Source organism: Gossypium hirsutum, chromosome A08 (genome assembly GCF_007990345.1).
Source record: "Gossypium hirsutum isolate 1008001.06 chromosome A08, Gossypium_hirsutum_v2.1, whole genome shotgun sequence".
Lineage (NCBI taxonomy): Eukaryota > Viridiplantae > Streptophyta > Magnoliopsida > Malvales > Malvaceae > Gossypium > Gossypium hirsutum.
The window spans coordinates 57,872,569-58,016,747 of NC_053431.1; the positions used below are offsets into that span (position 1 = coordinate 57,872,569).

General features: G+C 36.0%; 2 protein-coding genes across 2 annotated transcripts; both read right to left on the reverse strand.

Moving 5' to 3' along the window:
- Positions 1-56,824: 56,824 nt before the first annotated feature.
- On the reverse strand, positions 56,825-88,157 carry LOC121205024 (uncharacterized). The gene is made up of 5 exons (XM_041075953.1): positions 87,858-88,157; positions 87,457-87,665; positions 57,130-57,205; positions 57,001-57,083; positions 56,825-56,912 (listed from the first exon to the last, which is right to left on the reverse strand). Exons 1-5 carry the CDS (start codon positions 88,155-88,157, stop codon positions 56,825-56,827), a joined length of 756 nt encoding a protein of 251 aa, XP_040931887.1.
- A 5,501-nt stretch (positions 88,158-93,658) lies between these two features.
- LOC107952243 (uncharacterized) lies at positions 93,659-95,000 on the reverse strand. The gene is made up of 3 exons (XM_016887512.1): positions 94,572-95,000; positions 94,345-94,466; positions 93,659-94,241 (listed from the first exon to the last, which is right to left on the reverse strand). The coding sequence occupies exons 1-3, from the start codon at positions 94,998-95,000 to the stop codon at positions 93,659-93,661; spliced, it is 1,134 nt and encodes a 377-aa protein (XP_016743001.1).
- Positions 95,001-144,179: the final 49,179 nt, after the last annotated feature.

The following is a 144,179-nucleotide window of genomic DNA, read 5'->3' on the forward strand; positions in this document are numbered from 1 at the left end:
CAGACAGGACCCTCAAAACAGTTTGAGACCAATTTCTTGGCCTTAAGGATTAACCTAACCTAAAACAGATACACATCCAAAACCAACTATTTAACTAGATATATCATCATAACATAACATTTTAAAAATTCACAACTTAAAAATAGTTGAATACTGTAAGCTTCCAGTCGATCCATACTGCCAGTCCGCAAATTTGGCAACTACAAAAGAACAAAAATAAAAGAAGTAAACTAAAGAAATTTGGTAAGCTCATGGTTTAAACATCAAATTAACTTAAATTAATTGAAATAAATATTCAAATAGACAATTTACAAGTTCACAAGCCACTATAAATTCAATGTATAAATGTCAATAATGTGCAATCACAAGATTTGCTACCATAAACTGTTCATTTTCATATGTACTCAATTGCAATAATCGATATCATATAGGTAACAAATAAAATATCATAAACATATACACAACTAACTAGATAAAAATGACATAACAACAAGAAATTTATATTTACATATCAAAACACTATGAACTTACCTATGATCACTTCCAGTTAAAACGCAAGGGTTACTCCGTAAATTTCCCCTTTCCTCAATTATTGTCTTTTTGACTCGTTTCTTGATCTATATAGTAATTCAATTCAATTTATTGAATTCACATACATTTCAAACTCAATTCAATGCATGAGACCCTTAAGTTTTTATTATTTACACATTTTCCCTAAACTTTTACATTTCTCACAAATTAGTCCCTGAACCCGAGATTCCAAATTTAACAAAATTTTACAATTTCCCAAATTAGCTGAATTTATTCTTATGCTAGGGCAGTCCATAATTATTCAAAAATTACACAAATTCCATAAAATTTTAATTATTTTATCAATTTACTCCATTAACTAAAACTATCAAAAATCATTCAATAAACTAATTTTAACTAACTAACTAACAATATCTCAATTTGACCAATTAACATAAAAAAATAACTAGCAATCAGCAATGACAAAAACAAAATTCCTTATCAGTTTCAAGAACGAAGCTACGGGTTAGTTGAATCTAATTGCAACAATCTCAAAAACACAAAAATTACAAGAAATAAGCTGAAAAAGGACTTACATGCAAGGACGGTTATGGCCAAACCTCTCAAGTTCAACCATGAAGCATTCTCTTCCAATTTTTCGGTGGAAACAACTAAGGATGATGATAAATTTTATTTTTATTATTCATTAGTTTAGGTTTTTTTTTTTACAAGTTTACCCTTTTAAATTATCATGCAGTTTACTTAATTCCAAGTTCAAAACCGTCCATCAACCTTTACTATGGTTCAATTACCATATAAGTCCTCCCTCATTTAATAATTTAACACCTAATCCCTACAATTCAATTATGACTAGATTTTTTTATCTTTTACAATTTAGTCTTTTTTCTTAAATTAACTAGGTAAATATTAAATTTTCTTCACCAAAATTTAATATGACCTTAATGTAACTCCATAGACATTAATTAAATAATAAAACGCATTAGAACTGTGGTCTCAAAACTACTATTTTCGACACTACTGAAAAATTAGATATTACAGTGTTGGCCTTTGTTTGTCTATTAGCTTTTTTGTTCCGGTATTTGTTTATCATAAGTAGGCTGAAATAAAATGAAAATTAACAAATATTATTTGAAATTACAAGGTAGAGCTAGGGCCATTAGACGGTGAAGAAGGCCTCGAGTCGAGACTGGCCTACTCTCTTTTTGTTTAATTAAATGTTGTAAAAGATAAAGCTAGCTTATCCAAGGATAGTTACATCAATTTTCACTTCAACTGAGGTTGCTTTTATTTTTTTCACCTATAACCTAGAAATTTATAAATGAACTGAGATATTCATTTAATGTCTAGAGACTAGAAAAAAGGTTTGGTTCTTCTAAAATTTTAGTGATATGAAATGTGAGACATTATTGCGAAGTATGTAATTGTTAGAAATGTGAAAGTTGTAACCATCAGATGATCACTTGTTATGAATAGGATTGTCAAGAATGTAAAAAGTTACATTGATCACTTCACTAGAAAATGTGATGATAACTTTAAAATTTAACTATTGAGACAAAATGAAAATTTAATTAATTTTTAAAAAAATAATATTTACAATTAAAAAAGTTAATTTATTATTAAACAAGTAATTTAATTAAATAATTTTAAATAAAAATAAATTAATTTTTTATCGCAAAATTAATATATAAATAAATTTAAAATATTTTTGAATATTTAATATGTATTTAAATTAGAATATAAATTAAAATGTAATTTGATAGTATTTAAAGTAAGTTTAAAATTAAATAATTTTATGATTTTATAGTTAGAAGAAAGGAAAAATTATTTTATGGATCCTTCCCACCGCATCACTCATGATCCCGCTCAATTAAAAGAAGACACATCATATTTGATTTGGAAGTTTACTCCAAATATACATATAATGTGGGAAAAAAAATTATGTGTCCTTTTTTAATTGGATAGGATCATAGATGATGCAGTGGAAAGGATCTATAAAATAATTTCTATATTGATACAAAAATAAAATAAATAAATAAATAAGAAAACATAATAATTTTATCTCAAAGCTAAAATTTTAGCTTTGAGATAAAATTATTATATTTTCTTATTTATTTATTTTAATTGGGCAAGACCATAAATGATGCGGTGGAAAAGATCTATAAAATAATTTCTATATTGATACAAAAATAAAATAAATAAATAAGAAAACATAATAATTTTATGTCAAAGCTAAATTTTAGCTTTCCATCCATTATCACCCTTACACCAACTAAATTATTTTGTTATGAATGCATGGACGTGGGTTGGGTAAAAAGAGGGAAAAAATATAATGGCTACAATAAAAAGTACTTTTATGTGTAAAGTTGAGCAATAATGTAACATCCCTTACCCACGTCCGTCGCCGGAATAGGGTACGAGGCGTTATCGGACTCAAATGCATGCATACAAACATTTCCAGGTCATAAAATTTCGTTCAAATTTAAAAATTTTCAATTTCTATCTTAAAGTCCCTTATATGGGCTTATGAGGCCCAAAACATACATTGGAGGTGGTTAGGGACTAAATTGAGAACTTTTGAAACTTTTGAGACATTAAGAAATTTTTCATATTTTGGAGAGTCATACACCCGTGTGGGCAGACCGTGTGGCTCAGGACATGTCTGTGTCCTCCACCCGTGTAACGATCTGTTTATAACGTCATCACCCATTAAGGTCACACGGCCATGTCACACGCCCGTGTGCTAGGCCGTGTGGCCATCCGTGTCGATGATAGTTAGGCTATTTACCAAGCCTTTTTCCATCCAAAAACACTTGCGCACCCATACTACGTTTATCAACACACAACATGGTATTTTTAGCATCCTAATAACCACACCATGGCATTCACACACTATTTATAAATCACATTTAACATGCACAACCACACACACACTTAACTAATTATAACATGTAACTTACTCAACCATTCACATTTAGTATTTGCCACACATAATCATCACACATTCACTCATCCAACCCAAACAAGCATGTACATCCATGTAATGCTTCATCATAGACTTATAACATAGTAAATATTGGCCACACTAAATGGCCTTATACAACAATGACCTTCAATTAGCATAAGCCAGTATTTTAGGCCAACTCATAATATCATGTACACAATAACCAAAACCCTATACATGCCATACACTTAAAATGCTAGAAAATCATTGATACCCATCAATAGCTTGTTAGGGTGATAGGATCTCCGACGACCTCCAACTCGAGCTAGCATCTGTGGCACGATATGAAAAAGGAAAGGAAGAGAGAGTAAGCATATAGCTTAGTAAGTAGGTATGTAAATAATAAACAATTTATTAACATGGTTTTCACAATCTTCATAATATGTTCTCAAGATAATGCAATCATAATTGCACAAAGTTCCACTATTGACTTATGTTCATAAGAAGCTGTCTACACGAGTTATAGTCACTAAATTATTTATATCTTGAGCTACGGAACTCCAAATTAAGTTCTGAATTTTCCCTGAAACTAGAATCACATATCTCCTTACTATTAAATTTTCATAATTTTTGGTTTAGCCAATAACTATAGTTTATTCTTTAAAGTCATCCCTGTTTTGCTGTCCGACAGTTTCAGCCCTTTTTCACTAAAATTTAATTATCTCCTCGTACGAGACTCGAACGATGTTCTCGCTTGTTTCTCTTGAAAATAGATTCATTAGGAATTTAAAAAATATAAATTATAACTCGTAATTATTTTTATATTATTTTTAATGATTTTCAAAATTCAGAACAAAGGATTCCAAATTCATCCTGACCTGTCCCATAAAAATTCAAACATCTCAAAATATGTTTTGCTTACGCTATTTCTTCTATGTGAAACTAGACTCAATAAGATTTAATTTCATATCTTATTCAACACAATTTTTGGTGATTTTTCAAAGTTATACAATTGCTTCTGTCCAGAACTGTTTTACTACAGACTTTACTCTTTCATGATTTCTTTGTATTAACATCCATTTAATCATACATAACACCAAAGCATATCCTTAACTAGCCATTCCAATAGCCTGTTATTATCAAATATTTACTTTCCATTCATTGGCCAATTTAACCTATACATCAACAACAAAATTTAAACTTATCATGTCTCAATTTAATTTGGCCTAAAAGCCTCACACATGATCATCAATCAAATTTACTACCTATTTATACATCATAAGTATAGACTTATAATCACAAGGTCATCACAAGATCATTTTCATAGGTAGGACTTACTCATTTACATTCTTACCAAATGTCCTATATACATCGAATTCATTACTCATGAATTTTGCATACATACCTGTACCCTTTCAACATGATCATACCTTGACATTTCTTTGACAAAATCTTTGGATTTACCCATTGAACCTCTTGGGATACCAAGGAAACTCGATAAAACTTGGACATGATGTATCGTACCAATGCCATGTCCCAGACATGGTCTTACATGGAAATCTCATATCGATGCCAATAGCCCAGCTATGGCCTTACATGATGCCTCACACCGATGCCATGTCCCAGACATGGTCTTACATTGGCTCACATAACGATGCCGATGCCATGTCCCAGACATGGTCTTACACTAGCTCACGTAATGATGCCGATGCCATGTCCCAGGCATGGTCTTACACTGGCTCACACAACGATGCCGATGCCATGTCCCAGACATGGTCTTATACGGGATCACATGCCGATGTGATATCCCAGATATGATCTTACACGGTTACACATATTTCCATGGTCCAACCATGGTCTTTACCATCAATTCATAACATGTCGTAATGCGATTATGCTCAACCTTGCAATTCTCTTAATTTGATCTTTTAATATGATGTCGTATTTTTATATTATTCATGATCCAATAATAACATATAGAATAATACATGATAACGATTAAGCATTTAAGCATATCAAATTTAATGCTTATTAACATACGAACTTACCTTAGTATGAAACGACGAAATAAGTCAATTACTCGATTATCTTGCTTTTCCCCCGAACTAATTCCGAATTTCATCTTCCTTGATCTATAACAACACATTTAATTTATTTATTCATCATGCTTCCCAAATTAGCCCAATTTCACATTTTTTGTATAATTACATTTTTACCCTATACTTTTTCATATTTACACTTTTGCCCCTAGGCTCGTAAAATGAAATGTGTTCAATTTCTTTACTACCCATGCATAGCCGAACCTTTTTCATGCTTAGGACAACCCACATTTTCCATTATTTCACACATTTTCCACCTATTTTACAAATTTTACAAAATGACCCATTTTAGGTGTTTACATGAAAATCATTTAAAAAAAGTTGTTTATTTAACAACCAATATTCATTTTCTTCCAGAAAAATGCAGCAAACAACATGAATATTCTCATGGAAAAACCCTAGACTTTCGACCATTTTGCAAAATAGTCCCCTCATTAGCTAGATTAAGCTACAAGGTTTCCAAAAAGACAAAAAAAAAAAATGACCATCAAAATCACTTGTGAGGGTTAGAAGTTGCTGAAATTTTCAAGCTTCCATGGCCATTTCCTTGGGTATGAATCGGTGGAGAAGAAAGAGAAGTAAAAAGATGATAGCTTTTCTTTTTTATTTTACTATTATTCTACATATTAAGTCACCTAAAGCCACCAACTTTGACCATTTTATTTTTTTTGTCTCCATGTACATCCACCAGTCATTATTAGTGGTCTATTTACTCAATAAGGACCTCCACATCTATTTTCTTTAGCTACATAACACTTTTGACTAGTAGAACAATTAAGCATGAAATTGCTAAAATTAAATTACCAAAATTTTAAAATATCTATAAAATCATGCCATAACACATAAAATAATATCAAAAATAATTTCTCCTGTAACAGCCCAATTTAGATCTTAATCAGAATGGTGGTTTCGAGACCACGAAAATGAGTTAGAAAAATATTTAAAAATTATTTTCTGTGATGTGTGAATTAATATCTGTGAAATTTTTGTGATTTAATTTTACTGTTTGAGTGTTTGATTTAATAAAAGGGCTTAATCGCGTAAAATGAAAATTTGATGGTTTAATGTGTGATGACCAAATTGAATGTGTCGTTATAATTTGAAGTATTTATGTTGCAATCATGCCATTGAATAAATGTATGGACGGTAATGGCATGCATTATTAAGTTGTAATATTAAACTACTAAGGTTATTTTGGTAAAAGAATAATAAAATGTTATTATAATAAAACATAAAATTTAAAATACATGCATAATGTTCATACTCTTGACCGAATGTTAAAATAAAAGAGAAAGAAAGAGGTTTTCAAGGGTTCAGCCAAAGCTAAGCTTGATTAACGTATGTAACTAGCTCGTTTTTTTGATGATTTTTACGTTTTTGAGATCGTTGCAGTGTAATGTACAAAGCCCATGCTTGAATTCTGATTTTGATGAATATTTTGAGTTATGGAATTGATGAATAATTGAGCTTTGTGGTGTTAGTTGATGAAATATGAAAGATATGTTTTGGATTAACATGTTTTGTATTGGAATTTTTGATGATTTTGAGTAATTAGGACTAAATTGCAAAAATAATAAATTGAGGACTAAACTGTGAAATATATGAAATGTATGGACTTTTATGAGCATAAGGAAGATTCGGCCTAAGCATGTTATACTCAAATTTTGCATGTTTTGTGTTTTGTGCATTGGACTAAATCGTAAAAAAAAGTGTAAAATATCAGGGGTAAAATGGTAATTTTCCCATTTATGTGTTTTTGGACTAAATTAGTTAAAATATGTTTGAATGAGTTTAATTTGAATATGTTTAGATCAAGAACCAAAGAAATCAAATTTGGATTAGGGGAAAACCAAAGTTGTCGATTAGTTGTCCCGTTCTGATTTTCGTTGTCCGAGGTAAGTTTATAAGCAAATGTAAGTTGTTTATTTTAAATAAATACGAGCTTATTATACTAAAATTAATTATGTGGAGTATATATATTGTTATCCAAATGTGTATATGCTAGGGAGCTATATTTTCAAATTTGTTTCAACTGAGTTATGACGTCCGAAAGCCCCGTATGAACCTTAGGAATAGCTAGGATACATATGTCATGACATAGGATTCTGATATGTGATGTGCGAGTAAGACCATGGCATCAATATTTGTGTACAAGTAAGACCACGTTTAATACGTTGGCATTGATATGTGATTCCGATATATGTGTGCGAGTAAGACCACGTTTAATATGTTGGCATCGATATGTGATTCTGATATATGTGTGTGAGTAAGACTATGTTTAATATGTTGGCATCGATATGTGATTCTATTATATGTGTGGAGTAAGACCCTGTTTGAGACAGTGGAATTAATATGTGATTACATGTAAGACCACGTTTGGGATGTTGGCATTGTACGATTTGTGTGATTATTCAAGTATCCAATTAAATTCCGAATGGTTCAACGGGCAATGATAAGTTGTGATTGAATGTGTAAAACGAGCTAAAGTGATTAGGTATGTGAAAGCTTACTATCTATTTGAAATAATGTAAGTAGGTTACTTGATATGGGTTACAAATCATATATGATGTAAATGAAAAATATATGTGCTTATGGAAAGTACATTCGGCCAAAGGTCATATACAGTGATATCGTATTTGTGATCTATGTGCAAACATATATAAATGATTATATTCGCCCTTATGAATATAAATGTGAATACTTATGAAATTATTCATGAATATATGTATATGAGTTTATGTATATTCAGTTAAATAATGATATTATGGTTTTAAGGTTGAATGATATATTTTGATATTGGATATATGTATATTCGGCTAAATGAAAGTATATGTTATATATGAAATTGCATGTTTGAAATTTTAGTATGAATTGGTTTGGATAAATTGAATTGATATTGTTACTAAGTTATTCATTTGCTTATGACTTACTAAGCTATGATAGCTTACTGTGTGGGTTGTTTACCTCTGTTGTTTTATAGATTTTGGAATCAAGTTACAAGCTCGGGTATCATCAGCGAAGTTTATCACACTATCGACTGTTTCTGTATTTTATAAAGTTGAACTTAAATCTATGGCATGTATAGACTAGCTTATGTTTAGGTTTTATTTTGGATTATGTAAATATGAGCCATGCGAAAATGGCTTATTTATTATGTTAAGTTTAGTTTTTATGTTTCGGCCATTATATTTTTTATCTGTGAATATTGGTTGTTATATTTGCTAATGGTGATGAAGTTATGGCAAAGTGTATGTGTATAGTATATTTGGTATGATGTGAAATTGTGGTTGGATTCTTTTGTTGAATGACACGCATGATATATATATGAGAGATGTAATAGGTAAATAACTATGTATTGGTAAGCTATGAGATGAATTTGCTTTATTTGTGAATTTGGTTATTTATGTGTGTTTGGTTAATTCGGCTAAAGAATATATAGATTATAAATGGCTTGAAATGATGCTTATGTTTATGCAATTTTGGTTGTGATATGAGTTGAGTTCATGTTGGGCATTATGTTTCATAGTATAAGTGTGTGATATGCGGTATATATATGTTTTGGCATGAAGTAATTATATATGGCTTATGATTAATTCATTTGGAAAGCTTGATACAGGTGGTTATTAAATGTGTTTGGGTTATGGATTGTTAATGACTTATCATTGAGATGCATAGTTTGAAACATGAATCGATTTAAAAATTCTTTATAATGTAAATTATGTATTTGGTCAATTGATGAAATATAGGTAATGGTTATAAGGTATTTAAGATTTGGCAATGGTGTTTAAATCATGCCTTTAAGTGTTTAATTATATGTTAATGTTAAATTTTGGTGTTAGTCATGTGTGGATTAAGTTAGGCTATGAAAACTTAATTAAGGAATGTAGTTTTTGTTTTGGTTTCAAATGGCATGCTTGTATGAGTAATTTGGTTTATAAATGATAAATAATGAATATATATATTGCTTGAATATTTTGGATAGTTTATTCGGGTAGTTAAAAAGGTTAAGTTAATGATATATTCGGCATATGCTAGGTAGAATATTTATATACATATCCATAATATGCTTTGTTGTGGTTAGGTAAACAAATGTCATAATTATAGGTTAATTAGCTAGCCGAATAAATTGTGAGATAAAAGGGTTAGATATATGTATTTTGGTTTGGTAATTAAATACATTACGGTTGCATATGAGTTTAAATATTAATTGGTGTGAAATGATTGTTTGATTTTAATATACTCATGTGTTGAGTTAAGAAATGATACATATTAGCTATATGAAATGAAATGTTATATTTTTGCATGTTTTAAAGTATGCGGATATAATTTGTAAAATAAAAATTTATCTTATACTTTAATTATTCGAATGCCATAAATGAGAAGTATACTTATATGATTCTGATGGTAGAGTTTTATAGCATATGAATTATGACTATTCTGAGATGTGCTTTGGTCAGTAATGCCTTATAACTCTAATTCGGAGACAGATACGGGTTAGGGGTGTTACATCTCTGACCTCGGATTTATGGTTCTGAGACCACTGTTCTGACTAGGCTCAAAATCGGGATGTTACAAATAACATCAAATATGTACTTCGGTTTTTGCCATGGAGGCACTTGCATGTCTTTAGGCAGTGCAAATGGGTCTGGATATAAGCCACAGTGTGGTGGAAATTGAAGATGATGAACTTGCAATAGTAAAAAAGGTAAATGTAAATGTTGAAGATGGGTCAGTTATCAATGCTTTTATTAAAGATTGGAAAGCTTCAAGTAAAGGTTATGACAGATTCCATTTCGTACACACTGCGAAGGGAAGGAATGTTGTGGCATGTTTACTGGCAACAAAATGGATTAAAAGGGGGGAAACTTTTTACTTGGTGGGAAAGGTGCTAGATTTTGTTGTTGACGAAGTAGAGAAGGATAAACGTGGACTGATCCGCCAGACTAACTTCGATCAACGTAAGGTAGTGATCGTACCTGATTTAGCCTACATGGGAAAGGGCGATTGGTCTCATAAGGAGCTCTCGGTGTTTCCAAAAGTCCTGAGCTTGAAAGGAGTTTGGGGAGTTGTATCACTCAGCTAGATTCACATTGTTTCTAGAAAATGTTTCATTTTCTTGTGTTTTATTTTTTCTGTTGTTTCCCCCCAAACACTATTTGTTTTGTTTTCTGTTTTAGTTTGAATAAATGGTTTCCATTTGTTTTACATTAAAAAAAATAAAAGCATTGCAATTGCTTATCATGGTGCTGTCATCAATCATAAGTTAGTGTTGAGTTGTCTTACGACACCAACTTAATTAACAACATTATCAATATGTATACCTATCTCACGCTTAATACTCTGTCTTCAAGATATGTTTTTAAGCTATAATTTTAAAGATATGTTTTACACGTGCTCCTAAGCGAGCAAATGTTTTAAGATATGTTTTTAAAGTACAATTTTATAAACTTTGGTTTTATGAACTTTAGTGCAAACTCTATGAGCAAGTGTTTTCAAGAAAACACCCTATGCGAGCTCTTTGTGACAAGCAAGCTCCCTATGCAAGCTTTATGTGATAAGTCTCTGTGTGTGCTCCTTTGCAGGCCTTATGTTTGATATATTGGTATACCAAAGGATTGTGGGTACTCACCGATAAGTTCTGGGATTTTGGGTGTTAAGGCCCAAGGACATGTAAGGGAATATTGAGTTGAGCTCCATTCACTACGACATGTTGTAGAAGAGGAGAGTGTATTGCTTCACGCTACACTTATGAGACATGTTATAAGGACTCTTTGAGTTATTCTGAGGCGTTATAAGGAGATTTGCATATCCAACGAGACAATATTTTGATAAGTGTGTTAAGTGCGAGAACATATTTAATGTTTCATAGCCATTCTGATAAGACAAGTATGTAAGCATGTCTTATGCTATATAAGTGTTTTTTTTTCAAACAAGCACAAGCTAAGCTTTTAACTTCAATTTTTAGTAAATACATGTAAGGCACTGAAAATTGGTCTAGTAGTTTCGAGTAAGTTTACCGAGTTTTGAGTGAAAATTAGGAGTTAATCGGGTTTATTATTGATTTTTTTAACTTAGTTAGCTTAATTTTATTTAAAAATTGGTAAATAATATTCCGAAAAATAAAAATATTTTTAGAAAAATTAATTTTATGGTTTTAAATAATTTTTGGGTAAAATAAATATTTTGGGTCTAATTAGAACTAAAAAATAAATTAAAATGGGGCTTTAATTGAGAGTATAACACCCCTAACCCGTATTCATCCCTAGATTAGGGTTACGGAGCATTATTATACAACTAAAACTGTAACGCCCCAAAACTTTAGTGATTAAATTGTGTGTTATGTTGCATGTTGGCTTGCTTACATTGTTGGTTAGAAGGGTCCCGGGAAGTGGGAGAAGTCTTGGGTTCAAACCTGGACTTTAGCAAAATTTTTGGGTTTTTACTGAATTAAATATTTGCTGCTAGCTGATGGGTTCTTAATTAATTGAGGGGAAGATATGTCATAAAAAGCTTGTTGGTCCAAGGGGTAGTGGCATGTCACCAATGGTAAGGGACTTGAGTTCGAATCTTGTTGCTCGCATAGGGTGTTTATTTTTGCCACAGTGCCGTGTAAGAGGTTGTTTGTCAGTTGGAATCTAATGCTCATGGGCGGTTGAGAGTGTTGGGGGGAGTGGGACGTGTGCAGCTGAAATTTAGGAGTGTGGTGGGAAGGAAAGTTAGGAGATTGAGGGGTTATGGATGGGTGTTGTTGGAGAAATTTGAGGAGCCTAGTTAGGAGAGTGTTGGTGTCGTTTGGGGACTCTAGGTGTACAAGAGAATTCGGCTTGAGTGTAATGGGTATTTTCTCCATTTTGGCCATTACCAAGTTGTTGGTTTTTCTTTTTTTGCTTCTCTGCATATTCAGTTTGGTCGACTTTTGGTTGGTATCTTTCGGGTATTTTGTTTGGCAACCTTATTTTGCTTTTCAGTCAACTAGGTTAGCCGAATTTCTTTGCAGCCCTTTCTTCCCGACTCTCTCGTAATTGCATTTTTGGTTAGACCGATTCTTGCTATCTTCTCTTCTCTTGAACTCTGACTGATTTCTTCATCTCTTGATCTTTTCCTTTGGTCACTTTCGGTTCTGGATTCTATCTTCTATCTTTCACAGTCGGTTATACCTTAGACCGAATACTTCTTCTCCGCTTCTCTATTCTTCTCTCTGTTCTCTCGGGATCCCTTCCCTTTTCATTGGAGTTTGACTGATTATTGTCTGGTAAGTCACTGTGGCCTTTGCTTTTTGGCTTTTCTTCCTTTTTTTTTCTGATGCCGATTCGTACCTTATTTTTCTTGGTTGTGCCGTTCTTTCGGGTTTAAGTATTTCTCGAGGAGTGAATGAGATCTTAGTTGCGTCAAAAGTGATCGGAACCTTTTCTTGTATTCTTGATTGGATGTAATGCTATTAATTTTGATTGATCCAAACTGAGATATTTAAGCTTGGGTTGGTATTGGCCGAATAGTTCTTTCCCCTGTTTTGGGGTCACTTTTTTTAGGCTGATATACATTAATTCAACCCATATGTATTCGACATCATGAGTAATAGTTTCGGTTCTTGCAGATAATCATCAAGAAGTCTATTATCAACGTTCGTCAATAATCTAAGCAGGCAAAGACCATGCTCGATCTAGCAAGGCGATAGTAAGTAATCTTATGAATAGGTTTTGATTAGGGATTCTTTCAACTCGTGTATTAGGTATTTAACCAAAGTTTTTGTTGTAATAGGTTGGGGTGCTCGTGGGTTAATTCGCTCGGTTTCACAACCAGGTGTGTAATCACACTGCCATTAGCATAGATCGACAAAAGCCGGAAATGTAAGATTGTTGACGCTACACGAGCGGCAGCACGCTCGTGTAGTGAGCCAAACGCATAAGCACAAGCATGTGATTGTAGAGACCACCATGAGTGATTTCGTGGGCTTAGGTCATTTTGGGCCATGTTGGGCCAAGATGGGCCGTGTGGGCCCCACGGGCTCATGGGCCCTGCACGGGTAAACCTCACTGTTGTGTGGAGATAATTGGGTCGGCTATGTAGTTTACACGACCAAGGCCATTATTTGGGTTTATTGGGCCGCACGAGTGTGTGGGCCCACATGGGTCGTATTATGGGCTTTGGGCCCATTTCCACTGTTTGACTTTTAAGGTTCCATGGGTCGCCTAAGACGACTATGGGCCTACTGATGGGTCAGTAAGTACACTTAGACCCCATACTGATGAAATAACTGTTATACCCTTAGGTAAAATGACTGATATACCCTTATGTTATATTTTACTGTATTCAAGCATGACATTTTGCATACACGTATATATTATGACATGACATGTTGCATAGGGGTGGGTTGATATGTTTGGAGGAAGTGTACTGTACTAGCAGCTTTGCTGCATATATTGTTTAGTGCCGCGACCGGTGCTATATTCTAGAGTGTAGGGGTGGATGGGTCGATTTTATCCTCACATGGAGTGTAGGGTTGGACGGAGTGGAGCGTAGAGGATGGATGGGTAGGATCTCTATTTGCATATCTAATACTGTACTGAATTGGGATAAGGCCCACACTACTACTATTACCGTAATGGGCTAAGGCCCACGCTGATATTGCTACTGATAAGGGCTTAGGCCCAGACTGTTTACACTGCATGATTTACTGTTTGATAAATAGGGATTACACACTGAGTTTCCATAAACTCACTCTTCTGCTTATCTATACAGGTAATCCTTAGGCGGGTCGGTGCTGCGAGGGACTCAGAGATGACCACAACACTATTTATGTTTTACGTTTTTGATTTCTTGTAACGGTAGTTTTGTTTGGGTAAATTTAATGTAATAAGGCCGTTTTAAGTTTTTATTTTTATTTGGGAATTTATTTAAATTGACTTAAATCTGTTAGCAGTAGGATTCGGGTTTTCAAAAGGTAAATGATTTTCAGCTACAATACTACGTAACTTGTTTTAAAAGCTTTCGCAACGAACAATGTTTTAAAGTGTAAAAACGATTTAGTATGAAACATGTTTTGCTAACAAACCTGTGACTTGACAAATGAATAAAATAAGTTAGCTTATCATAAAGATCACAAACGAGGTTTTAACACAAATGGACTTTTTAATAGAACTACGCTTTTCAAAACACACTCCAATGTGACATCACAGATTCGACCATAACGTCTAGGCCGGGTTGCGGTGTTACATTTAGTGGTATCAGAGATCTTGCCTGGTATAGCCCCGGTTCTATCGCCCCTTATAGAATGGCACTAAAGGAGCTTGTAGAGCTTAAGGCTCAAATTCAAGAGTTATTGGATTGAGGGTTCATCCGCCCTAGTGTGTCTCCGTGGGGAGCACTGGTTTTGTTTATGAAGAAGAATGATGGAACCATGCGTATGTGCATTGACTATCGGCAGCTGAACAAATTGAATATCAAGATTAAGTACCCTCTACCGAGGATTGATGATCTATTTGACCAATTTTGAGGAGCTTTGGTCTTCTCTAAGATTGATATCCAATCGAGGTACCATCAACTGAGGATCAATGAGACTAATGTTTACAAGACAGCCTTTAGGACTCGTTACAGTCATTAAGAGTTTCTAGTGATGCCGTTGGGACTGATGAATGAACCAGCAACTTTTATGGATCTGATGAACCGAGTGTTCCAGTCCTATCTAAATCGGTTCGTAGTGGTGTTTATAGATGACATTCTGGTGTATTCGAGGACTGAGGAGGATCATGATGCACATATCTGAGTAGTTCTGCAGATTTTGAGGGAGAAATAGTTATACGCTAAATTCAGTAAGTGTGAATTCTGGCTTCAAGAGGTAACTTTTCTGGGTCATATGGTGTCTGCTGAGAGGATTAGGGTTGATCCTCAGAAAATTAAAGCGGTTCTAGATTGGAAGCAACCTAAGTCACTATCTGAGATTCAAAGTTTTTTGGGTCTTGCAGGGTATTATAGATGGTTTGTTGAGGGGTTTTCGTTGATTGCTGCACCTCTGACTAAGTTATTGCGTAAAGGGGTACCGTTTGACTGTACTCATAAGTAGCAGGAGAGTTTTTAGAGACTTCAGAAAGTTCTGACTGCATGTCTTAATAAAGCTGGAATCTGGGAAGGAATTCACTGTCTACAGTGATGCATCATATGTTGTCTTGGGATGTGTGCTGATGCAAGAGGGTAAGGTAGTGGCATATACGTCTCGTCAGCTTAAGATGCATGAAGCGAATTACCCGACTCATGACTTGGAGTTGGCTGCAGTGGTTTTCGCACTAAAAATTTGGAGGCATTATTTGTATGGTGAGAAGTGTATCATTTACACGGATCATAAGAGCCTCAAGTATCTCCTCACTCAAAAGGAGCTAAACCCTAGGCAGCATAGATGGATTGAGCTACTTAAAATTATGACTGCTTGATTGAATATCACCCTGGTAAGGCTAATGTGGTATCTGACGCACTAAGCCGCAGGGCTGTTACTGATCTGAGGGCGATGTTTGCTCGTCTCAGCTTATTCGATGATAGTAGTCTATTGGCCGAACTTCAAGTTAAACCAAGGTGGATTGAACAGATTAAGGGTAAGTAGTTGGAAGATGAGTCATTGGGTTTTTGTTTCCGACATATAGAGAGTGGGGAAACTTCAGATTTTGGACTAAATAGTGAAGGGGTACTTTACTTTCGTAGGAGAATTTGTGTACCAAAAGATACTAATCTAAGGCAGTCTATACTGCAAGAAGCGCATAGTAGCCCTTACGCTATGCATCCTAGCAGGAATAAGATGTACCAAGACCTTCGGGAATTATATTGGTGGTCAGGTCTTAAGCGGGAAGTTATCAATTTTGTGAGTAAATGACTGACTTACCAGTAGGTTAAGGCGGAGCATCAGTTGCCTTCAGGGTTGCTTCAACCAGTTCAGATTCCACTTTGGAAATGGGAGAAGGTAACTATGGACTTTGTTAGTGGGCTACCCTTGACGCCTACTAAGAAGGATTCAGTATGGGTCATTGTTGATCGACTGACTAAATCTACCCATTTCATACCTGTTCGTACTAATTACTCATTAAAAAAACTGGTTAAGTTGTATGTGTCTGAGATAGTGCGACTGCATGGGGTACCGATTTCTATAATATTTGATAGAGATCCTAGCTTCATGTCTCAGTTCTGGAAGAAGTTACATGGAGCATTGGGTATAAGGTTGGACTTCAGCTCTGCGTTCCATCCTCAGACAGATGGTCAGTCAGAGAGGGTGATTCAAATACTGGAGGATATGTTAAGGAGTTGTGTGATTGACTTCTGGGGCAGTTGGGAGGATTATTTACCATTGGCAGAGTTTGCGTACAACAATAATTACCAGTCTAGCGTACAGATGGCACCTTACGTGGCATTATATGGTTGTAGGTGTCGTACTCCTTCGTGTTGGACTGAGTTGGGTGAGTGGCGAGTTCTAGGTTCTGAATTGATTTTTGATACGGAGGATAAAGTTAGATTGATTCGAGATCGACTGAAAGCGGCGTCTGATAGGCAGAAGTCATATGCGGATCTGAAGCATAAGGAAATTGAGTATTCTGTGGGGGATTTAGTTTTTCTCAAAGTCTCGCCTTGGAAGAAGATATTGAGGTTTGGTCGGAAAGGCAAGTTAATCCCTAGGTTTATTGGGCCTTATCATATGTGGAATTGGTTGCCTATCAACTTGAGTTGTCTCTAGAGTTGGACAGGATTCATGATGTGTTCCACATCTCTATATTGAGGCAATATCGTTCTGATCCTACGCACATCATTTCGACTGAAGAGATCAAGGTTAGGCCAGATCTGACCTTCGAGGAAGAGCCGATCTAGATCTTGGATCGTGATGTGAAGGTTCTGATGAGGAAGTCTGTTCCACTGGTTAAAGTGCTTTGGCGTAATCACAGTTCTGAGGAAGCCATTTGGGAACCCGAGGAGGCGATGCGAGAACAATACCCTCATTTGTTTTGACCAGGTAAATTTCGAGGCCGAAATTTTCCTTTAGGGATGTAGAGTTGTAACGCCCCAAATCTTTAGTGATTAAATTGTGTGTTATGTTGCATGTTGGCTTGCTTGAGTTGTTGGTTAGAGGGGTCCTGGGAAGTAGGAGAAGTCCTGGGTTCAAACCTGGGCTTTAGCAAATTTTTTGGGTTTTTACTGAATTAAATCATTGCTGCTAGCTGATGGGTTCTTAATTAATTGAAGGGAAGATATGTCACAAAAAGCTTGTTGGTGCAAGGGGTAGTGGCATGTCACCAATGGTAAGGGACTTGAGTTCGAATCCTGTTGCTCGCATAGGGTGTTTATTTTTGCTGCAGTGCCGTGTAGGAGGTTATTTTTCAGTAGGAATCTAATGCTCATGGGCGGTTGAGAGTGTTGAGGGGAGTGGGATGTGTGTAGCTGAAATTTAAGAGTGTGGTGGGGAGGAAAGTTAGGAGATTGAAGGGTTATGGATAGGGTGTTGTTGGAGAAATTTGAGAAGCCTAGTTAGGAGAGTGTTGGTGTCGTTTGGGGACTCTAGGTGCACAAGAGAATTTGGCTTAAGTGTAGTGGGTATTTTATCCATTTCAGCTATTACCAAGTTGTTGGTTTTTCTCTTTTTGCTTCTCTGCATATTCAGTTTGGTCGACTTTTGGTTGGTATCCTTCGGGTATTTTGTTTGGCAACCTTATTTTCCCTTTTAGTCAACTGGGTTAGCCAACTTTCTTTGCTGCCCTTTCTTCTCAACTCTCTCGTAATTGCATTTTTGGTTAGACCGATTCTTACTATCTCCCTGACCGATTCTTGCTATCTCCCCTTCTCTTGAACTCTGACCGATTTCTTCATCTCTTCATCTTTTTCTTTGGTCACTTTCGGGGTTATACCTTAAACTGAATACTTCTTCTCCCCTTTTTTATTCTTCTTTCTGTTCTCTCGGGATCCCTTCCTTTTTCATTGGAGTGTTGTCTGATTATTGTCTGGTAAGTCAATGTGGCCTTTGCTTTTCGGCTTTTCTTCCTTTTCTTTTTTCTGATGCCGATTCTTACCTTATTTTTCTTGGTTGTGCCATTCTTTCGGGTTTAAGTATTTCTCGAGGAGTGAAGGAGATCTTAGTTGCTTCACAAGTGATCGGAGTCTTTTCTCTCATTCTTGATCAGAGTTAGTGTTATTCGTTTTGATTTATTCGGACTGAGATATTTAGGCTCGGGTTGGTATTGGCCGAATAGTTCTTTACCTTATTTTGGGGTCACGTTTTTTTTAGACTGATATACATTAATTCAACCCATATGTATTGGGCAACATGAGTAATAGTTTCGGTTCTTGAAAATAATCATCAAGAAGTCTATTATCAATGTTTGTTGGTAATCTAAGCAGGCTAAGACCACGCTTGATCTAGCAAGGCAATAGTAAGTAATCTTATGAATAGGTTTCGATTAGGGATTCTTTCAACTCACGTATTAGGTATTTAACTGAAGGTTCTGTTATAATAGGTTGGGGTGCTCGTGGGTTAATTCGCTCGATTTCGCAACCAGGTGTATAATCACATTGCCATTAGCATAGATCAACAAAAGGTGGAAATGTACGACTATTGACGCTACACGAGAGGACGCTCGTTTGTGTTGTGAACCGAACGCATAAGCGCAAACATGTGATTGTAGAGACCACCACGAGCAATTTCGTGGGCTTAGGTCATTTTGGGCCATGTTGGGCCAAGATGGGCCATGTAGGCCGCACGGGTAAACCAGACTGTTATGTGGAGATAATTGGCCGGCTGTTTAGTTTACAAGGCCAAGGCCATTATTTGGGCTTATTAGGCCACATAAGCGAGTGGGCCCACATGGGCCGTGTTATGGGCTTTGGGCACATTTCCATTGTTTGACTATTAAGGTCGTATGGGTCGTCTAAGATGACTGTGGGCCTACTGATGGGTCGATAAGTACACTTAGACCTCATACTAATGAAATGACTGTTATACCCCTAGAGGTAAAATGACTGATATACCCCTATGCTATATTTGACTGTATTCGAGCATGACATTTTGCACACACGTATATATTATGACATGACATGTTGCATGGGGGTGGGTTTGATATGTTTGGAGGAAGTGTACTGTACAGGCAAATCTACTGCATATACTGTTTAGTGCCACAACCGGTGCTATATGCTGGAGTGTAGGGATGGGTGGGTCGCTTTTATCCCTACATGGAGTATAGGGTTGGACAGAGTGGAGCGTAGAGGATGGATAGGTAGGATCTCTGTTTTCATCTCTAATACTATACTGAATTGGGCTAAGGTCCACACTGCTACTGTTACCGTAATGGGCTAAGGCCCATACTGATATTGCTACCGATAAGGGTTTAGGCCCAAACTGTTTACACTGCATGATTTACTATTTGATAAATAGAGATTACACACTGAGTTTCGTAAACTCACTCTTCTGCTTATTTGTGCAGGTAATCCTTAGGCAGGTCAGTGCTGTGAGGGACTCGGAGATGGCCACACCACTGTTTATGTTTTACGTTTTTGATTTCTAGTAAATATAGTTTTATTTGGGTAAATTTAATGTAATAAAGCCGTTTTAAGTTTTTATTTTTATTTAGGAATTTGTTTAAATTGACTTAAATCTGTTAGCAGTAGGATTCAGGTTTTCAAAATGTAAATGATTTTCAGCTACCATACCACGTAACTTGTTTTAAAAGCTTCTGCAACGAAAAATGGTTTAAAGTGTAATAATGATTTAGTATGAAACATGTTTTGCTAGACAAACCTGTAACTTGACAAATGAATAAAATAAGTTAGCTTCTTATAAAGATCACAAATGAGGTTGTAACACAAATGGACTTTTCTAATAGAACTACGCTTTTGAAAACACAATCCAATGTGATATCACAGATTTGACCTTAACGTCTAGGCCGAGTTTGGGGTGTTACAAAAACATTTAAACATAATTTCATTCACTAGCATAAACATATAATAAGCCAATCATACAGATACATTCTGTCCCTAAATTGAGCCCTCGAGGCCCTAGAAAGATCTTAGAAACAATTCGGGACTAAATTGAAAACATTTGGAAAGTATAAGAAAGAGTTACAGAAATTTGGTAATAGGGGTCACACGCTCGTGTGCCTCACACAGCTGAGACACATGCCTATGTCTTAGGCCGTGTAACCTTCAAACTAGGGACACATGGCCGTGTCCTAGCCTGTGTCCTCACCCGTGTAACTCTTTGAGTAGGGTCACATGGCCATGTCACATGCCCGTGTGCTAGGCCGTGTAACTCACTAACTTGCATACAAAGGAACCTTTAGGAGACACACGACTGTGCCGCCAGGCCGTGTGTCACACATAGTCACCGTGTCTCAAGCCGTGTGGACCTAAAATTCACCCAAAACAAGCTGTTCCCAACACCAATTCATGCATAATCACTTGAACACTTTGTGCACACCTACAAGGCATCAAAACCTACCTAAACATACATATGTATATGCCATTTCAAAACCCTAATTCAACTAACCAATATGTCATTCAAGGCACCTCAAATGCATTCATCAAAACTTACCTAAACGTATATATACTACCACATTTCAAACATCAATTACCAATTCAATACTTACCAAATCATACCATAGCTAGGTCATAATATACTACCACATTTCAAACATCAATTACCAATTCAATACTTACAAAATCATACCATAACTAGGTCATAATCATATTAATTCAAAACATACCTTATGAGCCATTCAAAACATGCAACATAGATAGCCATAATTTCACAACCTAGTAAAGCATCAAATGTTCCTACAAAGTTAACTTGCATCATATATACATACCAAAACATCAACTAAACATTCAACTAAATACCATTACAAGTCCACCTGTACATGCTGTTATAACCTTGGCCAAAACATAAAAAACTACTGATATATATGTTGGATAGTGTGATAAATCTCCGATGAGATTCCAAAGTGGTCAAGCTTCCGATACTCTATAAAACATAGGAAAGAAACTATGTAAAGCAAATAATGCTTAGTAAGTTCATAGAAAATAAAACATAACTTACCATACAAGTCCACCTATACATGCCATTATAACCTTGGCCAAAACATATAAAACTATAGATATATATATGCTGGATAGTGAGATAGATCTCTGACGAGATTCTAAATCGGTCAAGCTTTCGATAATCTATAAAACATAGGAAAGAAACTACGTAAGCAAATAATGCTTAGTAAGTTCGTAGAAAATAAAACATAACTTACCATTTCATTTACATAACAATGATTATAAGCATAATATAACCCAAACCACAAGCTTGGCACAATCCTATACATTATCATCAATACACAAGTTAGTTCATTTATACATAACTCATTTGAATTAACCATATGATAAGTCATTTTCATATGAAAATACATCATTTGATCCATACATCCTTTCCATGAGCATATGCATAATTCTATTTGATAACTTACCATTTCAATCCCTTTTCTTGCCCATTGAACCATCTAGAATATCATCGGATACTCAAGAAAGCTCAAATAAGTGTGCTTAAACATATAATCGTAACCTTTCCTTTACATCATTGCTCACACGAGCTGTGAAATGGGCTTTGCTTACATGACTTTCTAAGGTTCAACCAAGACTCGATAACCGTAATTGCATTGATTTATTTATGCATCGATCAATTCACATGATAAATAACATATTAACATACTATTTGAAATAGCATTAAAACAATAACTATTCACACAAACTTACCTAGACAACAAGGGACGTGAAGGTTAAATCAAGCTATTTCGAAGCTTTAGCTTTACCTCGATCTACGTTTGTACGTGGTCTATCTTGATCTAAATAGACAATTTCAATCCATTTAATACTTCTAACATTCAATTTAGTCCACATTTCACATTTATGCAATATTACTATTTTGCCCCTAACATTTTAACTTTTCACAATTTAGTCCTTAAGCTCATAAATTAAAATCTATGCATTTTAATCCCCCGTTAAAGCTAACCAAATTCATTAGGGACTTATATCAACCTAAAAAAACCATCATTTCCTAAATTTGCTATGAACTTTTACTATTTTTACAAACAAATCCCTAAATGCGAATTTCATCAAAAATCACTTTACATAACTTGTTTTGTAACATCCCTACTCACGTCCGTCGTCAGCGGGGTTACGAGGTATTACCGAAGAAAAACATAGTATTCGTACATTCACATAATTCCATAGATCTTATTCATAAAATAAAATATTAAATTATTAATCACACTGTATGCACGGATTATGATCCCCAAGTTCAAATGAATTCAAATCAAATATTAAACCTTTGACTTCATAAGTATTTACAAGTATTATTTAACCAAATAATACATTTCACATAGCTTACTATTCCAAATCATGTGCAGCATTAGAATTAGCAAATAAATAAATAAATAAATAAATCAGACTTGACAATTTATTTAAATACCAAACATAACATATAATAACTAAGCCAATTTCGCATGGCTTAAATACACTTCTCATTCAAAATGGATTCAAAAGATAGAATAGCTTATACATGCCATAAGTTTAAGCTTAAGCTTTCAACGGTACTAAATTATAAACGATAGTGTAACGAGCTTCACTGACGATCCTCGAGCACGTAACGATTACCAAAACCTATAAATCAAAAACAATTATCCAAACACAGTATAAGCTAATTTAGCTTAGTAAGTTACAAGCAATTAAACTCTAAAATTAAACTTGATCTCTCAAATACCATTTAAGTAGTTCATACTACTAGATCGTATAATCACTAGCTTACCATATTATAAGGCACTTATAAAGAAATACTATGATTCAACTAAAATCAATATATAATTACTCCACCATAAAGAATTTCCTTAATTCCAATTACAAGGCCGAAAGCATTATGGCATTCCATCATTATGTAATATAAAGGAAAATATATATACATAATACATTTCATCTCATTTTGCAATTTAACATATATCTTCCAAACACAAACACCATCTTATTCGAAATTCAAAATGATTTTAGCACAAAGCTATTCACACATTTATCATTACATGCTCTCGACTAGCCAAGTCTCCATTGACATTTCATATAATATTCAATATGATATTTGATGCATTTCCACGTATCATTTTATTTTCATTTAAATTATACAACTAAATAGCATTTCATCTATTCCCCAATTAATCTTATATATTTGATTTCAAATATAATCACCATATAGGTTCAAGACTTACCAAGCTCAATTTCAAATATAAACATAACGTCTATTCCTCATGAACTCAAAGTATTTACTCATTCCACTGTCCATGATTTACTCGATAAAGTCGCACACTTAATGTTAATAGTTATTCGAAAATATATAGTAAGTCCGCACACTTAGTGCTTAATAATCAAACTCGCACACTTAGTGCTATACAATTAAACTCGCACACTTAGTGCCAATCTCATAATCGTAAATATTTATACCCGCACACTTAGTGCTGAAAATCAACAACTCAATACATCTCACTTCTTTTTACATTCGATAATTTCATCACTACATGCATATATATATCATTCCATTCGGCATAATTACATAGGTATTATGATTATTTAAATCGATACAAAATATATGCTTAATAACTTACCTCGGATATCGACGAACAGTTAAATTGAACTACTCAACGATTTTTTATTTTCCCCGATCCACGTCTGATCTTTTTGGTTCTTGATCTAATTGAACATGCAAGGATCGAAAATATCAAAGCTGAAACTTTCTTTTCTTTCTCTTAGTTTCGGCCAAAGAATCCCCGAAAGATGAATACTTTCCTCTCTTCTTAAACATAATATATTAACATATATTAAAGTATACCATAATGCCATAAAATATAATAAACAATTCAAGTCATTAATCCATGCATATTGGTCAGCTACTTTCATCTTTTATAATATATTAACATATATTAAGTATACCATAATGCCATAAAACATAATAAATAATTCAAGTCATTAATCCATGCATATTGGTCGGCTACTTTCATCTTTTATTAAATATAATATATTAACATATATTAAAGTATACCACAATGCCATAAAACATAATAAATAATTCAAGTCATTAATCCATGCATATTGGTCGGCCGTTAATTCCTATTTATGGCCAAACTGCAACCTTAATATTCCATAATATAAAAACAATCATAATTTACCCTTATACATTAACTCTTAAATTTTCCATTTTATGCGATTAAACCCCTTTTTCATCAATCGACCTCCAAACACTAAAATTTTTAAATGAAACTTTCACAAAAGCAACTTCACACATTTTAAACTTAGAAAATAATATCTAAATATTATTCTAACTCGAATTCGTGGTCCCAAAACTACCCTTCCAATTAGGGTCCAAATTGGGCTGTTACATGTTTATTTATCAACAAGGACTCGTAATCTACCATTAAACATCAAGAATCATTCAAAAACATTCATGGAATAACCCTCAATCTTTAACATTTTTACAAATTGATCCCCGAGCTAGCTAAATTAATCTAAAACGACCTCAAAAACATATAAATCATTAAAAATGAGACTTGGAAACACTTACATGCAAGATGAGAAGCCAACTGAATGCTTAAGCTCAGTGTCTATGGTGATTTTTGGTAATAGATTGAAACGGGGAAGAAGATGAGTTTAATTCATTAAGTTATTTTTGTAACACCCCGTACCCGAGACCGTTGTCGGAGTCGAACACAAGGTGCTAACCGACTTAATTAATTTACTTACACAGTCCACTTTTAAAAGTTTCCAGGCAGTTGGCTAACTGCGTCACTGTCACCTTAAAAATCATATCTTGAGTTCAAAAGCTCAAAAATCAGTTCCGTAATTTTTTTTCCTGAAACTAGACTCACATGTCCATCTACAGATTTTTTTCTAGAATTTTTGGTTGAGCCAATTAGTACAGTTTATTAGTTAAAGTCTCCCCTGTTTCAGGGTTCGACTACACTGACCTTTGCGCATTACGACTTGGATATCTCCCTGTACTGGGCTTCAATACTGATGCCGTTTGTTTCTATAGAAACTAGACTCGAAAAGGAATCTGTACATATATGGCATGACTTATAATTATCTCTGGTTAATTTATAATGAATTTCCAAAGTCGGAATAGGGAATCCAGAAACCGTTCTGGCCCTGTCTCACGAAAACTTAAATATCTCTTAGCATACTGTTCATATGATCGTTTCGTTACTTTCCTATGAAAATAGTCATCAAGGTTCGATTACATAATTTATTCACTATTTAATTCCATTCCTACTATTTTTAGTGATTTTTCACATTCACGTCACTGCTGCTATCAGCATCTATTTTTAAGGTAAACTTTACCTATTTCATGATCCTCCATGGATCAACTAGAGTTTGTCATACATATACCAAAAGTGATCATGAATGACCATTCCCATGGCTAACCGTTACCAACATTTCCATACCTCTCGACAAACAACATACAAAACGATTTTAATGCTATGATCAAAGTATATTTAAGCCATTTTCGCATGGCTATCCAAATTTACACAAAACCGAAGGATACATGACCAACAACAAAAAGGGTAGTCCTATACATGCCATTTTCAGAGTTCAACCAAAAGTATACCAAAAGGGCTTTGATAGTGTGGGCGACTTCGACTTCAATAATCCCGAGTCCGATAGCTGACGAACCAAAATCTATAAAACAGAGATTCAAAGAACGGAGTAAGCATTTAATGCTTAGTAAGTTTTAAGCAAAACAAAGTGTTCTCAATCACTATCATTGGTCATTCATTTCAACTGTTCGATGAAGTTAATCTAGAGCTTCATCTCGATCTATAATATCATTAAACGCAACACTTGGCTGCCACATATTACTTTCGAATAATAATGACCTAGATGGTCAAATATTTCCAAAGCACATTCTTCATTGATTTTCAACTTTCAATAATCCTTTCCACTTGTTCATAATCACATCCATACTTTTAAGTATTTCAACATGACAAGTACTAAATTACCATAGGCACATAAAGAACCAAACATATTCCTTATCACATATACGTAAGCTTACAAATCATAATCCTTACATTGTACTGGCACATCTAGCTCAACCCAACCCATACTCAAATCATAAGGCTTTTGGGCAGAATATGCACTAATACATAAGAATATTTCATCGCATACTTTATTATACAAACATACCATTACCAATTAGATCATTCTCATATTTGGAGTTATAATATTAATCACATTTACCTACCTCTTTGGTACTAATAATTCACCTCGAAATCACTCCACCGATGAGTAAGTAATACGTACCTGAACATCTTAAATACATAATACTTATTTGATGGTAACTTAATGCAGATACTCAATATCAAAGTCTTACTTGAATCCTAGCATTTAGCCGTCGGGTCTTTAAAGATCGGATATAGTACGAGCACGAAGCCTACGGACATTAATCAGGATAATATTCTCGCATAAAGCCTGCGGGGTTTTAACCCGGATATAGTACTGACACAAATGCCCTTCGGGACTTATCACATTTATACACTTTCACATCCATCACATTGGCCATTCGGCCTTATCACATATATACACTTTCACATTCATCACATTGGCCATTAGGTCTTATCTCATATATACACTTTCACATTCATCACATTGGCCATTCGGCCTTATCACATATATACACTTTCACATTCATCACGTTGGTCACTCGACCCTATCACATATATACACTTTCACATTCATCACGTTGGCCACTCGGCCCTATCACATATATATACTTTCACATCCATCACATTGGCCACTCGGCCCTATCACATATATATACTTGTACATCAATTTCATCATAACAAAATTGACTAGGTATACTAGTCATTTGTGGCTTATAGCTTCACTTTAATACGGATTTGGTACTTTGATTATCAATGTTTAATCGATAGCTTATAAGCAACTCAAATGGTTTTATTAAGGTTTACAACAAAATCCCAAATTCAGCACAAGCTGTTTTTCCTGAGCAACAGTCATTAAATTATTCGTAAATGGAGCTACGAAACTCCAAATGAAGTGCCGTTAATTTTCCCTGAAAATAGACTCATACATATCTTATCCAGAAAATTTTCAGAATTTTTGGTTTGGCCAATCAATACCAGATTTTTCTTAAAGTTTCCCCTATTTCACTGTTTGACTAATCTGACCACTCTTCACTACGAATCAAATTTCTCATTGTACGGAATTCAAAATGTGTTATATTTGATTTAATTTGAAACTAGACTCATTAAGGAGTCTAAGCATATAAATTTTATCTTATAACCATTTTTGTACAAATTATAATGATTTTCTAAAAACAGAACAAGGGATTTCGGAGTCATTCTGACACAGTCCCACACAACTTTAAATATCTCTTTATAGGAAATTTATTTGCTTCCACGGTCTCTTTATAAGAAACTAGACTAACTAAGATTTGATTACATATTTTATTCAGCCTATAATTCCACGCCAACAATTTATAGTGATTTTCTAAAATCACGTTACTGCTGCTGTCCAAAGCAAATTATTACAATTTGCTCTTAAATTTCCAAGTCCAAACACTTATGAACTTACCTTTTGAGTTTAAGACATATCATGGCCACATCATATCTTATTAACTCAACTCATTATGTCCTATTTTGATTGAATTTACTCAACGTTTGATCACTTAAAACTTACCTCGGAAGTGGTCGACGATTAGGTAACCACGGCTATTCGTTTACATTCTCTTTTTCCCCTATCCGACTTTGATCCTCTTTGCTCTTAAGCTAAAGTCGCAGAGCACTTTCGAACACCATCACTCAGCTTGGATTGAAGCATCGGATACAAAAACTTTAACCTTCATGTACAATTAATTTCGGCATTCAATCCCCTTAAATTTCAGCTTGTAAAACAATTAATAGCAGTTTTAGACATCATAGTCTTCACCCATTTAGACAACATTCTTTAACATCTAAATAGCTCATTTATATATCATTTGTTCATTAACAACTTCAACCATTATTAATATAAATTTACAATCACTTAGATAACATTAATTGTTGTCTAAACAACAATTTTTTTGCTGCATTAAAACACTAAACAACAGTCCTTAAAACAACATAAATACACCATTATCTGAACGTCATTAACAACACAATATTCAAACAGCATCAATACCACAATCAGATAGCATAAGCAGGGCAGCAATGAACAATACCAACAAGGTAAAATTCGGACAATGATTTAACATTTTCAACAATTGTCAAACACAAGAGAATAAAAGTTCAAGGAAAGCTCACTAAGGTTCCCAACACCGATTCTACCTATTCAATTTGCTCTTTCCCTTTTCTACTACAACCTTCTCCTACCTTGTTAGCTAAATACAATCAACCCCAAAGTTACAAAAATGGATTATAACAACACAAGCATTCACTAAATTCTTTTAACACAAGTGAGAAACTCTTCATCTACTAGACATGCAACATTTGCAACTAGAAAAGAAAATCTTCTCTTCTCCCACATATTCGTCAAGCTCAAATCAACAATGCAACCAGAATTTGTCAACGAAAAGCTATGGGCAAGGGAGAGTTTAGAAGAGTTACCCTTCTACTTGAAAATTTTAACTTCTAAGCAAACAAATTTCATGGTTTTCCACTACATGCAGCTGCCCTCTCCTTTCTAGCTTCATTCCTTTCTTCCTCTTTTCATTTCGGCCAAGAAGAACCGATTTCTTCTTTTCTTTCCTTCTCAAGTCACGGCAATGGGGGGGGGGAACATGGATGAGACAACTTTGTTCTCATCACCCCTCCCTTTTCATTTCTTTATTACTAACCCTTTATTATATTCTTTCTCCCATAACACACTAACACAACATGTTTCCAACATGTTTCACCCCATAACATTTTGTCCACTCTCATGCTCATGGCCGGCCACTACTAATTAGGGGGGGAAATTGACATACAAGTCCACCCTTTTTATTTCATGCAGTAATAGATCCTTATGTTTTGACCTATCACATTTCAAAAGTGTCACACATAAGTCCTATTGACTAAATTCACATGCAATTTACTAAATCAAAGCTTAAAACTTTCACACATTCGTATTCACATATAATAGTCATAAAATATGACGGCTAATTATTTTTATGACTCGATTTTGTGGTCCCGAAACTACTTTTCGACTAGGGTCAAATTAGGGGTGTCACAATTTTAACATTACTTATCAAATTACTAATTTAACCTTTAAAAACCTTAATAATTTCAATAAAACCATGGCCATAAACATCAACTATCACCTTAATTAGTTTATTTACCACCCAAGTCCTTTAGTCTAAGGTTTCATATCCATTTGACTCCTCTTAACTAATGGAATTCTACTTTTACACTTTTTACGATTTAGACCTTTTCACTTAATTAATCATGCAAACATAAAAATTTCTTAACGAAATTTTAATATGACCTTACTAATATCCCATATACATTAAAATAAAAAACAAATAATTTACTCATCGAATTTGTGGTCCCGTAACCACTATCCTGATTTAATTGAAAATAGGTTGTTATAGAGAGAATTTAAAATATTAACTAAATAGGACCATTTTGCAAAACAAGGGAATATAAGAGTGGTTTTATACAAAATTATCCTAATTTCTAAAATATTGGATTGAAAGGAGTATTTTGTAAAATAAGGGAAATGTGGGAGGGGCCTAATGGCAATTTCCCTAATTTTTGAAAATCAGGTGGAGGTTTTCAGTTTTGAAACAATGCAATTTTCACCCGAATTAAGAGATTTTTCTCTTTTTTTTCTCATTTTCATGGACCACATATAAGAGAATATATCTAAACTTTTACTCTCTCAAAATTCTCTCCAAAATCTCCATAAGAGTTTTCCAAAGTTGAGCAAAAGTCATTCGAAATGTCTTTAAGGATCTTGATTCAATATTCTAAATTGGTGATTCGAGACCAACTGAAGGTAATTCTCAACTCTAAATTCATTTTTAACTTGTTTTCAATCATTATTTGCTATTTAAATTGATTAAAATGGATTTTCAAGTTTTGATTTCTTCTTTCTTGAACTTGGAGCTCAACAATGGTGAATCCATGATTTTGAGTTGTAATCCAAGTTTTAATGGATGTCTAATCTCAACATATGTTTATTAAGAGGTTTTTAATCATAAAACAAGAGATCAAACTCGTTTGGTTGATGAATTTTGATAAATTCGTTTTTAATCAAGAAAATAAGTTGATTTTCTGGAAAATTCTAGAACAATTTAATAGATGCAATTAAAACTTAGGTTTTATGTTAATGGACTAGGAATGAAATTTAGAAGTGGTTTGTGGTGCTAAGAAGGTCATTTTGCTGATGAATTTTATGTTTCGGTTAATTGTGCAATTTCGGTAAGGTAGATTAAAGAAACGATTTAAATCGATATAGTTTATGAAATTTTGACTTTCTTGATGTTAATGTTAGTTTGTAATGCATATTTTGTCTCTGTTAAAGCTTCATACTGAGATGAGGATGATGCTAATTGGATTTGAGGCTAAAACTTACCTACTTGAACACACTTTTGTTTGAAAAAATAAAGCGTGGAGGTGGTGATTTAAAGGCTATTGGTAAATTTGCCTAGTTTTGTATTAAATTGAAGTTTTAAATAGTGTTTTTAATGACTTAATCACATCTTATTTGGTTGAATTTTCACAAATTAATTTTGTTTTACAAGAGCATTATTGTAATTGACTTTTGGAAAATTGTGTGTTAAGCTTTTGGTATGATTAATTTGGACTGAATGGATTGTTAATTGAATCATGAGTTATTGAATTTTTGAGCACTTGATGTTGGTGTTATGATTGGTTTAAGATTCATGGACAAAGGCAGTTGTTGTGCTTAATTATATTGATGTTGAAATTGTTAAGCTACATGCTTTCAATGGCATTTTTACATCTTAAATTAAGTGCTTAAACATCAGATTTTATGCCTTGTATGCATGATTATATTGGCAACATTGCATGGTGGATCCATTGGATATAGTTGGCATGCCATAAGATTTGTGAGCACTCACCATTTTATGTGTTATTTGTAAGCATATGGCTCAAGAAGTTCTGATTTCTGGAGTAAATAAGGGAGTGTTGAGCTTGTGTCTCCATTCAACGGGATTGTGAGGTGATATAAACAAGTGTGTGGCTTCGGTCCACTCAACCTAGGATTGTTTCTAATATGTAGGAGTTTGGAGATCCGTTTATCCAGTGTATGATCACACATTTAAATATTGCCATGGATGTATAATGCCAATATAAGTGTATGTTTATAAGTTAAGTTATGATTTCATATGCCATATTAAATTGGAATTTTATTCATGGAATAGCATATGCTATTATGATTATAATGTGATATTGTGAATGAAATTTTGATGCTTAATGTGCCTGGATTTATGCATGAATTGGGTGCAATTAGTTATAGTTTTTGCAATCATTCACTGAGCTTTTTAAGCTCACACCCTCACACCTATGTGTAGAGACTTTTTCAGCTTGAGGAGTTGAAAAGCAAGCGCAAGGCCGATCCAAGATTAAGGCTCAGTAGTAGCTTAAGGATTCTTCTTTAGAAATAATAACGGGCATTGTGGCACTAATTGGGACTAGATTTAATTCAATTGTAAATGAAATTGGACATTTATTTTGGTGATTTTATAATTACTTTAATGCTTGATTTTTATGCTTAGTTGTTGTGTGGTTTATGGTATGTTGATAAGAGTTCATATGATGATTGAGAGCATGGTGTTTAAAGCATGTATTTTATACTAACATAGTTTAATTGTAGCTTGACAATGAGTGGAATGCTTGTGGCTAAGGTATGTACCTTGTGTGATATAATTGATGGTTGCTAAGTATGATTATAATTTAGTCCTAAAACTTGATTAGATTAATTGAAGCCTTTAACGATAGGGAAACTCGATAATAATTTAGAATCAGACTTGTGAGTGTTAAATTTGGTAGCAATATTCTTAGATAATATTTTGGGTAATGTATTAAAAGTTTATAAAAAATTAAGTTTTAGTTCCTATTAATAAAATAATAATTAGACTTAGTAAATGAACTCGATTGAAACTGAAATTTTTAAGGCTTACATAAATTGACTAAAAGAAGGTTGGTAATCATTTAGAACTAAAAACAAGACTGTTTAACTTTAGATGGTAAAATGACCAAAATACCCATTGGGTTAAATAATTAGAAATAGTTTAAAAATGGTTCACAAAACCGCTGATGCATTAAAAATAAATAGTTAGTTAGAATTGAGGTGTTATAAGGTTGGAATGTGTTTTTGACGGTCTTGAGTTGGAAAGTCACTTCGATGGCTATTGTGTCACTTCATATTCGGGCCAGTCCATCTCGGTCGGGTTGGGGGTGTCACAATACATGCAAAAATGTTTCACATACTTATGTTTTCTAACAAACAGATCTGTGAACTGGGTCTCGCAATCTACACCACAAACCAAGTATGCAAAAACGATTTTCAAACTAAGTCACGATTTTCAAACTAAGTCTTCTTTCTATTTGAAACTATGTATTTTAAGCACAGTCGATTCTTGATTATTCATTGAGTTCTCAATGAACTCACCCACTCCTTTCTTACTTCGTAGGTAAGTAGGCCATGCATGGAAGTGGCAAGTTAGATGACTTAGCAAGGCTCATCCCTAAATAGATCTTGTCGAACTTGGGAATTAGGCAACGGGGTTTATTATTTTATGTGGGTCTAGATTAATCATAAGTTGACTTTGTTATTGAAATAATTTCTTTTAAAGTTTAAGTTTATTTTATCTTTGCTAACCATGTCTTAGAATGTTATCTTTTATTATGAATAAACATGTTCTGTGATATATAAGTTCCATTTTCAAACAAGTACAAGCTACGTTTTTAAGTTCAGTTTTCAGTAAATACATATGAAATTGTTTCAGAAACTTACATTTTCTGACAAACAAGATCTACAAACTAGGTCTCATAATCTATACTGCCAACCCAACACTTAAAAACAATTTTTAAACTAATTCTTCTCTCTATTTTAAACTTTGTATTTTAAGCATACTTTGTTGATCCCTAAACAAATACTGGCGAACCTGGGAATTAGGCGATGGGGTTTATTATTTTATGTTGGTTTAGATTCACCATAAGTTAACTCTGTTATTGAAATAATTTCTTTTAAAGTTTAAGTTTATTTTACCTTAACGAACCCTTCTAAAACATATAAAAATGACCCAGTTACTTAGTGGAACCTAGCAACAGTTACACGTTTCAAAATTTACCTTCTTAATGGTTTAGAGTTCTCAAGAGAAACATAAATAAGTACAATACATTCACAATTCTAAAGCTAGGTTATCTAGTTCATTTCTAGTTAGACTACTCATAATCTAACTAGTACAATGCTCTAGTCAAACAAGGCGTATTACACCTTTGGCGCCAACTCATACCATACTTAACCTTTATGACTTAACATAGACTTCTCTTTAATATAGTAGAATAATTGAAATAAAATGCTCACCTACATATGTGGAGATTACTATATGCCCACACGTGTTCGTGATAACTCTTGAAAAGAGTTATATTTTATGCCTTTAGACTTGGTTAATTGTCTGTACTTAGGTAAGTTTAGTTGCATTTTAGGATTTTCCAGTGCTTTTAGGAAATTGCATTAAAAGGCTTGGACTGTGCTTAAATGTTATTAAGTGTTACTTCTAATTATTTACAGGAAGGATTTGTTTGTTAAGTGGAATGTGTATAATGAGGAAAATAAGTAAAGAAGTGAAGGTTTGTTATGGCAAAAGGTTGGATAGTTTGCCAACACGAATGTCGTGGTAATACTAAGAAGCAACCTAGTAAACGTTTAACCCTTATCAGCCCTGCTGGACGTGTACCAGAAAAATCAACATAAAAAAGAAGAAAAAGATTATGGGATGATGGGTCTAACCTAAAAGAGGAGATGTAAAAACCAAAAATAAAAACTGAGAAAGGGGAATTTTTGGAGAGTGGATGATTAGAGAGACAATTAGAGGAAAAGATCCTTGGACGAGAATAGAGGATAACGGTTAAGAACAAGACAAAATTGAAAGGGAGAAGAAGAGGACATTCTCTCTTAGCCACTATTACCGAAGTTGTGGTTTGGATAGGTGACATCCATCTTCATGAAGTTCTTCTTTTACTTCTTTATTTACTACTTTGTGAATTGAATCGAGAAAGAATGATGCTAAATGGTATTCTGAATTTGGATGTTATTTTCCAGCCCATGAGTTAATCTCATAGGGTTGGGATTGCTTGATGAAACCTTTATTTCCTTTAATGGCTAAAGCTTAGATAATTTTAATTTACTATTTCATTCAATGGTACTTATGAATAGCATGCGTGTAATCTCTAGATATAGGTGAATATGCAACATGTTTATAAAATTAATCTAATTCTTACAAGTTTAGTTTAGTTAGATTGAAATTGAATGATATGAGCGAGTAGTCGAAAGAATACTTGTAGCAGACTTTAGACATAGAGTAGCATTTTGTACGGAAAAGAGAAGAATAGTAGCAGGAACCAAAATCAAAGCTTATAGACATATAGTGCCATAGGTGTGGTAACTTAAGGTTTAGCTCTCGAAAGAAGTAGACCATAGTAGAAATATTCTGAGCAATAGAATGAGATAGATCTTGCTGAGACATTATTGGTTAATAAGGGTAGAATATTAGTAATCCTAGCTTTTCAAATCAACATTGTAGGTTTTTTAGTCTTTTTCGTAGCATATTTTTCTTCACATCTCTAATTATTTACTTGATTGTTCCATACATTTTATACATAATATTCTCCGAAATGCCACTATATTTTTATTACTCTTCTTTTTGCCTTAGCATTAATCTCGCTTTACTATATTAACTTAACCAATTTAAACATATCCAATCCCTGTGGAGACAATCTCACTTATCACTTTATTACTTGATTCGATGTGTATACTTATACAAGTCACATTTCATATTCACACGTTATAAGTTTTTTGCATCGTTGCTGGGGAGTGGCAATTTGGTGAAATTTGGTTTGGTTATTTTATTTAATTCCATTCAGTTTTAGTTAATTTAGTTGTATTTAATTTTTCTAGGTTTGTTATTAATACATGAGTAGAGGCGTTCTTACTAACAAAGAGTATCCTTCTGACCTTAAGATCAAGAAAACTTTGAGAATAAGGAGAAGAGAAGTGCATAACATGGCTAGGGACAGGAATGATCCTGGTCTGAATGATCCATCAAATCCAAATGGTCAGGTTGTTGATCTTCCTATTCATCGCGTGATAGATGACTGAGACAGGCCAATTCGTGAACATGTTGTGCCAATTTTGGATTATTTGAATCCAGGTGATGCGTGCTCATAATCGTGAATTTGATTACAAGAAGGTGAGTTACCTGATCGTTTAATGCTGTAGCGTTTTGAAATAGACTTTAAGGTGAAAATGGAATTAATGGTTATTGTTTCGATGGAAAGGATGGAAATGGTGTTGGATGGATAACTTGCACGAAATGAACACTTAGAAATAAACCAACGATATGAAAGATTGTGACCTTATTTTTATAAAGTGAAATAACAAACAAGTCTTTGTAGAAGAAGAAGTAAACTGTGACCCGTTATTTAGCAAAATAGGAACCAGCAGTATGTTAGAACGCCACACTTCAGAACAAAGAAAGAAAGGAAGTGATAAGTTCAAAAGAAAAAGGTTAGAACGCCACAAAGAGTACCTTGATAAGTTTAAGAAAGTTGTTTCAAGAACAATGAGATAGAATTCTCACAATAACTCAAAATATTCATTCAACATTCATCATCTAACAAAGGCTCTTTTCACAAATTATTTATAGGCAGCATTGTGACTATTCAAATGCCTATGTGAGACATTTCATCTTCAGCAATTAACTAAGGTTATTACAAGCATTAATTTCATTTTAAACTCATGTAAGGAAGCCAATGAGTAATGTCTCTTTATTGGAATCTGATGTACTTGAAAAGGCATGTCAATTCTCCTTAATGAAGACTTAAAGTATCCTTAATGTGTTTGATTAATGTCCCTTCAGCTCCCTTGTAACCACATGGTAAAAGCTTGTGTAACATCCTCTTAAATAGCACCATGATGAAGACTTAAGACTCCAACAATGTTAAGGCTTGAAGAGTCTCTTTTGGTCCATTAAATAGCCTCTTTAATGTTTTTTTAAAAGCTTTGAAACTGTCCAACTTTGAAGAGTCTTCAATCATATGAAAAGGCACCTGCAAAATAGATATTTAAGATTAACTAATAACTTAAAACACTAATAAAAACAACATATTTAATAACTCTCATGCACACAAATTAAATGAACATTCAACTTAAATCACCTTATTTAAAATGAAAATAAACACATTTTAATTTATGCAGTAAAAAGTAACAGCCAAATTAAATAACATACTTATATAAACAAACTCAAACATATTTAACAACTAAGATGCTTAAATGCATGGTTTAAGATGCAAACTAAATGAACATATGAGTTACTTAATGCATGACTTAATTTAATTATGCAAACTTTAACTAACATGAGAGTTACATAAAGCATGTCATTATTTATGATGCAAACTTAACTAACATGAGAGTTACATAATGCGTGACTTTATTTAATGCAAAACACATAATGCATGTCATAATTAAAAAAATGCAATCACGTAATGATCAAGACATCATTAAAAACTGTAAAATTAATTAAATTAAACAAACAACCACATGCAAACCATTGCATGGACTTGGAACAATATTTTGGGTCCAATAAGGGTTGGGCATCTCATGTTCAGCCCAAACTTGCTGAATCAGGCCCATTATCGCCTCTTTAAACTTCTCTCTGATCTAGCACATGTTATAAAATCGATGAGAATTTCAATTGGATCCTCTCTTGAAATGAGCAACTTGGAGTTTGGTCCACTTAATGAACCTAAACGCACTTCAATCGTTCTTGTGCATGTATCATCCCCTCCCTTTTCAAAACGATTTGTCCTCAAATCGGGCCAATTGCTCTTGAAAAAATTTTCAAGATTATGAACCCTTTTATTCATGAACTTGATAAAGTCGCTTCCAAAAACTTGAGAATTACACACGGTTCGAAAAAAAACAAGGTTATTTGCATACCCTCTTTCTTTAGAAGAGTGCCATTTCAAATTGCCACCTACACAAGATTGAAAACAATTAGTGACATCATGAATTATAAGCACAAAATAACTTTCTGGAATCTTATTCAAAAATGGAATGCATAAACTAATGGAAGGATAAAAATATAAGTTGGTCTTACCTTTTCAAAATGAATAAAAAATTTCATCGATGCCAACAAACCAGAATCACAAAGCATTTGAAAGTTATAATCTTGGAAAACTGGTTTGAATCTTTTCAACCATAATATGCAACAATAATCTCCGGGATCAAAGATTTGATTTTGAATTTGTAAGTCATCAGAATTCACATATTTTGTTTTAAAAAATAATGATAAAACATGGAGCAAATGAAAGTGGCCAACACATTTATACAAAATAAAATTATGATGCTCACTTCTCTCAACAATAACTTAGGAAAATATGCTCCAGGTTTAAACACGTGGTTTTGATCACTTATTTTTGAATACAATAAAAATGTTTCTTTCAGCAACAATTCACACATGTTAAACAAACTATTTTTAGGCATAGGTATGTTCAAACAATCAAAACTCTCAAAATTCCTTCGAACAAGCAGAGATATCCACAAGATTTTCTCACATTGATTTAAAGAATTCACATAACAATCTAAATCAAACATATTAACCTTTTTACGTGAAAATTCTTTATCACATATGACAATCAAATTTTGTTGACATATAGTTGGAATAAAGACATCAATGTCCACATCATCTTGCAATTTAATGTTATTTGTGTAATGCCCCGTACCCGAGACCGTCGTCAGAGTCGAACACGAGGTGTTAATAGACTTAATTCATTACTTAAACAGCTCAAACAATTTATTTTTAAAATTTTCAGTCAAGCTAACAATCTGCGTCATAGTCGCTTAAAAATTCATATCTCAAGTTACTAAACTCGAAATCCAATTTCGTAAAATTTTCCTGAAACTAGACTTATATATATATTTACTAATTGTTTTATAGAATTTTTGGTCGAGCAAATTAGTACAGTTTATTAGTTAAAGTCTCCCCTGTTTCAGAGTTTGACTGCTCTGACCTCTGTGTATTACGAATCAAATATCTCCCAGTACAGAGTTTCAATGACTATACCTTTGCTTCTAATAAAACTAGACTCAATAAGGAATCTGTACATATAAATTATGACTTCTAATTATCTTTGAAAAATTTATGGTGAATTTCCAAAGTCATAATAGGGGATCCAGAAATTGCTCTGGCCCTGTTTCACAAATATTTAAACATCTCATAAAATATAACTCATATACCTGTTTTGTTCCATCCATATGAAAACAGGCTCATAATTATTCAATTCCATATATTATTCATCATCTAATTGTATCTCTACTATTTTTAGTGATTTTTCAAACTCACGTCACTGCTGTTGACTGAATCTATTTTATGGTAAATTTTACCTATTTCATGGTTTCCATGGATTAGCTAGCAATTTAGCATACATAACACCAAATATGATCATGATTAGCCATTCCAATGGCTAATCATTACCAAGCATTTCCATACCACTCAATAACCATATGATAAGACCATATACACAAAATGATTATAATGCTATACATGCCATACTCAAAATATACAAGCCATTATGCCAAGATGGTATACGGATAGTGTGAGCGTGCCTCCGACCGTTTCCGATTTCCGAGCTGGCTTGTCAACACTACAAAGAATGAAAAGGAGGGAGTAAGCATAAATGCTTAGTAAGTTCACATGCAAATAGCAAGTAACATAACTATATAAGCAAACATAAAACATCATTTGCATAATCATCACCGAGACATTCATATCACATTTTCATTTATCATCTTACCATATTGTTGTTATATCGAGTTTTCAACGTGAGGGTTAAGTACATACCTGTTCAAAGTATTCATTTCACAACACTTACCAATACGTCCCTTTCATCTCGAGTATTCCTCCGCTTGAGTAGAATTTTACCCATTGAACACATCGGAATATAATTCGGATACATGGAAAGTTTGCACATAAATGCTACATATGTAGCCAAGCTACCATGTAACCCGCCCATAAGTGAACTCGGACTCAACTCAACGAGCTCGGGGGTTCGCATCCATAAATGAACTCGGACTCAACTCAACAAGCTCGGATGCCTAGTTACATCTCTCGAACTCGGACTCAACTCAACGAGTTCGGACATTTGTATCCATAAGTGAACTCGGACTCAACTCAACGAGTTCGGATGCCCAAACATCCTAGTGACATGTCACTTGTATCCTAATCTATTCCTAAGGTTCAAACGGGTGTTTTTCTTGATCACACATCTTTGCCATCTTCCACAGAATATCGAAATTGATACTTCGGTGATAGTTCATACTCATCAAGTAATTCACATAATTACATATTATTCAACAATAACCACAAAGCATAATATTTCATGATAATAATCAGCATCATATCATATAAACAACATTAAATTGCTTAAAATGACAATTATGTTACTACATTTACACATGAACTTACCTCGTATGCGAAAATGGCAACTTTTACCATTTCGTCCACAACTTGGTATTTTCCCTATTTTAGCCCAAATTTTAGTTTTCCTTGTTCTATCATTTAAGATATAGTCTAATTAGGACTCACATTATTCAAATTGACCCAAAATCATATTTTGGAAAAATTACAGTTTTGCCCCTAAACTTTTGCATATTTACACTTTTGCCCCAAAGCTCGTAAATTAAACTTCAGCCTATTTTCTTATGTTTTATGACATTCTGATCATTTTTCCCTTCTATGGAAACATCAAATTCTCACTCTAACATGTACTTATGACTATTAGGTATTTTTACCGATTAAGCCCTTTTGCTAGTTTTCGCTTAAAACCGAGTAGCACAAGTTGTGTAACATAATTTAAAACCTCATATTCTATCCTAAAACACCAAAATACACAAATTTCACCTTTGGATATTTTTCCAAATATGAACCCTAGGTTGAATTATTGCTAGCATAAGCTAAATCGAGCTACTGGGACTCCAAAAACGTAAAAATCATTAAAAACGAGGCTAGAACGGACTTACAATCGAGGTTGGAAGCTTGAAAAACCCTAGCCATGGTTTCTCCTTGCTACATTCGGCCATGGGGTTGAAGATGAGCAAAATTGGCTTTTAATTTTGTATTTTAATTCATTTTACCCCTAAATGACCAAAATGCCCTTACTACTAAACTTTCCAAAAATTTCATCCATGTCCAATTTTTGTCCATAGACTTAGAAATTGGTAAAATTGCTATTTAAGACCTCCTAATTAATATTTCAAAACAATTTCATACTAGAAACTTCTAGAATGCAAGTTTTGCAAATTATTCGATTTAGTCCCTAATTTCAATTTAAGCACTTTATGCATAAAATTTCTTCACGAAATTTTCACACAATCATGCAATCATATCATAGACCTCAAATTAATCATAAAATAATTATTTTTATCTCGGATTTTATGGTCACGAAACCACTATTCCGACTAGGCCCAAAATCAGGATATTACAATTTGAACCAACACGAAACAAATCACGAGAGAAACATTTTAAAACACTATTCGGGAAAAATCAGCAACTTTATTCAATGAAACAAAATAGGTTATTGTAAAGAGTTCTTTTGAGATAAGAAACATTAGCTGATTTGTCAATGAAATTCAAAGAACACCAATTTGATTGAGTCTCAAGAGGTTCCTTACTTTGCTTACCTTCGGAGATTTGTAGAATATTTTTACTCTCCAACTTACCTTTTTCGATTAATTGGAATCGTCTCTCGTTAGAAAGGTAATGAAGTTGGAACTCGTCCATGAGTGGAATTTTATAAACCTGAAATGAAGAGAAATCAAAAGGCAAACTCGAATGTGGGTTAGCAAAAGTAGTCCTCACCTCTTTTTGAATACTCTCTTCTTTTTCAGTCTCCTTTTCAAACTTTCTTTCTTTTTGCACACTTTCTTTTATTTTTGAAACTTCACTCTCACTCTTTGTTTCACTTTCTTTTTCAACAACGTCACTCTTTTCTTTCACACTTTCTTTTATTTCTTCAATCTCGATGAAACACTCATCTTTCATATTTTCTTTTCTTTCGCTCTCCTTTTTCTTTTTCATTCTCAAACTCTTTTTCCAAGTTCTTTTTCTAGCTTGCATTCTTTTTCTTTCTCTTTTCTTTCAAGCTCTTTTTTTCTTTCAATTTCTTTTTCTCTCATTTCTTTTTTTCTTCTCTCAATTTCTTTTATTTTTCGCTCATTTTCTCTCATTATCAACTCTTGTTTTTCTTTTCTCGCAATTTCCTTTCGTCTCTTACCTTCTTTACAAAATGGGTTTGAAATGAAAGAATCAAAATGAGTAGACTTTCTTTGGTCACAAGTGGAATGTTTTACACATGAAACACAATCTCCTCTTTGTGATTGAACCTCCATGGATGAGTTCTTTGGAGCAGTCGAAGAGATACTTGTGCCTTCTTGTTTGTTACCTTGAAAGGCTTCCATCTCTTTGTTTTCTTTACTCCAACTTGAATCCCATGAAGAATAGGAACCAAGATGTGGCTCTTTCCTTAATGAATCTTTTCGCTCTTTTTGCATAAAAGACTCATTCGATGATCTTCCTTCCACACGATCAATTCTTTTATGTATTTTCTTGGTTTTAGATCACATAATCCTTCTCATTTCTTTCAAAAACATTTGCAATTTCAACTCAGAAAGTTCTTGGGACATGATTTCAGCAAAGGATTAGGAAACAAAAGAAGAATTAAATAGAATATGAACTTCACCAAATTCAAAATCCTCACAAATTCTCTCAGAAGGAAAAAATTCACTCCGTTCGTGTTTCACTCAATTTTGGCTTTTTCTCACTCTATTAATCTCACCACTCGTGCCTTTTTCCTCTCAAGTTCTTCTCATAGTTCTGGATCGAACTAGTTAGGACCTGATGAAAGAACACTTGCAACAGTCAGTTAACAACAAACAGTTGACATGTGGTAGGATAGGTTCAAAACAAATAGAAAGGGAAAAGGTGACAAGGTTTTTTAATCGAAAGATTTCAGTAGTGTGACAACTTGTCGGGAAATATAAGATATACTCCAGGATATAAAAAATTTGAATTTTTTTTTACTTTTTTTTGCTTTTTTTTCGAATTTTTTTCACTTTTTTTTTGATATTTTGAAACTTCTAATACGATACTTGGATTAGATTTTCATAGCTCTGATACCAAATGATGCGTGCTCATAATCGTGAATTTGATTACAAGATGTTGAGTTGCCCGATCGTCTAATGTTGTATCATTTTGAAATAGACTTTAAGGTGAAAATGGAATTAATGGTTATTGTTTCGATGGAAAAGATGGAATGTGTTGGATGGATAACTTGCATGAAATGGACACTTAGAAATGAACCAATGATATGAAAGATCTGACCCGATTTTTATAAAGTGAAATAACAAACAAGTATTTGTAGAAGAAAAAGTAAACAATGACCCACTATTTAGCAAAATAGGAACCAACAGTATGTTAGAACGCCACACTTCAGAACAAAAAAGAAAAGAAAAGAAGTGATAAGTTCAAAAGAAAAAGGTTTGACGCCATAAGGAGTACCTTGATAAGTCAAACAAAGTTCTTTGAAGAACAATGAGATAGAATTCTTGCTATAACTCAAAATATTCATTCAACATTCATCATCTAACAAAGGCTCTTTTCAAAAATTATTTATAGGCAGCATTGTGACTATTCAAATGCCTATGTGAGACATTTCATCTTTAGCATTTAACTAAGGTTATTACAAGCATTAATTTCATTTTAAACTCATGTAAGAAAGCCAATGAGTCATGTCTCTTTATTGGAAGCCGATGTAGTTGAAAAGGCATGTCAATTCTCCTTAATGAAGACTTAAAGTATCCTTAATATGTTTGATTGATGGACCTTCATCTCCCATGTAACCATATGATAAAAGCTTGTGTAACATCCTCTTAAATGGCACCATGATGAAGACTTAAGACTCCAAAAATATTCAGACTTGAATAGCCTCTTTTGGCCTATTAAATAGCCTCCTTAATGTTCTTTTAAAAGCTTTGAAATTGTCCAACTTTGAAGAGACTTCAATCATATGAAAAGTCACCTGCAAAATAGATATTTAAGATTAAATAATAACTTAAAACACTAATAAAAACAACATATTTAATAACTCTCATGCACACAAATTAAATGAACATGCAACTTAAATCACCTTATTTAAAAAGAAAATAAACACATTTTAATTTATGCAGTAAAAAGTAATAGCCAAATTAAATAACATACTTACATAAACAAACTCAAACATATTTAACAACTAGGATGCTTAAATGCATGGTTTAAGATGCAAACTAAATGAACAGATGAGTTACTTAATGCATGGCTTAATTTAATTATGCAAACTTTAACTAACATGAGAGTTACATAAAGCATGTCATAATTTATGATGCAAACTTAATTAACATGAGAGTTATACAATGCATGACTTTATTTAATGCAAAACACATAATGCATGTCATAATTAAAAAATGAAAACACTTGATGATCAAGACATAATTAAAAACTGTAGAATTAATTAAATTAAACAAACAGCCACATGCAAAACATTGCATGGACTTGGAACAATTTTTTGGGTCCAATAAGGGTTGGACATCTCATGTTCAACCCAAACTTGCTGAATCCGACCCATCATCGCCTCTTTAAACTTCTTTGATCTAGCACGTGTTGTAAAATCAATGAAAATTTCAATTGGATCCTCTCTTGAAATGAGCAACTTGGAGTTTGGTCCACTTAATGAAATCGAATGCACTTTAATCGTTCCTGTGCATGTATCACCAGAGATAGTAAGACCACACATGAAGGCTCAACATTTTGAGCTGAAACCGGTGATGTTTCAGATGTTGCAAACAGTGGGATAGTTCAGCGAGTGGCCTACTGAAGATCCACAATTGCATTTAAGACTTTTTATAGAAGTCTATGACTCGTTTAGACAATATGGTGTTCTTGAAAACACCTTGAGACTTAAATTGTTTCCATTTTCTTTGAGAGATCGAGCAAAAGCATGGTTAAATGCTTTGCTGTCGGGGACAGTGACATCATGGAATGATCTTTGCTAGGGGTTTTTGTTACGGTATAATCCGCCAAACATGAATGCCAAGCTTACAAATGATATCATGTCTTTTTTGCAATCAAAGGATCAAATGTTATATGAAGCATGGGAAAGATTTAAAGAACTACTTTGAAAATGGCTGATGCATTGGTTTTAGCATTGGACACAGATGAAGATGTTTTATAATGGGTTGAATACACATACGAGAATGGTAGTTGATGCTTTTTCCAATGGTACCTTGTTGGATAAATCTTACAATGAAACGTATGAGATTTTAGAACGGATTGGCAACAATGATTATCAATATCCTACCACGTGAGATAGGACTGGTAGATGAGTTGCTAGCACCATGGAACTTGATGCAATCACTTCATTGACTACCCAGGGATCATCTTTAACTAATATGATCAAAATAATGAAGAGACCATCTGCAGTTCAGGAGATGAAAGTAGTCGAGCCAGCATGTGTTTATTGTGGTGAAGACCATGAATTTGACTAATGCCTATCAAATCTAGCATCTGTGTGCTACATAGGTAATTTCAACCAGAACAATAACCCTATTCAACACGTACAATCCAGGGTGGATGCAACATCTGAACTTTATTTGAAATAATCAAGGTGTGGGGAATTTTAACAATGCGACAAGACAGAACACCATTAGTGCACCGCTTGGTTATACTCAACCTATGCCAAGGTAAAATGTCCAACAATGTTAGGCATTGGCTTTATGATCATCATCATCATCTATTAAAGCGATGTCGTAATTCAGAGGTAAGTTGCATCCCTTCGAGCTCTTAAGAATCAAGTGGGGTAGATAGCAAATGCTTTGAGTTCGAGACTACAAGGAGATCTACCAAGTGATATCGAGACTTCGAGATCACCAAAGAAGGAGAATTATAAAGCAATTAGTCTTAGAAGTGGGAGTCAGGTGAATGAAATCATTAAACATACCATGGTAAAAGAGGGCAAATCAGATTGCAACAATTGAAAGATTTTAGAAACGTCTGAAAAGTACATTTAGCTGAAAAGGCTAAGCAAAAGATTGCTGCAGTAGAATCAGATCGTGTTGTCAATAAAAATGTTACAACAAAACATCATTAACAACCTGAAGGATGACCACCTCCTCTATTTTCTCAATGATTTTACAATTGTAAATAAGAGGCTCAGTTCAAAAGATTTCTGGATGTCTTTAAATAGCATCACAACTACATACCACTGGTTTAACCTTTGGAGCAGATGCCCAATTATGAGAAATTTATGAAAGACATATTGTCAAATACGCATAGATTGGAAGAATTTGAAACTGTTGCTCTCACCAAAGGGTGCACAACAATGTTAACAAATAAATTACCTTCAAATTTGAAGGACTCAAGGAGTTTCACTATCCTATGTTCAATAGGAAATTAGTATGTCAGTAAGGCATTATGTGATTTAGGAAGCTGTGAAATTGGGAAAGTAAGACGTTACGTTGCAACTGGCTGATCGATCCTACGCACATCTTGTAACACCCCTCGCCCGTATCCCTCACCGGAAAAGGGTTTGAGGTGTTACCTGACTTAAACTCAGTCAATCACACAAAAACCCTGCCGAAAAATTTCAATCTATTTAAAACCTTTCTTTTCATATGTAATCTGTCCCATATATGGGCTTACAAGGCCCAAAACATCACTAGCCAACATAAGCCAATTTACTTAGCCAAAACACTTTATCAATACAAGCCACCAACTTTGGCTAACTTATAGTATCACATACTCAACATTTAAAACACTATACATTCCATAGACTCGAAATACTAGGATTTACTTACACCAATAGCGTGAGCTCGACAGTGTGATAATATCTCCGGCGAACTCCAACCCGAGCAAGTAACTGGAGCCAACAATCTATAAAACAAAGGAATGTAACAACGGAGTAAGCTTTCATAAGCTTAGTAAGTTTTAAGCAATGCAAACAAATAAACGCAATTATACTTCGATTATTCAATTTCTCAAGAGGCCATATTCTAGGTATATTGCCATTTGGCCGAATACATACAAACACATAATGCACGTTCAGCATTCTTATCACACTTAATCTGAATTCGTATAACATAATTAAATCAAATACTTTCACATACTTTCACACCCTGACCCGGTGTATCATGATCATAGATATAGTTATAACATTTATTCACGTATGTATCACATTACACACTTATGATTCACTTCAAATCAAACTCACATATGAGTACATAATGTGTACCTGGCCCACTTAACATATTGAATGTATTCATTTGTCAATCTAATATGAGGTACCTTAGTCTTAGATTTTTCTCAAATCACCGGCATTTCACCTGCTAGGCTCGAGGCCCGATTATCATTTCACCGGCATTATAGCCTGCTAGGCTCAAAGGCCCGAATAATCAAATCAACAAGTTCCATATAACATATTCATATCAATTAAGTACTCACATCATTCGAACGTATATAATTATACATCTTAAACACTTTTCTTTCATCTCATTTTCACGTTTAGCATTTGATAGCTTATGCATAACATTTCACTCACATTCATTTCAAACTTATCATTCGATTATAAAAGCACATTGCATATTTACCAACATGATTATACTTGCCATTAGGCCATATAAGCATGATACAATACACTATCATTTCATCTTTAACATTCGGCTAAACCCTTATCTTACAAGGAACACCGAATTCACATAACATATCATTTCACCGGCATTACGCCTGCTAGGCACGAAGGCCCGAATATACATCACTGGCATGAAGCCTGCTAGGCACGAAGGCCCGAATATAATACCAGCACTAGGCTTGCGGGATTTAACCTGGATATATTACCAGCACGAAGCCTGCGGGATTTAACCCGGATATAATTCCAGCATATAGCCTATGGGTCTTTAGGCCCGGATACACATCAAATATCATGCATATTTAATCATATATTAACACTTCTCATTCAACATATCACATTAGTAGTCATTTGCAACACTTGAATATAAGCTCCATATGAACACCATCATTTACATTTCGGTTCAAAAGTCTTAAATAAATATCACATATCCATTTCACCATTCAAACTTAACCCATAGTGACCATTCGACTATAAGTCATATACATAAATTATTTATCGCACAACTTAATTCAAGTAGAACCAAAAGGTCACGATTCACCTAATATATACCTATTGCTCACTGATTCACACACAACCTTTCAAATTAGCAATTATAAGATGGTTCCGCACATAGCCCATCCTTATCGATAATTTACGATGGATTTACCCTTACTCACATATATGTCATAGCCATTTTTACCTATGCTTCTCAGTTCACATTCATGATTCAATTCCAATCGATTTAACATGCATAAGTACATATCGCATACCTGAATAATTTACTTTACGGAACGAATCCACGTATCGTATTAGCCCATAGTCTTATAGCACCACACTTTTAATAGTTTACCTTGTCGAAGTTCACATTTAATCACTTCAGTGCCAAGCCATATTCGGCTACCACAAAGGACTAATAATAATAATTTTATACACATCATGGTTTCTATTAGGTATTTAATAATCACAACTCATGATATCTCCACCAGCACATATACGGCATAGTTTATTCATTGTAACACTCATTTAGTGCATCAAATTTCCAAATCCAATTCAACTTAAGCATAATAGCCATAATCGGCTTATAGCCTTAAATCATTACATATTCGGCACATTAACTAAATAAAATTTACATTCCCTTTTCCATATTAATTTAACTCTTGGGCATGTAAAAAGGAATCAAGCTTAAACACTTAAGAACTTACCTTGAATGTTGCCGAACAATTACAACGGCTATTCGATTACTTTCTCTTTTCCCTTATCCGAATTTTGCCCCTCTATGCTCTTGAGCTTAAATTCAAAGATTTTAAACTAGTCATTATTCGACTATTCGAGCATCACTTTCAAAATATAATATATATATATTCGACTTTCACACCTACTGATCATAGTAAGCTTATAAGAAATCAATAAGCAATTCATTAACAAATTTTTGTCAATGTTTACCACATAATCATAATTTCACTACAAGCTGTCTTCCTGAGCAACAGTCACTAAATCATTTATAACTGGAGCTACGAAACTCCAAATCAAGTGCCGTTAATTTTCCCTAAAAACAGACTCATATATATTTTATCCATAAAATATTCAGAATTTTTGGTTTGGCCAATCAATACCAGAGTTTTATTAAAGTTTCCCCTGTTTCACTTCTGGCTAATCTGACCAGTCCTCACTACGAATAAATTTTGTCATTGTACAGAATTCAAAATATGTTCTCATTTATTTCTTTTGAAACTATACTCATTAAGGAGTATAAGCATATAAACTTCATCTATTGACCCTTTTTTTGCAATTTATAATGATTTTATAAAAACAGAACAGAGGATCTAGAAGTCATTCTGACCCTGTCCCACATCACTTCAAATATCTCATTATCGGTAATTCTTTTGCTTACAGGTTTCTTTTATAAGAAACTATACTCATTAAGATTTAATTAAATAATTTATTATGCTTCTAAATCATCTCCCACAATTTATGGTGATTTTCCAAAATCACGTTACTGCTGCTGTCCCAGGCAGATTTATTACAAATCACTCTTTCACACATATATACCTTGCATGCATGTTATTTAAACATGTATATCACCAATCAATCATCACATATCTATGATTTTACTTAAGTATAATCTCCATTTCTTCATTTTAAAGCACAAACATTACTCAATATTATCCAAGTTCACATTCGGCCATAATACACACAACATGTTAGCCGATTTTTCCCTTTAGCATCTAATGTACATGCATGCTCATTTGTTTGGCTCAACTTCACCTATCTTCCATTATTCATCAAAAGAGCATGAAACAACAACCATTTCCTTCATTTCCATTCATGACCGAATGCTCACAACACAACAAAAAATAAAAAATATGCTTCATGGGTTAAGGTAGAATCAAGAAGAACTCAAGAACATCAAAATAGAAGCAAACTACCATGAACTTACCTTGCATCTTCTCCCTCCTTAGTGACCGAATTTTTCAAGAGTTTCCTCCTCTCTTTTTCTCTAAATTTCGGCTATGAAGAACAAGAATGAACAAACCTTCTCCTTTTTTTTCATTTTGTTATTCTCATTATTATTTATTCCTAAACATTTTATGACACAAAATGGCATATATTAATTAGTGCCATACCTATGCCATAACTTCAATAAAAAATTTTGCACATGTTGTCTACCATTAACATCGTGGCCGGCCACTACACAAAAAAATGGGGAGTTTGACATGCAAATCCTCCTATTTTGTACTACCATTTATTTGGCCATTACAAATTTGCCTATAGCATTTTCAAAAATTTTCACATAGGTCCTATTTCATAATTTCACTCACAAATGGCAAAATCAAAGCATGAGATTTTCACACATGCACTTTCATATGTAATAATTACAGAATATAACATTTAATTATTTTTGTGACTCGATTTTGTGATCCCGAAACCACTTTCTAACTAGGTTCAAATTAGGGTTGTCACACACCTGGAAGGTAAAATTGAAGATGTACTAGTAAGAGTAGATAAGTTTTTTTTGGCAGATTTTCGTATTTAAAATGTGAAGCTGGCAAAAAAGTGCCAATTATTCTTGGAAAACCTTTTCTTGTTATAAGCAGGACTTTAATTCGTGTGCAAAAAGGTGAAATGACCATGAGGGTAAGTGAACAACAAATTACATTCAATGTATTTGATACCTTGAAATGCACTGATAAGAGTGAAGAATGCCATGCCATTAACCTGATAGGGGCAGTAATGGAGGAAAAATTCACAAGATTTTGCCACAATAATTCTGATAGTAATAAAGATTCACTTGAGCGGAGTGACGCAATAATTTTTGAGGACTTTGGTGAACTTTTGGAAACCAAGCAGCTTGTGGATAGACCAAGGAAGAAGTTTGAATCCTTGTAGTTATCAGATCATTCTTTCAAACATCCTAAACCTTCTATAGAGGAACCTCTCACGCTAGAGTTGAAGTCTTTGCCTCAACATTTAACATATGCTTATTTGGTAGAAAACAACACTTAGCCAGTAGTTATTTCTGCTGAGTTGACACTTGATTAAGAGGTGAGGTTGATGGAAGTACTCTGACGATCTAATAAGGCATTGGGATGGACAATTGTTGACATTAAGGGAACCAACCCTGCAATTTGTATGTATAAAATCTTACTAGATGATTGTCATAGCAATTCTGTTGAACTTCAGAGGAGGTTGACTCCAATCATGAAGGAAGTTGTTAAAAAAGAGATTATCAAGTGGCTAGATGTTAGTATTATCTACCCGATCTCTGACAGCTTGTGGGTGAGCCCTGTCCAATGTGTACCCAAGAAAAGAGGTGTCACAGTGGTTAGCAACGATAACCATGAGCTTATTCCAACTCACACTATCACGGGATTGAGAGTATGCATGTATTACCGTACCCCTAACCCATATCCATTGATGGATTAAGGTTACAGAGCATTATTGTATAAATGAAACATTTAAACATACATTTCATACATAGTCATAAACATGTTATAACCAACCATTCACATATATATCGTCCCTAAATCGAGCCTTCGAGGCCTTAATTATACCTTAGAAACAATTCGGGGTCAATTTGAAAACATTTGGAAAGCTTAAGAAAAAGTTGCAAAATTTTGACTACAGGGGTCACACGGTCGTGTGCCTCACACGGCTGAGGCACATGCCCGTGTCTCAAGCCATGTGACCTTCGAACTAGAGACACACAGTCATGTCCCATCTCGTGTAACTCTTTAAGTAGGGTTACACGGTCGTATCACATACCTATGTGTCAGTCATGTAACTCTCGAACTTGCCCTACATGCCTGTATGCTAGGCCGTGTGTTACTGACTTGCATGAAAAAGAATTAACAAGGGACACACGGCCATGTCGCCAGGCTTTGTAGGCTAAAATTTGCCTATAAACAAGCCATTTCAAAACCAATACAAGCATAACCATTCAACCTATCAAATCACACTTTAATAGGGGCCATAAAAAACATCAAAACACAATTAAACATGCTCAAAAACATATCAAAACAAACATCTTAAGTGCCTAACCAATGTGACCCTTATTGACACCGTATTTAAAACATCCATCAACAACAAATGTACCTTTCATAAGTACCTCAAATAAAGTTCAAGCATTCAAATAATTGAATATGGTAAATGCATAACCTATACTAATTCTTCTCAACCAATTATCAACCTAAGAGGTTCAATGAATAAGCATTCTTCGTTTACTATCAAGCATCACAAGTTTAATACCAAAATGACCAAATCATTTAAGCAAGCACTAATTGAAAGCGTTTACATAACAACTCCAAACCTGTATTTACAATCATTTTAGACTTATAGAACTATATTCCCTAGGGTTTACTAAACTAAAGGACATTATCTTAATATTGACATCCTAGGTACATGCTAAGACTCAAAAGAAATATATCACCAACATTGAGTACGGGATTTGTCGTGGATACTAAGACGTAGAACAATAGTAATACCTAACCAACAATTAATTAAAAATTCAACCATTAAGCAACTCATGATCTCAATGTATCTCACTTTCAACTAGTAACGAATGTATCTCACTTTCAACTAGTAACGAAAATTTACATTTCATAACATACAAATCATCTCATGAACTATTATACCTCACCAAATTATATATTCCAACAAATGGCACCCGATGCCTAATGGTTAGACTGTGACTAAGATTTTTACATCCAGTGCTAGCCACTTAACTTGACGAAATCATTGGTGTTCCTAGCACTAGTCGAACGAATCGATAAATTATTGCGCCTAGTGCTAGTCGGATAATTGACGATAGTTGTGCCCAGTAGTAGTCGAACGAATTGACAAATTATTGTGCCTAGCGCTAGTCAGATAACCGATGGTAATTACTCAATCGAAATTCCATAGTATTACTTTTATCACTCAATATCACATTTTATATATAAATCCATATACTTCCATTCACTTGAATTAGCAATTATATTAGAGATATAATAAACATCAAGTAGTAACTAGGTTAATTAAATCAATTGGTAAAGTTTAAGTTTAGGGAGTACAAACTTACAAAAATACGATGGATGCAAAAAATCGAAGACGCCTACTCAGTGATCTTTTCCATCCCTTGGTTGATACCCGATCTATTCTTCTCTTGATCTAAGTTTAACAAATTAATTCAATTACTTAATTTGAATACCATGCTTGTTTTTAATTAAATTATTTAACCTTAGATCATAATTTTATACTTTTACCCTCAACAATTGACAGGTACACAACTCAATCATTAACATCAAAATTAACTTAATTACATCTTCATTAATTCCATAACTAACCAAATATAAATGTAATTTATTAACAATCCCTAAATTCTTGAATTTTATAACTTAATACCATACTAGTTTAATTTATAACATTTAACTCCTTGAAAGCTAATATTAACAAAACTCATAGCACAAAATATTTTAATTGCTCATTAAACTTAGTAATTCAACCCAAATTTCCAGCACAAAGAACAATCCACCAAAACAGTCCCTAGACTTCACAAAATTAACAATTTAACCCCCACATTTCAAATTTTGCTACAATTTAATTCTCAATGCACAAGTCTATGAATTGGCTTTACAACTCTTCCCACTTCTATTCCAACTTCAAAAATCTACCACAATAACATTAAGAACTTAGATTTTTCTACCATAATAACTTGTTTTAATATCAACAATTCTAAAATTTTCAACATGGGTAATATAACTTATGATCTTAATATTCTAAAAACACAAAATCCATGAAGAAAAAACCAAAAATTACTAACCAAACTGAGCTTTAAAGTATGGGAATAAATGGCCAAAATTTTCTTCCCCAATCATTCCCACTTTCAACATGCAAAAAGAAAGATGAAGCTTTTTAATTTTCTTGTTTTTCTTCTCTCCCACTAATCTATTTGTTTCTTTTATTAATCAATTTCCTTTCATTTTATATTTTATTTATTCTAACATCATTTACTAATTGTTTCAATATACATAATATATATTTAATATATATAATCATCATAAATATCCACTATCAAAAGTTTAAATAGGTAATGGTCTATTTATTAAATAAGTCCTTTAATCTAGTCCCACTTTGCAATTTAATATCAATTACTAATTTTATCACTTTTTTAATTTAATACTTGTACTTAATTTTAGACACTAAGAATTAAAATTGTTTAACTATCATTTAATTCACTTTTAATGTCAAAATATGAAAAAAAAATATTTCTAAGCTCGATTTGCAAAGGCGGGGTCTCGAAAGTATGTTCCCCGAAACCCCTGACTTACAAGTCATTATAGCCATCGCACCCAATGACCAAGAGAAGACTACTTTCACTTGCCCATATGGAAATTTTGAATTTAGATGAATGTCATTTGGGTTGTGTAATGCCTCGAAAATATTTGAACGTTACATGATAGCGATATTCTGAAACAAGGTGGAAAATTTTCTTGAAGTTTTCATGGATGATTTCTCTGTGTTTGGCAATGATTTTGAGGATTGCTTGAAAAATCTTGAAGTGGTTATATGTAATTGTGAAGAAACAAATCTTATTTTAAATTTGGAGAAATGCCACTTCATGGTTCGTGAAGGTATTGTGCTAGGTCATAAGATATCGCGACAAGGGATTGAAGTTGACAAAGAAAAAATTGAGGTGATAGACAAATTGCCACCTCCGACTAGTGTCAAGGGTATTAGGAGTTTTCTAGGTCATGGGGATTTTATAGAAGATTCATTAAGGATTTTTCAGGGATATCTAAATCCTTATGCGCCTTGATGGAATAGAATAGACCCTTCAATTTTGATGAACCTTGTTTGATCACTTTCGAGGAGTTGAAAAGACGATTGGTAACAACACTAATTGTAATTGTTCTAGAATGCACACTGCCTTTTGAACTCACGTGTGACACTAGTGATTATGTCATGTGAATAGTGTTGGGACAAAGGAAAAACAAGGTATTTCATGCAATTTATTATAGAATAAGGACCTTGACGGATGCACAACTTAATTACATTACCACTAAAGAGAGTTATTGGTTGTGGTTTTTTCATTTGATAAATTTCGGTCATATTTAGTTGGTACCAGAGTAATTGTCTACACATGTCACTTTGCTATTAAATATTTGGTGACCAAGAAAGATTCCAAACCAAGATTAATTGGTGGATACTTTTGCTGCAAGAATGTGATTTAAAAAATTTGAGATCGAAAGGGAATTGAAAATCAAGTTGTTCATCACCTATCGATGTTAGAAGCTAGGAATTAAAATGACAATATTCAACTTATTAAGAAAGATTTCCCAGATGAGCAACTATTGGTTACCACGGCATTACCTTGGTACACCGATATAGTGAACTTCTTAGTAAGTGGGTTGCTGCCACTTGATCTCAACAATAAAAGAAAATGGAAATTTCTTCATGATGCCAAGCATTATTATTGGGATAAACCCTTCTTGTTCAGGTAATGTGCTGATCAAATAATTAGGAAGTGTGTCCCTAATTACGAAGTACATAGCATCCTGCAACATTGTCACTCACTATCTTACAGAAGATACTTTGAAGGAATGAGAACTACTGCCAAGGTACTCAAATATGGTTTTTATTGGCCAAGATTGTTCAAGGATGCCAAGGAATTTGATAAGTCATGCGATCGTTGTTAGAAGACAGGTAGTTTATCTAAGAGACATGAAATGCCATTGCAAAATATTTTAGAGATTGAATTGTTTGATGTTTAGGGAATCGACTTTATGGCTCCATTTCTACCATCATCTGGCAATCTCTACATACTCGTGACAGTGGACTACGTCTCTAAGTGGGTCTAAGCGATACCCCTCCCTACGGATGATACCAAGTCAGTGCTGAATTCTTTGCACAAGAACATTTTCATAAGATTTGGTACACATTTGATACGATCCGCCTCGGGGATGAGTCGAGTCGTATGTGAAATGCCTGATCGTCTACGAAGAAGTATCGTTCAGTTTGTTAAAGAAAGGATATTTTTAAGTAAATAATACGGAAGCTATTCAAGGGGTTCAAAGGTAGGGTTTAAAATATGACTATTAAAGGTTCGGTTAAAAGTAAATAAAAGAATGGAAAGAAAGAACTCAAAAGCAAGCATGAACCAATACTATAGAGTATTGACCCAATTGCTTATAGGCTTTTAAGGTAATTGGATGAAAGAAGGTAAACCTCGACCCACTACTTAGCAAAGTAGGAACCTTGGTATAGTTTTGAACGCCATACTATAAATAGTGATAAGTTCGGAATAAAAGAAAACAGGTTGACGCCACTAGGCTTCCTAGATAAGTCAACAAGTCTTCAACGAAATTAGGGAGAAAAGTATCTCACCAAATAGTTTCATTAACAAGAAACAATGATAAAATTTCAACAACCTTTACAAATGAAAGTAAACAACTATTTATAGCCTAGTTCTTGGGCTAGCCGAATGGACATAAAACAATGCTTAAAGACTAAGTAAAATTCGGCTAGAAAATCCTAGAATAAACTAGAAGACAATCATTAAGTGTCTAAGTCTAAATTTAACTACTTGGAACGCCAATGGACATGCTTTTGGAGAAGAAATTCGACTGAATGAATGTGAAGCATGGAAGCTTAACAGCCATGTCTAGATTCGGCTAAGGAGAGGATGAATGGAAACCTTCATGCATACTTTCTGGTCGAATGGTCACTTAGAAAATATCAACCAACATATGTCCATTGGTCTCCACGAAAAGGCATATGGGAAGAAGGAAAATTCAGCAACTCATTTAAGTCATCCATGCATGATAAACACTTTAATAAATGCTGTCCATGAACTTGTCTTGGCCATGCACAAAACACCCACTTAAATGCTGCACATTAAATTCGTTTCTTTCCATGAACCTACAACAAATTAATGCATCAAGTAAACAGCAATTAATTCAGCCATGCATGCTTGCCGCAAACAGCCTCTTTAATAGACACCCCTTACATGCTGGACAAGTCCTTAAATTCGTCCCATGCTTGGTCCAACACCTCTTTAATTCGGTCAGCCATCATGCACCATAAATTCACCTGGACAAAGTAGCAACATGCATTAAATTTGGTCAAGACATTAAACCAGCAGCTCATTAAATTTGTCCCAAGCTTCAACACACATTGAATTCGGTTTCTTTAATGCCGATTCATTCATGTGCCTGAAACCAATTTAATGAAGCAAATTAATTCATGTTAAACACATTAAATTCGGCACATTCAACCTGCAGCAAAGTTGAGACAATTTAAATTCATGGTTTTAATCACAAAACATATTAATAACATGTCTAAACAAAGACATATTTGTGACCCACGTTTTAATGCTAGGACAACCATTAAATTTGGTTTAGACAAATAAATAGCAGCAGCTAATTAATTTGTCTTAAACTTGACATATTAAATTCATGTCCTAAACTAAGACACATTAAAAACTTTATTTAATTATGTATTGATTTGACAAATTAAAATGAGCTAATTATTTTAAGCTAACTAAATAAACTAACTTAATTATTTCAGCAAATTAAAATGCAAGAAAATAATTTTGAATCGAGCTCAATGAGCTTGCGTCAACGAAATTAAATCGGTAACAAGCTGAATTGAGCTGGACGAAGCTCGAGGAGCTGGAAACGAGCTAGGATCAGCTTGCCAACATGTCACGGCTCGACTAGGAAGACTTGTTCGAAGAGGTTCGCTAGGCGCGCTCGCATCAACCTTGAGCCATTATCAGTGATGAAGGTTTTCATTTTGATTGAAAATTAGTTCCTAATACTTTGCACATGTATGGAGTGAAACAGAAGATTGCCACGATATATCATCCCCAAACAAATAGACAAGCGGGGATTTCTAATAGAGAAATTAAACAGATTTCGAAAAAAATGGTCAACCCAACTCGAAAAGACTTGTCCCTCTAGATTGGATGAAGCTTTGTGGGCTTATTGTATGATATTCAAAACATTGCTGGGGATGTCACCTTTTAAGCTTGTTTTTGGGAAGTCATGTCACCTACCTATTGAGCTCGATTACAAAGCATTTTGGGCTATTAAAAATATGAACATGGATTGGATCGTTGCTGGCCATACAGAGCTGAATGAAATGGAAGAATTCCGGGCACATGCATATGAGAACACTAAACTATACAAGGAAAAGATCAAGCGATGGCTTGATAAGAGGATTGCCACAGCCCAAAATAGGGCCTAAGAGTTTTAGGGGTATTTTAGGAATTTTAGCCTTCGAGAGTTCGAAATTCTATGACATGGCATATCGGCAATGTTTTCAATTATGGTTTTTAGAGAATTAAATCAATTTCTAAAAATGAGTTTTAAATACCTTTAATTTTAGAAAAAAGGATTGATTTGTAAAAGAGTCAAAATTATAAGTTTTTGAAGAAGCAATTAGACAAAAATGTATAAACTAACCTATTTCTTCTTCCCACCTACAGTTTTTCACTTTAACTCTTCCCCAAAACTAGTGTCACCGTCCCTTGTTTCTCTCTTACTATTTTAATCAATTTTGAACTCTAATTCCTAATCCTCTTTGATTTCTATCACCCTTGAACTTTAAACCTCTACAAAAGACCAAGAAAAACACCCAAAAATACCATTGTTCCTGTAACAGTCCAGTTTTGACCCTAGTCAGAATAGTGGTTTCGGGACCACATATCCGAGTTAAAAAAATATTTTTATATTATTTTTCGTGCCTATTATAAGTGAATTGATATATGTGAAAGTCTCAAGTGGAAATTTAATTGTTTGTGTGTTTAATTTGTAAAAAGGACCTAATCGCGTAAAAGGTAAAAGCTGTGTGCTAGATATTAAAAGTGCTTAGTTGACTTGGCTTTATATTTGAGAGGTCCTTATATGGTTATTAAGTCATTTCCTTGTATAATGGACATTTGTGACCATCCATTAAGTTGATTTTAAGTGATTTAGTAAGGTTAAATTTGGAAATTTATTATTAAGTTTCTATTAATAAAAAAAAGCCACAATTCATATTATTTTCATCCCATTTTGCCAAAACAAAAGAAAGAAAGGCTAGGGTTCTTGTGTTTTGATATTCGGCTACTTCCAAACTAAATTAAGGTATGGGTTTGACTCGATTTTTGATAATTTCTACGTTTTTGTGATTGTTGTTAAGTGTTCTAGCTAGCCCATGCTTAAATTCATGATATTTTTGATGATTTGGAAATGTACCATGTATGAATTCATGAGCTTGGTGATGTTATATGTTGAAATATGAAAGCTTGATGTTGGGTTTACATGTATTGTCTTTGAATTTTTGGTGAAATTGAGTAATTTGGGCTAAATTATAAAAATGTTATTTTGAGGGACTAAAATGTGAAATAAATGAAATGTATGGATTTTTATGAAAGCTAGGAGAATTCAGCCAAGCATGAGTATATTCAAATTTAGTGTATTTGGTGATTTGGTGAATTAGGGACTATAGTGTCAAAATGAAAAAAATGTAAGGGCTAATTTGCAAAATGCCCTAATTGTGTATATGGATTGTTTTGAATGATTTGGTGAATAAAAGGGTTAATTTTAAATACATATAGATTAAGAAAAGATGAATTTAGATTTAGACCGAGGGAAGTCGAAGATTGTTTAATAAACGTTCAAGTCGACAACTTCGAGTACGAGGTAAGTTCGTACATAATAAATGCTGTTAAAGATATGCTTTATTGCAAGGGTAATGCATAAATTGTATAGGTATTTGATTATGTTTTGAGTATAATGATATTCGGCTATGATTGGCACTAAGTGTGCGGTTTAATACAGCTTCGACTATAAATGGCACTAAGTGTGCGAGTTGGCATAGCTTCGGCTATAGAAGGCACTAAGTGTGCGATACCGATTTATTCTCAGTCAATTGATATGGCACTAAGTGTGCGGGATCGTTCTAGCTTCGGCTAATCTCTAAGCAGTAGTTGTGCGGATATTTAAGGCGATTATGATCTTTGGAAAGTTTTAAAGTACTCAAACAAAAGGTGAGATTGAAAACAAATAAATATGAAATTATTCTGGTAAGTTTGTTACCTATGAGGTAAGTGATAAAATGTTTAAAAGTTTGTTGATTATGTATAAGCATATAGTTGGTGTTGGCCTGAATTTGATGGATTAGTTGAGATGTTATAAGTATTTATGTGATGATGTTTCATATTTCTTATTGTTAATATTTTGGTACGAGCTTACTAAGCTTTTGAAAGCTTACTTGGTGTGTGTTTGTATTGTTTTATAGATTTCAAGGCTGCTACAAGCTCGGGGATTCCGAAGGAACGTCGCCACACTATCGAACCTCATTTTGGTACTTTTGAAATTGTTATTTTGAAATATGGCATGTATAGGCTAGTATTTAAGAAAGTATGTTTTGTGATGTATATATATATTTAGCCATGTGATTTGGCTAGTTTGTGTTTGAATTCAAAGTTGAGAATGGCTTGTGGTATGTGATGTTAATATGCTATTGTGGTATGTTTTAGTTGGACAAAAGAAATGGTAAATGTTGGTAAGTTTTGGTAGATTTAGTTTGGTTTTGGATGATGAATAGAAAGAAAATTTTTGGGTATGAATATACCTTGTGTTTAGTATGAATTGGTAAGGTTAATGAGTAGAGAAATGGTTGATATTGTTATGTTATAAATGATGAATGCCATAGCATAAAGATTGGCTAAATTGGAGGTAGAATTATGCTTGTTTAAATTGCTTGTAGGATCGACCCATAAAGGGGTGGCAAGTTGGCTTAAACCAAGCCTACATTGTGCCACATGGTCAGGGAACACGGGCGTGCTTTATGCCCGTGGGCTTAAGTCCGTAGCTAGCTAAGTATCACACTGCTATAGCATACGGGCGTGTCTGTTGGCTGTAGGGAAAAGTCAGTATGCATGCTTTATTTTGCCACGGATTTGACACACGGGTGTGTCTAGGCCGTGTGAGGCACACAACCTGATCACACGGGCGTGTGACCTTTTAAAATTGGAACATTTCTTATAAGTTTAGAAACTTTCATATGTTATTAATTTGATCCCGAATGCATGTTTCAACTTTGTATACTTGATTTTATGTGAATATTGGATGTGAATGAATGACTTTATTAGTAATGAAATGATATTTGCTGTATAGTGGTTCTGATTTGAGTTATAAGTTAGGTAATGCCTCTTAACCTATTCCAGTGACGGTTATGGGTTAGGGGTGTTACATTTGATTGGTATCAGAGCTATGGTTTAGTCGGTTCCAGGACTACCATAGCATATGTGAGTCTAGCTATAAATGCCATATATCTGAAACTGCGACAGTGTGATGAATCCTGACATTGAAATGTACTTTTATATAGCCAATGGATCCCGATAGAGCTGTAGCTGATGATGTAGAAAGTAATGCACCTGCTCCCGCGCAAGGGACAGTGCAAGCTGATTCTCGACCGGCTACAAGTAGCCATGATGGTGAGGCTAAGCAAGCCTTCTATCAGTTGATGAATGATTGGTTCACCCAATACATTAGAACCAATTCGACTATACAACAAGCTCCACCCCCGGTTGAACCTCCTCAAACTCTTATTATGCCACGAGTAAATCCAGTACAGTTGAGTAGACCACCAGTTGACAAGATTAAAAAATATGGAGCTAAAGAATTTCGAGCTACAACAAGTGATGATGCAGAAAAAGCTGAGTTCTGGTTAGAGAATATAATAAGAGTGTTTGATGAGTTATCTTTAAGTCGAGAAGAATGTATAAAATGTGTCGTTTCATTGTTGAGAGACACGGCGTATCATTGGTGGAAAACTTTGACATTTGTGGTTCTGAGTGAACGAGTTACGTGGGATTTCTTCCAAGCTGAATTCTAAAAGAAATATATCAGCCAAAGATTCATTGATCAGAAACGCAAAGAGTTTCTTAAGCTTAAACAAGGCCGTATGTCTGTCACAAAATACGAGCGGGAATTTGTAAGGTTGAGTCAATATGCCCGTGAATGTGTATCTTCAGAAGCAATAATGTGCAAGAGATTTGAAGACAGTTTGAATGAGAATATTCGTCTGCTAGTTGGTATTCTAGAAATCAAAGAATTTGTGGTGCTTGTTGAACGAGCATGTAAAGTGGAAGATCTTGGGAAAGAGAAAAGAAAAGCTGATTTTGAAGCTAGGGAGGTATGAAAGAGATCATCGGGTAAATCATTTCAATCTGGATCCAAAAAGTTTAGAGATGATAACAGTCGTTCAAAGGCTAGTGCAGGGCATCTGGACAGAGATCGTGCTAGATCACAATCGAATTACAAATCCTTAGCAATGTATGTTGCTAGTGTTGATAATACAAGGAATGAAAGGCCTGAATGTGATCAATGTGGAAGATGACACTTTGGCGAATGATAGGGAAAAAGTAATAACCGAGCTTATTATAGTTTTTGTAACACCCCGAACCCGAGACCGACACCGGAGTCGGACACGAGATGTTAACAAACTTTGAAAAATTTTTCCAGACACTGCCCAGTCTGAGTACTAGTCGCTTCAAAAATCATATCTTGAGTTTCACAACTCAAAAATCAGTTTTGTGATTTTTCCCTGAAACTAGACTCATGTCCCCACCTATGGATTTTTTTCTAGAATTTTTGGTCGGGCCAATTAGTACAGTTTATTAGTCAAAGTCTCCCATGTTACAGGGGTCGACTACACTGACCTTTTCCCATTACGACTGGGATATCTCTCTGCACAGAGCTTCAATACAGATGCCGTTTATTTCTATGGAAACTAGACTCAGAGAGGAATCCATACATATATGGTATGACCCCTAATTATCTCTGGTCAATTTATAGTGAATTTCCAAAGGCGGAACAGTGAATCCAGAAACTGTTCTGGCCCTGTTCCACAAGAACCCGAATATCTCTTTCTGTACTATTCCTATAATTGTTTCGTTACTTCCATATGAAAGTAGATTCATCAAGGTTCGATTACATAATTTATTCACTATTTAATTCCACTCCTACGAATTCTTGTGATTTTTCCAATCCACACCACTGCTGCTATCAGCTTCTGTTTTCAAAGTGAACCTTACCTAATTTGGGGTTTCATGGACCAACTAGGGCCTTGTCATACATAAGCCCACATATGATCATACTTAGCCATTCTAGTGGCTGATCATTTGCTCAACACTTCCATTCCAACATAGTTACATCATGAAACCATCTATACATTCATAAATACGAATGGTCTAATGCCATACTCCACTTCTACAAGCCATTTTCGCATGGCTGTACACTTATACATTTCATAAAGTACTCGAAAGACAACAACGGGTAGTCCTATACATGCCATAACAAAATTCAACCAAAATAGTACCCAAAAGAGCCTTTGATAGTGTGGGCGACTTCGACTTCAAGATCCCGAGTCCGATAGCTGGAGAACCAAAAATCTATAAAACAGAGGAGCAATGTAACGAGTAAGCAATTTATGCTTAGTAAGTTTGAGCAAGGAATTCCAGCATGCACAAAGAATATTACACATTTAGCTAAACGGAATATTTCATAATACGCAATTTATCGATTTTAAACTTGCTTCACAACATTAACAACCCTTATACACATACACAATAGACTAACTTAGTCGAAGGCCGATAGCTCGTTTATCAACTGAGCGAACATTTATTTGTAAGGGCTCGATTTAATTCAACACATACGTAACATATCCCCATATTGGGATGTTTTTCGAATATTCGCTGGAATTTTACAGCAAGCTCATTCGTTACCAATTCGCGTACCTTCGGGATTTAACCGGATATAGCTCCTCGTTCACATGCCTTCGGGACATAGCCCGGTTTTAGTAACTCACACCATGCCTTCGGGACGTAACCCGGATTTAACAACTCGCACGAATGCCTTCGGGACTTAACCCGGCTTTAATAACTCGCACGAATGCCCTCGGGACTTAACCCGGATTTAGTATCTCGCACAAAGGCCTTCGGATCTTAGTCCGGATATATTCGCTTAGCACAAAGCCTTCGGGACTTAGCCCGGACAGCATTCAATTAATCATACACATCTAACAATAATTCATGGTACATTCATATTTCATTTTCGTTTACGAAACTCAAACACAAGGCGCATATTGTCCTTGCACATTCGGCTCAATAGCCACACATAGAGCATGATTTAATCACATCGAAATTTAGGCTCTCTTACTCAAGAACTTACCTCGGGTGTTGTCGAACGATTCCGCTAGCTATTCAACCACTTTTTCCTTCCCTTTATCGGTTTTATTTCCCCTTTGCTCTTGAGCTTAATCAAACAAATAAATTGATTTCATCATTTAGGCATCAAAAGATGAACACAAGGCACTTAGCCCATATTTATACATTAGACATTAAAGTCTCATACATGCAAAAATCATGCATCAACACAACATATTAGCTAATTTCTTTCCCCTTGGCCGAATATGCATGTCCATTTTTGGGGTCGATTTCAACACTTAATACACACATATACACACTAGTAAAGCATCCTCCCCCTTTTCATCAATTTAACACATGCATTGCTCATTAACATGCAAAGTTACATTCGGTCTTAGCACACATCTTGCTAGCCGATTCTTCTCCATTTAGCAACCAATGCACATATGTGCTCACACAAAAATGCTAAAAAGGAGGTTCAAGAATCATCAAGCCATCATCACATGCATCATTAACAAGCTTCATATTTTGCATGCAATGGCATTAACACAACCTCCACCTAGGCCGAATCTTAACTCATCCTCATGCCTCATCACCACATCATCAAACATCAACCAAGAATGATTCATCCATGGTCAAGTGCCATTTCCATCACATAGCAAGATTTAAACCATGGGTTAGGTAGAACTCAAGCTAACAACTAAAACATGCATGCCTCTCATGGAACATCATCAAACATACCTTAGCCTAGCTACATGCATGGCCGAATCTCTTCACCTTTCTTCTTCTTTCCTCCTTAAAATTTTTGGCCAAGGATGAACCAAAGGATGAGAAAATTTTTCTTTGTTTTTCTTTCTAGTTTTTGGCAAGCATGAAGATGAGAAAAGGATGAACAAAATCCCCCCCTTTCTCTTCTTTAGCTCACGGCAATGGGGGGACAAACACTACACACACATTTTTTTTTCTTTTGTTTTCCATTTCTTTATTACCCATACTCCTTATTTTATTCTTCCACTAACAAAACATGTTTCATGACATGTTTTACCCATCCTTCCTTGTCATGGCCGGCCACTACTCTTTAGGGGGGGAATTTGACATGCAAGTCCCCCCCTTTGTCCACATGCACTAATAGGTCCTCACACATTGACCTATCACATTTTAGAATTTTCTCACATAAGTCCTATTGACTAAATTCACATGAAATCAACCAAATTGAAGCTTGAAATTTTCACACATTCATAATTACATATTCTACACAATAAGTATCACATTCAAACATTTCGGTGACTCGGTTTAGCGGTCCCGAAACCACTTCCCGACTAGGGTCAACTTTGGGCTGTCACAACTCTCCCCCACTTAAGAAATTTTCGTCCCCGAAAATCTTACCGGTAAATAGGTTTGGGTATCGTTCTTTCATCGAGCTCTCGGTCTCCCAAGTTGCTTCCTCGATCCCGTGTTTGAGCCATAACACCTTTACTAGCGGAACTCTTTTGTTTCGCAACTCCTTCACTTCACGAGCTAGGATACGCATCGGTTCTTCTTCATAGCTCATGTCGACTTGAATTTCAACCTCTGATGGGCTAATTATATGCGATGGATCAGATCGATAGCGTCGAAGCATCGAAACATGAAAGACGTCATGAATCTTTTCAAGCTCCGGGGGCAAAATCAATCTATACGCAACCGGACCAACTCGTTCGGAGATTTTGTACGGCCCAATGAATCTTGGGCTCAACTTGCCCTTACGGCCGAACCTGAGTATCTTTTTCCAAGGTGAAACCTTAAGGAACACTTTGTCTCCCACCTGATACTCGATGTCTTTTCGTTTCAAATCTGCGTACGATTTCTGACGATCCGTGGCTACCTTCAGACTTTCACGGATTACCTTTACTTTCTGTTCAGCATCTCTAATCAAATCAACTCCGAAAATTTTGCTTTCACCGAGCTCGGTCCAAAACAATGGTGTACGGCATTTACGACCGTACAAAGCCTCGTAAGGTGCCATCTTAATACTTGATTGAAAACTATTGTTGTAAGCGAATTCAATCAAAGGTAAATACCGTTCCCATGAACTACTGAACTCGAGGATGCAACATCTCAACATATCCTCAAGTATCTGAATTATCCTCTCGGATTGACCATCGGTTTGGGGGTGAAAAGCAGTGCTAAAATGCAGCTTGGTACCCAGAGCTTCTTTCAATTTCTTCCAAAATCGTGAGGTGAATCTCGGATCTCTATCCGACACGATAGAAACAGGTACCCCGTGTAATCTCACAATTTGATAAACGTACAATTCAGCTAGTTTCTCCAATGAAAAATCCGTACGTACGGGGATGAAATGAGCCGACTTAGTCAGTCTATCAACAATAACCCATATCGCATCCTTCTTACTTGCTGACAAGGGCAGTCCGGACACAAAGTCCATTGTGACTCGATCCCATTTCCACTCGGGTATCATGATCGGCTGGAGTAATCCTGAAGGCACTTGATGTTCCGCTTTCACTTGTTGACATATTAAACATCTCGAAACAAAGTCAGAGATGTCCCGTTTCATACCATGCCACCAAAATTGACGTTTCAAATCATTGTACATTTTCTTACTCCCCGGGTGAATTGACATTCGGCTACAATGGGCTTCGTTCAGAATCATCGAAATGAGTTCCGAATTCCTTGGAACACACAAACGATTTCTAAACCTCAAACAATCATCATCATCAATTTGAAACTCCGATTCCTCGTTCGGAAAACACTTAGCCCGTTTTGCAACCAATTCATCATCGACTTTCTGAGCTTCACGAATTTGGTGAGTCAATAATGGTTTAGCTTTTAATTCAGCTACTAACACACTGTCGGTAGAACAGACAAATGCACGTTCATCGCTCGTAAAGCAAACAATGACTTCCGGCTTAAGGCGTCCGCAACCACGTTAGCCTTTCCCGGGTGGTAATCAATGACAAGCTCGTAATCTTTCAACAACTCAAGCCAACGTCTTTGTCGCAGATTCAAGTCTCGTTGAGTCATCAAATATTTGAGACTTTTGTGATCCGAAAATACATGGCACTTTTCACCAAACAGATAATGTCGCCATATTTTTAAAGCAAACACGATGGCAGCTAGTTCGAGATCATGGGTCGGATAATTCCTCTCGTGTGGCTTCAATTGTCTCAACGCATAGGCCACGACTCGACCTTCTTGCATCAATACGCAACCCAACCCAAGTAGGGATGCGTCACTATAAATGACAAACTCTTTACCTGATTCGGGTTGCACCAAAATTGGAGCTTCAGTCAAATGAGTTTTCAGTTGGTCGAAACTTTTCTGACATTTCTCCGTCCACTCGAACTTAACATCCTTTTGAAGTAGCTTCGTCATTGGTGTGGCTATCATCGAGAAACCTTTCACAAATCGTCGGTAATAACCGGCGAGCCCCAAAAAGCTCCGAACTTCAGTAACATTTCTCGGAGGTTTCCAGTCAAGTATGGCTGAAATTTTATTCGGGTCAACTCGAATACCCGACGCGGATACCACATGACCCAAGAAGCTAACCTCTCTTAACCAGAACTCACACTTACTGAACTTAGCATATAACTGCTTATCCCGCAAAATTTGCAGCACTAGCCTCAGATGCTCAGCATGTTCGATCTCGTCTCTTGAATAGACCAAAATGTCATCAATGAACACCACTACAAACCGATCCAAATACGGTCTGAAGATCCGATTCATCAAATCCATAAATACTGCAGGGGCATTAGTGAGCCCAAACGGCATCACTAGGAATTCGTAGTGACCATATCTCGTTCTGAAGGCAGTTTTGGGAATATCTGAATCTCGGATTCGCAACTGATAATAGCCCGATCTCAAATCTATTTTTGAGAACACTGAGGCTCCCTTCAGTTGGTCGAACAAATCATCGATGCGCGGCAACGGATATTTGTTCTTTATCGTCACTTTATTCAGCTGACGATAGTCAATGCACAACCTCATGGTTCCGTCCTTCTTTTTCACGAACAATACTGGTGCACCCCAAGGTGAAAAACTTGGTCGAGCGAAACCTCTATCCGTCAGTTCTTGCAACTGAGCTTTCAACTCCTTTAACTCAGTTGGTGCCATACGATACGGAGCTATCGAAATCGGCGTAGTCCCAGGTACAAGCTCAATACCAAACTCTACCTCCCGAACAGGTGGTAAACCCGGTAATTCTTCCGGAAAAACATCCGGGTATTCACAAACCACCGGCACAGATTCAGGTTTCTTTTCTAATTCTTTGTCACCAAGTACATACGCAAGGTATGCTTCACACCCTTTTCTTACATATTTCTGTGCCAACATTGCTGATATTACAGCTGGCATCCCCTCTAAGTCCGCAGACTCAATTCGGACTACTTCGTTATTTGCGCATCTCAAATCAATAGTCTTACTCTTGCAATTCACAATCGCATCATGCACGGTCAGCCAATCCAAACCAAGGATAACATCAAATTCATCAAACGGCAAGAGCATCAAGTTCGCCGGGAAACAGGAACCTCGAATTTCCAGGGGACATTTCTTACACACTTTGTCGACAAGCACGTAACGACCCAAGGGATTTGACACCCGAATTACGAACTCAGTAGACTCAATAGGTAAAGTCTTACTGGATGCTAAGGTTTCACATATGTAAGAATGAGTAGAACCGGGGTCAATCAAAGCAATTACATTAGTATCAAAGAGGGTGAATGTACCGGTAATAACATCAGGCGAAGAAGCATCCTCGCGGGCACGTATAGCATAAGCTCTAGCAGGCGCACGGGCTTCGGATCTGGTTATATCATCTCTAGATCCTCTCTGACCACCACCAGCATTGCCCATATTTCCAGATGGTCTACCTCGAGCAGTGGTAGCACCCGGTCTCCCACTCTGATTTGCATTCTGCCCCGACAACCTCGGGCAATCTTTAATGAAGTGGTCCACTGATCCGCATTTGTAACAGGAGCGGTCAGGAAATCTACAACTCCCCGAATGCCATTTACCGCAATATCGGCATTTCGTCCTGTCTCGACGTTCATTCCCAACACTGGCGACCGAAGTGCCTCGTGTACCCACAGGGGGTCGATCACGATCTCGTCCAAAAAGGCCCGAAGTGCCTCTAAACTGGCCCGCATCATCTCGAAATCTCTTCGATGTCTGTTGAAGAGACCTTCCCGAGGATCTTTTACGAAACTCTCCAGTTCCCTCATCAACTCTTTGCTTTTCTTTTCTAAGCTCTTCGGCTTTACAAGCTCGTTCAACAAGTACCACGAACTCTCGTATTTCAAGAACGCCAACGAACATCTTTATATCTTCATTCAGCCCATCCTCGAAGCGTTTACACATAATAGCTTCGGACGAAACACATTCCCGAGCGTATTTGCTAAGTCTAACAAATTTTCGCTCGTAATCAGTAACCGACATGGAGCCTTGCTTAAGCTCAAGAAATTCCTTCCGTTTTTGATCAACAAATCTCTGACTGATATACTTTTTCCGAAACTCGGTTTGGAAAAACTCCCAAGTTACTTGCTCTCGGGGCACAATAGAAGTCAAAGTACTCCACCAATAGTAGGCAGAATCACGTAGCAAGGAGATAGCACACTTTAGGCATTCATCGGGTGTACAAGATAGCTCATCGAGTACCCGGATAGTGTTGTCCAGCCAAAATTCAGCTTGCTCGGCATCATCGCTATCCATAGCCTTAAATTCAGTAGCCTCATGTTTTCGGATTCTGTCAACTGGGGGCTTATTTGACCTTATTTGGTCCGTTACCGGTGGTATTGTAGGTGCGGGGGTAGTATTTGTCGGGAATGGAGGTTGTGGAACAGCCATATTAGTTCGAATGTATTGGTTAAACCAATCATTCATCACACTATAGAATGCTTGTCTAGCTTCATCATTCTGATTACTAGCATTAGGTTGAGAGTCCGCCGGCACTGTCCCTTGTGCGGGAGCAGGCGCTACACTCTCAAGATCATCAGCTACTTCTCGGTCACGATCGGGATCCATTACTATAAATAAACACATTTACGATTGTCAGAAATCACCACACTATCAAGTAATCACATAAAATGGCATGTATAGCTAGACCCAAAACATTACGGTAGTCCTAGAATCGACTAAACCGTAGCTCTGATACCAATAAAATGTAACACCCCGAACCCGAGACCGACACCGGAGTCGGACACGAGATGTTAACAAACTTTGAAAAATTTTTCCAGACACTGCCCAGTCTGAGTACTAGTCGCTTAAAAAATCATATCTTGAGTTTCACAACTCAAAAATCAGTTTTGTGATTTTTCCCTGAAACTAGACTCATGTCCCCACCTATGGATTTTTTTCTAGAATTTTTGGTCGGGCCAATTAGTACAGTTTATTAGTCAAAGTCTCCCATGTTACAGGTGTCGACTACACTGACCTTTTCCCATTACGACTGGGATATCTCTCTGCACAGAGCTTCAATACAGATGCCGTTTATTTCTATGGAAACTAGACTCAGAGAGGAATCCATACATATATGGTATGACCCCTAATTATCTCTGGTCAATTTATAGTGAATTTCCAAAGGCGGAACAGTGAATCCAGAAACTGTTCTGGCCCTGTTCCACAAGAACCCGAATATCTCTTTCTGTACTATTCCTATAATTGTTTCGTTACTTCCATATGAAAGTAGATTCATCAAGGTTCGATTACATAATTTATTCACTATTTAATTCCACTCCTACGAATTCTTGTGATTTTTCCAATCCACACCACTGCTGCTATCAGCTTCTGTTTTCAAAGTGAACCTTACCTAATTTGGGGTTTCATGGACCAACTAGGGCCTTGTCATACATAAGCCCACATATGATCATACTTAGCCATTCTAGTGGCTGATCATTTGCTCAACACTTCCATTCCAACATAGTTACATCATGAAACCATCTATACATTCATAAATACGAATGGTCTAATGCCATACTCCACTTCTACAAGCCATTTTCGCATGGCTGTACACTTATACATTTCATAAAGTACTCGAAAGACAACAACGGGTAGTCCTATACATGCCATAACAAAATTCAACCAAAATAGTACCCAAAAGAGCCTTTGATAGTGTGGGCGACTTCGACTTCAAGATCCCGAGTCCGATAGCTGGAGAACCAAAAATCTATAAAACAGAGGAGCAATGTAACGAGTAAGCAATTTATGCTTAGTAAGTTTGAGCAAGGAATTCCAGCATGCACAAAGAATATCACACATTTAGCTAAACGGAATATTTCATAATACGCAATTTATCGATTTTAAACTTGCTTCACAACATTAACAACCCTTATACACATACACAATAGACTAACTTAGCCGAAGGCCGATAGCTCGTTTATCAACTGAGCGAACATTTATTTGTAAGGGCTCGATTTAATTCAACACATACGTAACATATCCCCATATTGGGATGTTTTTCGAATATTCGCTGGAATTTTACAGCAAGCTCATTCGTTACCAATTCGCGTACCTTCGGGATTTAACCGGATATAGCTCCTCGTTCACATGCCTTCGGGACATAGCCCGGTTTTAGTAACTCACACCATGCCTTCGGGACGTAACCCGGATTTAACAACTCGCACGAATGCCTTCGGGACTTAACCCGGCTTTAATAACTCGCACGAATGCCCTCGGGACTTAACCCGGATTTAGTATCTCGCACAAAGGCCTTCGGATCTTAGTCCGGATATATTCGCTTAGCACAAAGCCTTCGGGACTTAGCCCGGACAGCATTCAATTAATCATACACATCTAACAATAATTCATGGTACATTCATATTTCATTTTCGTTTACGAAACTCAAACACAAGGCGCATATTGTCCTTGCACATTCGGCTCAATAGCCACACATAGAGCATGATTTAATCACATCGAAATTTAGGCTCTCTTACTCAAGAACTTACCTCGGGTGTTGTCGAACGATTCCGCTAGCTATTCAACCACTTTTTCCTTCCCTTTATCGGTTTTATTTCCCCTTTGCTCTTGAGCTTAATCAAACAAATAAATTGATTTCATCATTTAGGCATCAAAAGATGAACACAAGGCACTTAGCCCATATTTATACATTAGACATTAAAGTCTCATACATGCAAAAATCATGCATCAACACAACATATTAGCTAATTTCTTTCCCCTTGGCCGAATATGCATGTCCATTTTTGGGGTCGATTTCAACACTTAATACACACATATACACACTAGTAAAGCATCCTCCCCCTTTTCATCAATTTAACACATGCATTGCTCATTAACATGCAAAGTTACATTCGGTCTTAGCACACATCTTGCTAGCCGATTCTTCTCCATTTAGCAACCAATGCACATATGTGCTCACACAAAAATGCTAAAAAGGAGGTTCAAGAATCATCAAGCCATCATCACATGCATCATTAACAAGCTTCATATTTTGCATGCAATGGCATTAACACAACCTCCACCTAGGCCGAATCTTAACTCATCCTCATGCCTCATCACCACATCATCAAACATCAACCAAGAATGATTCATCCATGGTCAAGTGCCATTTCCATCACATAGCAAGATTTAAACCATGGGTTAGGTAGAACTCAAGCTAACAACTAAAACATGCATGCCTCTCATGGAACATCATCAAACATACCTTAGCCTAGCTACATGCATGGCCGAATCTCTTCACCTTTCTTCTTCTTTCCTCTTTAAAATTTTTGGCCAAGGATGAACCAAAGGATAAGAAAATTTTTCTTTGTTTTTCTTTCTAGTTTTTGGCAAGCATGAAGATGAGAAAAGGATGAACAAAATCCCCCCTTTCTCTTCTTTAGCTCACGGCAATGGGGGACAAACACTACACACACATTTTTTTTTCTTTTGTTTTCCATTTCTTTATTACCCATACTCCTTATTTTATTCTTTCACTAACAAAACATGTTTCATGACATGTTTTACCCATCCTTCCTTGTCATGGCCGGCCACTACTCTTTAGGGGGGAATTTGACATGCAAGTCCCCCCTTTGTCCACATGCACTAATAGGTCCTCACACATTGACCTATCACATTTTAGAATTTTCTCACATAAGTCCTATTGACTAAATTCACATGAAATCAACCAAATTGAAGCTTGAAATTTTCACACATTCATAATTACATATTCTACACAATAAGTATCACATTCAAACATTTCGGTGACTCGGTTTAGCGGTCCCGAAACCACTTCCCGACTAGGGTCAACTTTGGGCTGTCACAGTTTTGGTTCAAGAAATCATTTTATTAAAGATTGCCCAGATTTAGCTGAAAAAGATAATGTTCAAAATCCGAGATAGAGTGGTAATGTTTCTCGTGGTAGACCTCTCAGAAATTTGGGAAATGTAAGTGGTATTCAAAGAGGAACGAAAGACATAGCTATTAGATCTGAGGCTCGTGCACCTGCTAGAGCATATGCTATCTGAGCTCGTGAGGAAGTTTCATCGCCAGATGTGATTATGGGTACATTTACTCTCTATGATACTTTTGTGATTGCTTTGATAGATCCTGGATCAACACATTCATATATATGTATGAACTTAGTGAACAGTAAGACTTTGCTGGAAGAGTCTACTGAATTTGTGATTAGAGTTTTGAACCCCCTAGGCAGATGTGTTCTAGTTGATAAAGTCTGCAAGAAGTATCCGTAAATGTTTCGAGATAATTGTTTTCCAGCTGATCTGATGCTATTACTTTTTGATGAGTTTGATATAATTTTGGGTATGGATTGGTTAACATTGCATGATGTTGTGGTGAATTGTAAACGGAAAATTATTGATTTGAGATGCAAGAATGATGAAATAGTCAGAATTGAATCTAGTGATTTGAATGGATTGCCTGCTGTAATATCTTCGATGAAAGCTTTGAGTATTGTGATAAAGGGTTCTGAAGCCTACTTTGCTTATGTGATTAATTCGAAGTGTCAGAAAAGAAAGTAAAATCTGTAACTGTTGTCTGTGAGTTCCCTGATGTGTTTCCTGAAGAACTTCCAGGATTACCTCCAGTTAGAGAGGTAGAATTTGGCATAGAATTGGTACCTGGTACTACTCTGATTTTGATAGCTCCGTACCAAATGGCTTTGACCGAACTAAAAGAATTAAAGTCTCAGTTGCAAGAATTGAAAGATCGAGGATTTGCAAGACCGAGTTTCTCACCTTGGGGTGCTTCGGTTCTATTTGTGAAAAAGAAACATGGTACGATGAGAATGTGTATAGATTATCGTCAGTTGAATAAAGTGACTGTCAAGAATAAATATCCCCTACCCCAAATTGATGATTTGTTTGATCAGTTGAAAGGAGCTACTGTGTTTTCGAAAATCTATTTGAGATTGGGCTACTATCAGCTATGAGTAAAAGATTCAGATATTCTGAAGACTACTTTTAGAACGAGGTATGGTCGCTATGAATTTTTAGTTATGCCTTTCGGATTAACTAATGCGCCTGCTATCTTTATGGATTTGATGAATAGAATTTTCAAACCGTATTTAGATCAATTTGTTGTAGTTTTCATTGATGACATATTGATTTATTCACGTGATGAATCTGAGCATGCTGAACATCTGAGAATAGTGCTACAAACCTTGCGAGATAAACAGTTGTATGCAAAATTCAGCAACTGTGAGTTCTGGTTGCAAGAAGTTGGTTTCTTGGGTCATATTGTATCAACCTCTGGTATCCGAGTTGATCCGAGTAAAATTTCAGCTATTTTGAATTGAAAACCTTCGAGAAATGTTTTTGACGTCTGTAGGTTTTGGGACTTGCTAGTTATTATAGAAGATTCGTAAAATTTTTCTCGATGATTGTGACTTCGTTGACAAAATTGCTCCAGAAAAATGTGAAGTTTGAAAGGTCTGAAAAGTCTTAGAACAGCTTTGACCAGTTGAAAGCTTTATTGACTGAAGCTTCAGTTTTGGTACAACTTGAATCGGGTAAAGAATTTGTGATTTATAGTGATGCTTCATTAATTGGTTTGAGATGTGTTCTAATGCAAGAAGGAAAAGTTGTTGCTTATGCTTCGAGACAGTTGAAGCCGTATGAAAAAAACTATCCGACACATGATCTAGAGTTAGCTGCGATTGTGTTTGCTCTACAGATTTGGTGCCATTATTTGTTTGGTGAAAAATGTCACATTTATTCAGATCATAATATTTTGAAGTATTTGATGACTCAAAAATATTTGAGTCTACGACAATGAAGATGGTTAGAACAGTTAAAAGACTATGAACTTGTGATTGAATATCATCTGGGAAAAGAAAATGTTGTCGCTGATGCCTTAAGTCAGAAAACATTGTTTGCTTTGCGTCCAATGAATGCTCATTTAGTTCTGTATGATGATGGTTCAGTTTTAGCTGAATTAAAAGCAAGACCCTTGTTATTACAACAGATTATTCAAGCTCAGAAGATTGATAATGAGATTTTGGCAAAACGGGCTCAATGTGATGTAGAGGCTGATTCAGAATTCAGAGTTGATAAAGATAATTGCTTAAGATTCCGAGATCGAATTTGTATTCCAAGAAATTCAGAGTTGATTCAGATGATTCTGAATGAAGCTCACCGCAGTCGGTTATTTGTACATCTGGGTAGTACAAAAATGTATAATGACTTGAAACAACATTATTGGTGGTCCAGAATGAAAAAAGATATCTCTGATTTAGTTTCTAAATGTTTGATCTGTCAGCAAGTCAAAGTTGAACATCAGGTACCATCTAGATTATTACAACTGATTATGATCCTAGAGTGGAAATGGGATCAAGTAACCATGGACTTTGTGTCGGGTTTACCTCCATGTTCGAGAAAGAAAGATGCAATTTGGACTCATTTTATTCTGGTTCGATCTAATTATTCTCTTGATAAATTAGCTGAGTTATACATTTCTGACATAGTGAGATTGCATGGTTTGCCATTGTCTATAGTGTCAGAAAGAGATCCGAGATTCACAGTGAGATTTTGGAAGAAATTGCAAGATACTCTGGGTACTAAATTGCATTTTAGCACTGCTTATTATCCGAAAATAGATGGTCAATCTGAACGGATTATTCAGATAATCGAGGATATGTTGAGATGTTGCATTCTTGAGTTTGAAGGTACATGGGAATAACATTTACCTTTGATTGAATTCGCTTATAATAACAATTTTCAGTCGAGCATCAAAATGGAACCATATGAAGCTTTATATGGTTGTAAATGTCGTACACCTTCGTATTGGGTAGAGCTCAGTGAAAATAAGATTCACTGGGTTGATTTGATAAAAGAAACCAAACAAAAAGTGAAAGTGATCCGAGATAGTTTGAAAGCAACATCTGATCGTCAGAAATCATATGAAGATTTGAAAAGAAATTACCTTGATTTTGAGATTGGCGACAAAGTGTTTCTGAAAGTGTCTCCGTGAAAGAAAGTGATTCGGTTTGGTAGAAAAGGCAAGTTGAGTCCGAGGTTCATCAAGTCGTATGAAATCATCAAGCGAGTTGGGCTGGTTGCTTATAGATTGAGGCTACTATCTGAGTTAGAAAAGATACATAATGTGTTTCTCGTATCGATGCTTCGACGGCACAGAGCTGATCCTTCGCATGTAATTCCTTCATCTGAGATTGAAATTTGGTCTGATATGACCTACGAGGAAAAGTCAATCCAAATCTTAGCTCAAGAGATTAAAGAGTTACATAATAAGAAGATTCCATTAGTTAAAGTGATGTGGCATCGGCACGATATTGAAGAGGCCACGTGGGAGCCTAAAGATTCTATGAAACAACAATATCCAAATCTGTTTAATGGCAAGATTTTCGGGGACGACAATCCCTAAGGGGGGATAATTGTAACAGTCCGGTTTTGACCCTATTCAGAATAGTCATTTCAGGACCACATATCCGAGTTAGAAAAATATTTTTATATTATTTTTCGTGCCTATTATAAGTGAATTAATATATTTGAAAGTCTCGAGTGGAAATTTAATTGTTTGTGTGTTTAATTTGTAAAAAGGACCTAATCGCGTAAAAGGTAAAAGCTGTGTGCTAGATATTAAAAGTGCGTAGTTGACTTGGATTTATATTTGAGAGGTCATTATGTGGTTATTAAGCTATTTCCTTGTATAATGGACATTTATGACCATCCATTAAGTTGATTTTTAGTGATTTAGTAAGGTTAAATTTGGAAATTTATTATTAAGTTTATATTAATAAAACAAAAGCCACAATTCATATTATTTTCATCCCATTTTGCCGAAACAAAAGAAAGAAAGGCTAGGGTTCTTGTGTTTTGATATTCGGCTACTTCCAAGCTAAATTAAAGTATGGTTTTGACTCGATTTTTCATAATTTCTACATTTTTGTGATCGTTGTTGTGACAGCCCTAAATTGACCCTAGTCGGAAAGTGGTTTCGGGACTGCTAAACCGAGTCACCGAAGTATTTGAGTATAATATTTATTGTCTAAAATATGTGAATATGAGTGTGTGAAAGTTTTGAGCTTCGATTTGGTCAATTGCATGTGAATTTAGTTAATAGGACTTATGTGTGACACTTTGAAATGTGATGGGTTAATCTATAAGGATCTATTAGTGCATGTTATGAAAATAATGGGTTTGCATGTCAAATTTCCACCTATGACAAGTAGTGGCCGGCCATGCTATGGGTTAAAATGTATTATAAACATTTTATGTTAGTGTTTTATGTTAGAAATAATAAAATAAAGAAAATGGGTAATAAAATAATAGTGGTTAGTAGGGGAGAAACAAAAAATTAGCTAGGTTGCTCCTCCATTGCCGTGAATTGAAGGAAGAAGAAGAGGGGAAGTTCGGCCAAGGTGGTTCTTTAGATTAGGGTATGTTCAATGTTGCTTTTGGAGGTTTACACATCCTTTGGAGGGTTAGCCTACTTCTATTTATCTCATGGATGAAATTGGAGTTGTTGGAGAGTTAGGATTCGGCTAAGAGGCTTCAAAATTTTAGTTGATGCCTTGATACTACTAGCATGTTAGCTATATGGATGTGTTAAGTTACTTGAAATGTTAGATAAATTTGAACTCCTTACCAAATTCTTTAGGCAACCCATGTTAGAAATTTCGGTATTGAGATGTCTAGATCTTTCGGCCATTGTAGCTATGGAGGAATAAAGTTTTTGTTTCTTGTTAAATTGGATGAATCTTGTTGTATGAGTGCTTGAACAAACTATGATTAAATGGATGCATAGATTCAAAGTGGGAAGAATTGGCTATTATATTTGATGCTAATGCCGGATATGAAGATGATGAACTTGAATAAATAATATTCAGCTAGCATGATAAGTTATGAAATATTAAGTAGATGATATAATTGATTGGTGAAGTGGCTAATAGGGATTTTTAATGAAATTGTGCCAAGGCCGAATGTATCATGAAGTAAATAAAAATGCTAAATGTGCATTATGTGCTTATATGTGTATTCGGCCAGGGAAGTTTGATATGAAGCTTTGATAGGTTTGAGAGATGAATGACCGAATGAGCTATAGGTTATGTATGGATGAATTTTATGCATATGTGTGTGTGTGGCATTAGTAGTTAATGGCATTCGACATTGTTTAATTAAAATTAGAAATGAATGCTTGAAAGTTAAATAGGTCGCTCTAATGACCAAATATGCTAAAAGCTATTATATGGACAAATGATACGAATGAATTGGTTTTTGAAATGTATATGGTTGCCGTATGTATGTGTTTGATTGAGAAGTAAATTTGTTTGATTTAGCTCAAGAGCTTAGAGGATCAAAGTTGGATAAGGGAAAGGAAAAAGTGATCGAATAGCCGTTGAAATCGTTCGACAACATCCGAGGTAAGTCTTTGAGTAATGAAATTTAGCTCACGATTTAATAAGGCAATTATTTGTCTATGAGCATAATAATTAACTCGTGACTTGACGATTCTACTTGAATTACATGGTAAAATAAATAAGTAAGGTATTTACTTGTAGCCGAATGGTTATAGAAATCTTGTGGATTAACGAAAAGGGATTATGTTATTTGTGTGGGATTAATGAATCGATCGATGTATGGTTAGTAAACATGCTGTAATTGTATTCGAGTATCAGGAATGATATCCAGATGTGATATGATATATATATATGCATATAAGTGTGAATGCTAATCGGGGTCTAAATCCGAGCTTGGTCTCGAAGGGCTTTTGAGCCAGTGCTAATAACCGAACTTAGTTTTGAAGGGCTTTTTAGAGCCAGTGTCATAACCGGACTTAGTTCCGAAGGGCCTTCGAGCCAGTAGTCTAATCCGAGCTTGGTCTCGAAGGGCTTTTGAGCCGGTGCTAAGAGTCGGACTTTATTCCGAAGGATGTTGCACCAGCATAATATTTGAGGGTGAAAACCCGTAAGTGTTCTTACGAGAAATCATATAATACATGTTGGAATAATTTTAATCACATGCGCTACTTACTGTAAGACAACCAGGTAAGTAATTTACCCTTGTTGAGAATGTGAATATACTTCAATTATGACTTTGAAATTCGATGGGAATGCTTAGCACATTATTTAAATCATTCGAACGTTTATGATCTGATTATGATGTATGAGTTCCGAATATGAGAGTTCAATGTCATAGTTATGAATGTGTGTGCGTATGCATGAAATGGACAGGGACATTTGAGATGAGAGCATTCGGTTGTGGATTGGAGTTGGCCGGATAAATTGGTTTCACCTTTGTGATATTAATGATAAAAGTGATATCTCGGTTATGTTTCTATTCGGCCAAGGGATGAACAAATAAACTTGATATTATTATGCCATTCCTTTAAATGATTTCATTGCTTAAAACTTACTAAGCATCGAAATGCTTATTCTCTGCTTTAATTCTCTGTTTTATAGATTTTGCTCTTCAGCTATCGGACTCGGGATTGTCAAAGTCGAAGTCGTCCACACTATCTAAGCCACTTTTTGGTACTCTTTTAGTTCAATTTTGAAAAACGGCATGTATAGGGCTGACCCTTGTTGTTAATTAAGTACCCTTTTGTAATGTGTATTCGTATAGCCATGCGAAAATGGCTCGTATATTTCGAAGTATAACATTATGGTCTTGTGATATGGTTATTAAGTGGTGTGGAAATGTTTGGTAATGACTAGCCATTGGAATGGCCAATCATGGTCCTATTGGTGCTACGTACGTCATGGCTAATCGGGATTACCCTTGATAATAATGTATGTCAATTTGCTAGTTGATTCATGGAAAGCTATGAAATAGGTGAAATCTGCCTTAAAATAGATGCTGACAGCAGCAGTGATGTGAGTTTGAAAAATCACTAAAAATAGTATAAATGTAATTAAATAATTAATAAATTATGTAAACGAACCTTGATGAGTCTATTTTCATATGGAAGAAGCGAAATGACCATATGAGCCGTATTTTATGATATGTTTAGGTTTTCGTGAAACAGGGCCAGAACGATTACTGGATCCCCTGTTCTGACTTTGAAAATTTACCATAAATTAACCAGAGACAATTAGAAGTCATGCTTCATATGTATAGATTCCTTTTTGAGTCTATTTTCATTAGAAACAAATGGCATAAGTATTGAAGCTCTGTACAAGGAGATATCTAAGTCGTAATGCATTAAGGTCAGAGTAGTCGAACCCTGAAATAGGAGAGACTTTAACTAATAAACTGTACTAATTGGTTAGACCAAAAATTCTAGTAAAAAATTTGTAGATGTACATATAAGTCTAGTTTTAGGGAAAATTTACGGAATCAGTTTTTGAGTTTTGGAACTCGAGATAGGATTTTTAAGGTGACAGTGACGCAGTTAACCAGCTTGTCTGGAAATTTTAAAATGAATTGTGTAAGTAAATGAATTAAGTCCGTTAGCACCTCGTGTTCGACTCCGGCAACGGTCTCGAGTACGGGGTGTTACAGTTGTTAAGTGTTCTAGCTAGCCCATGCTTAAATTCATGAGATTGTTGATGATTTGGAAATGTACCATGTATGAATTCATGAGCTTGGTGATGTTATATGTTGAAATATGAAAGCTTGATGTTGGGTTTACATGTATGTCTTTGAATTTTTGGTGAAATTGAGTAATTTGGGCTAAATTGTAAAAATGTTATTTTGAGGGACTAAAATGTGAAATAAATGAAATGTATGGATTTGTATAAGAGCTAGGAGAATTCAACCAAGCATGAGTATATTCAAATTTAATGTATTTGGTGATTTGGTGAATTAGGGACTAAAGTGTCGAAATGTAAAAGTGTGAGGGCTAATTTGCAAAATGCCCTAATTGTGTGTATATGGATTGTTTTGAATGATTTGGTGAATAAAAGGGTTAATTTTGAATACATATAGATCAAGAAAAGAGAAACTCAGATTTAGACTGAGGGAAGTCGAAGAATGTTGAATAAACGTTCAAGTTGACAACTTCGAGTACGAGGTAAGTTTGTACATAATAAATGTTAAAGATATGTTTTATTGCGAGGGTAATGCATAGATTGTTTAGATATTTGATTACATTTTAAGTATAATGATATTTGACTATGATTGGCACTAAGTGTGTGGTTTAATATAGCTTCGGCTATAAATGGCACTAAGTGTGCGAGTTGGCATAGCTTCGGCTATAGAAGGCACTATGTGTGCGATACAGATTTATTCTCGTCAATTGAGATGGCACTAAGTGTGTGGGATTGTTCTAGCTTCGGCTAATCTCTAAGCACTAAATGTGCGGGTATTTAAGGCGATTATGATCTTTGGAAAGTTTTAAAGTACTCGAACAAAAGGTGAGATTGAAAACGAATAAATATGAAATTATTCTGGTAAGTTTGTTACCTATGAGATAAGTGGTAAAATGTTTAAAAGTTTATTGAATATGTATAAACATATAGTTGGTGTTGGCTTGAATTTGATGGATTAGTTAAGATGTTATAAGTATTTATGTGATGATGTTTCATATTTCTTATTGTTAATATTTGGTATGAGCTCACTAAGCGTTTGAAAGCTTACTTGGTGTCTGTTTTCATTGTTTTATAGATTTCAAGGCTGCTATAAGCTTGGGGATTGTGAAGAATCGTCGCCACACTATCGAACCTCATTTTGGTACTTTTGAAATTGTATATTTTGAAGTATGGCATGTATAGGCTAGTAGTTAAGGAAGTATGTTTTGTGATGTATATATATTTAGCCATGTGATTTGGCTAGTTTGTGTTTGAATTCAAAGTTGAGAATGGCTTGTGGTATGTGATGTTAATATGCTATTGTGGTATGTTTTAGTTGGACAAAAGAAATGGTAAATGTTGGTAAGTTTTTGTAGATTTAGTTTGGTTTTGGATGATGAATAGAAGGAAATTTTTTGGGTATGAATATACCTTGTGTTTAGTATGAATTGGTAAGGTTAATGAGTAGAGAAATGGTTGATATTGTTATGTTATAAATGATGAATGCCATAGCATAAAGATTGGCTAAATTGGAGGTAGAATTATGCTTGTTTAAATTGCTTGTAGGATCGACCCATAAAGGGGTGGCAAGTTGGCTTAAACCAAGCCTACATTGTGCCACATGGTCAGGGAGCACGGGCGTGCTTTATGCCCGTGGGCTTAAGTCCGTAGCTAGCTAAGTATCACACTACTATAGCACACGGGCGTGTCTGTTGGCTGTAGGGAAAAGTCAGTATGCATGCTTTATTTTGCCACGGATTTGACACACGGGTGTGTCTAGGCCGTGTGAGGCACACAACCTGATCACACGGGCGTGTGACCTTTTAAAATTGGAACATTTCTTATAAGTTTAGAAACTTTCATATGTTATTAATTTGATCCCGAATGCATGTTTCAACTTTGTATACTTGATTTTATGTGAATACTGGATGTGAATGAATGACTTTATTAGTAATGAAATGATATTTGCTGTATAGTGGTTCTGATTTGAGTTATAAGTTAGGTAATGCCTCTTAACCTATTCCAGTGACGGTTATGGGTTAGGGGTGTTACAGTTCCTCCATTGTCAAGCTTTCGGGTTTTTCAGGTTTTTGATCAAACGCATAGATTTTCTTCATCTAATATAACAATTCAATTCCTTATGAGTTTTTAATGTTATCTAGTATTTAAAACTAAGTTTTAAGCCATTAAAACCCATGTCCTTGATAAAAGCTGAAAATCGAATCATTAATGGTGAATTTCAGGTTTGTGGATAAAAACTTGATTTTAAAGTGTTTTTAAACTTTTTTTAATATGATTAGATGCTTTCTAAAGTAAATTTGAAGTTTCATCAAGGATTTCTTGGGTTTTAATGAATTTTCATTGTAATGGCCAAAACTTGTCGAAAAATTTTGATACCTTAAAAAGTGTAGATTTTTGTTGTTTAAAAGTTGATAATTAGCCTTATATGAATATTTATGATGAACGAAATTTGTTTTGTGCGAAAAGATTAGGTGTAGACCGAGTTATTTGCATCTAAATTTTCTATGTTGAAAGTTTTGTAAAAAGATAAAGTAGCTTAGGCTTATGTTTGTGACTGTTTTAATGAAGTTGATGACTGATTGTTGAATGTGTGTCTCTGTGGTTTGTCTTGTTGAAGCATCATAGTCAATAGGACCTTCAACGAGGAGAGTTAAATGTAAAGAAAAGTTGTCTAAGTTTTTAGTTTTCGGCAAAAGCATATATTTTGGTGAGTGTTTTGGAATAGCTACTCGTAAGCGATTCGTTGTGTATTTGGGAGTTTAGAGGTAGCCTAAACCCCTTCTCTAAATTCTAAGTGTAAGTGCTCTTTTACTTATGCTAAATATGTGATAAATATGTTTGTGAATTATGATAAAAAGTGCTATGATGTGACAAAATATGAGCATGTTGTAATGACAGTTGTGACGGTAAATATGTGGGTATGTTATTCATGCCATGTGACAGTGTGTATAATGTGTTAATGATATGGTTATGTATAAAATATGTACGAATAATCGGTAAAGTAATATTTGATGGCAGTATGGATATTTTGGCCTTGTCACTAAATGAGACAGTTGGATATATTTGACATGCGATAGGATTGTGAGTACTTATGTAACGCCCTATACCCGGCTCGATTGCCGAGCCTGAATACTAGGATGGTACACTATCATCTCACACCACTTACATAGAAAAAAACTTTTCAAGTAACCAATTGCCATCTTTATTTAACAATATGTATGAATTATAGTCGTATAACCACTTCTTATATTTAAAACATGCCACACATACACTAAGGGTTTTAAAAATATCAATCAAACCTGTCAAAGGGCCAAATTACAAAATTTTCAAAATTGTTACGTACGTATCAATACTAAAGAAGTAGTATTGATATTTTCCTAAAGTGGTATCGATGCCAAATGAAAAATTGGTACCAAACTTGCATTCTATTTCTCACCAAAATTCCCAAACGTCGAAGACTATCAGTACCTTCTGCAAGGTATCGATAAATTTACCCTGAGTATCGATACTTGGGCCAAGTATCAATACCAATTCGATATTCTATCTTACTACTCCTTCGAAATTATAGAGATACTATTTTTAAAGCCCTAATATTGATACCTCTGCTCCATGTTACAAAAATTTAGCATATGCAATCTTTAAAACCACTCAACTTAACCCCTAGCTATCATGCTTTGTTCACCTAGTTTAAGAAACATCAAAATATCTGAAATAGTTGTCCTAATATCATATTCAAGTCCACATAGTTCCAAGCATAAATGACATGCAAACAAACTAAGAATTAACTTAGCAAAACCGAAATGAAATCTACTTCATTGCCTTAGAGTCCCATATAATAAATAAACTAGTTACAGCTACTATAGGAACTAAAGAATGGCTTGGATCAATTCCTTGAAGGCCACACCACTCACATTGGGAATGCAACTACTTTGCAAAGGTTAAAATGAAGTGGGTGAGGTTAACAAGGTCAGTGAAGGCTAAGAATAAAAACTACGCAATAAGCCTTCATGCATCAACGAAACAGGCAAACATCATACTCATATCATATTCTACTCTTATGACATATTTTACACATTAATCATCTTACTAGACTTCATTCACATAGTAGACACATGAATACTTAAGCATATACTTCAACATATACCAATATCAGTTAAAAACATTCAGTCACTTTTGATGATAATTTGGCTCTTGAGATTATTTAACATAAAGTGGACTCTATCACCACAAATCAGATACGCGGATCTCCATCACACCATAATGATTCAAAGAGTGGAAATGTCCCATAAGTGAAGCATATAGCTAACACTCTCTAACACACCACACATACATGTCCTTATGAATGGAGCTTAGCTCACATTCCCTTATCTCTTCGAAACTGTCCCTGGGCCTCAACACTCCACATATTTCACAACACAAAGGTGAGTACTGATAATCCTATCGCATGCCAACTATATCCAACGGTCTGATAAGGTAACAAGGCAAAAATATCCACATTATTATCACATATTTACTTATCGATTTTTCGCACATATTCACAACATATTCACATTAGTAGCATAATATAATCTATGTCATATGGCATGAAAACATATCCAAAAATTTATTGTCACCTGGAATGATTAACATACCCTCATATTCATTTCCACAACGGTCATCACAAGTTTATAGCATATATCATAACAACTCATACATGTTCATGATTACACAATTTCACAATTGCACAACACACATTTTTCACATTATAACATAGCTGTGAGAACACTTACACTCAGAATTTAGAGAAGGGGTTTAGGCTACCTCTAAATTCCCAAATACACAACAAAATCACTTACGAGTAGTTATTCCAAAACACTCATCGATTATTAACTTTCACTGAAAAGTGAGAGCTTGAACTAGCTTTTCCTTCAACTCGTATTAGGCTCTAATGAATCTAAGGATTCACACACAATAATCATACGATATACACAGTCAAGTAATAGCCAAGGACTCACTTAAATGAACCAAAATACAAGCCTAAACTTCATTCTCATGTAGCTAAACCCTTCAGCATGACAAACCTAAAATTCGAATAACTCAGTTTATGCTTAATCTTTTCACCTGAAACAAATCCCATTCATCTACATATTCATCTACGACTAATTCTCAACCTTTAAACTTTGCAAAACTATGCATTTTTAGGTATCAAAATTTTTCGACATGTCTTGGCCATTACAACAAAAATTCCTTAGAATCCAAGAAATCCTTGATGAAACTTCAAAGTTACTTTAGAAAGCTTCTAATTAGGTAAAAGAATAATTGAAAAACACTTTTAAACCAGGTTTTTATCCACAAACTTGAAATTCACCATTAAAAACTCGATTTTTGGCTTTTACCTAAAACATGTATTTTAATGGCTAAAAATTCAATTTACAAAATTTAATAACATTTAAAACTAATAGAAAAATGATTGATTACCTTTGACAGAAGAAAACCAAAGTTGTCGACACAAATTCGAGAAACCCTATACTCAATGAGGATGGTGAAATTGGTGAGATTTTTTGGTGTTTCCTTGGAATACTTTGAAGATAAATGGCTCGAGAATTGACAGAAATCAAAAGGGGGAGATTTAACAACCAAAATCAATGAAAAGAGCTTGAGAGAGCAAAAACAACATAAGCAAGAATAGAGCAAAGCTTTTTAAGTGAAACAAGTTGGGAAGGGGGAGGTTTTTAGGTTGATTTGAAAAATTGGTTTAATTGCTTCATAAAGACTCATAGCTTTGACCCTTTTACAAATCAATCCCCTTTTTAAAATTAAAGACATTTAATACTCATTTCCAAAAATTGACTTAACTTTATGAAAACCATTGTCGAAAATATTATCGAGTACCAACCTTACAAAATTTTGAGCTCATATAGGCCAAAGTTCCTAAAATACCCTTAAAACTCCTAAGCCCTATTTTGGGGTGTGACAACTCTCCCCAACTAAAAATTTCATCCTCGAAATTTACCTGAACTAAGCAGATAAAGATATTGTTGTTTCATCGCTTCTTCGGTTACCCAAGTAGCCTTTTCACTTTGTGGTTGCACCACAAAACTGTAACCAATGAGATTATTTTGTTTCGTAACACTTTCACTTCATGATCTAAAATCTCTATTGGTTACTTATCAAAAGTGAGATTAGGTTGAACCTCAATCCCCTATACTAGCACAATATACGACGGATCCAAATGATACTTTCGAAGAATAGACACATGAAAAACATTATGGATTTGCTCAAGTTCTGGTGGCAACTTAAGTCGATACACTATTGGGCCAACCCTCTCAACAACCTCATATGGTCTGACAAACCTTGGACTTAACTTACCCTTCTTACCGAACCTCAAAGCCTTCTTCCAATGAGAAACTTTCAAGAACACCTTATCGCCAACTTGAAACTCTATATCTCGACATTTCAAATCTGGATAAGATTTCTGCCTATTTGTTGCTGCTTTCAACCTTTCACATATCAACTTTACTTTCTCTTCGATCTCATGAACTAGATTTGGTCCAACAACATGCTTTTCATCCAACTCCGTCCATCACTAAGGAGTTCTACACTTCCTAGCATACAATGTCTCAAATGGTGCCATGCGAATAGTCACTTGGAAATTGTTATTGTAATCAAACTCTACTAAGGGCAGATATTGCTCCAAACTACCACTAAACTCGTTCACACGACTTCGCAACATGTCTTATAAAACTTGAATTACCCTCTCAGATTGGCCATCAGTTTGGAGGTGATAAGTTGTACTAAAAGTAAGTTTCGATCCAAAAGCCTTTTGCAAACTCTTCCAAAACCATGAAGTAAACCTCGGATCCTTATCAGAAATAATCGATACTGGAACCCCATGAACACTAGCATTCTTAGGAATATGCAACTCTGCCAACTTTTGCAACAAATAATTGGTACGCACTACTAGGAAATGCGCACTCTTCGAAAATTGATTAACTATAACCCAAATTGAATCCTTCTTCGATGGAGTCAATGGCAAACCCAAAATAAAATCCATAGTAATCCTTTTCCACTTCCATTTAGGAATTGTAATAGGTTACAACAACCCCAAAGGAAATTAATGTTCAACTTTCACCTTTTGACAAACCAAACATCGATCCACAAAATCTGTAATGTCACACTTCAGCCCAAGCCACCAATAAATCTCACGAAGATCATGATACATTTTACCACCACCGAGATGCATAGCGTAAGGGATACTGTGCACCTCGGTAAGGATCAATTGCCTTAAATCCACATCTTGCGGCATACACAATCTACCTCGAAAATTCAAAATACCTTCCGCATCAATATCAAAATCTCCGTTAACATCTTACTCCACTTATCGAATCATTTTCAACAAATCTCCATCTAACGATTGTTTTTCCTTAATATGCTGCAAAAAGTCAGTTTCACTAGAAGTTCAGCACTCAAACCACCATCACTAGCTAAACTCAAGTGTGTAAGCATAGCTCTCAACTTTGTCATCGACTTCCTACTCAAAGCATTAACAACAACATTTGCCTTACCAAGGTGATACTCAATCACATAGCCATAGTCCTTTAAAATCTCAATCCAACGCTTTTGCTTTAAATTCAACTCCTTTTGGGAGAGGAGGTACTTAAGACTCTTATGATCAGTGTAAATCACACACTTCTCTCCATAAAGATAATGGCACCAAATCTTAAATGCAAACACCACAGCATCTAACTCAAAATCATGAGTAAGGTAGTTTCGTTCGTATGTCTTCAACTATCTTAAAGCATAAGCCACGACTTTACCTTCTTGCATCAAAATTGTGACACCCCTAAAGTGACCCTAGTCGGAAAGCGGTTTCGGGACCGCTAAACCGAGTCACCAAATTGTTTGAATATGATATTTATTGTCTAAAATAAATGTGTGAAAATCTTAAGCTTCTATTTAGTAAGTTGCATGTGAATTTAGTCAATAGGACTTATGTGTGACATTTTTGAAATGTGATAGATCAAAACATAAGGACCTATTAGTGCATGTTGAAAAAGGGGGGACTTGCATGTCAATTTTCCCCCCATCTAGTAGTGGTCGGCCATGACATTAGGATGGACAAAGGGTGATGGGCAAAACATGTCATAGACATGTTGTGTTGGTGCATCATGGGAGGAAACAATAAAATAATGAGCATGGTAATTAAATAATGAAAGGGAGGAGTGATGAAAAAAAAATGGTCTCATCCATGCCCCCCCTTTTGCCGTGAATGGAAGAAAGAAAACAAAGAAAAAAAATGTGTGTTCATCCTTGAACATCTTAGACCGAAATTCAAAAGGAAAGAAAGGAGATTGCTAGATTAAGGTATGTACAATGCTACTCTTGGAAATTCATGCATAAATTGAACGGTTAGTTTGAATTCTACCTATTTCATGGTTCAAATTTTTGTTATTTTGGAAGATTGAAATTCGGCCAAGGAGCTTGAAATTCTTAGTAGTTGTTTTGATGTCATTAGCATGGAAATTTATGTTGGATGTGTTGAAATTGCTAGTTGTTTTGGCTTGGAAGTTAAGGTTTAGTGTTTGATTATGTGATTGCCCATATGTGTGATAGCCGAACATAGACTTTGTTTAAAGTCTTGGTCAAAGGCCGGTTAAGTGTCTTGGAAATGATTAAGCTAGGTGTTTGATCTTTTCGGTTCGGCATAGTACATAAAATGTTGCTAGATGGAGAAAAAAATTCGGCCAGCAAGAGGTGTGCTAAGGCCGAATATAATTTTGTATATTAATGAGTAATGCATGTGTTGAATTGATGGAATGGAGAGGATGTTTTAATAGTGCATATATGTGTATTAGCCAAGTTTTGAACTTGAAACAAAATGGTATTTGGTCAATACAAGTGACCATACTTGTAGAATGTATTAAGTATGCAATCGGCCTCAACATAGACATGCATGTTCGGCCACACGAATGAATGCATAGATTGATGTTGTACATTCGGCTATAGGTAAGCATAATGATGATCCTATCTTGACTTAGACAATCGGCTCAAGGAGAATTTGTTAAGTGCTTAGTTAATTGATATTAGGTTAATGATGTGCGTATTTGGTCCTAAAGGTGCACATGAGGAAATGTTTGATTAATTGTACTAAATTGCTTAATGTGATTAAAAATGCGTATGACCATTTTGTATTTGAGCTAAAGGTGGCCATATGACCTATCAAATTCATCGTCATATTCGGCCATAAGCTAGCATAATGAGACTTTAATAAGTTAAATTTGTTTGAATTAGCTCAAGAGCTTAGAGGACCAAAGTTGGATAAAGGAAAGGAAAAAGTGATCGAATAGCCGCCGAAATCGTTCAACAACATCCGAGGTAAGTTTTAAGTGATTAAAAATTGAGTAAATTCAATTATAATATGACATGATGAGTTGATTTAATAAGACATGATGTGGCCATGATATGTTCTAAGCTCAAATGGTAAGTTCTTAAGTGTTTGAGCTTGGGAATTTAAGGGTAATTTGAAATAGTCTGCTTAGGACAGCAGCAGTAACGTGACTTTAGAAAATCACCATAAATTTATGGATTTGAATTAGAGGCTGAATGAGACATGAAATTAAAGCTTAATGAGTCTAGTTTCTTATAAAAGAAATCGTGTAAGCAAAGGAATTTCCAATAATGAGATACTTAAAGTTGTGTGAGACAGCGCAGAATGACACTGTAATCCTCTGTTCTATTTTTAGAAAATCATTATGAATTGTACAAAAATTGTTATAAGATAAAATTTATATGATTAGACTCCTTAATGAGTCTAGTTTCAAATGAAATCAAATACAACACATTTTTAATTCTGTAAAATGAGAAATTTGATTCGTAGTGAAGAGTGGTCAGATTAGTCAAACAGTGAAACAGGGGAAACTTTAAGAAAAATCTGGTATTGATTGGCCAAACCTAAAATTCTGGAAATTTTATGGATGGAAGATATACGAGTCTATATTCAGGAAAAATTAACGGAAAGTGATTTTGAGTTTTGTAGCTCCAGTTATAAATAATTTAGTGACTATTGCTCAGGAAAAACAGCTTGTGCTGAATTTGAGATTGTGTTGTAAACCTTGATAAACTTGTTTTAGTTGCTCATAAGCTATTGATTAAACCCATACGTGAATTCTAAATTGTGATATTGGAAAATGATAGATGTAGATTCAGCCAAGACAGTGTGTATACGTGAAAGTATATGTGGTATGTGAAGTATATTTGGATAATTGTGATGTGAATACATGAAAATCTATATTCTGATTTAGGATTCTATGTGATGAATGTGAAAGTGTATATATGTGATAAGGCCTAATGGCCGATGTGATGAATGTGAAAGTGTATATATATGTGATGTGAAAGTGTATATATATGTGATAAGGCCTAATGGTCGATGTGATGAATGTGAAAGTGTATATATATGTGATAAGGCCTAATGGCCGATGTGATGAATGTGAAAGTGTATATATGTGATAAGGCCTAATGGCCGATGTGATGAATGTGAAAGTGTATATATATGTGATAAGGCCTAATGGCCGATGTGATGAATGTGAAAGTGTATATATGTGATAAGGCCTAATGGCCGATGTGATGAATGTGAAAGTGTATATATGTGATAAGGCCTAATGGCCGATGTGATGAATGTGAAAGTGTATATATATGTGATAAGGCCTAATGGCCGATGTGATGAATGTGAAAGTGTATATATATGTGATAAGGCCTAATGGCCGATGTGATGAATATGAAAGTGTATATATGTGATAAGGCCTAATGGCCGATGTGATGAATGTGAAAGTGTATATATGTGATAAGGCCAAATGGCCGATGTGATGAATGTGAAAGTGTATATATGTGATAAGGCCTAATGGCCGATGTGATGAATGTGAAAGTGTATATATGTGACAGGGCCGAGTGGCCAACGTGATGGATGTGAAAGTGTATAAATGTGATAAGTCCCGAAGGGCATTTCTGTCAGTACTATATCCGGGTTAAAACCCCGCAGGCTTTGTGCGAGAATATTATCACTGATTAATGTCCGTAAGCTTCGTGCTCGTACTATATCCGAGCTCTAAAGACCCGATGACTACGTGTGGGGATTTTGTCCAAGTAAGACCCGATAACTTCGTGTGGAGATTATGTCCGGGTAAGACTTCGTAATAAGAATTGCTTATAAATATATTCAATGCGAAAGGTTAAATAGGTATGTACTCCAAGTTTATATGTGAGCTTGATTTGCACTAAATCATAAGGTAGTTATGTGATGCATACGAGAGCAATCTATGAGACTATTCCTATGATTATGTGACATCGGATCAGTGTGAGAGGTTATGTGAAATCATACGATATATCTATGTCACATGAGCTCACTTTTATGTGAAAGTTTATCTGCCTATTGTATATGATGAGATGTGCATATTCGGTAAAGGGATGGTATGCCCGAAGGAAGAGTGAAATAAAAATACGAACAACTATGTTATAATTTGATTGTTATCTGTTGACACTGCTTAAAACTTACTAAGCATTGTAATGCTTACTCCGTTTACTCTGTTTCCTCTGTTTTATAGATCTCATTGCGAAGCTACAGGCTCGGGGATCGTCAGCAACTAGTCACACTATCACTATCCACTGTTTGGTACTGCTATGTTTTGGATTATCTTATGGCATGTATAAAATAGACTAGTGGCGGAAGAATATTTTGGTTAATGTATATAAGCCATGCGAAAATGGCATCTTTTGAATGTTTACTTAGAGAAGTTTAAATTTTATCCCTGGCTGTGCTTGGTACTTATCTAAATGAATGACCTTTATTTCAAGAAAAAGTTCAAAATTTTACGGTTCTGACATGAGTTACAAGCCCGGTAATGCCCCTTACCTATTCCGGCGACGGTCACGGGATAGGGGTGTTACAAAAATGCAACCAAGTCCTGAATATGAAGCATCAATAAAAACTCATAATGCCCATACCAAGTCCTAAAAGCAGTTTTCAACACATCCGACCCATTCATTTTCAATTGGTAATACCCAGACCTTAAATCAATCTTCGAAAATACTGTTGCACCGCGAAACTGATCAAACAAGTTATCAATTCGAGGCAAGGGATACTTAATCTTAATAGTTAACTTGTACAACTTCCTATAATCAATACACACCCTCATCATACCATCCTACTTCTTTACAAGCAAAACCGGGCGTAATAAACACTGGTGCAGTACTAGGATAGAGCTCAATACCAAACTCAACTTCACGATCCGGTGGCAAACCAAACAACTCTTTAGGAAACACATCAAGAAAATCCCTAACAGTACGAATATCCTGAGCTCTCAACTCCTTACTAACTGAATTCATCATGTAGGCTAAGTAAGCCTCACAACATTTTCCCATAATCCTTTCAGCCTTCATTGTCAAAACCACATTAAACATAAAACTCGATCTTTCACCCACAACAACTATTTCCAAACCATCACTATCTTTCAAGGTAATTCACCTAGTCTCAAAATCTACCTTAGCCTTATGCTCAGTTAACTAGTCCATGCCCAAAATAACATTGAACCCATAAAATGGCAATTCCATACGATCAACAGAGAGAGCGTACCTTTGTATCATAAGAGGACACCTATGGTAAACTCTATTCACAATAATACTATCTCCAAAGGAACTAATTACAATCATGCCCAAATCAATTATCTCTATAGGAATCCCTAGTTGACTAACTAGTTCATTTAAAATGTACGAATGTGTAGATCTAGAATCAACTACGGCAAACAATGGAATAGATCGTAAAGTGAAAGTGCCTATAATAACACCAGTCGGATCTTGATCCTCAGGTTCCCTAATAGCATAAACCCAAGCGGGACCACCAGACTCAACCTGTGAGGAAACAATGTGAGCAAGAATCCGCTGCCCAATAGGTGTCCCATTACCCCTACCATGACCTCGGCCTCTAGCAGGCGCAGAAACATGTGCCGAATTCTGGGTCTGCAAAACCTCTACTCTGATTGGGAAATCCCTTAGAAAATGTTCCTTCGAACCATACTTATAGTAGCCACCAGTAAACTTACAACACTCTTCAGGATGCCTATGATCACAATTAGCACATAGTAGCCATCTGGAACCACCAATCGAACCACTAGTGATAGTCACAGCATTACTCTTTTATTTAGACTAACTCGATCGATACCCATGCCCTACTAAAGCTGTAATTATCACACCCCATCTTGGGCGGACGTCTAGAAGCAGCATCGGAAGCCCTCTTACCAGTCTCAGCTATTACAGAACGAGCTAGCTCAACTTCCATAAGCTCATGAAACAACTCTGTATTTTGGGCCACTAACTAAACACGAATCTCACGATTGAGACCAAAGTGAAACCTCTTATAATGATCATTATCAATCAAAACCATCTCCAGAGCATACTGACTAAGACACACAAACTTTACCTCATAGTCAGCCACAGGCAAGTTACCTTTCACAAGATCCAAAAATTCTCGCTTATGAGCTTTCATATAGTACTCGCCCATGAACTTCCTTCTAAAAACCTCAAGGAAGTAATCCCAAATTAAACAATCAATTTTTGTACCTCTTTTAATAGTATTCCACCAACAATGCACCTTTCCATCAAGTAGGGACATGGTAGAACCCAACTTCTCCTCATCAGAATAGGCTATTTGTTTTAGGATCCTTTCCACTCCTTCGAACCAATACTCAGCTACAGTCAAATTAGTCCCTTTAACCCCAGAAAACTCTTTACCACCCAATGCTCGAAGATGTTCAAGCGGTAACCCATAGTTCATAGGTGTAGGATTAGTAGGTGCAAGAGTAGGGTTAGCACCAACACTCTGCTGGAACACTCCAATTATCACTTCCATCAGAGGGCCTACCCTTATCAGGTGTGTTCACTTTATGCGGAGGCACAGGAGGTGCAGAGGATGTACCATCCTCTTGAGCACTAGCTCTCAGATTCACATGTCTAGGAGGTATATTTAGCAATCTACCTTACACAAACACATAAACAAGTAACAAACGATGTGAGTAGCGGGGAAATGATCCAATTCTCGTTCCTAGAAGCAACTAAAGAATTAAAGACAATATGTTCCCATTCCTACTCCACATGCACCACAATCAAGAAACATCTCATCCGATTCAAACATTCAACATAGTTCAATCACTTGGGTTTTCAAGATCTATAGGTTGCGAAACCCAAATCAACACATCAAGAACAATCACCTAGGTCTAAGAGTTATTGAACCTAGGCTCTAATACCACCAAATGTAATACCCTATACCCGACCCGATTATCGAGCCCGAATACTAGGACGCTACACTACCATCTTACATAAATTACTTAGCAAATAGCTTCACAAGTAACCAATTGTGATCTTTATTTAACCACATGTATGAATTATAGTCGTATAACCAGTTTTTATTGTTAAAACATGGCATACATACACCAATGGTTTTAAAAATATTGATCAAACCTGTCAAAGGGCCAAATTGTAAAATTTCTAAAACTGTTACGTAGGTATTGATACTAAAGATGTGATATCAATATTTTCTTAAAGTGTTATAAATACCACATGAAAATTGATACCAAACTTGCATTCTATTTCTCACCAAAATTCCCAAATGTCGAAAACTATCGGCACCTTTCACAAGGTATCAATAAATTTTCTACACCTTCAAAATTATAGAGGTATCATTTTTAAAGCCCTAATATTGATACCTCTTCTCTAGGTTACAAAAATTCAGCACATGCAAGCATTAAAACCACTCAACTTAAACCATAGACATCATGCTTTGTTCACCTAGTTTAAGAAACATCAAAATATTTGAAATAACAGTCCCAATATCATATTCAAGTCCACATACTTCCGTCCATAAATAGAATGCAAACAACCTAATAATTAACTTAGCAAAATCGAAATGAAAACTACCGTATTGCATTAAAGTCCTATATAATAAATAAGCCAGTTACACCTACTACTGTTCACACCAGGAACGCAACTACTCTGCAAAGGTTAAAATAGAGCAGGTGAGTTTAACAAGCTCAGCGAATGCTCCTAATAACAACTATGCAAATAAGCCATCAAGCATCAACGAAATAGGCAAACATCATACTCATATCATATTTTACTCTTATGACATATTTTACACATTAATCATCTTACTAGACTTCATTCACATAGTTGACTCATGAATACTTAAGCATATATTTCAACATATATCAATATCATTTAAATACATTAAGTCACTTTTTATGATAATTTTGCTCTTGAGATTATGAAACATAAAGTGGACTCTATCACCACACATCAGATACGCGGATTTCCGTCACATCATAATGACTCAAAGAGTCAAACATGTTCCATAAGTGAAGCATATAACTAACACTCTCCAACACACTACACATACATGTCCCGATGAATGAAGGTTAGTTTACATTCCCTTATCTCTCCGAAACTATCCCTAGGCCTCAACGCCCCACATATTTCATAACACAAAAGGTGAGTACTCACAATCCTATAGCATGCCAACTATATCCAATGGTCTCCTAAGGTCACAAGGCCAAAATATCCACATTATCATCACATATTTACTTACCAAATTTCCACATACACTCATAGAATATTCACATTAGTAGCACAATATAATCTCTATCATATGGCATGAAAACATATCCAAAAATTTACTGTCACCCGGCATGAATAAACATACCATCATATTCATTTCTACAATGGTCATCACAAGCTTATAGCATTTATCATAGCATCTCATACATGTTCATGATTGCATAATTTCACAATTGCACTATACACATTTATCACATTATAACATATATGTGAGAACACTTACACTTAAAATTTAGAGAATGAGTTTTGGCTACCTCTAAATTTCCAAATACACAACGAATCACTTACGAGCAGCTATTCCAAAACACTCACCAATTATCAACTTTCACCAAAAAGTGAGAGTTTGAATTAGCTATTCCTTCAACTCATAGTAGAGTCTAATGAGTCTAAGGCTTCACATACAACAATCATATGATATACATATTCAAGTAATAGCCAAAGACTCAGTTAAACCAACCAAAATACAAGCCTAAAGTACATTCTCATGTAACTAAACACTTTAGCATGACAAACTTAAAATTTGAATAACTTATTCTATGTTTAATATTTAAACATGAAATGAATTCCATTCATCTATGAATAATTTCCAACCTTTAAATTTCACAAAACTATATGTTTTCATGTATCAAAATTTTTCGACAAGTTTTGGCCATTACAATGAAAATTTATTAAAACCCAAGAAATCATTGATGAAACTTCAAAGTTTCTTTAGAAAGCTTCTAATTAGGTAAAAACTAATTGAAAAACACTTTTAAAGTAGGTTTTTATCCACAAACTGAAAAGTCACCATTAAAGACCTGATTTTTAGTGTTTACCTAAAACATGCATTTTAATGGCTAAAAATTTAGTTTAAAAAACTAAATAACATTTAAAACTAATAGAAAAATGAATGATTACCTTTGATGGAAGAAAGATAGAGTTTTCAACACAAATATGAGAAACTCACATTCAAAGAGGATGATGGAATTGGTAAGATTTTTGGGTGTTTTCTTGGAACAATTTGAAGATAAATAGCTTGAAAATTTACAAAAATCAAAAGGGAGAAGATTTAGCAATGAAAATCAATGGTGAGAGCTTGGGAGAGCAAAAACGACACAAGCAAGAATAAAGCAGAGCTTTTTACATGAAACAAGCTGGGAAGGGAGAGGTTTTTAGGTTGATTTGAAAAATTGGTTTAATTGTTTCATAAAGACTCATAGCTTTGACCCTTCTACAAATCAGCCCCTTTTCTAAAATTAAAGACATTTAATACTCATTTCTAAAAATTAACTTAACTTTATGAAAACCATTGTCGAAAATATTATCGAGTATTAAACTTTCCAAATTTCAAGCTCATATAGGCTAAAGTTTCTAAAATACCCTAAAACTCTTAGGCCCTATTTTTAGGTGTAACAACTCACCTATATGCGTTGTGATATTTGGGGCGTTGAGGCTTAAGGACAATTTTTGGAGAGATAAGGGAATACGAGCTAAGCTCCACTCACCAGGATATGTGTGTTTAGTGTGTTGGAGAGTGTTAGCTATAAGTTACCCTTACGGGATGTGTTCGACTTTACGAGTCTATGCATGGTGTGTTGGAGATTCGTGTATCTGATGGGTGATGATATAGCTCATTTTTATATTTCATAGCTCAAATGCCAAATTATCTTAAAAAGCATATATATGTGTAATGTGATGTATGCCTAAATGAGTATATGGATGCTATGCAAATTATTATAAATTGCATTTAAACGGGATTATATGTGACTATATGTGATTAATATGTATCAAAATATATGCCTAAATATTCGTATATAAATGTGTAAAAGGGATACATGAAAGATGATTAAATATGTAAATTATGGCATTAAGTTAAAGACATTGTGGAAAAATGATATTAGTTGTTTGGTTGATGCATGGCAACTTGTTGGAGTAGTGGTTATTCTAAGCATTCACTGAGCTTGTTAAGCTTACCCACTCCTTTTAAACCATTGCAAATAAGTAGTGTCTGTGTGAGCGATGTGGTCTCGGGGAGTGATCCAAGCCAGGAACTTAGTTGCTATTAGTAGGTGTTAGTTGTTTAATTGGGTTTTGGGAATGAAAGATAATATGGTAGATGTTATATGATTTTACTATGAATGTTTAGTTGGTTGCGTGCCTATTATGGTTGGTATTTTGTAGACTTGAAAATATGTTATTTGGGACTGCTATTTGAGGTATTTTTGTGCGTATTCTATAAGGTATTTGATGCATGATATTTAGGATTAATCGAGAATGATCAATGTGCTGATACATGTTATATTTTGAAGGTTTAGAACAGAGTTATCGATATTTGAACTTTAAAAAAAATGATATCTCTGCTATATTTGTATTTCAGGAAGACTATTTTGCTTGTAGGCATCAATATTTTATCTCGAGTATCGATACTCAGGGTGAAATTATCAATACTTCATCAGTGGTACCGATTTTTTTTAAAGTTGGGTTTTTGAAATAAGAAACAGTGAGCTAATTTGGTATCGATTTTCCAAGTGGTATCGATACCACCTGAGAGAAATATCGATACCACTCTTTTAGTATTGATACCTATGTAACAGTGTGGAAATTTTTTTGATTGATCTAAATGCATGTATAATTATTTTTACAAGACTATGTGATGTATGTTTAGCATGTAACGATATAACTAAAAAGTGAGAATTGACTTAACACCTATATGAATACTAAAATAGAAGACATTTATTTTGCAATAAGATTTTAAAATTTTGTTTATCACATGAGACGGTGATGTGGCATCCTGATATTCGGGCTTGGCAACTAGGCCAAGTATAGGGTGTTACATTTAGTGATATTAGAGCTTAGGTTCAATAACTTTTAACCTAGGTGATTGTTTTTGATGTGTTAATTAGGGTTTCGCAACCCATGGATCTTGGAAACCCAAGTGATTAAAATAAGTTGAATGTTTGAATCGCATGAAATGTCTCTTGATTGTGATGCATATGGGGTAGGAATGGGAACACATTGCCTTTAATCCTAAAGTTTGCTTGCAGAAATGAGACTTGGATCATCTCCTCACCACTCATACTATTTGTTATTTGTTTATGTGTTTGTGTATGTTAGATTATTAGACATGTTGATGTTAGAGCTAGTGCTGAAAAGGATGGTACACCCTCTAAACCTCCTTATCATCGCGTAGAGTGAATATACCTAATGAGGGTGTAGGCCCTCTAATGGAAGCAATAATTGGAGCGTTTCAGTGGATTGTTGGTGCTAACCCTGCACCTGCTAATTTTATACTTATGAACTGTGGGTTACCGCTTGAACGTCTTCAGGAGTGGGTTGGTAAAGAGTTTTCTTAGGTTAAAGGGATTGATCCGACCATAGCTATGTATTGGTTGGAAGGAGTTGAAAGGATCCTTGAATAGATGTCCTGTTCTGACGAGGAAAAGTTGGGTTGCATTGTGTCCTTACTTGGTGGTGAGTCTCATCATTGGTGGAAAATGATTAAAAGGGGTATTGTTTCTGATAGATTTATTTGGAATTATTTTCTTGAGGTTTTTAAGAGGAAGTTTATGGGCGAGCAGTACCTGAAAGCTTGTAAGTAGGAACATCAAGATCTTGTTCAAGGTAATTTGTTACCGGCTGACTATGAGGCTGATTTTGTGTAACTTAGTCAATATTCTCTTGAGCTAGTTCTTTTTCAAAGAGACCGCTATAAGAGGTTTTGATTTGGGCTTAATCGAGAAATTCAAGTTTACTTTATAGCTCATAACGTGGAGATGTTGGATGAGTTAGTTGAGAAAGCCAAAGCTGTTGAGGAGACTTGGTTGAACCGCCTCACTCTGTAGTTACTAAATCTGATAAGAATGCACGATATGAGATTCGACCAAGTTAGTCTAAGCTACAAGATAGTGTTGTAGTTAGTACTGGTGGTTCGACTGGTGGTTCTGGATGGCCGCTTTGTTTGCATTGTGAGTGTAGGCATCCTGGGGAGTGTCATAAATTGACAAGTGGATGTTTTAAGTGTGGTTCTAAGGAATATTTTTGAGGGATTGTCTGAATAGAGTAAAGGTTTCACATACTCAAATTTTTGCACTTATTTCTACGCCTACTAGAGGCTAGGTCTTGGTGGAAGTAATGGAAGACCGGTTGGGCAGTGAATTATAGCTCATATTGTAACTACTCAGGTTGAGTCTAGAGGTTCAGCTCGAGTTTATGCTTTTAGGGAACCCAAGGATCAAGATTCAAACATTGAGATTGCGGGTATTTTTGTCTTATGATCAGTTTCTTTATTCTTGTTAGTAGACTTAGGTACTATGCCTTCGTAAATATTGGGTGACATAACTAATAAGTAGAGAATTTCGTTAAGGACTATTGATTTAAAAAAAATGGTCATAAGATTTATAAATGAGAGATTCATAGTGAATAGAGGGAATCGTTGGCAAAATTATCATAAAACAGTTCGTGGTAGTGAATAGAATCATTAAGGAAAGTTGTAGGAAGTTAGAGAGAAAGAGAACCAGATTGTGCAGTGAAAGAGTAATAGTTAGTGTAAAAGTAGAAATAACATATCTTGTGATTAAGTAAGTGATGTGTTAGTAGGGAATTTCTAGGACAAAATTCTTTTTAAAAAGGGAGAATTGTCACACTCCAAAATAGGGCCTAGGAGTTTTAGGGGTATTTTAAGAATTTTTTCCTTTAAGTGTTCAGAATTCTATGACATGTCATATTAATTTTAGAAAAAGGATTGATTTGTAAATGAATCAAAATTGTGAGTTTTTAAGAAGCAATTAGACCAAAATTTAAAAACCAACCTATTTCTTCTTCTCACCTTCAATTTTTCATGTCAACTCTTCCCCAAAACTAGTGTTTTTCTCTTTGATTTGTATCACCCTTGAACCTTAAACCTCTATAAAAAACTAAGAAAAACACCCAAAAATACCGTAGTTCTTCCATTGTCAAGCTTTCAGGTTTTTAGGTATTCGATCAAATGCATAGATTTTCTTCATCGAAGGTAACGATTCAATTCTTTATGAGTTTTTAATGTTATCTAGTATTTAAAACTAAGTTTTTAGTCGTTAAAACACATGTTCTTGATAAAAGCCAAAAATCGGGTCATTAATGGTGAATTTCGTGTTTGTGGGTAAAAACTTAATTTTAAAGTGCTTTTGAACTTGTTTTAACATGATTAGAAGCTTTCTAAATTACCGTTGAAGTTTCATCAATGATTTCTCAGTTTTTAATGAATTTTCATTGTAATGGCCAAAACTTGTCGAAAATTTTTGATACCTTAAAATGTATAGTTTTGTGTAGTTTAAAAGATTATTACTAGTCGTAGATGAATATGTAGATGAACGGAATTTGTTTTGTGTAAAAAAATTAAGTGTAGACCGAGTGATTTGAATCTAAAGTTTTCTATGTTGAACGTTTTGGTTAAAGATAAGGTAGATTAGGCTTATGTTTGTAACTATTTTAATGAAGTTGATGACTGATTGTTGAATATGTGTTTCTGTGGTTTGTCTTGTTGAAGCGTCAGAGTTAACCTTCAACGAGTAGAGCTAAAGGCAAAGAAAAGCTTGTCTAAGTTTTTGGTTTTCAGCAAAAGCGTATATTTTGGTGAGTGTTTTGGAATAGCTGCTCATAAGCGATTCATTACATATTTGGGAATTTTGAGGTAGCCTAAACCCCTTCTCTAAATTCTGAGTGTAAGTGTTCTTTTACCTATGCTAAATATGTGATAAATATGTTTGTGAATTGTGATAAAGAGAGTTATGATGTGATAAAATATGAACATGTGATGACTGTTGTGTAATATCCCGAATTAGGGCCTAATCGAAATAGTGGTTTCGTGACCACAAATCTGAGATAGAATAATTATTTTATGATTATTTTGAGGTCTATGATATGATTGCATGATTGTGTGAAATTTTCGTGAAGAAATTCTATGCATAAAGTGCTTAATTTGAAGTTAGGTACTAAATTGAATAAGTTGCAAAACTTGCATTCTAGAAGTTTCTAGTATGAAATTGCTTTGAAATATTAATTAGGAGGTCTTAAATAGCAATTTGACCAATTTCAAAGTTTATGGACAAATATTGGACATGAATGGAATTTTTGGAAAGTTTAGTAGTAAGGGCATTTTGGTCATTTAGGGGTAAAATGACTTAAAATACGAAATTAAAAACCAATTTTGCTCATCTTCTTCACCATGGACGTGTATACCAAGGGAGGCTCCATGGCTAGGGTTTCCAAGCTTCCAAGCTCGATTGTAAGTCCGTTCTAGCCTCATTTTTAATGATTTTTACGTTTTTGGAGTCCCGGTAACTTGATTTAGCTTATGCTAGCAATAATTCAATCTAAGGTTCATATTTGGAAAAATACCCATGGGTGAAATTTGTGTATTTTGGTGTTTTATGATATAATATGAGGTTTTAAATTATGTTAGACAACTTGTGCTACTCGGTTTTAAGTGAAAACGAGAAAAAGGGCTTGATCGGTAAAAATACCTAATATTCATAAGTACATGTTAGAGTGAGAATTTGATGTTTCCATAGAAGGGAAAAATGATCAGCATGTCATAAAACATAAGAAAATAGGATGAATTTTAATTTCCGAACCTTGGGGCAAAAGTGCAAATATGCAAAAGTTTAGGGGTCAAAATGAAAATTTTTAAAAATATGATTTTTGGACCCGTATGAATAGTGTGGCTAATTATTAGGCTAAATGTGATATTATAGATGAAGGAAATCAAGATTCGGGCTTAAATCGGGAAAATACAAGGTTATGGACTAAAATGGTAAATTGCTGTTTCTGGATCGAGGTAAGTTCGTATGATAATAATAATGCAATGTTATGTTTGAATTATATTTCTTACTATTATTGCATATATTTTATGATTTAATATATTGGAAAAGTTGATGGAATGGTGTTTATGATGTGGAAATATGACATGAAAGAATGTTACATGAAATGTAAGAAAATAAAGATACATGACAAGTGATATATGAAATATGTGATATATGTTATGTAAATTCTTAAAAGATGATTTGATATTTGAGTTGTGTCTTATTATACTATGAATGGACAATTGGTACTATGGATAGTGAGATCGACACTTCGAGTAAATTCGTACATAAATAATCTATCGATTCTTTTTATGTTATTATATTTTGATATCATATGAAATGTGGTGCCTATCAAATGGTTATTTGATGTAAATTATGAATTTAAATTGATTACGGACAATTTAGTAAAATGTTGAAAAGTGAGGAATTTCCCAATTGAACCTTCGGAATAAAAACGATAAGAATGATCTATTGTGAGGTCGCATGTGTAGTACTAAGTGCAGGCTACTATGCGTACCCGAAAACTGTGATCACGTGTGTAGTACTAAGTGCAGGCTACTACGTGTATTAGATGGTGAGGTCACGTGTGTAGTACTAAGTGCAGGCTACTACGTGTACCAGACTGTTGGTCGCATGTGTAGTACTAAGTGCAGCTACTATGCGTACCAGATAGTTTCGGCTACAAGTGTGGAAATGGGAAAATGTGCAGGCAATTGTGTATCTGTTATTATTTCGATGAGTTCAACGGGAAATCGATTAAATGAAAATACATGTGAAAGTGATTATGTGATGAACAAGTGCAAGTATATGTTTATTTGAATTTATGAGCAATATGCTCAATATTTGAGCGAACCTCGGTAAAATGGAATGGATTAAGTGAAGTTGTGTAAAAGTGAACTTTAGTAGTAAAACAGTATTAGACAGCAGCAGTGCATGACTTTGAAAATTCACCAAAAATTGTGTAAGTTGAATTAAATTTAAAAAAATTATGGAAATAAAGCTTAATGAGTCTATTTTCACATTAAAGAAACAGGAGAAGCAAAAGAATTCTATATTATGTGATATTTTAATTCTTGTGAAACAGGGTCTGAATGAATTCGAGATCCCCTGTTCTGACTTTAGAAATTCACCATAAATTGTAAAAATATTATTGAGAGTCATACCTTACATGCATGGATTACTTATTGAATATAATTTTAAGGGAAACAAACATCATGGTCGTTGGAATTCTGTACAGGGAGAAATTTGGTTCGTAGTGCACAGGGGTCAGAGTAGTCATACCCTGAAACAAGGGAGGCTTTAACTAATAAACTGTACTAAATGGCCCAACCAAAAATTCTAGAAAAAAAATTAGTAAGTAGACATATGAGTCTAGTTTCATAGAAAATTTACGAAATTGGATTTCGAGTTTTGTAACTCGAGATACGATTTTTTTTAACACCAGGACTCCAGAAAACAGCCTGTCCTGAATATGTGTAATTGTAAAATTATAGTGTTTTATCTTGAAAAGCATGGTAGAATTTACTTATTATTTTCATATGAACTTACTAAGCGTAAAGCTTACCCATCCTCTCCATTTTTTTAGTATTGGCAGGTCAGCTCGGGGTTGGAGATCGTCGGAGGCAAAATCACACTATCAAACTATCATTTTTGGGAAAATTAATTCAAATATTAGAAATATCAAGTGAGTGGTATGTATAGGAAGTTGGTTTGTGATATGTATTTTTATTATAATTTTGACCATACTTATCAGTCTGCATTGAATTATCGTATAAAAATCATGACATGTGGTCCTTATCCATTATGGTTTATAAGTTTAATTAATCGTGCCATGTCCTATGTTTTGATGTAATGATATACTTAGCTTTGTTTGTTATGCATGTGTTCGAAAAGTTTTGAATTAAATGAAATTTTATGGCCCGGTTTTCGTCGGTGTGTATTGTTAAGTCTGGTAATGTCTCGTACTCTATTCCGGCCTTGGATACAGGTAAGGGGTGTTACATGTTGTGACGGTAAATATAAGCGTATGTTATTTATGCAATGTGACAGTGTGTATAATGTACTAATTATATGGTTATGTATAGAATATGTATGAGTAATATTTGATGACAATAAAGATATTTTGGCCTTGTGACTTAATAAGACCATTGGATATAGTTTGCATGCCATAGGATTGTGAGTACTCACCTATATGTGTTGTGATATTTGGGGCGTTGAGGCCCAGGGACAATTTTTGGAAAGATAAGGGAATGTGAGCTAAGCTCCATTCACCGAGATATGTCTGTTTGGTGTGTTGGAGAGTGTTAGATATAAGTTATATTTATGGGATATGTTCGACTCTATGAGTCTATGCGTGGTGTGTTGGAGATCTGTGTATCCGATGAGTGACGATAGAGCTCATTTTTATGTTTCATAGCTCAAGTGCCAAATTATCTAAAAAAGTGTTCATATGTGTAATGTGATGTATGCTTAAACAAGTATGTGGATGTTATGCAGATTATTATAAATTGCGTTTAAATGGGACTATATGTGACTATATGTGATTAATATGTATCAAAATATATGCCTAATATTCATATATAAATGTGTAAAAGGGATAAATGAAAGATGATTAACTATGTAAATTATGGCACTAAGTTAAAGACGTGGAAAAATGCTATTAGTTGTTTTGTTGATGCATGATGACTTGTTGGAGTAGCGGTTATTCTAAGCTTACACTGAGCTTGTTAAGCTCACCCACTCATTTTAAATTATTGCAGATAAGTAGTGCCAGTGTGAGCGGTGTGGTCTCGAGGAGTGATCCAAGCCAGTAACTTAGCTGCTATTAGTAGGTGTTATTTGTTTAATTGGGTTTAGGGAATGAAAGACAATGTGGTAGATATTATGTGATTTTACTATGAATATTTTGTTGATTGCATGCCTATTATGATTGGTATTTTGTAGACTTGAAAATATGATGTTTGGGGCTGCCATTTGAGGTATTTTTGTGCATATTTTATAATGTATTTGTTGCATGATGTTTAGGATTAATCGAGAATGATCAATGTGTTGATACATATTATATTTTTAAAGTCTAGAATAGAGGTATCGATATTCGAACTTAAAAAAAATGATACCACTTGAGAGAAATATCGATACCATTCTTTTAGTATCGGTACCTACGTAACAATTTGGAAAATTTGTCGATTGGTCTAATTGCATGTATAATAATCGTTATAAGACTATCTGGTGTATGTTTAGCATGTAATGATGATAACTAAAAAGTGAGAATTGACTTAACACTGACATGAATACTAAAATAGAAGACATTTCTTTTACAATTAGATTCTAAAATGTTGTGTATGACATGAGACAGTGATGTGGCATCTTGATATTCGGGCTTGGCAACTAGGCTAGGTATAGGGTGTTACAAGGATTATGCCAAGGCAATTTGAACCAGGACAATAGGTGTTGTTATTCAACTTAGGTTCAAATTGTTCCCTGGTAAATTAAAATCTCGCTGGTCAGGTCCCTTTGAAGTAGCTCAAATCTATCCTCATAGAGCTGTTGATGTCAAAGATATGAAAATGGAGGTCACATTTGAAGTTAATGGATAATGCTTGAAGCACTACTAAGGTGCTCATGTAGATCGAGACAAGCAATCCATTTACCTTTGAAATGTTTGAGCTAATAATTATATTTTCTATTTTTCTTTTCCTTAATTGCTTTACTTTAATTTCATTTTTATTATTAGTTATCTTTAATTATTTCATGTTGCTTCTATTTCTATTTTTATCTTTAAGTACTTATTTCCATGATTTCCATAGACAAAACAAAAAATACGAACTTATCAGTTTTGGTACTAAGAGGAGTCTACTGCAGCATTGCAAAAGAGAGTTATGCTACGACAAACTAGGAAATAGATGTTGAGGCATGAGTTACCCTAAATCCGATGATGAACAAGAGGATGTGCTACTCCAATCATTGAAAAGGAAAATGCGCTATAAACACAGTGCACGTAAATCCACTCGTAGGACAGAATGAAGTAACTACAATCCGATCCAAGCCAGGGAAGTTCTTTTCCCTTCCATACATCATGCATTTCATTTATTTTTCCATGACATTTTCTGTTGTACATCCATGCATGCATTCAGGAAAATGCATCCCTTAGGTTTGGGGATGTGTGAAGCATTTAGTATTGCATTAAATAGTTAGTTGAGCATGTTTTAATTTTTGGTTCACTTGTCATTTATTTTTCCAGGGCACACATAATTGCCACAAATTTCTTTGCCTATGATGGGTACAATCTTTACTTATGGTGTTCGATGTTGAGCTTAAATTCTTCAATATGCCTAGAACATGTGACAGTGGATTAGGTTGAATTAACTCTTAAACATGAGATTTCCTAACTTCAAATAAGTTTTGAACTATAGCGAGTTTCCTTTAATGAACTTAGGGACTTTTAATGTGACAGCCCTAAATTGACCCTAGTCGGAAAGTGGTTTCGGGACCACTAAACTGAGTCATAAAAAAATAATTAACCGTCATAGTTGATGCTTATTATATGCATATATGCATGTGTGAAAATTTCATGTTTGAATTTTGTTAATTGTAAGTGAATTTTATTAAATAGGACTTATGTGAGAAAATTTAGAAATGTGCTAGGCAAATGTAAAGTGGCCTATTAATGCATATTATGAAAATGATGGATTTGCATGTCAAATTACCCAAAATTTGAGCTAGTGGCCGGCCATGCTATGGGGTGAAACATGTTGTGAACATGTTGTGTTAGTGTGTTATGTTAGAAAGAATAAAATAAAGGGGTTAGAAATTAAGTAATGAAAAGGGAGGGGTGATGAAACCAAAGTTATCTCCCCCTTACCCCCCCCATTGCCGTGACTTGAAGAAAAAAAAGAGAAAAAGCTCTCATGTTGTTCAAGTTGGCCGAATAGAAGAAAGAAAGGAAGGGAAAGAGCTTGGAGAAAATCTGCTATGGTGGTTCACTAGATTAAGGTATGTTTAATGTTGCTTTGAAAGTTCATACATCCCTTGGATGATTAGTCTAAATTCTAACTATCTCATGGAGGGATTTGGGGTTATTAGAGAGTTAGTATTCGACTAAGAGGCTTCAAAAGTTTTAGTTGAAGCCTTGATACTATTAGCATGTTGGCTATATGGGTGTGTTATGATGCTTGAGGTGTTAGATAAATTTTAACTCATCACCAAGTTCTTTAAGCAACCCAAGTTAAAAGTTTCGATTTTGAGGTATCTTGAGCATTCGGCCATGGTAGGAGGTAGAAGAGAAATATGGTTGTTGTTTGATGAAGTAGAGTCTAACAAATGAGCACATATGTGCATTAGTTGCTAGATGGAGAAGAATCGGCTAGCAAGTTGTGTGCTAAGGCCGAATATAAGTTTGAACATTATTGAGTAATGTATGTGTTTTGGAATTGATGGAATGGAGAGTATGCTTAAATTATGTTATGAACAATTATGTGTTAAATCAAGGTTTGCTAAGCTAGCTATTAAGGTGAAGTGCAAATGTTAGTATTTGATTTCTAGTGTATATATGTGTATTAGCCGAGTTTTGAACTTGAAACAAAATGGTATTTAGTCAATACAAGTGACCATATTTGTAGAATGTGTTAAGTATACAATCGGCCTCAACATAGACATGCATATTCGGCCACATGAATGAGTACATAGGTTGATGTGTATGTTCGGCCATAGGTAAGCATATTGATTGCTTTATCTTGACTTAGAAAATTCGGCTAAGGAGAATATTGGCTAATATGTTGAATTTGATTCGTGATTTCATACATATATGACTCTAATGCCTAATATATAAGGGCTAAGTACCTTAAATTCCCCTTTGATGTTCAAAATGATTAAATCAATTTATTTGTTAATATTAAGCTCGAGAGCAAAGGGGAACTAAATCCGATAAAGGGAAGGAAAAAGTGATCGAATAGCCATCGAAATCGTTCGACAACATCCGAGGTAAGTTTTCGAGTAGTGAAACTTAGTTTACGATTTGATTAAGTCATGACGTAAAATTATAACAATATACGGTGATATAATGATTCTACTTGAATCATATGTGAGTTAATTAGTCTATACGTATGATGGGTAGCCGTATGTGCATAGAAATCATGTCATGAAGCAAGCCGAATCATGCTGTTCGTATGTGGCTATTGAGCCGAAAATGTAATGCTTAATAATTGAATTGTGTTTGAATTCTAGTTATGAAAATGAAATATTGATGTGTCATGATTTATTGATATGTGCATGGATATTCGATTGATACCCGGGCTAAGTCCCGAAGGCATTTGTGCTAGTGACTAATTTCGGGCTAAGCCCGAAGGCATTTGTGCGAGTTACTATATCCGGGCTAAGTCCCGAAGGCATTTGTGCGAGTTACTATAACCGGGCTAAGTCCCGAAGGCATTTGTGCGAGTTACTATAACCGGGCTAAGTCCCGAAGGCATTTGAGCTAGTAGCTATATCCGGCTAAACTCCGAAGGTACTTAGTTTGGGTATGAGCGATCTTGCTGTAATAATTTAAATTGATACGCTCATAAATCCCAACGATGAGGTACGTTTCGTATATGCATTGGAGTAGTAAATTCCCTTGAAATATTAATCGCTCAGTCAATTAATGAGCTTCCGACCTTTGGCTAAGTTGATCTTTTGTGTATGAATATAAGGGTTGGTAATGTGAAGTAAGTATGATATTGAGAATTTGTGCATAAGAAATTATCCGTTTAGCCATATGAATGCTATACTTTAGTTGTGTCTAATTTCATGGCTCAAAACTTACTAAGCATTAAATGCTTACTCCGTTTCTTTGATTCTCTGTTTTATAGATTTTGGTTCGTCAGCTATCGGACTCGGGATTGTTGAAGTCGAAGTCGTCCACACTATCAAAGCCCTTTTGGTACACTTTTGGTTGAACTCTGAAAATGGCATGTATAGGACTACCCTTTTGTTGTTGGTCATGTGCCCTTTGGTTTTGTATAAATTTGGATAGCCATGCGAAAATGGCTTATATACACTTTGAGCATAGCATTATAATAATCTTGTATGTTGTTCATTGAGAGGTATGGAAATGTTTGGTAACGATTAGCCATTGGGAATGGTTAATTATGATTATTTTGATGCTATGTATGACAAATTCTAGTTGATTCATGGAAAACCATGAAATAGGTAAAGTTTACCTTAAAAATAGATGCTGACAGCAGCAGTGGTGTGGATTTGAAAAATCACTAAAAATAGTATGAATGGAACTAAATAGTGAAAAAATTATGTAATTGAACCTTAATGAATCTACTTTCGTATGGAAGAAACGAAACGAACATGTGAGTCGTATTTTAAGAGATATTTAAGTTATCGTGGAACAGGGCCAGAGCAATTTCTGGATCCCCTGATCTGAATTTGAAAATTCACTATATATTAACCAGAGATAATTAGAAGTCATGCCATATATGTATAGATTCCTTTTTGAGTTTAGTTTCATTAGAAACAAACGGCATAAGTATTGAAGCCCTGTACAGGGAGATTTATAAGTCGTAATGCATGAAGGTCAGAGTAGTGGAACCCTGTTACAGGGGATACTTTAACTAATAAACTGTACTAATTGGCCTGACCAAAAATTCTAGAAAACAATTTATAGATGGAAATATGAGTCTAGTTTCAAGAAAAATTTACGGAACTGGTTTTCGAGTTTTGGAACTCGAGATATGATTTTTAAGGTGACAGTGACGCAGTTAGCCAGCTTGTCTGGAAATTTTAAATGAACTGTGTTTTACAATGAAATAAGTCCGTAAATACCTCATGTTCGACTCCGGCAACGGTCTCGGGTACGGGGTGTTACAATTTTATTGGTATCTGAGCTATGGTTTAGTCGATTCTAGGACTACCGTAATACGTTTGGGTCTAGCTATACATGCCATTTTGTGATTATTTGATAGTGTGGTGATTTCTGACATTTGCAAATGTCTTTATTTATAGTAATGGATCCCGATCCCGACCGAGCGGTAGCTGATGATCTTGAGAGTGTAGCGCCTGCTCCCGCACAAGGGACAGCGCCGACGGACTCTCAACCTATTGCTAGCAATCCGAATGATGAGGCTAGGCAAGCTTTTTATAGCGTGATGAATGATTGGTTTAACCAATACATTCGAACTAATACGGCTGTTCCACAACCTCCATTCCCGACTAATACCATCCCCGCACCTACAATACTTCCGGTAACTGACCAAATAAGGTCAAATAAGCCCCCAGTTGACAGAATCCGAAAACACGAGGCTACTGAATTCAAAGCTACTGACAGCGATGATGCCGAGCAAGCTGAATTTTGGTTGGACAACACTATTCGGGTACTCGATGAGCTATCTTGCACACCCGATGAGTGCCTAAAGTGTACTATCTCCTAGCTACGTGATTCTGCCTACTATTGGTGGAATACGTTGATTTCTGTTGTGCCCCGAGAGCAAGTAACTTGGGAGTTTTTCCAAACCAAGTTTCGAAAGAAGTATATTAGTCAGAGATTCATTGACCAAAAACGGAAGGAATTTCTTGAACTTAAACAAGGTTCCATGTCGGTTACCAACTATGAACGAAAGTTTGTAAGGCTTAGCCGGTACGCTCGAGAATGCATTTCTTCAGAAGCCGTAATGTGTAAACGTTTCGAGGATGGACTGAATGATGAGATAAAGCTATATGTTGGCATTTTAGAAATCCGAGAATTTGTGGTACTTGTCGAGCGAGCTTGCAAAGCCGAGGAGCTCAGTATGGAGAAAAGAAAAGCTGAGGTGGGAGCAAAGGAGTTTCGTAAGAGGTCTTCAGGGAAGCCCTTCCAACAGTCATCGAAGAAATTTAGAGATGACTTAGGCCGGTCTAGATACACTTCAGGTCTTTCTAGAAGAGATCGCGATCGACCCCCTGTAAGTGCACGAGTCACTTCGGTCGCCAGTGTTGGAAATGATCGTCGAGACAGAACGGAGTGTCAATATTGTGGTAAATGGCATTCGGGGAGTTGTAGATTCCATGACCGCTCCTGTTATAAATGCGGATCAGCTGACCATTTTATCAAGGATTGCCCGAGACTGTCTGAACAAAATCTGAATCAGAGTGGGAAACCAGATGCTACTACTGCTCGGGGTAGACCGCCTAGAAACACGGGAAATGCTAGTGGCGGTCAGATAGGATCTAGAGATGCTACAACCAGATCTGAGGCTCGTGCGCCTGCTAGGGCTTATGCTATACGTGCACGTGAGGATGCTTCTTCGTCTGATGTTGTTACCGGTACTTTCACTCTCTTTGATACTAATGTGATTGCTTTGATTGACCCTGGTTCTACTCATTCTTATATATGTAAAACCTTAGCAACCAGTAAGACTTTACTTGTTGAGTCTACTGAGTTCGTAATTCGGGTGTCAAATCCCTTGGGTCGTTATGTGCTTGTCGACAAAGTGTGTAAGAAATGACCCTTAGAAATCCGAGGTTACTACTTTCCGGCCAATTTGATGCTTTTGCCGTTTGATGAATTTGATGTTATCCTCGGTATGGATTGGCTAACCGTTCACGATGCAGTTGTAAATTGCAAAAGAAAAACTATCGATTTGAGGTGTGCAAATAATGAGATTATTCGAGTTGAGTCTACCGACTTGAATGGGTCGCCAGCTGTAATGTCATCGATGTTGGCTCAGAGATATGTAAGAAAGGGGTGCGAAGCATACCTTGCGTATGTACTTGATGACAAAGAGTTAGAAAAGAAGCCTGAATCTGTGCCAGTGGTTTGTGAATACCCGAATGTTTTTCCCGAAGAATTACCGGGTTTACCACCTGTTCGAGAGGTAGAGTTTGCTCCGTATCGTATGGCACCAACGGAATTAAAGGAATTGAAAGCTCAGTTGCAAGAGTTGACGGATAGAGGTTTCACTCGACCAAGTTTCTCACCTTAGGGTGCACCACTATTGTTTGTGAAAAAGAAGGACGGAACCATGAGGTTGTGCATCGACTATCGTCAGCTGAATAAGGTGATAATAAAGAATAAATATCCGATACCGCGCATTGATAATTTGTTTGATCAACTAAAGGGAGCCTCAGTGTTTTCAAAGATAGATTTGAGATCGGGTTATTATCAGTTGCGAATTCGAGATTCGGATATACCCAAAACTGCTTTCAGAACGAGATATGGCCACTACGAGTTCTTAGTGATGCCGTTTGGGCTCACTAATGCCCCGGCGGTATTTATGGATTTGATGAATCAGATCTTTAGACAGTATTTGGACCAGTTCGTAGTTGTGTTCGTTGACGACATCTTGGTCTATTCAAGAGATGAGACCGAACATGCTGAGCACCTGAGATTAGTGTTGCAAATTTTACGGGATAAGCAGTTATATGCTAAGTTCAGTAAGTGTGAGTTCTGGTTAAGAGAGGTTAGCTTCTTAGGCCATGTGGTATCTGCATCGGGTATTCGAGTTGACCCAAGCAAAATTTCAGCCATACTTAACTGGAAGCCTCCGAGAAATATTACTGAGGTTCGGAGCTTTTTGGGACTTGCCGGTTACTACCGACGGTTTGTAAAAGGTTTCTCGATGATAGCCACACCGATGACGAAGCTACTTCAAAAAGATGTTAAGTTCGAATGGACGGAAAAATGCCAGAAAAGTTTTGATCAACTGAAAACTTATTTGACCGAAGCTCCAATTCTAGTGCAGCCCGAATCAGGCAAAGAGTTTGTCATTTATAGTGATGCGTCCCTACTTGGGTTAGGTTGCGTATTGATGCAAGAAGGTCGAGTTGTGGCCTATGCGTCGAGACAATTAAAGCCACATGAGAAAAATTATCCGACCCATGATCTCGAACTAGCTGCCATCGTATTCGCTTTAAAAATATGGCGACATTACTTATTTGGTGAAAAGTGCCATGTATTTTCGGATCACAAAAGTCTCAAATATTTGATGACTCAAAGAGACTTAAATCTGCGACAAAGACGTTGGCTCGAGTTGTTAAAGGATTATGAGCTTGTCATTGACTATCACCCGGGAAAAGCTAATGTGGTTGCGGATTCCTTAAGTCGTAAATCATTGTTCGCTTTACGAGCGACGAATGTACACTTGTCTGTTCTACCCGAAAATGTGTTAGTAGCTGAATTAAAAGCCAAACCATTATTGATTCCTCAAATTCGTGAGGCTCAGAAAGTTGATGATGAATTGGTTGCAAAACGGGCTGAATGTGTTCCGAATGTGGAATCAGAGTTTCAAGTTGATGATGACGATTGCTTGAGGTTCAGAAATTGTTTGTGTGTTCCAAGAAATTCAGAACTTATTTCGATGATTCTGAACGAAGCTCATTATAGCCGAATGTCGATTCACCCGGGGAGTACGAAAATGTACAACGATCTGAGACGTCAGTTTTGGTGGCATGGTATGAACGAGACATTTCCGATTTTGTTTCGAAGTGTTTAATATGTCAGCAAGTAAAGGCGGAACATCAAGTGCCTACGGGTTTACTTCAGCCTATCATGATACCTGAATGGAAATGGGATCGAGTCACGATCGATTTTGTGTCTGGGTTGCCACCGTCGACAAGTAAGAAAGATGCGATTTGGGTTGTTGTTGATAGACTGACTAAGTCGGCTCATTTTATCCCCGTACGTACGGATTTTTCATTGGATAAACTAGCTGAATTGTATGTTTCTCAGATTGTGAGATTACACGGGGTACCGATTTCTATTGTGTCGGATAGAGATCCGAGATTCACCTCGCGATTTTGGAAGAAATTGCAAGAACCTTTGGGTACCAAGCTGCACTTTAGCACCGCTTTTCACCCCCAAACCGATGGTCAATCCGAGCGGATAATTCAGATACTTGAGGATATGTTGAGATGTTGCATCCTCGAGTTCAGTGGTTCATGGGAACGGTATTTACCTTTGATTGAATTCGCTTACAACAACAGTTTTCAATCAAGTATTAAGATGGCACCTTACGAGGCTTTGTACGGTCGTAAATGTCGTACACCATTGTTTTGGACCGAGCTCGGTGAAAGTAAAATTTTCGGAGTTGATTTGATTAAAGATGCTGAACAGAAAGTAAAAGTAATTCGTGAAAGTCTGAAAGCAACCACAGATCGCCAGAAGTCGTACGCGGACTTGAAACGAAAAGACATTGAGTATCAGGTGGGAGATAAAGTGTTTCTTAAAGTTTTGCCTTGGAAAAAGATACTCAGATTTGGCCGTAAGGGCAAGTTGAGCCCGAGATTCATTGGGCCGTACGAAATCTCCGAACGAGTTGGTCCAGTTGCGTATAGATTGATTTTTCCCCCTGAACTTGAAAAGATTCACAACGTCTTTCATGTTTCGATGCTTCGACGTTATAGATCCGATCCGTCACACGTGATTAATCCATCAGAAGTTGAAATTCAATCTAACTTGAGTTATGAAGAAGAACCGATTCATATCCTAGCTCGTGAAGTGAAAGAGTTGCAAAACAAAAGGGTTCCGTTAGTAAAAGTGTTATGGCTCAAACACGGTATCGAAGAAGCTACTTGGGAAACCGAGAATTCTATGAAAGAACGATACCCAAACCTATTTACCGGTAAGATTTTCGGGGACGAAAATTTCTTAAGTGGGGGAGAGTTGTGACAGCCCTAAAGTGACCCTAGTCGGGAAGTGGTTTCGGGGCCACAAAACCGAGTCATAAAAATAATTAGCTGTCATATTTGATGCTTATTATATGTATATATGCATGTGTGAAAATTTCATGTTTGAATTTTGTCAATTGTAAGTGAATTTTATCAAATAGGACTTATGTGAGAAAATTTAGAAATGTGCTAGGCAAATGTGAAATGGCCTATTAATGCATGTTGTGAAAATGATGGGTTTGCATGTCAATTTACCCAAATTTAAGCTTAGTGGCCAGCCATGCTATGAGTGGAAACATGTCACAAACATGTTATGTTAGTGATGTATGTTAGGAAAAATAAAATAAGGAGTATGGGTAATAAAGAAATGGAAAAAAAAAAGGAAAGAATGTGTGTGATTGTCTCCCCCCTATTGCCGTGAGTGGAAGAAAAGAAAACAAAAAAAAGTGTTCATCCTTTGGTTCATCCTTGGCCGAAAATTCTAAGGAAGAAGGAAGGAGTTCTTGCTTCATGTTTGGTTTGGAAGAGGATTAGGAGGAGGTTCGGCCATACTTGTATCTAGATTAAGGTATGTTGATGTTGTGCCATGAGATTCATGCATGTTTTTAGTTGCTAGCTTGAGTTCTAATTAGCCATGGTTCAAATCTTTGCTATGTCATGGGGATGATATTTGGCCAAGGTGGATTTTGTGTTAATGTCATTGCATGCTAAATGTGAAGCTTGTTAATGATACATGTGATGGTGGATTGATTAACTCTTGGATTTACTTTTTAGCATTTTTGAGTGAGACATTAAGTTCTTTGTTTAACCATGATCAAAATTGAAATGGTAAGGTGTTGTGATGTATTCGGCCATGGTATATCCATAAGTATGATTTATGCTTATTGCATGGTAGGTAAGATTTGTGTTTTGGATTTATGTTTATGTTTGGTTATAATCAACCTTGTGATTCGGCTCTTACACACATATATATATATGTTTGCACATGATGTATTGGCATGACATATATAATATCTCAAGGTATATATTTTCATATGATGGTGTTTCGGTTATGGAGTAAATGATGGATGCGTATTGAGTTATAATATGTAATGCATTAGTTAGTAAAATGTATGCCATTTGTGTGTGGTATTAAGTATATAATTGGCCTCAACATAAACATGCATATTCGGCCACATGAATGAGTACATAGGTTGATGTGTTTGTTCGGCCATAGGTAAGCATATTGAAGGATTTATCTTGACTTAGAAAATTCGGCTAAGGAGAATACTAACTAATGTGTTGAGTTTGATTCATGATTCCGTACATATGTGACTTTGATGTCTAATGAATTATATATGGGCTAAGTACCTTGAGTTCCTCTTTTCGATGCTCAAATGATTAAATCAATTTATTTGTTAAATTAAGCTCAAGAGCAAAGGGGAACTAAATCCGATAAAGGGAAGGAAAAAGTGGTCGAATAGCCATCGAAATCGTTCGACAACATCCGAGGTAAGTTTTCGAGAAATGGAACTTAGATTATGATTTGATTAGATCATATTTTAAGCAAATCAAAATCATGCTCTTTGTATGTGGCTATTGAGCCGAAATTGCAAGAGTGATAAGTGTCTTGTGTTTGAGTTTTGCTAATGAAAATGAAATACGAATGTGTCATGATTTTTTGTTAAATGTGCATGGTTATTCGAATGATGTCCGGGCTAAGTCCCGAAGGCTTTGTGCTAAGTGACCATATCCGGACTAAGATTCGAAGGCATTTGTGCGAGTTACTAAATCCGGGTTAAGTCCCGAAGGCATTTGTGCGAGTTACTATAACCGGGCTATGTCCCGAAGGCATTTGAACGAGTAGCTATATCCGGTTAAATTCCGAAGGTACGTGATTCGGGAATGAACGATCTTGCTGTAAAAATTTCAGTTAATACGCTTGTAACATCCCAACATTGAGGTATGTTTCGTATGTGCTTTGAATTAGTTGAGCCCTTACAAATAAGTATTCGCTCAGTTGATAAATGAGCTACCGGCCTTTGGCTAAGTTGATCTTTGTGTATGAATATAAGGGTTGGTAATGTGAAGTAAGTATGATATTGAAAATTTGTGCATATGAAATTATCTGTTTAGCTACATGAATGCTATACTTTGGTTGTGTCTAAATTCTTTGCTCAAAACTTACTAAGCATTTAATGCTTACTCCGTTTCTTTGATTCTCTGTTTTATAAATTTTGGTTCTTCAGCTATCGGACTCGGGATTTTGAAGTCGAAGTCGCCCACACTATCAAAGCTCCTTTTGGTATACTTTTGGTTGAACTTTGAAATGGCATGTATAGGATTACCCTTTTTGTTGTGGGTCATGGACCCTTTGGATTTGTATAATTTTGGATAGCCATGCGAAAATGGCTTATATATGTTTGAGCATAATGTTATAATCATTTGGTATGGATATGGTTATTGAGAGGTGTGGATATGCTTTACAAGGATTGGCCATGGGAATGGTAATCACTATCATAATTTGTGCTATTTATGCTAAAAGGGCTAGTTGAATCATGGAAACTATGAAATAGGTAAAGTCTACCTTAAAGGCAGATGCTGACAGCAGCAGTGATGTAGATTTGGAAAATCTTTAAAAATAGTAGGAATGGAATTAAATAGTGAATAAATTATGTAAACGAACCTTGATGAATCTATTTTCATAGGAAAGTAATGAAACGATCATATGAACAGTATGTTAAGAGATATTCAGGTTTTCGTGAGACAGGGCCAGAACGGTTTCTGGATTCCCTGTTCCGACTTTGGAAATTCATTATAAATTAACCAGAGATAATTAGAAGTCATGCCATATATGCATAGATTCCTTTTTGAGTCTAGCTTCTATAGAAACAAACGGCATCAGTATTGAAGCCCTGTACAGGGAGATATCCAAGTCATAATGCACAAAGGTCAGTGTAGTCGATCCCTGTAACATGGGAGACTTTGACTAATAAACTGTACTAATTGGCCTGACCGAAAATTCTAGAAAAAATTTTTAGATGCATATATGAGTCTAGTTTCAGGGAAAAATCACAAAACTGATTTTCGAGTTGTGAAACTCAAGATATGATTTTTAAGGTGACAGTGACGCAGTTAGCCAGCTTGCCTGGAAAATTTAAAATGGATTGTGCAAAGAAGTGATTTAAGTCTGCAAACCCCTCGTGTCTGACTCCGGCGACAGACTCGGGTACGGGGTGTTACAAGCTGCCATCGTATTCGCTTTGAAAATATGGCGACATTACTTATTTGGTGAGAAGTGTCATGTATATTCGGATCACAGAAGTCTCACATATTTGATGACTCAAAGAGACTTGAATCTGCGACAAAGGCGTTGGCTTGAGTTGTTGAAAGATTATGAGCTTGTCATTGACTATCACCCGGGAAAGGCTAATGTGGTTGCGGATGCCTTAAGTTGTAAATCACTGTTTGCTTTACAAGCGATGAATGTACACTTGTCTGTTCTATCCGACAATGTGTTAGTGGCAGAATTAAAGGCCAAACCATTGTTGATTCATCAAATTCGTGAAGCTCAGAAAGTCGATGAGGAACTGGTTGCAAAACGGGCTGAATGTGTTTCGAATATGGAATCAGAGTTTCAAATTGATGAGGACGATTGTTTGAGGTTCAGAAATCGTTTGTGTGTTCCAAGAAGTTCAGAACTTATTTCGATGATTCTGAACGAAGCTCATTGTAGCCGAATGTCAATTCACCCGGGGAGTACGAAAATGTACAACGATCTGAGACGTCAGTTTTGGTGGCATGGTATGAAACGAGACATTTCCGATTTTGTTTCTAAGTGTTTAATATGTCAGCAACTGAAGGCGGAACATCAAGTGCCTACGGGTTTACTTCAGCCGATCATGATACCCGAATGGAAATGGGATCGAGTCACGATGGATTTTGTGTCTTGGTTGCCATTGTCGACAAGTAAGAAAGATGCGATTTGGGTTGTTGTTGATAGACTGACCAAGCCGGCCCATTTTATTTCCGTACGTACGGATTATTCACTGGATAAACTAGTTGAATTGTATGTTTCTCAGATTGTGAGATTACACGGTGTACCTATTTCTATTGTGTCAGATAGAGATCCGAGATTCACCTCACGATTTTGGAAGAAATTGGAAGAAGCTTTGGGTACCAAGTTGCATTTTAGCACCGCTTTTCATCCCCAAACCGATGGTCAATCCGAGCGGATAATTCAGATACTCGAGGATATGTTGAGATGCTGCATCCTTGAGTTTAGTGGTTCATGGGAACGGTATCTACCTTTGATTGAGTTCGCTTACAACAATAGTTTTCAGTCAAGCATTAAGTTGGCGCCTTACGAGGCTTTGTACGGTCGAAAATGCCGTACACCATTGTTTTGGACCGAGCTCGGTGAAAGAAAAATTTTCGGAGTTGATTTGATTAAAGATGCTGAGCAGAAAGTAAAAATAATTCGTGAAAGTCTGAAGGCAGCATCAGATCATCAGAAGTCGTACGCGGATTTGAAACGGAAGGATATTGAGTATCAGGTGGGAGATAAAGTGTTTCTTAAAGTTTCACCTTGGAAAAAGATACTCAGATTTGGGCGTAAGTGCAAATTGATTCCGAGGTTCATCGGGCCATATGAAATATCCGAACGAGTCGGTCAGTTGCGTATAGATTGATTTTGCCCCCTGAACTTGAAAAGATTCACGACGTCTTTCATGTTTTGATGCTTCGACGTTATAGATCTGATCCACTGCACATAATAAATGCATCAGAGGTTGAAATTCAACCCGATATGAGTTATGAAGAAGAACCAATTCGTATCCTAGCTCGTGAAGTGAAAGAGTTGCGAAACAAAAAGGTTCCTTTAGTGAAAGTGTTATGGCTCAAACATGGGATGGAAGAAGCTACTTGGGAACCTGAGAACTCTATGAAAGAACGATATCCAAACCTATTTATCGGTAAGAATTTTCAGGGACGAAAATTTCTTAAAGTGGGGGAGAGTTGTGACAGCCCTAAATTGACCCTAGTCGGAAAGTGGTTTCGGGACCACTAAACCGAGTCATAAAAAAATAATTCACCGTCATAGTTGATGCTTATTATATGCATATATGCATGTGTGAAATTTTCATGTTTGAATTTTTTTAATTGTAAGTGAATTTTATTAAATAGGACTTATGTGAGAAAATTTAGAAATGTGCTAGGCAAATGTAAAGTGGCCTATTAATGCATGTTATGAAAATGATGGGTTTGCATGTCAAATTACCCAAAATTTGAGCTAGTGGCCGGCCATGCTATGGGGTGAAACATGTTGTGAACATGTTGTGTTAGTGTGTTATGTTAGAAAGAATAAAATAAAGGGGTTAGAAATTAAGTAATGAAAAGGGAGGGTGATGAAACCAAAGTTGTCTCCCCCTTACCCCCCCCCCAATTGCCGTGACTTGAAGAAAAAAAAAGAGAAAAAGCTCTCATGTTGTTCAAGTTGGCCGAATAGAAGAAAGAAAGGAAGGGAAAGAGCTAGGAGAAAATCGGCTATGGTGGTTCACTAGATTAAGGTATGTTTAATGTTGCTTTGAAAGTTCATACATCCCTTGGATGATTAGTCTAAATTCTAACTATCTCATGGAGGGATTTGGGGTTATTAGAGAGTTAGTATTCGACTAAGAGGCTTCAAAAGTTTTAGTTGAAGCCTTGATACTATTAGCATGTTGGCTATATGGGTGTGTTATGATGCTTGAGGTGTTAGATAAATTTTAACTCATCACCAAGTTCTTTAAGCAACCCAAGTTAAAAGTTTCGGTATTGAGGTATCTTGAGCATTCAGCCATGGTAGGAGGTAGAAGAGAAATATGGTTGTTGTTTGATGAAGTAGAGTCTAACAAATGAGCACATATGTGCATTAGTTGCTAGATGGAGAAAAATCGGCTAGCAAGTTGTGTGCTAAGGCCGAATATAAGTTTGAACATTATTGAGTAATGTATGTGTTTTGGAATTGATGGAATGGAGAGTATGCTTAAATTGTTGTGACAGCCTTAAAGTGACCCTAGTCGGAAAGCGGTTTCGGGACCGCTAAACCGAGTCACCAAATTATTTGAATATGATATTTATTGTCTAAAATATGTGATTATGAATGTGTGAAAGTTTTAAGCTTCGATTTAGTAAATTGCATGTGAATTTGGCCAATAGGACTTATGTGTGACACTTTTGAAATGTGATAGGTTAATCTATAAGGATCTATTAGTGCATGTAATCAAAGGGGTGGACTTGCATGTCAATTTCCCCCATTTAATTACTAGTGGCCGGGCTTGACAAAGGGTGATGGGCAAAACATGTCATAAACATGTTATGTTAGTGATTTATGTTAGGAAAAATAAAATAAGGAGTATGGGTAATAAATAATGATGGAAAGGTAAATGATGATGAAAAAAATTGTCTCATCCATGTTTCCCCCCCATTGCCGTGAATTGAAGAAAGAAAACAAAAAAAAAGTGTTCATTCTTGAACATCTTTGGCCGAATAGAGGAAAGAAAGGAAGGGGAAGAGCTTGAGAAATCGGCTATGGTGGTTTGCCAGACTAAGGTATGTTTGATGTTGTTCCATGAGATTCATGCATATTTTTTATGTTAGTTTGAGTTCTACCTAGCCCATGGTTTAAATCTTGCTATGTGATGAAGATGATACTCGGCCATGGGTGTTGTTTTCTTAGTTGGTGTTTGTTTCATGCTAAATCTAGATGAACAATGGGGTTGTCATTTAGGTTAATATCAAAGAAATTAATCTTGTTAAAACTTTGAACTAATAATGCCCATATGTGTGATAGCCGAACATAGACTTTGTTTAAAGTCTTGGTCAAAGGCCGGTTAAGTGTTTTGGAAATGATTAAGCTAGGTGTTTGATCTTTTTGGTTCGGCATAGTACATAAAATGTTGCTAGATGGAGAAAAAATTTGGCCAGCAAGAGGTGTGCTAAGGCCGAATATAATTTTGTATATTAATGAGTAATGCATGTGTTGAATTGATGGAATGGAGAGGATGTTTTAATAGTGCATATATGTGTATTAGCCAAGTTTTGAACTTGAAACAAAATGGTATTTGGTCAATACAAGTGACCATACTTGTAGCATGTATTAAGTATGCAATCGGCCTCAACATAGACATGCATGTTCGGCCACACGAATGAATGCATAGATTGATGTTGTACATTCGGCTATAGGTAAGCATAATGATGATCCTATCTTGTCTTAGACAATCGGCTCAAGGAGAATTTGTTAAGTGCTTAGTTAATTGATATTAGGTTAATGATGTGTGTATTTGGTCATAAAGGTGCACATGAGGAAATGTTTGATTAATTGTACTAAATTGCTCAATGTGATTAAAAATGCCTATGACCATTTTGTATTTGAGCTAAAGGTGGCCATATGACCTATCAAACTCCTTGTCATATTCGGCCATAAGCAAGCATAATGAGACTTTAATAAGTTAAATTTGTTTGGATTAGCTCAAGAGCTTAGAGGACCACAGTTGGATAAGGGAAAGGAAAAAGTGATCGAATAGCCGCCGAAATTGTTCGACCACCTCCGAGGTAAGTTTTCGAGCAATGAGACTTAGTTTATGATTTGATTAAGTCATGATGTTTGAGCATAACAAATATACGGTGATATGATGGTTCTACTTGAATTATATGATGAGTAAGTTAGTTTATACACATGACGGGTAGCCGTATGTGCATAGAGATCGTGTCATAAAGCAAACTAAACCATGCTGTTTGTATGTGGCTAGTGAGCCGAAAATGGGAGTGCTTAATACGTGACTTGTGTTTGAACTCTAATTATGAAAATGAGATATAAATGTGTCATGATTTATTGATATGTGCATGAATATTCGGATGATAACCGGGCTAAGTCCCGAAGGCATTTGCACTAGTGACTAGTTCCGGGCTAAGTCCCGAAGGCATTTGTGCAAGTTATTACATCCGGGCTAAGTCCCGAAGGCATTTGTGCGAGTTATTACATCCGGGCTAAGTCCCGAAGGCATTTGTGCGAGCTACTATATCCGGGCTAAGTCCCGAAGGCATTGGTGCGAGTTACTATATCCGGGCTATGTCCCGAAGGCATTGAGCGAGTAGCTATATCCGGTTAAATCCCAAAGGTACTTGGCTTGGGAATGAGCGACCTTGCTGTAATAGTTTCAATTACTATGCTCGTAAAATCCCAGCAATGAGGTATGTCTCGTATATGCATTGATTTAGTTGATCCCTTACAATTAGTATTCGCTCAGTCGATAAATGAGCTACCGGCCTTTGGCTAAGTTGATCTTTTGTCTATGAATATAAGGGTTGGTAATGTGAAGTAAGTATGATATTGAGAATTTGTGCATATGAAATGATCCGTTTAGCCATATGAATGCTACACTTTAGTTGTGTCTAATTTCATGGCTCAAAACTTACTAAGCATTAAATGCTTACTCCGTTTCTTTGAATCTCTGTTTTATAGATTTTGGTTCGTCAGCTATCGGACTCAGGATTATTGAAGTCGAAGTTGCCCACACTATCAAAGCCCCTTTTGGTACACTTTTGGTTGAACTTTGAAATGGCATGTATAGGACTACTCGTTTTGTTGTTGGTCATGGACCCTTTGGTTTTGTATAAATTTGGATAGCCATGCGAAAATGGCTTATATACACTTTGAGCTTAGTATTATAATTGTCTTGTATGATGTTCGTTAAGAGGTATGGAAATGTATGGGAACGATTAGCCATTGGAATGGTTAATCATGATCATATTTTGTGCTATATATGCTAAAGGGCAAGTTGAATCATGGAAACTATGTAATAGGTAAAGTCTACCTTAAAAATAGATGCTGATAATAGCAGTGACGTGGATGTGAAAAATCACTAAAAATAGTAGGAATGGAATTAAATAGTGAATAAATTATGTAATCGAACCTTGATGAATCTATTTTCATAGGAAAGTAACGAAACGATCATATGAATAGCATATGATGAGATATTTAAGTTTTTCCGAAATAGGGCCAGAACAGTTTCTGGATTCCCTGTTCCGACTTTGGAAAATCATTATAAATTAAACAGAGATAACTAGAAGTCATGCCATATATGTATAGATTCCTTTTTGAGTCTAGTTTCTATAGAAACAAACGGAATCAGTATTGAAGCCCTGTACAGGGAGATATCCAAGTCGTAATGTGCAAAGGTCAGTGTAGTCGAATCCTGAAACAGGGGAGACTTTAACTAATAAACTGTACTAATTGGCTCGACCAAAAATTCTAGAAAAAAATTTTTGGATGGATATATGAGTCTAGTTTTATGAAAAAATTACGAAACTGAATTTCGAGTTTTGGAACTCAAGATATGATTTTTAAGGTGACAGTGACACAGTTAGTCAGCTGTCTGGAAATTTTTAAAATGGACTGTGAAAATAAGTGATTTAAGTCTGCAAACCCCTCGTGTCCGACTCTGGCAACGGTCTCAGGTACAGGGTGTTACAATTAAATTGGTATCAGAGCTACGGTTTAGTCGATTCTAGGACTACCGTAATATGTTTGGGTCTAGCTATACATGCCATTATGTGATTATTTGATAGTGTGGTGATTTCTGACATTTTCAAATGTGTTTACTTATAGTAATGAATCCCTATCCCGACCGAGCGGTAGCTGATAATCTTGAGAGTGTAGCGCCTGCTCCCGCACAAGGGATAGCTCCGGCGGACTCTCAACCTATTACTAGTAATCCGAATGATGAAGCTAGACAAGCTTTCTATAGCGTGATGAATGATTGGTTCAACCAATACATTCGAACTAATACGGCTGTTCCACAACCTCCATTCCCGAATAATACCACCCCCGCACCTACGATACCTCCGGTAGCTGACCAAATAAGGTCAAATAAGCCCCCAGTTGACAAAATCCGAAAGCATGGGGCTACTGAATTTAAAGCTACGGACAGCGATGATGCCGAGCAAGCTAAATTTTGGTTGGACAACACTATTCGGGTACTCGACGAGCTATCTTGCACACCCGATGAGTGCCTAAAGTGTACTATCTCCTTGCTGCGTGATTCTGCCTACTATTGGTGGAATACGTTGACTTCTGTTGTGCCCAGAGAGCAAGTAACTTGGGAGTTTTTCCAAACCGAGTTTCGAAAGAAGTATATCAGTCAGAGATTCATTGACCAAAAACGGAAAGAATTTCTTGAACTCAAACAAGGTTCCATGTCGGTTACCGACTATGAACGAAAATTTGTGAGGCTTAGCCGGTACGTGCGAGAATGCATTTCTTCAGAAGCTGTGATGTGTAAACGTTTCGAAGATGGACTGAATGATGATATAAAGCTGTATGTTGGCATTTTGGAAATCCGAGAATTTGTGGTACTTGTCGAGCGAGCTTGCAAAGCCGAGGAGCTCAGTAAGGAGAAAAGGAAAGTTGGTGTGGGAGCAAAGGAGTTTCGTAAGAGATCTTCAGGAAAGCCCTTTCAACAGTCATCGAAGAAATTTAGAGATGACTTAGGCCGGTCTAGGGACACTTCAGGTTTTTTTAGACGAGACCGTGATCGACCCCCTGTGAGTGCACGAGTCACTTCGGTCGCCAGTGTTGGGAATGACCGTCGAGATAGAACGGAGTGTCAGTATTGTGGTAAATGGCACTCGGGGAGTTGTAGATTCCATGACCGCTCCTGTTACAAGTGCGGATCAGTTGACCACTTCATTACAGATTGCCCGAGGTTGTCTGAACAGAATGTAAATCAGAGTGGGAAACCGGGTGCTACCACTGCTCAAGGTAGACCATCTACAAATACGGGCAATGCTAGTGGTGGTCAGAGAGGATCTAGAGATGCTACGACCAGATCTGAGGCTCGTGCTCCTGCTAGGGCTTATGCTATACGCGCACGCGAGGATGCTTCCTCCCCAGATGTTATTACCGGTACTTTTACTCTCTTTGATACTAATGTGATTGCTTTGATTGACCCTGGTTCTACTCATTCTTATATATGTGAAACCTTAGCATCCAGTAAGACTTTACCTATTGAGTCTACTGAGTTCGTAATTCGGGTGTCAAATCCCTTGGGTCGTTACGTGCTTGTCGACAAAGTGTGTAAGAAATGTCCCCTAGTAATTCGAGGTTCCTGTTTTCCGGCGGACTTGATGCTTTTGCCGTTTGATGAATTTGATGTTATCCTCGGTTTAGATTGGTTGACCGTGCATGATGCGGTTGTGAATTGCAAAAGCAAGACTATTGATTTGAGGTGCGCAAATAACGAGATAATCCGAGTTGAGTCTACGGACTTAAAGGGGTTGCCAGCTGTAATATCATCAATGTTGGCCCAGAAATATGTAAGAAAGGGGTGCGAAGCATACGTTGCGTATGTACTTGATGACAAAGAGTTAGAAAAGAAACCCGAATCTGTGCCGGTGGTTTGTGAATACCCGAATGTTTTTCCCGAGGAATTACCGGGTTTACCACCTGTTCGGGAGGTAGAGTTTGGTATTAAGCTTGTACCTGGGACTACGCCGATTTCGATAGCTCCGTATCGTATGGCACCAACCGAGTTAAAAGAGTTGAAAGCTCAGTTGCAAGAATTGACGGATAGAGGTTTCGCTCGACCAAGTTTCTCACCTTGGGGTGCACCGGTATTGTTTGTGAAAAAGAAGGACAGAACCATGAGGTTGTGCATCGACTATCGTCAGCTGAATAAGGTGACAATAAAGAATAAATATCCGATGCCACGTATTGACGATTTGTTTGATCAACTAAAGGGAGCATCAGTGTTTTCAAAGATAGATTTGAGATCGGGTTATTACCAGTTGCGAATTCGAGATTCGGATATACCCAAAACTGCTTTCAGAACGAGATACGGTCACTATGAGTTCTTAGTGATGCCGTTTGGGCTCACTAATGCCCTTGCGGTATTTATGGATTTGATGAATCAGATCTTCAGACCGTATTTGGATCGGTTTGTAGTCGTGTTTATCGATGATATTTTGGTTTATTCGAGAAATGAAACCGATCATGCTGAACACCTGGGATTAGTGTTGTAAATTTTACGGGATAAGCAGTTATATGCTAAGTTCAGTAAGTGTGAGTTCTGGTTAAGAGAGGTTAGCTTCTTGGGTCATGTGGTATCCGCATCGGGTATTCGAGTTGACCCGAGCAAAATTTCAGCCATACTTAACTAGAAGCCTCCGAGAAATATTACTGAGGTTCGGAGCTTTTTGGGACTTGCCGGTTACTACCGACGGTTTGTAAAAGGTTTCTCGATAATAGCCACACCAATGACGAAGCTACTTCAAAAAGATGTTAAGTTCGAATGGACGGAAAAATGTCAGAAAAGTTTTGATCAACTGGAAACTTATTTGACTGAAGCTCCAATTCTAGTGCAACCCGAATCAGGCAAAGAGTTTGTCATTTATAGTGATGCATCCCTACTTGGGTTGGGTTGCGTATTGATGCAAGGAGGTCGAGTTGTGGCCTATGCGTCGAGACAATTAAAGCCACATGAGAAAAATTATCCGACCCATGATCTCGAACTAGCCGCCATCGTATTCGCTTTGAAAATATGGCGACATTACTTATTTGGTGAGAAGTGCCATGTATTTTCGGATCACAAAAGTCTCAAATATTTGATGACCCAAAGAGACTTAAATCTGCGACAAAGACGTTGGCTCGAGTTGTTAAAAGATTATGAGCTTGTCATTGACTATCACCCGGGAAAATCTAATGTGGTTGCGGATGCCTTAAGTCGTAAATCACTGTTTGCTTTACGAGCGATGAATGTACACTTGTCTGTTCTATCCGACAATGTGTTAGTGGCAGAATTAAAGGCCAAACCATTGTTGATTCATCAAATTCGTGAAGCTCAGAAAGTCGATGAGGAACTGGTTGCAAAACGGGCTGAATGTGTTTCGAATATGGAATCAGAGTTTCAAATTGATGAGGACGATTGTTTGAGGTTCAGAAATCGTTTGTGTGTTCCAAGAAGTTTAGAACTTATTTCGATGATTCTGAACGAAGCTCATTGTAGCCGAATTTCAATTCACCCGGGGAGTACGAAAATGTACAACGATCTGAGACGTCAGTTTTGGTGGCATGGTATGAAACGAGACATTTTCGATTTTGTTTCGAAGTGTTTAATATGTCAGCAACTGAAGGCGGAACATCAAGTGCCTACGGGTTTACTTCAGCCGATCATGATACCCGAATGGAAATGGGATCGAGTCACGATGGATTTTGTGTCTGGGTTGCCATTGTCGACAAGTAAGAAAGATGCGATTTGGGTTGTTGTTGATAGACTGACCAAGTCGGCCCATTTTATTTCCGTACGTACGGATTATTCACTGGATAAACTAGCTGAATTGTATGTTTCTCAGATTGTGAGATTACACGGGGTACCTATTTCTATTGTGTCGGATAGAGATCCGAGATTCACCTCACGATTTTGGAAGAAATTGCAAGAAGCTTTGGGTACCAAGTTGCATTTTAGCACCGCTTTTCATCCCCAAACCGATGGTCAATCCGAGTGGATAATTCAAATACTCGAGGATATGTTGAGATGCTGCATCCTTGAGTTTAGTGGTTCATGGGAACGGTATCTACCTTTGATTGAGTTCGCTTACAACAATAGTTTTCAGTCAAGCATTAAGTTGGCGCCTTACGAGGCTTTGTACGGTCGAAAATGCCGTACACCATTGTTTTGGACCGAGCTCAGTGAAAGAAAAATTTTCGGAGTTGATTTGATTAAAGATGCTGAGCAGAAAGTAAAAATAATTCGTGAAAGTCTGAAGGCAGCATCAGATCGTCAGAAATCGTACGCGGATTTGAAACGGAAGGACATTGAGTATGAGGTGGGAGATAAAGTGTTTCTTAAAGTTTCACCTTGGAAAAAGATACTCAGATTTGGGCGTAAGGGCAAATTGAGTCCGAGGTTCATCGGGCCATATGAAATATCCGAACGAGTCGGTCCAGTTGCGTATAGATTGATTTTGCCCGCTGAACTTGAAAAGATTCACGACGTCTTTCATGCTTCGATGCTTCGACGCTATAGATCTGATCCATTGCACATAATAAATCCATCAGAGGTTGAAATTCAACCCGATATGAGTTATGAAGAAGAACCGATTCGTATCCTAGCTCGTCAAGTGAAAGAGTTGCGAAACAAAAAGATTCCTTTAGTGAAAGTGTTATGGCTCAAGCATGGGATGGAAAAAGCTACTTGGGAACCCGAGAACTCTATGTAAGAACGATACCCAAACCTATTTACCGGTAAGAATTTTCGGGGACGAGAATTTCTTAAAGTGAGGGAGAGTTGTGACAACCCTAAATTGACCCTAGTCGGAAAGTGGTTTCGGGACCACTAAACCGAGTCATAAAAAAATAATTAACCGTCATAGTTGATGCTTATTATATGCTTATATGCATGTGTGAAAATTTCATGTTTGAATTTTGTTAATTGTAAGTTAATTTTATTAAATAGGTCTTATGTGAGAAAATTTAGAAATGTGCTAGGCAAATGTAAAGTGGCCTATTAATGCATGTTATGAAAATGATGGGTTTGCATGTCAAATTACCCAAAATTTGAGCTAGTGGCCGGCCATGCTATGGGGTGAAACATGTTGTGAACATGTTGTGTTAGTGTGTTATGTTAGAAAGAATAAAATAAAGGGGTTAGAAATTAAGTAATGAAAAGGGAGGGATGATGAAACCAAAGTTGTCTCCCCCTTACCCCCCCCCAATTGCCGTGACTTGAAGAAAAAAAAAAGAGAAAAAGCTCTCATGTTGTTCAAGTTGGCCGAATAGAAGAAAGAAAGGAAGGGAAAGAGCTTGGAGAAAATTGGCTATGGTGGTTCACTAGATTAAGGTATGTTTAATGTTGCTTTGAAAGTTCATACATCCCTTGGATGATTAGTCTAAATTCTAACTATCTCATGGAGGGATTTGGGGTTATTAGAGAGTTAGTATTCGACTAAGAGGCTTCAAAAGTTTTAGTTGAAGCCTTGATACTATTAGCATGTTGGCTATATGGGTGTGTTATGATGCTTGAGGTGTTAGATAAATTTTAACTCATCACCAAGTTCTTTAAGCAACCCAAGTTAAAAGTTTCGGTATTGAGGTATCTTGAGCATTCGGCCATGGTAGGAGGTAGAAGAGAAATAAGGCTGTTGTTAGATGAAGTAGAGTCTAACAAATGAGCACATATGTGCATTAGTTGCTAGATGGAGAAGAATCGGCTAGCAAGTTGTGTGCTAAGGCCGAATATAAGTTTGAACATTATTGAGTAATGTATGTGTTTTGGAATTGATGGAATGGAGAGTATGCTTAAATTGTTGTGATAGCCTTAAAGTGACCCTAGTCGGAAAGCGGTTTCGGGACCGCTAAACCGAGTCACTAAATTATTTGAATATGATATTTATTGTCTAAAATATGTTATTATGAATGTGTGAAAGTTTTAAGCTTCGATTTAGTAAATTGCATGTGAATTTAGTTAATAGGACTTATGTGTGACACTTTTGAAATGTGATAGGTTAATCTATAAGGATCTATTAGTGCATGTAATCAAAGGGGTGGACTTGCATGTCAATTTCCCCCATTTAATTACTAGTGGCCGGCCATGACAAAGGGTGATGGGCAAAACATGTCATAAACATGTTATGTTAGTGATTTATGTTAGGAAAAATAAAATAAGGAGTATGGGTAATAAAATAATGATGGAAAGGTAAATGATGATGAAAAAAATTGTCTCATCCATGTTTCCCCCCCCCATTGCCGTGAATTGAAGAAAGAAAACAAAAAAAAAGTGTTCATTCTTGAACATCTTTGGCCTAATAGAGGAAAGAAAGGAAGGGGAAGAGCTTGAGAAAATCGGCCATGGTGGTTTGCCAGACTAAGGTATGTTTGATGTTGGTCCATGAGATTCATGCATATTTTTTATGTTAGTTTGAGTTCTAGCTAGCCCATGGTTTAAATCTTACTATGTGATGAAGATGATACTCGGCCATGGGTGTTGTTTTCTTGGTTGGTGTTTGTTTCATGCTAAATCTAGATGAACAATGGGGGTTGTCATTTAGGTTAAGATCAAAGAAATTAATCTTGTTAAAACTTTCAACTAATAATGCCCATATTGTGATAGCCGAACATAGACTTTGTTTAAAGTCTTGGTCAAAGGCCGGTTAAGTGTTTTGGAAATGATTAAGCTAGGTGTTTGATCTTTTGGTTCGGCATAGTACATAAAATGTTGCTAGATGGAGAAAAAAATTCAGCCAGCAAGAGGTGTGCTAAGGCCGAATATAATTTTGTATATTAATGAGTAATGCATGTGTTGAATTGATGGAATGGAGAGGATGTTTTAATAGTGCATATATGTGTATTAGCCAAGTTTTGAACTTGAAACAAAATGGTATTTGGTCAATACAAGTGACCATACTTGTAGAATGTATTAAGTATGCAATCGGCCTCAACATAGACATGCATGTTTGGCCACACGAATGAATGCATAGATTGATGTTGTACATTCGACTATAGGTAAGCATAATGATGATCCTATCTTGACTTAGACAATCGGCTCAAGGAGAATTTGTTAAGTGCTTAGTTAATTGATATTAGGTTAATGATGTGTGTATTTGGTCATAAAGGTGCACATGAGGAAATGTTTGATTAATTGTACTAAATTGCTCAATGTGATTAAAATGCCTATGACCATTTTGTATTTAAGCTAAAGGTGGCCATATGACCTATCAAACTCCTTGTCATATTCGGCCATAAGTAAGCATAACGAGACTTTAATAAGTTAAATTTGTTTGGATTAGCTCAAGAGCTTAGAGGACCACAGTTGGATAAGGGAAAGGAAAAAGTGATCGAATAGCCGCCGAAATTGTTCGACCACCTCCAAGGTAAGTTTTCGAGCAATGAGACTTATTTTATGATTTGATTAAGTCATGATGTTTGAGCATAACAAATATACGGTGATATGAAGGTTCTACTTGAATTATATGATGAGTAAGTTAGTCTATACGCATGACGGGTAGCCGTATGTGCATAGAGATCGTGTCATAAAGCAAACTAAACCATGCTGTTTGTATGTGGCTAGTGAGCCGAAAATGGGAGTGCTTAATACGTGACTTGTGTTGGAACTCTAATTATGAAAATGAGATATAAATGTGTCATGATTTATTGATATGTGCATGAATATTCGGATGATAACCGGGCTAAGTACCTAAGGCATTTGCGCTAGTGACTAGTTCCGGGCTAAGTCCCGAAGGCATTTGTGCAAGTTATTACATCCGGGCTAAGTCCCGAAGGCATTTGTGCGAGTTATTACATCCGGGCTAAGTCTCGAAGGCATTTGTGCGAGCTACTATATCCGGGCTAAGTCCCGAAGGCATTGGTGCGAGTTACTATATCCGGGCTATGTCCCGAAGGCATTGAGCGAGTAGCTATATCCGGTTAAATCCCAAAGGTACTTGGCTTGGGAATGAGCGACCTTGCTGTAATAGTTTCAATTACTATGCTCGTAAAATCCCAGCAATGAGGTATGGCTCGTATATGCATTGATTTAGTTGATCCCTTACAATTACTATTCGCTCAGTCGATAAATGAGCTACCGGCCCTTGCCTAAGTTGATCTTTTGTGTATGAATATAAGGGTTGGTAATGTGAAGTAAGTATGATATTGAGAATTTGTGCATATGAAATGATCCGTTTAGCCATATGAATACTACACTTTAGTTGTGTCTAATTTCATGGCTCAAAACTTACAAAGCATTAAATGCTTACTCCGTTTCTTTGAATCTCTGTTTTATAGATTTTGGTTCGTCAGCTATCGGACTCGGGATTATTGAAGTCGAAGTTGCCCACACTATCAAAGCCCCTTTTGGTACACTTTTGGTTGAACTTTGAAATGGCATGTATAGGACTACCCGTTTTGTTGTTGGTCATGGACCCTTTGGTTTTGTATAAATTTGGATAGCCATGCGCAAATGGCTTATATACACTTTGAGCTTAGTATTATAATTGTCTTGTATGATGTTCGTTAAGAGGTATGGAAATGTTTGGGAACGATTAGCCATTGGAATGGTTAATCATGATCATATTTTGTGCTATACATGCTAAAGGGCAAGTTGAATCATGGAAACTATGTAATAGGTAAAGTCTACCTTAAAAATAGATGCTGATAGTAGCAGTGACGTGGATGCGAAAAATCACTAAAAATAGTAGGAATGGAATTAAATAGTGAATAAATTATGTAATCGAACCTTGATGAATCTATTTTCATAGGAAAGTAACGAAACGATCATATGAACAGTATATTATGAGATATTTAAGTTTTTACGAAATAGGGCCAGAACGGTTTCTGGATTCCCTGTTCCGACTTTGGAAAATCATTATAAATTAACCAGAGATAACTAGAAGTCATGCAATATATGTATAGATTCCTTTTCGAGACTAGTTTCTACATAAACAAACGGCATCAGTATTGAAGCCCTGTACAGGGAGATATCCAAGTCGTAATGTGCAAACTTCAGTGTAGTCGAACCCTGAAAGAGGGGAGAATTTAATTAATAAACTGTACTAATTGGCTTGACCAAAAATTCTAGAAAAAAATTTGTGGATAGATATATGACTCTAGTTTTAGGGAAAAATTACGAAACTGATTTTCGAGTTTTGGAACTCAAGATATGATTTTTAAGGTGACAGTGACGCAGTTAGTCAGCTGTCTAGAAATTTTTAAAATGGACTGTGAAAATAAGTGATTTAAGTCTGCAAACCCCTCGTGTCCGACTCCGACAACGGTCTCGGGTACGGGGTGTTACAATTAAATTGGTATCAGAGCTACGGTTTAGTCGATTCTAGGACTACCGTAATATGTTTGGGTCTAGCTATACTTGCCATTATGTGATTATTTGATAGTGTGGTGATTTCTGACATTTGCAAATGTGTTTACTTATAGTAATGAATCCCTATCCCGACCGAGCGGTAGCTGATAATCTTGAGAGTGTAGCGCCTGCTCCCGCACAAGGGACAGCTCCGGCAGACTCTCAACCTATTGCTAGTAATCCGAATGATGAAGCTAGACAAGCTTTCTATAGCGTGATGAATGATTGGTTCAACCAATACATTCGAACTAATACGGCTGTTCCACAACCTCCATTCCCGAATAATACCACCCCCGCACCTAAGATACCTCAAGTAGCTGACCAAATAAGGTCAAATAAGCCCCCAGTTGGCAGAATCCGAAAGCATGGGGCTACTGAATTTAAAGCTACGGACAGCGATGATGCCGAGCAAGCTGAATTTTGGTTGGACAACACTATTCGGGTACTCGACGAGCTATCTTGCACACCCGATGAGTGCCTAAAGTGTACTATCTCCTTGCTGCGTGATTCTGCCTACTATTGGTGGAATACGTTGACTTCTGTTGTGCCCAGAGAGCAAGTAACTTGGGAGCTTTTCCAAACCGAGTTTCGAAAGAAGTATATCAGTCAGAGATTCATTGACCAAAAACGGAAGGAATTTCTTGAACTCAAACAAGGTTCCATGTTGGTTACCGACTATGAACGAAAATTTGTGAGGCTTAGCCGGTATGCGCGAGAATGCATTTCTTCAGAAGCTGTGATGTGTAAACGTTTCGAAGATGGACTGAATGATGATATAAAGCTGTATGTTGGCATTTTGGAAATCCGAGAATTTGTGGTACTTGTCGAGCGAGCTTGCAAAGCCGAGGAGCTCAGTAAGGAGAAAAGGAAAGCCGGTGTGGGAGCAAAGGAGTTTCGTAAGAGATCTTCAGGAAAGCCCTTTCAACAGTCATCGAAGAAATTTAGAGATGACTTAGGCCGGTCTAGGGACACTTCAGGTTTCTCTAGACGAGACCGTGATCGACCCCCTGTGAGTGCACGAGTCACTTCGGTCGCCAGTGTTGGGAATGACCGTCGAGATAGAATAGAGTGTCAGTATTGTGGTAAATGGCACTCGGGGAGTTGTAGATTCCATGACCGCTCCTGTTACAAGTGCGGATCAGTTGACCACTTCATTACAGATTGCCCGAGGTTGTCTGAACAGAATGTAAATCAGAGTGGGAAACCGGGTGCTACCACTGCTCGAGGTAGACCATCTAGAAATACGGGCAATGCTAGTGGTGGTCAGAGAGGATCTAAAGATGCTACGACCAGATCTGAGGCTCGTGCTCCTGCTAGGGCTTATGCTATACGCGCACGCGAGGATGCTTCCTCCCCAGATGTTATTACCGGTACTTTTACTCTCTTTGATACTAATGTGATTGCTTTGATTGACCCTGGTTCTACTCATTCTTATATATGTGAAACCTTAGCATCCAGTAAGACTTTACCTATTGAGTCTACTGAGTTCGTAATTCGGGTGTCAAATCCCTTGGGTCGTTACGTGCTTGTCGACAAAGTGTGTAAGAAATGTCCCCTAGTAATTCGAGGTTCCTGTTTTCCGGCGGACTTGATGCTTTTGCCGTTTGATGAATTTGATGTTATCCTCGGTTTAGATTGGTTGACCGTGCATGATGCGGTTGTGAATTGCAAAAGCAAGACTATTGATTTGAGGTGCGCAAATAACGAGATAATCCGAGTTGAGTCTACGGACTTAAAGGGGTTGCCAGCTGTAATATCATCAATGTTGGCCCAGAAATATGTAAGAAAGGGGTGCGAAGCATACCTTGCGTATGTACTTGATGACAAAGAGTTAGAAAAGAAACCCGAATCTGTGCCGGTGGTTTGTGAATACCCGGATGTTTTTCCCGAGGAATTACCGGGTTTACCACCTGTTCGAGAGGTAGAGTTTGGTATTGAGCTTGTACCTGGGACTACGCCGATTTCGATAGCTCCGTATCGTATGGCACCAACCGAGTTAAAAGAGTTGAAAGCTCAGTTGCAAGAATTGACGGATAGAGGTTTCGCTCGACCAAGTTTCTCACCTTAGGGTGCACCGGTATTGTTTGTGAAAAAGAAGGACAGAATCATGAGGTTGTGCATCGACTATCGTCAGCTGAATAAGGTGACAATAAAGAATAAATATCCGATGCCACGTATTGACGATTTGTTTGATCAACTAAAGGGAGCCTCAGTGTTTTCAAAGATAGATTTTAGATTGGGTTATTACCAGTTGCGAATTCGAGATTCGGATATACCTAAAACTGCTTTCAGAACGAGATACGGTCACTATGAGTTCTTAGTGATGCCGCTTGGGCTCACTAATGCCCCTACGGTATTTTTGGATTTGATGAATCGGATCTTCAGACCGTATTTGGATCGATTTGTAGTCGTGTTTATCGATGATATTTTGGTTTATTCAAGAAATGAAACCGATCATGCTGAACACCTGGGATTAGTGTTGTAAATTTTACGGGATAAGCAGTTATATGCTAAGTTCAGTAAGTGTGAGTTCTGGTTAAGAGAGGTTAGCTTCTTGGGTCATGTGGTATCCGCATCGGGTATTCGAGTTGACCCGAGCAAAATTTCAGCCATACTTAACTGGAAGCCTCCGAGAAATATTATTGAGGTTCGAAGCTTTTGGGGACTTGCCGGTTACTACCGACGGTTTGTAAAAGGTTTCTCGATAATAGCCACACCAATGACGAAGCTACTTCAAAAAGATGTTAAGTTCGAATGGACGGAAAAATGTCAGAAAAGTTTTGATCAACTGGAAACTTATTTGACTGAAGCTCCAATTCTAGTGCAACCCGAATCAGGCAAAGAGTTTGTCATTTATAGTGATGCATCCCTACTTGGGTTGGGTTGCGTATTGATGCAAGAAGGTCGAGTTGTGGCCTATGCGTCGAGACAATTAAAGCCACATGAGAAAAATTATCCGACACATGATCTCGAATTAGCTGACATCGTATTCGCTTTGAAAATATGGCGACATTAATTATTTGGTGAGAAGTGCCATGTATTTTCGGATCACAAAAGTCTCAAATATTTGATGACCCAAAGAGACTTAAATCTGCGACAAAGACGTTGGCTCGAGTTGTTAAAAGATTATGAGCTTGTCATTGACTATCACCCGGGAAAGGCTAATGTGGTTGCAGATGCCTTAAGTCGTAAATCACTGTTTGCTTTACGAGCGATGAATGTACACTTGTCTGTTCTATCCGACAATGTGTTAGTGGCGGAATTAAAGGCCAAACCATTGTTGATTCATCAAATTCGTGAAGCTCAGAAAGTCGATGATGAATTGGTTGCAAAACGGGCTGAATGTGTTCCGAATATGGAATCAGAGTTTCAAATTGATGACGACAATTGTTTGAGGTTCAGAAGTCGGTTGTGTGTTCCAAGAAATTCAGAACTCATTTCGATGATTCTGAATGAAGCTCATTGTAGCCGAATGTCAATTCACCCGGGGAGTACGAAAATGTACAACGACCTGAGACGTCAGTTTTGGTGGCATGGTATGAAAGAGACATTTCCGATTTTGTTTTGAAGTGTTTAATATGTCAGCAAGTGAAGGCGGAACATCAAGTGCCTACGGGTTTACTTCAGCCGATCATGATACCTGAATGGAAATGGGATCGAGTCACGATGGATTTTGTATCTGGGTTGCCATTGTCGGCAAGTAAGAAAGATGCGATTTGGGTTGTCGTGGATAGACTGACTAAGTCGATTCACTTTATCCCCGTACGCACGGACTTTTCCTTGGAAAAACTAGCTGAGTTGTATGTTTCTTAGATTGTGAGATTAGACGGGGTACCGATTTCTATTGTGTCGGATAGAGATCCGAGATTCTCCTCGCCATTTTGGAAGAAATTGCAAGAAGCTTTGGGTACCAAGCTGCATTTTAGCACCGCTTTTCATCCACAAACCGATGGTCAATCCGAGCGGATAATTCCGATACTTGAGGATATGTTAGATGTTGCATCCTCGAGTTTAGTGGTTCATGGGAGTGGTATTTACCTTTGATTGAATTCGCTTACAACAATAGTTTTCAATCAAGTATTAAGATGGCACCTTACGAGGCTTTGTACAGGCGTAAATGCCGTACACCATTGTTTTGGACCGAGCTCGATGAAAGTAAAATTTTTGGAATTGATTTGATTAAAGATGCTGAACAGAAAGTAAAAGTAATCCGTGAAAGTCTGAAGGCAGCCACAGATCGTCAGAAATCGTATGCGGATTTGAAACGAAAGGACATTGAATATCAAGTGGGAGATAAAGTGTTTCTTAAAGTTTCACCTTGGAAAAAGATACTCAGATTTAGGCGTAAGGGCAAATTGAGTCCGAGGTTCATCGGGCCATATGAAATATCCAACGAGTCGGTCCAGTTCCGTATCGATTGATTTTGCCCCCTGAACTTGAAAAGATTCACGACGACTTTCATGTTTCGATGCTTCGACGTTGTAGATCTGATCCATCGCACATAATTAGTCCATCAGAGGTTGAAATTCAAGCCAATATGAGTTATGAAGAAGAACCGATTCGTATCCTAGCTCGTGAAGTGAAAAAGTTACGAAACAAAAAGGTTCCTTTAGTAAAAGTGTTATGGCACAAACACGAGATGGAAGAAGCTACTTGGGAACCCGAGAACTCTATGAAAGAGCGATACCCAAACCTATTTACAGGTAAGATTTTCGGGGACGAAAATTTCTTAAGTGGGGGAGAGTTGTGACAGCCTTAAAGTGACCCTAGTCGAAAAGCGATTTCGGGACCGCTAAACCGAGTCACCAAATTATTTGAATATGATATTTATTGTCTAAAATATGTGATTATGAATGTGTGAAAGTTTTAAGCTTCGATTTAGTAAATTGCATGTGAATTTAGTCAATAGGACTTATGTGTGACACTTTCGAAATGTGATAGGTTAATCTATAAGGATCTATTAGTGCATGTAATCAAAGGGGTGGACTTGCATGTCAATTTCCCCCATTTAATTACTAGTGGTTGGCCATGACAAAGGGTGATGGGCAAAACATGTCATAAACATGTTATGTTAGTGATTTATGTTAGGAAAAATAAAATAAGGAGTATGGGTAATAAAATAATGATGGAAAGGTAAATGATGATGAAAAAAATTGTCTCATCCATGTTCCCCCCCCCCATTGCCGTGAATTGAAGAAAGAAAACAAAAAAAAAGTGTTCATTCTTGAACATCTTTGGCCGAATAGAGGAAAGAAAGGAAGGGGAAGAGCATGAGAAAATCGGCTATGGTTGTTTGCCAGACTAAGGTATGTTTGATGTTGTTCCATGAGATTCATGCATATTTTTTATGTTAGTTTGAGTTCTACCTAGCCCATGGTTTAAATCTTGCTATGTGATGAAGATGATACTAGGCCATGGGTGTTGTTTTCTTGGTTGGTGTTTGTTTCATGCTAAATCTAGATGAACAATGGGGGTTGTCATTTAGGTTAAGATCAAAGAAATTAATCTTGTTAAAACTTTGAACTAATAATGCCCATATGTGTGATAGCCGAACATAGACTTTGTTTAAAGTCTTGGTCAAAGGCCGGTTAAGTGTTTTGGAAATGATTAAGCTAGGTGTTTGATCTTTTTGGTTCGGCATAGTACATAAAATGTTGCTAGATGGAGAAAAAAATTCGGCCAGCAAGAGGTGTGCTAAGGCCGAATATAATTTTGTATATTAATGAGTAATGCATGTGTTGAATTGATGGAATGGAGAGGATGTTTTAATAGTGCATATATGTGTATTAGCCAAGTTTTGAACTTGAAACAAAATGGTATTTGGTCAATACAAGTGACCATACTTGTAGAATGTATTAAGTATGCAATCGGCCTCAACATAGACATGCATGTTCGGCCACACGAATGAATGCATAGATTGATGTTGTACATTCGGCTATAGGTAAGCATAATGATGATCCTATCTTGACTTAGACAATCGGCTCAAGGAGAATTTGTTAAGTGCTTAGTTAATTGATATTAGGTTAATGATGTGTGTATTTGGTCATAAAGGTGCACATGAGGAAATGTTTGATTAATTGTACTAAATTGCTCAATGTGATTAAAAATGCCTATGACCATTTTGTATTTGAGCTAAAGGTGGCCATATGACCTATCAAACTCCTTGTCATATTCGGCCATAAGCAAGCATAATGAGACTTTAATAAGTTAAATTTGTTTGGATTAGCTCAAGAGCTTAGAGGACCACAGTTGGATAAGGGAAAGGAAAAAGTGATCGAATAGCCGCCGAAATTGTTCGACCACCTCCGAGGTAAGTTTTCGAGCAATGAGACTTAGTTTATGATTTGATTAAGTCATGATGTTTGAGCATAACAAATATACGGTGATATGATGGTTCTACTTGAATTATATGATGAGTATGTTAGTCTATACGCATGACGGGTAGCCGTATGTGCATAGAGATCGTGTCATAAAGCAAACTAAACCATGCTGTTTGTATGTGGCTAGTGAGCCGAAAATGGGAGTGCTTAATACGTGACTTGTGTTTGAACTCTAATTATGAAAATGAGATATAAATGTGTCATGATTTATTGATATGTGCATGAATATTCGGATGATAACCGGGCTAAGTCCTGAAGGCATTTGCGCTAGTGACTAGTTCCGGGCTAAGTCCCGAAGGAATTTGTGTGAGTTATTACATCCGGGCTAAGTCCCGAAGGCATTTGTGCGAGTTATTACATCCGGGCTAAGTCTCGAAGGCATTTGTGCGAGCTACTATATCCGGGCTAAGTCCCGAAGGCATTTGTGCGAGCTACTATATCCGGGCTAAGTCCCGAAGGCATTGGTGCGAGTTACTATATCCGGGCTATGTCCCGAAGGCATTGAGCGAGTAGCTATATCCGGTTAAATCCCGAAGGTACTTGGCTTGGGAATGAGCGACCTTGCTGTAATAGTTTCAATTAATATGCTCGTAAAATCCCAGCAATGAGGTATGTCTCGTATATGCATTGATTTAGTTGATCCCTTACAATTAGTATTCGCTCAGTCGATAAATGAGCTACCGGCCTTTGGCTAAGTTGATCTTTTGTGTATGAATATAAGGGTTGGTAATGTGAAGTAAGTATGATATTGAGAATTTGTGCATATGAAATGATCCGTTTAGCCATATGAATGCTACACTTTAGTTGTGTCTAATTTCATGGCTCAAAACTTACTAAGCATTAAATGCTTACTCCGTTTCTTTGAATCTCTGTTTTATAGATTTTGGTTTGTCAGCTATCGGACTCGGGATGATTGAAGTCGAAGTCGCCCACACTATCAAAGCCCCTTTTGGTAAACTTTTGGTTGAACTTTGAAATGGCATGTATAGGACTACCTGTTTTGTTGTTGGTCATGGACCCTTTGGTTTTGTATAAATTTGGATAGCCATGCGAAAATGGCTTATATACACTTTGAGCTTAGTATTATAATTGTCTTGTATGATGTTCGTTAAGAGGTATGGAAATGTTTGGGAATGATTAGCCATTGGAATGGTTAATCATGATCATATTTTGTGCTATATATGCTAAAGGGCAAGTTGAATCATGGAAACTATGTAATAGGTAAAGTCTACCTTAAAATAGATGCTGATAGTAGCAGTGACGTGGATGTGAAAAATCAGTAAAAATAGTAGGAATGGAATCAAATAGTGAATAAATTATGTAATCGAACCTTGATGAATCTATTTTCATAGGAAAGTAACGAAACGATCATATGAACAGTATATTATGAGATATTTAAGTTTTTGCGAAACAGGGCCAGAACGGTTTCTGGATTCCCTGTTCCGACTTTGGAAAATCATTATAAATTTACCAGAGATAACTAGAAGTCATGCCATATTTGTATAGATTCCTTTTCGAGACTAGTTTCTATAGAAAGAAACGGCATCAGTATTGAAGCCCTGTACAGGGAGATATCCAAGTCGTAATGTGCAAAGGTCAGTGTAGTTGAACCCTGAAACAGGGGAGACTTTAACTAATAAACTGTACTAATTGGCTCGACCAAAAATTCTAGAAAAAAATTTGTGGATGGATATATGAGTCTAGTTTCAGGGAAAATTTACGAAACTGATTTTCGAGTTTTGGAACTCAAGATATGATTTTTAAGGTGACAGTGACGCAGTTAGTCAGCTGTCTGGAAATTTTTAAAATGGACTGTGAAAATAAGTGATTTAAGTCTGCAAACCCCTCGTGTCCGACTCCGGCAACGGTCTCGGTTACGGGGTGTTACAATTGTGTTATGAACAATTATGTGTTAAATCAAGGTTTGCTAAGCTAGCTATTAAGGTGAAGTGCAAATGTTAGTATTTGATTTCTAGTGTATATATGTGTATTAGCCAAGTTTTGAACTTGAAACAAAATGGTATTTAGTCAATACAAGTGACCATATTTGTAGAATGTATTAAGTATACAATCGACCTCAACATAGACATGCATATTCGGCCACATGAATGAGTAAATAGGTTGATGTGTATGTTCGGCCATAGGTAAGCATATTGATGGCTTTATCTTGACTTAGAAAATTCGGCTAAGGAGAATATTGGCTAATATGTTGAATTTGATTCGTGATTTCATACATATATGACTCTAATGCCTAATATATAAGGGCTAAGTACCTTAAATTCCTCTTTGATGTTCAAAATGATTAAATCAATTTATTTGTTAATATTAAGCTCGAGAGCAAAGGGGAACTAAATCCGATAAAGGGCAGGAAAAAGTGATCGAATAGCCATCGAAATCGTTCGACAACATCCGAGGTAAGTTTTCGAGTAGTGAAACTTAGTTTATGATTTGATTAAGTCATGACGTATAATTATAACAATATACGGTGATATAATGATTCTACTTGAATCATATGTGAGTTAATTAGTCTATACGTAAGATGGGTAGCCGTATGTGCATAGAAATCATGTCATGAAGCAAGCCGAATCATGCTGTTCGTATGTGGCTATTGAGCCGAAAATGTAATGCTTAATAATTGAATTGTGTTTGAATTCTAGTTATGAAAATGAAATATTGATGTGTCATGATTTATTGATATGTGCATGGATATTCGATTGATACCCAGGCT

Coding starts and splice junctions, on each gene's coding strand:
- LOC121205024 (XM_041075953.1), bottom strand. CDS start 88,157: ATGGATTTTATTTTGGGTTTGCCATTGACTCCATCGAAGAAGGATTCA. Junction 57,206..87,456: donor AAGGGTAAGTTAAGTCCAAG/GTTTGTCAGACC, acceptor AATTGGTTTCAG/GCACATGAATGAATCGGCAT. Junction 56,913..57,000: donor TTTAAGGACTTGTCCAGCAT/GTAAGGGGTGTC, acceptor AATTTGTTGTAG/GTTCATGGAAAGAAACGAAT.
- LOC107952243 (XM_016887512.1), bottom strand. CDS start 95,000: ATGGAAGTGATAATTGGAGTGTTCCAGCAGAGTGTTGGTGCTAACCCT. Junction 94,467..94,571: donor TGCCTGTGGCTGACTATGAG/GTAAAGTTTGTG, acceptor ATTCGTGTTTAG/TTAGTGGCCCAAAATACAGA. Junction 94,242..94,344: donor AGACGTCCGCCCAAGATGGG/GTGTGATAATTA, acceptor TGGTGGTTCCAG/ATGGCTACTATGTGCTAATT.